The 112,362-nt window shown below is 46.8% G+C and overlaps 5 protein-coding genes across 5 annotated transcripts in view; 4 read left to right on the top strand and 1 right to left on the bottom strand.

Moving 5' to 3' along the window:
- Positions 1 to 2,585: 2,585 nt before the first annotated feature.
- On the top strand, positions 2,586 to 24,034 carry ABCA5 (ATP binding cassette subfamily A member 5; the record flags this gene model as incomplete). The annotated part of the gene is made up of 38 exons (XM_079544209.1): positions 2,586 to 2,690; positions 3,467 to 3,671; positions 4,524 to 4,685; positions 4,901 to 4,998; positions 5,828 to 6,057; positions 6,902 to 7,043; positions 7,231 to 7,419; positions 7,727 to 7,874; positions 8,159 to 8,327; positions 9,687 to 9,745; positions 10,159 to 10,269; positions 10,457 to 10,632; positions 10,864 to 10,983; positions 11,232 to 11,370; positions 11,643 to 11,733; positions 11,906 to 12,045; positions 13,668 to 13,787; positions 14,619 to 14,820; positions 15,057 to 15,226; positions 15,957 to 16,090; positions 17,163 to 17,300; positions 17,514 to 17,627; positions 17,917 to 18,087; positions 18,598 to 18,711; positions 18,838 to 18,975; positions 19,092 to 19,166; positions 19,800 to 19,891; positions 20,263 to 20,383; positions 20,471 to 20,588; positions 20,712 to 20,803; positions 20,953 to 21,128; positions 21,612 to 21,687; positions 21,769 to 21,863; positions 22,145 to 22,264; positions 22,397 to 22,546; positions 23,014 to 23,093; positions 23,348 to 23,403; positions 23,927 to 24,034. 38 exons carry the CDS (start codon positions 2,586 to 2,588, stop codon positions 24,032 to 24,034), a joined length of 4,944 nt encoding a protein of 1,647 aa, XP_079400335.1.
- A 5,630-nt stretch (positions 24,035 to 29,664) lies between these two features.
- Positions 29,665 to 49,499, top strand: LOC306953361 (ATP-binding cassette sub-family A member 9-like; the record flags this gene model as incomplete). Its single annotated transcript, XM_079544256.1, has 39 exons — positions 29,665 to 29,761; positions 29,877 to 29,989; positions 30,498 to 30,708; positions 30,879 to 31,037; positions 31,786 to 31,886; positions 32,553 to 32,779; positions 32,880 to 33,018; positions 33,300 to 33,485; positions 34,045 to 34,177; positions 34,776 to 34,932; positions 35,204 to 35,262; positions 36,105 to 36,215; positions 36,509 to 36,684; positions 36,980 to 37,099; positions 37,408 to 37,546; positions 37,991 to 38,081; positions 38,678 to 38,817; positions 38,920 to 39,039; positions 39,579 to 39,738; positions 40,029 to 40,198; positions 40,616 to 40,743; positions 41,106 to 41,243; positions 41,736 to 41,849; positions 42,174 to 42,344; positions 42,494 to 42,607; positions 42,779 to 42,886; positions 43,124 to 43,195; positions 43,712 to 43,803; positions 44,761 to 44,878; positions 44,994 to 45,111; positions 45,413 to 45,504; positions 46,214 to 46,362; positions 46,656 to 46,731; positions 47,380 to 47,474; positions 48,192 to 48,308; positions 48,544 to 48,684; positions 48,815 to 48,894; positions 48,986 to 49,041; positions 49,410 to 49,499. The coding sequence occupies 39 exons, from the start codon at positions 29,665 to 29,667 to the stop codon at positions 49,497 to 49,499; spliced, it is 4,878 nt and encodes a 1,625-aa protein (XP_079400382.1).
- A 3,858-nt stretch (positions 49,500 to 53,357) lies between these two features.
- Positions 53,358 to 71,381, top strand: LOC306953440 (ATP-binding cassette sub-family A member 10-like; the record flags this gene model as incomplete). Its single annotated transcript, XM_079544345.1, has 38 exons — positions 53,358 to 53,459; positions 53,967 to 54,177; positions 54,572 to 54,730; positions 54,896 to 54,996; positions 55,568 to 55,794; positions 56,060 to 56,198; positions 56,546 to 56,731; positions 56,872 to 57,019; positions 57,553 to 57,724; positions 58,180 to 58,238; positions 58,649 to 58,759; positions 58,850 to 59,025; positions 59,215 to 59,334; positions 59,596 to 59,734; positions 59,954 to 60,044; positions 60,286 to 60,425; positions 60,924 to 61,040; positions 61,162 to 61,354; positions 62,149 to 62,315; positions 62,867 to 62,994; positions 63,342 to 63,479; positions 63,608 to 63,721; positions 63,981 to 64,151; positions 64,615 to 64,725; positions 65,298 to 65,426; positions 66,099 to 66,167; positions 66,563 to 66,654; positions 66,751 to 66,871; positions 67,198 to 67,315; positions 67,758 to 67,849; positions 68,209 to 68,387; positions 69,141 to 69,216; positions 69,480 to 69,574; positions 69,904 to 70,023; positions 70,163 to 70,303; positions 70,576 to 70,655; positions 70,736 to 70,791; positions 71,283 to 71,381. The coding sequence occupies 38 exons, from the start codon at positions 53,358 to 53,360 to the stop codon at positions 71,379 to 71,381; spliced, it is 4,887 nt and encodes a 1,628-aa protein (XP_079400471.1).
- Positions 71,382 to 93,004: 21,623 nt separating this feature from the next.
- FAM20A (FAM20A golgi associated secretory pathway pseudokinase) lies at positions 93,005 to 101,131 on the top strand (the record flags this gene model as incomplete). Its single annotated transcript, XM_079544140.1, has 11 exons — positions 93,005 to 93,348; positions 96,196 to 96,380; positions 96,601 to 96,651; positions 96,926 to 97,004; positions 97,388 to 97,480; positions 97,887 to 98,002; positions 98,235 to 98,415; positions 98,534 to 98,643; positions 98,750 to 98,831; positions 98,908 to 98,967; positions 100,867 to 101,131. 11 exons carry the CDS (start codon positions 93,005 to 93,007, stop codon positions 101,129 to 101,131), a joined length of 1,566 nt encoding a protein of 521 aa, XP_079400266.1.
- A 4,135-nt stretch (positions 101,132 to 105,266) lies between these two features.
- PRKAR1A (protein kinase cAMP-dependent type I regulatory subunit alpha) overlaps positions 105,267 to 112,362 on the bottom strand; it is a gene marked incomplete at its 5' end in the record, with an annotated part of 11,620 nt that continues 4,524 nt past the window's right edge. Inside the window, 9 exons of the mRNA XM_079544383.1 lie at positions 105,267 to 105,624; positions 107,655 to 107,736; positions 108,300 to 108,421; positions 108,702 to 108,762; positions 109,245 to 109,403; positions 110,001 to 110,047; positions 110,546 to 110,607; positions 110,942 to 111,033; positions 111,641 to 111,814. Coding sequence (XP_079400509.1) covers positions 105,452 to 105,624; positions 107,655 to 107,736; positions 108,300 to 108,421; positions 108,702 to 108,762; positions 109,245 to 109,403; positions 110,001 to 110,047; positions 110,546 to 110,607; positions 110,942 to 111,033; positions 111,641 to 111,814 — 972 coding nt within the window. The 3' untranslated portion in view covers positions 105,267 to 105,451. The remainder of the gene's footprint in view (positions 105,625 to 107,654; positions 107,737 to 108,299; positions 108,422 to 108,701; positions 108,763 to 109,244; positions 109,404 to 110,000; positions 110,048 to 110,545; positions 110,608 to 110,941; positions 111,034 to 111,640; positions 111,815 to 112,362) is intronic.

Here is a 112,362-nt window from a genome sequence, read left to right as displayed (position 1 = left end):
TCCTCTCCTCTCCTCTCCTCTCCTCTCCTCTCCTCTCCTCTCCTCTCCTCTCCTCTCCTCTCCCTTCCTATTTCCCATCCCTTCCCTTCCCTTCTTTTGTGAGACATATCATCTTAGCTGATCACCAGTAAGGCACAGATGTATAGATATACATATACATATATATAGATATGTCACTATGCAGATACAGAGATGTACAGATGTACAGAGATACAGAGGTATGTAGTTACACTCTGTGCCTTGTGCTCAGTATCATACTGGCATACAAATAAAGGTACAGAGCTGGGAGCTCAGCAGCTGCTGCTCTGAGTGGCATTTTCAGTGTTTTTGTTCTGTTTCTGATAATGCAATAAAATGACAGAAAGTTCCAGAAGCAGATAGGGAGCACAGCGCTGGGTCTGTCAGGGGGGTTCCCACTGTGCCATGAAAGCTCCAAAGGGGAACCCCCACACAAACTCTCCATCTAGGATCCCCTCTCCAGGACTCTTCAAATCAGAACCCCCCCATTGAGAACTCCCTATCCAAACCCTTCCATCCAAGACCCCCCCCCCCCCCCACATCGGAACCTATCCAGAACACCTCCATCCAGAATACTCCCATCAGAAACCCTCCCATCCAGACCTCCCCATCCACAATCCCTCCACCTGACATCCCTCCCCCACCACCCCTCTACTCACACCAACCCCCCTCCCCTCCAACCCCCCACCCATCAAAGCTCCCCCCCGCCCCTACAAACCCCACCCCCCATCCCCAACTCCCTCCCTCTTCCATCCCCAGCCCCGTGGGGCGGCTCCATTCCTCCCGCTCCGCCCCGGGGCGGTGGTTCGGGCTGCCCGGCCCCTCTCTGCGTCCCCGTCGCCACCACCGCCGTCGCCGCGTCCCCGGGGCCGGGTCGGACCGAACCGGGCCGCTCGGTACCGCAGGTGGGGAACGGCTGTGATAGCACCGGGGGAGCGGCCTCGACGTGCGGAGGGGAAGGTAGAGCGGGATGAGGAGGGAAGGATGGGGGATAAGAAGGGGAAAAAAAAGAAAAAGAAAAAAAAAAAAAAGAAAAAGAAAAAAGGAAGGGGGAAAAAAAAAAAAAAAAGGGAAGGAGGAGGAGGAGTTTTCTTGCACCTGTGTCCGTCGCCACTGTGTAGCAAATGGTGTTCGTTTATTGCGGTGCGGTCGGTGTTTGCTGCGCGGAGGGGTTGGGGGGGATGCGGTGTGAGCCGTGTGAGCGGACATCAGCCCTGCCAGGCCGGTGTTTGGGTTGCGGGAACCCTTCCTGAGCTGCACTGCTGGTTATTTTCTCCCTCTAAGGAGCGCTAGCGCTTCCTACGTGCAATTAATTAGAAAAGCAGTGATGACCCTGGATTGTTTTGGCTGAGGTGCCCCCAAGGAGCCGTGTTCCAACCGCTTCTGTCAGCGCAGTGCCTGGGGATGTTTGAGGGCTGAGCCTTTTCCTTCTGTGCTCCAATAGAGATGCCTGTGCTTCTCCGTGCCCTGGGGGCTGTTCCTCCCCCCCCCCCCCGGCTCTGCTCTCCCGCTCCATAGCGCTGTGCAGCAACGCCGTCTCATCTGGGGATGGCAGATTGCAATGCCAAGAAATAAATGACCGTTCTTCTCCCTCCAGCCCAAACGGTGTCAATGGAAGTATGGAAGAATTCCAGCAAAGATGTGGAGTTACTGGGTTTTTTTTGTTTTTGTTTTTTTCTTTTATGAGTGGATAAAATGTAATCAAAGGAGCAGTAAATGGCCTTAGCAATTGATTCTGATCAAATCAGCTTGCCATTTAAGTGAGAGTGAGGGCTGGGTTTGCTGCTTTGATGCAGTGGTTGTCAGTGGGGACCTCAGCAAAGCTTCTGCAAACACTCAGCAGCCAGGGCTGTGCAATGCTCTCCCAGCACCGCATGCTCCAGTAGAGCCATGCACGAGCACTGGTGCTCTTTTGGAGTGCTTTAAGCAAAGCTGATAGCACCAGTGCTGACATCCGAGCAACCTCGTGTGTTTCTTCAGTTAGATGAGGACAGTACTCCAAAAATAGGTTGCCATATTAAAATACAGTGGAGGGGGGGAAGCTGAAAGCATGTGTTGTCTGAGAGATAACGGAGAAAGCGGGGCTGCTGCAGAGCTGCTCCCTGGATGCAGGCATCAGAGGCCCAGGGCTGCTTGCATAGGGGTGTGGATAAATTCTTAAGGTCTTTCCTGATGGAAAGATCAGTTGTGCTGGTGCTGCTTATGGGTGATGCAGCGCTCAGCCCAGATGCTTCTGCCAGCCCTGAGCTCCCATCCTGTGCATGGGAATGGTGTTCTGAGATGCTGTTGGTTTTAATTGACGTGCAAGAATGTGAATGTAAGCCTAGTTTGGCTTGTGAGCTTGCCTGGGGTGCAGGATTGCTACCCAGATTTCTCCTTGTTAACAAGTAGTAGCAATTTCCTGATGCAACAGGCACCCAGCACACACATTGGAGGGCATTTTTAGAGATACCGAGCAATGCAGCTGCCTGGCTTTTGCATTTCAAATTACTTTCTCATTTTGTATTCATTTAGTTCAGTTTTGTGGGGTTTGTTGCTTTTCATTTTTTCCCTTTAAGGCTTGAAAAATGGCACCAAATGCTCCGAGAGAAGCGGGGGTGTGGAGGCAAACCAAAGCACTCCTGTTCAAGAACTGCTTGGTGAAATGCAGGACCAAGAAGAGCAGCGTCCAGGTGAGCAGAGCAGAGCTTCTGCACATCGGTGTGGGGGGCAGTGCTCCGTTTTACAGCAGTACTTCTGAAGCCTCAGGGTCTGCTCTGAGTTCTGGTTTGAAAAAGGCTTTTTCTGAAGGCATTTCAGAATCCTTAGGCTGGAAATTCATCTTCAGAACATATGCGTTATCCAGGAAATATTCTTGAATGAACATGGCAACCTTAGTGCATTTTCCAGAACATATGCACCCTTCCTAGCTATCACAGCTGGCCACTGCAGCAGGACTACACCTCTCCAAAAGGTTTTTCTGTTGTAAATGTTCAGCTCTATATATAGAGCTGAACATTATATATATATATAATCATATAGGTGATATGTACAATGAGTTTTGAGGTGAACAAGATCAGTGCAATGCTTGGCTAATTGCTCAGTGGTTCATGGTTTGCTTTGTTTCTTTCCATCTAGCATAAGCTTGCAGATATTTGAAGCATGCATAATTACTCCTTTGTACCTTAAATTGGCTCCTCAAGTTACCAATGCATGCCATTAAAATCCTGCTTTGGTGCCAGGGAAGGATTTGGCATTGAGATTGTTGTATCAAGAACATTCCGGGAACTTTGCTGTAAAGTAGTTACATTCACAGTCCATTGTCTGAGCTCTGGGAGTGAGGGAGGATGGGTCGATGGCTGGACTTGGACATCTTAGAGATCTTTTCCCACCTCAGTGATTCTGTGAACCCGTTGTAAACTCTTGTGTCTCTTTGAAGTTGTCATTTTTCCTCTGTTTCTTCCCACAGGAGGTTCTTTTCCCTCTCTTCTTCTTGTTCTGGCTGATCCTGATGAGCATGATGCACCCACATCGGTGGTACGACGAGGTCCCCAACTCCAACCTGGGCGTGCTGGACCCCTCAGTGCTGGTGAACTTGGTGGTGGGGTACACGCCACCCACCAGGATGGCCAGGGAGATCATGAGGAAGGTGGCTTACGATAACTTCGAAGACGGTACTCTGAGCTGAGCAGTTGGCTTTTCTGAGCTTATTTCCTGCTGCGGCTTCTGTTTAGTGAGGCAGCTCGCTCTTATTGCTAATGATAAGGAAAAAAAAATCCCATCTCAGATAAAGAACAGAATGCGAGGGTGGTTTTTGCTTGACTAGAACGTGTTCTGGCACTGCCTCCTGAATGTGCTTATTGTGCTGCTGTGGCAGCAGCGAGTGGTTTGTAGCTACAGAAAAGGCTCTCAGAGGGCCCAAAGAGCCCCTGATCCACTGCAGGGCAAACTGCAGCTGCCCATGGCATCCCTGTGCATGTTCACAATGTGCTGCTGCTCTGCAGACTGTTCACATTGAGTTTTCCATCCCAGGGCCTCTATCCATGCAGCATTTCTTTTTTAGTGATGATTGCAATTAACACTCTCACCTTTTCTTTTGACAAGCATACAGAAATATTTTTAAGTGCTTTGCCCAGCGGGCACATCTAAGCAGAAACCAATATATCCCAAACCATTCTGATGTATTTTTGGTTTGGTACCCTTGATTGTCTTCCTGGTGGTGTTCATACTTCAAAGGTACCACTGAGAGCAGCACAGCCCCATGCCTTTATTTTCATTACAGGTATCCTCATCTGCTTTCTGCCTTTATGTTTCCCTTTGATTTGCTCACCTCAGTACCAAGCGACAGTTCTGCAGCTTCAGGAAAATGCTGCCTTTAGTAGGACAAAAATATAGCTCTATATATATCCCAAAGCAAATAAATCATTAATGATTAGCGTGGCTTTTCTTTAAAATAAGCAGCATCGCACCCTTTTCCTTCCTGCAACCCCAGCACGTAAATCAACACAATAATTTCCTCCATCCAGCGGGCCTCATCACAGAGGAGTATTTAAGTGAAGAGGACCTGGAAAAGGCCAGTGCTTCCAAATCCTCCAACTTCGTGGGTGTTGTGTTCAAGGATGCCATGTCCTACCAGCTGAGGTTTCCTGACATGGTGGCTATGGCTTCTGTTTATACAGAGTCAAGAGGTAAATGTTGCATGCCTGATGTGGGGGATAAACTAGAAAATTAGGCCTTTTCTTTTGGCCTGATGTTGTGTGTGTATGTGTATAAATGTGTGTATATTTATTTATCTTTGGAAGTTGTTTTCACCTCTTAAGAGGCATGGCCTCATCTGTATGTTGGTGCTGTGGCTGCTCTATGCCCACCTTCTTGCTTTTCACACTGCCTTGCTGTTCTGCAGCCAGCTGCTCCAGCTTGCGAATGAGCTGCGAGTCCATCACGTACTGGACCTCAGGATTTGCAGCTCTGCAAGCGTGCATCGATGCAGCCATTATACAGGTCAGTCCAAAGAAATAATGCAATACCACCACTGGGGTTCATGTCATTGAACCACTGAATGTTTGGGGTTGGAGAGGTCCTTAAAGCCCAGCCGGTTCCAACCTCTGCCATGGGCTGGTTGCCATCCTACATCATAAGACTCATTAAGGTAGGAAAAGACCTCCAAGATCCCCAAGTTCAACCCCAACCCACCCCCACTCTGCCCATAACCACGTCCCTCAGTGCCACATCCCCATGGTTCTGGAGCATCTCCAGGGATGGTGACCCCCCACTCCCTGGGCAGCTGTCCCAGTGCATCACTTTTGAAGAAGAAATTGTTCTTAATATCCAACCTGAACCTCCCCTGGCTCAGCTTAAGGCCATTACCCCTCATGCTGTCAAAGCTGCCCTGGGTCCCGTCCATGGCCATGGGCATCTCTAGGGATAGGGCACCCACAGCTCTGAGCAGCAGTCCCAGGCTCTGACCACCCTCTGAGTAGAGGACTTCCTTCTCACATCTAACCTAAATCTCCCCTCTCTTAGTCTTACACCATTCCCCATCATCCAATCTGCCCATGCAGATCCATGAGCTCCTGAGAGTTTCTGCATTGTTGTCTTCTAACCTGTGCAATGCCACACCAAAAAACTAGCTTGACTCCAGTGAGCTGCCACACTGTTTAGTTGTCACATCTGACTCAGACACATTCTTGTCCAGCTGAATAATGCAGACAATTCCCCCTTGCATCCAAACGAGCCCAGTGCACACCAGCATTACACAGAGCTGCCTTGTCCTTGGAGCAGGGCTGGGACGTGAGGCACGGTGTGAGCCCTGCTCTTCCTTCCCTGGCAGCTGAAGACCAACCAGTCCGTGTGGGAGCAGCTCGAGCTGACGAGGGCCACAGCGATGGCAGAGGCAGCCGTGATGGAGATCGACAATTTTCCTCGTGCCATCATTTTGATTTACCTCGTCATTGCCTTCTCGCCCTTCGGGTATTATTTGGCCATTCATATTGTGGCAGAAAAGGAGAGGAAGCTGAAGGAATTCTTAAAAATACTGGGGCTTCATGATACTGCCTTTTGGTACGTATTTGCTATGGCCCTGGCATGTAATTAAACCAATTTAACTCCATAGGAGGGAGCAGCCCAAACAAGAGATTTTAACGTGCTTTCTTATTGGAATGGAAGTTGTCCCATGTAGTGTAAGGCAATTGGTTTTGGTATTTGCTTTTTTTTTCCCAAATCAAAGGATGTGCTAATTCAAACACATTGATAATTGCAGCTGAGCTTTGCCTGCAGCTTCTTTGTTTTTCCTGCTGGTTTTTGCTGTGTTTTCTGCCCCAGACCACTCTCTGACATCAGTCCCTCCTATGGTGCCCATTGCAGGTGTCTCCAGCAACATGTGTTACGTTTCTGCTTTGGGAAATTGTGGGATGCAATGGGGATGGTCCGTTAATGTAGTGTCTGAAAAAGCACTGAGAGATCTCAGGGAAGTATTCTTTACCACCAGTGCACAAACCACAGCTGTTGGCTGAGGTCAGAGCTGCTTTTGTGATGGAGAGGGTTTTATTATCCACCCAGCTACTGGAATGACCAGTGTGTTAAATTTTAAATAGAATTTCTTTAATTATTGAAACCTACTGCTCAGTTTCCCGCTGCTGGTTAAACGAGGAAATCAATTATGCAAGTTCAAAAATAAAGACAAAAATCATGAATCACCCAACTGTCCATCTTTGGGGCGCAGTGGATGTGCTGCAATGCTCAGAGCAGCTCCAGGGATGCTCACAAGGGCTCTTGTTTTGCCACAAGCCTGTCTGCGGTGGTGCAGCAGCCTGGAATGTGAAGGAATATAGGTTTGGCTCTTTCTGCATGTTTTGGTCTGGGGGTTCATTCAGTCTTTCAGCTTTTCTCCCATTTTTGCCCATAGGCTTTCCTGGGTGCTGCTGTACACCAGCCTGATCTTCGTCATGTCCATCCTGATGGCTGTGATCGCCACGGCCTCCTCTCTCTTTCCCCAGAGCAGTGCCTTTGTGATATTCCTCCTTTTCTTCCTGTATGGCATCTCCTCCGTAAGTACTCTGGGTCCTGCTGAGTTTGGCAGTCCCACCTGCAGGTGTGTTCCTTGCCACCTCATCCTGTTCTCTCTGCTAAAACACGTCCTTAGGACAGAGCAGTGTCTTTCCAATTTAGATTTTTCTGTGCCTGCTATTCCTTTGTTTATGTCTCTATTTGTTTTTATTTATTATCCATCCTTAGGTATTCTTTGCCCTGATGCTGACGCCTCTCTTTAAGAAGTCAAAGCACGTGGGTATCGTTGAGTTCCTGGCCACGCTGGCTTTTGGGTTTGTGGGGCTGAACATCGTCCTGCTGGAAGACTTCCCCAAATCCTTTGTGTGGCTCTTCAGCCCTTTGTGCCAATGCAGCTTCCTGATCGGCATCGCGCAGGTAGGGATCCTGCTGCCGGGAGCCATAGAGATCATTTTAAATCACTTAATTATTTTATTTTTTAATTAAACTATTGGTGGGGAAAAGTACCTATCTACTTCATAACTCCCCGTGGTGCTTTCTAATACCAAATTAAAAAGTAATGTCAAAATGAAAAGCATGATAAACTTGTAACACAGTGCAGCACCGTGCAGCTTTACCCCTTGTGTTTGTTGCTGTGTTGGTTGCTCTTTAATTTTGTTCTGCTGCGTGCCTTGCCATGCTGGTACAGTGCAGGTGTGCAGCACCTGTCTGTGTTTGTTGGTAGGTGATGCATTTAGAAGATTATGAAGACGGAGCAACGTTTTCAAATCTAAATCATGGTCCTTACCCACTTTTTATCTCCTTAATTCTACTGGTGCTGGACAGCATATTTTACTTGCTGGCAGCTGTCTACCTCGATCAGGTCATCCCAGGTACGTGCATGAGGGAAGCTGGGCTGTGCTGAGGGGTGTGAATTGCTGCAGTCTGATAGAGCCAGGTGATGCTCTCTTGAAGCTGGGAGAATTGGGGGTCTTTTGGTGATGGAAATGATGACTTAAATGTGGATCATGTGTGCATGGCCTGCAGAATCCCTCCTCAATTAGGACATGGGCTGACTCCCAGACTTCCAGCAGGGCAGCTCTTAGCTTTTATAGCCACAATTCATAGGCTAAGATGTATTTAATGGTACCGTTTTCTTTTTCCCTTTATTACCCAGGGGAGTTTGGACTGCGCCGCTCGTCGTTTTTCTTTATGAAGCCCTCATTTTGGTCAAAGCGCAGGAAAAATTACGAGGAATTGTATGAGAGCAGCATCAATGGCAACCTCAGCTGCAGCGAGATGGTCGAGCCCGTGCCCTCCGAGTTCCAGGGGAAGGAAGCCATCAGGTACAGTGTTTACCCGGATCACCTGAGCCCTCAACATTTCATGTAAAACGTGACAGTTCTTCCCATTTCTCGAATCCTCTGATTCAAATGGCATATGGTATGCATTGCAGTGACTTTCTGTGCTCAGTGAAGCCCCACCGTCAGCTAGGTGGCAGCTGTCCGAGGGCAAATCACTGGGCTTAAAGAGAGCGTTTGTCAGTGTGCTGTGCTCCTTCAGCTCCCAACCCAGCTGGTTTTCTGTCCCACGGGAGCATTGCAGATGCTGAAATGCCCTCTCTGCTGGGAGGGGTTGTTTTCTGGTAACGCTTGGGCTGAGCTCTAGGTTTGTGCAAGTGCTCTTTGCAGGCCAGAGGGGAGCTTTGTGGTTGTGCCCATCTGTCCTATGCAGGGGGTTAAACAAAACTGGAAAACAGAGGTGTGTGCTCTCATTGTTCGCTCTGTTTCATCATTGCCGCTGTCTTGCACATGGATGTCATGTCGTGTGATTTTAATAGCATCTGCAGAATCTTTCCCCTAGTCCTTGTGTTCAGCATTATTCATCCACGTGACTCCATGTGAGCTGAGGTCTCTCTTTGCTCCCCGTGGTTGTCTGTGCTGTCTGCATCTCTTTGGGTGTCTGCCATAAGGTGGAGGGATCCGCTTCTAATCAGAACATTCCCAAAGGTCATTTTTTACCTTTCTCATCTTTGCTGGACTCTTCCCATCATGTTCCTTTGCCAGCTCTCATTTTCCCATTGTCTTGTCATCTTTGCACTTTGTTGTTTTTCACAACATTTCTCCCCTCATTCTATATGTCTCTTATTTCCTCCCTAGCCTCTTTGTCTAGGTGCCCATTTCTCACATCTTGCTTTCAGGTAAACTGAGGGGTTTTGTTGGTGTTCTGCTGTATTTTTTCTCTGTTTGAAAAGCAGTGGGACTGGAAGGAGTATTTTCACCTTTCTTGGCAAGAAAAATGCTTCTTTTTGGCTCATTTTGTTGGAGAGCCATCAGAAATCTTGTCTTTGGAGCCTGTTGTACTAATACTTCTTTTCCACAAGCGTCTGTTGGACCTGCTGTCAGTTTGTGAAGTTGCTGTACACTGCCCTTCTGTGGCCTCTGGTGCCTTGTTTTGCCATATGAAAGAGACACAGATGGAAATAATTTGATCTTCCTTCATAGGAAATGCATAAGGTGACAAGAAAAGCTTTCCGATGGCAGGGTGGAGAAGTTCTGGGACGAGATGTCCCATCCCTTGCCTTGCCTCTGTGGCTCTTAGGCCTGTTTTGTGCCACTTCAGCATGGCTGTTACGCACTGTTGTTCATTCGCAATGACATGCAGAGATCTTAAACCAGCTTATACAATGCCGTGTCTTCTTTCAGAATCAGCTGTGTTCAGAAAACATTCAGGAAAAAAGGGGAAACTGTGGAGGCTCTCAGAAGTAAGAACCCTTTAGCTGTTAAGCTGCTTACCAGGTGCAGAAGAGAAATAGCTGCATTGCTGAGTGCTTTTTGTCTTTCCGTTTGGGCTTTTTGGTTTCTTTCAGTGGGGTGGGACTCGGAGCATGATTGCTGGATGTGCTGTACGTGTCCTGTCTCACTGCTCGGTTGTTAATATGGCTCACCAAGGCCAACGTGGTGACCCCTCTGCCCTTGTGAGGGTTACAGCCACCCCTGCCCCATCTCCCCATCCTCTCACCTTGCTTCCCTGTGGCACAAAGCCGTAATGAAGCCGGGAGGTTCCGCCCAGCAGAGCATAAATGCATACCCCATATGGCAGTATTTGAATTCACCTGGCTCCAGGTGCCGTGAGCGCATCACCAACCTGTGCTCTCCGTGTCCTCCTCCTGGCTAGACCTGTCCTTCGACATCTACGAGGGGCAGATCACAGCTCTGCTGGGGCACAGCGGCACTGGGAAGACGACCCTGATGAACATCCTGTGTGGGCTGTGTCCCCCGACAGACGGTGAGCCAGGAGCTTTGCTTCTAGAACCATTCACCCCCAATTATTTCTGTGAATAATGTCTGTAAGGTCTCAAAGTCCTCTCCTTGCCCTTATTGGATTTCCCATGCCTGCTTTCTGACTGGCTGTTAAAAAAACAAACAAACAAACAACAAACATGTTACCTTGGACTGCTGTGGGCTTCTTGTAGGGTTTGTCTCTGTCTATGGACACAGAGTCTCCGAAATCGATGAGATGCTCGAAGTGCGGCGCATCGCAGGCGTGTGCCCACAGTCTGACATCCACTTCGATATATTGACGGTGGAGGAGAATCTCTCCCTCTTTGCTGCCATTAAAGGAATACCTCAGAATGACTTGATACAGGAGGTAGGTTGCTCGTACCCCAGTATTATGTTTTATCACAGAACCAGAATCTTGGAAGAGAGTGCTTGGTACCATTTAGTCCAGTGTTGACCCATTCATTTTTTTCCTAGCAACCTAAAGCACGCATAAAATATTTAAATCCTAGCATCAATTTGAGTGCTAAACATTATGAACTAGCTCCAAAAAGCCTGTTTCTTGTTTTTTAACCAATAAGTCTGTTTCCTGTGCGTGAAGGTGCAGAAGGTGTTGCTGGATTTGGATATGCAGCCCATCCGAGATAACCAAGCCAAGAAGCTCAGCGGGGGACAGAAGCGGCGGCTGTCGGTTGCCATTGCTGTTCTTGGGAACCCAAAGGTGAGGGTTTCCAGGGGTTCAGCCTTCGTGCATGAGGATGTCAAACCATTTGGTGGGGGCAGAAGCTGTGCGTTTGGTGTCTTTGTGAAATGCAGAGCTGGGAAGTGCTGCAATATTTCCCGTGTGCTTTGAACAGCTGATTAGCAGCTGCAGACCAAAGAGCCCATCCATACCTGTTGCTGAGGCAGGATTTTCTGAGCCCAGCACCTTGGACGTGGCTTTGCAAACACTTCTCCTTGCGCACAAAGGTTTTGCTGCTGGATGAACCGACAGCAGGCATGGATCCGTGCTCACGGCACATTGTCTGGAACCTCCTGAAGAACAGAAAGGCGAATTGTGTGACGGTCTTCAGCACTCACTTCATGGACGAGGCAGACATCCTTGCTGGTTAGTTGGGTTTTGGGGCCACTTGGTGGTCTTCTGGTTCAGAGGGCCTTCTTCATTTTCCTGCATTTATTATTATTGTTGATAATTTGCTCAGGGAAGTGCTGGAATCACCGTCTCTGGAGGTTTTCAAGAAAAAAAGGGATGTGGCATTGAAGGACATGATTGGGGGGGTGGTGGGGATGTACTGGGATGCGACTTAGTGATCTTAGTGCTCTTTTCCAACCTTAATGATCCTGTGATTATTATTATCATTCTTATTTATTGATTTCTAGATCGTAAAGCTGTGATTTCTCAAGGGATGCTGAAATGCCTTGGATCTTCTCTCTTTCTGAAAAGCAAATGGGGAATTGGCTACCGCTTGAGGTACTTCTGTGTGTTATCTGCTACGTGGTATCACCTATCAATAAGATACCCCAAAAACAGCCTTTTATCATCTTCATTCTGAATGCTCGGTGTTCCTCAGGCTGCTGTTCCTGATACAGGCATCAGGAGGAAGGCTAGCTTTTAAAAGCCAGTTTCTTGTGCATTTCTGTAGCATGCATATTGATGCCTACTGCAACACGGAAGCCACAACCTCACTGATCAGGCAGCACATCCCCACAGCCAGCCTGATCCAGGAGAACACCCAGCAGCTCGTCTACACGCTGCCACTCCGGGACATGGACAAGTTTGCAGGTACTGCGTTGGATGGGGTGGCTGTAGAAGAGAAATCCAGCAGGGATGGGTGTAGCTTGCATTACTTATCAAATTGCTGTTTCTGCATTTGTTTTTTTTTTGGCTGAAGGTCAGGCAGTGAGGTTTTTCATAGAATCACAAAATGGCTGGGATAGAAGGGACCTTAAAGCCCATCCAATTCTAGCCCTGCTCGGGGTAGCGATGCCTCCACCAGCTCAGGCTGCCCAGAGCCCCATCCATGACCATGGGCACCTCCAAGGATGGGACGCACACAGCTCTCATGTCTAACCTAAATCTTCCCTCTTTTAGTGTAAGACCATCCCCCCTTGTCCTATCACTCTGCCAGTGTAAAGCGATGGTCTCCATCTCATTTATAAGCTCCCTCTCAATACTTAATTGCTTCAGTTCTCATATGTTTCTCAGCAGGTGAGGGCCCTCTTTTGTTCTTTAAGGGGCTGTGGTACGTTAGGAGGTATCAAGAGCAAATTCTGGGGAGCTGCTTGCAGCAGAAATGAGACTCCATTGTCGCAGAGCTCTGTGTCCAGGAGAAGCATTCTGTTGCTGCAGGACATTGCAGTGGAGCCAAAAAGTCCCACAACGATCCCCTTGTTGTGAGCTGCAAGGAGCATCCTGTCCTCACACTGACATTTGCTGCTGAGAGAACAGGAAACAAATGTGTTGGTTTCACTAGATGGCAGCAATTAACTGATTTTAATTGCACACAGTGTTCCTTGTCCATCTCCCAGCAGGAGATGGAAGAAACGAGGTGTCCTTCTTATGCTATGAAATGCTAAGGGGGGAATCAATACTGATGAGAATGCAGCTCATATTTCAAAAATGCTCTTTTCCCATTGCACTTAACTAGTTAATAATTGATTACCTTTAGCAGTCACTGTGTGTGCTTTTGAAAAACAGGCACCTTTGTGCACGACTGAACTGATTCCTCCAAAGTGGTTGAGGTCAGGCTTTGCAGCTGGGGAGGCCTGCTGAGAACTGGGGGGTGTCTAGGAGCTCTTTCCATCTCATATGTTGGCTCCAGAACTTCTTGTTTTGTCAAGTGCTTCATTTCATAGCACTAGCAGGAGCCTGATGATGGTTTGTACCCTGAGGAGCAAATAAGCACGCTCTGAGTGTGATTTTGGTGTCCAAGCTATGCACATCACCCAGGATCTCCTGCCCAATTAGGCTGGCTTCACACACCTGGGTGATCTTTATTTATTTTTGATTTGTTTCTCTATTTATTTGTTTGTTTGTGCAGTTGCCCAGTGGTTCTATTTGTAAATTCTCTCCCTGTCTGATTGGGATGAGCTGTCCTGCAGGTCCCAGGATAAGAATCCAGAACCCTTCCAACTCAAGCCATTCTAAGCCAGCACTGAGCTTTGGATGCTGAGGTGCTTCCCTTAGGTCACACGCTCTGTTTTCCATACCTGAAACCCTGTAGTTATGCCAAAATGAGCCTGTCCCATTGTGGTTCTCATGCCACGACCATTTCCTTTGAGGTAAAGCAGCCACATTTACACAGGGTGCCTTAGGTATGTAGAGCATCCTGGCTTGCTGGAGGACCTGTCAGGAGCACGAGGCCATTGGCACAAGGCAAGCAGTGTGCTCCCTCCTGCCTCCAGGCTTGTTCTCCGACCTTGACACCCATTCCCACCTGGGCGTGATTTCTTATGGGGTTTCCATGACGACGCTGGAGGATGTCTACCTGAAGCTGGAAGTTGAGGCAGAGATTGACCAAGCAGGTGGGACAGCCCATGGCACGTTCCTAATTTTGCTTGTATTCGGTGTGCTCTGAGTTAGTGGAGCAGTGTCCGTGCCCCATGGCTGCTTGCAGGAGGTTTGCTGCAGAGGCAGGAGTTAAAAATCCCCCCTCAGATGGCTGTGTCCAGCAGTACAGGGCTGCTTGGGTCTCACGTTGTCCCAAGTGTATGAAATATGCAATGAGAGAAACACAGAAAAGCGGTGAGCTGGGTGCAGGGAGGTTCTGGGAGGATTTGGGTATGAGTGCTCTGCCTGCTTCATCTCTTCTGTGATGAATTTTTCATCCGCTGTACTTACATCTAACTTCCCTGTTTCATAATGGAGCTTTTTAGGTCTACTTTTTTTGTTGTTTTTTTTTTTAAAGTGCTTTATTTTACAGAATGGAACTTTGGGAAAATTGTAAAGGCACGACATAAAATCTATCTCCAGCCTTCTGCATGGGTGTGAGGAAGTTCAACAGCTGGGTGTGCTGAATAATGCAAGTGCACACCTAGGCTGATGGAATGAAACCAGGGCAAGTCTGCATCATCTGAGTGTTTCTAGGCTGCTCGTTTTGTTCTTCCTAGGATGGAAATTTGCATCAGCTGCTTTCAGTGCCTGATTTATGTGCAGTTCAGAGTTTTGGGGTATATTGGTGTCATTGGGGTTCAGAGCTTTAAGTTGTGTAGTGTCTTGGTGCTCCCCTGAGCCTGGGGTGGGAGCAGACGGTTTCTCAGTAGTGATGGCAAAGAGTCAATGGCCCATGAGCTTCCTCCTCAAGCCATGCAGCTCTGTCCATCCTCCTTGTACCACGTCCCTCTCTTCCATCACAGATTACAGTGTGTTCAGCTCCCAGCAGGCGCAGGAGGAGGCAGACATGAGCTCGCAGGATGACATGGAGCAGAGCCTGCTGATGCTGCCAGAGGCCAGGTCAGCCCCACAGAGCAACGCAGCCCTGTGGAAGAAGCAGGTTTCCACCATAGCCAGGCTTCACTTCCTCAGCCTCAAGCGTGAGAACAAATGTGTCAGAGTGATGTGAGTATCAGGGCCTTGTGGTTTGTACACAGAATCCCCCAAACCAAGTTTGAATCATGCCGGAGAAATGGCAGGATGCAATTTGTTTGTGTTCAGATATGCCTGTATAAAATGTGAGGCTGTCCAGTGCCGTTGAGTAGCTGCATGTTGGGGTGATGTTGCTTTAACTGACATGCACGTATCCTTGGCACGCATTTGCTGAGCTTTAATAAGACCAGACCTTTTCTTTCTTTCAGGCTGTTGCTTTTTCTGATTTTTCTCGTCGTTCAAATTCTGTTTTTTCTCACACACCACTACATCAAACATTCGCTCGCTCCGCTCAGGCTCTCCCCAGAGCTGTACCTGCTGAGGCCCGGGGAGGAGCACCACAAGTACAGGAGCCGGCTGCTGCTGCAGAACTCCACAGGTGGGGAGGCAGAGGAAGAGTGCAAGATGGGGAGGAGGGTGCTGGGGGCAAACACCAAGTTCAGGATGTTTTTCCTTAATATGAATTCAAATGAGGAGTTTCCGTGGCCAGATGTGGTAGAGGGAGAATCCTGAGGATTGGCTTTGGAGATCCTCCTCTCACCCCTGGTAGTGCTGTGCTCACTGTGTCTAAGGGAATGGAGGTGACCAGTGTGAAGGAGTTGGGCAGGAGGACATTTGGATGCATTAAAGTCCTGCTACAAAGCACTTTGTAAAATTACTTTCTGTTTCAAGTTAAAATGTTTAACAGTAAGTAGCAGCAGTGTGGGCAGTAGAAATAAACGCATCTTTGAGAATGTGGGGGCTCTGCACTCAATACAGTTCTTCAGTCCTCCAGATATGATACCAAAGTGCCACCAGTTTCCATCTGCCAGCTCATTCTCTGAAGCACTGAGTATCCTGGTGATGCCCCTCAGCACACTGCTTCCTGCTGTCACCTTCAGCTGGTGCAACTGAATGGAATAATACAGCCAAAGTGTCTTTTGAGTTCCTGGGAGGGCTGCTGAGCAGGAAGCACAAATAAAACCATTCGTGGTGCTCAGAACAGCAGAGACCACTTTTGGGTCATCATGCGTAATGAAAGGGTTGTCGCTCGTTATGTGGTTGTGAAAAAGCAGCACTAATTCTGTGTGGAAGGCTGCAGTCTGATGATGTTTTCCCATCTCTTACAGACTCGGATATCGATGATGTTGTCCGCTCTCTTGGCAGCATGAACGTGCTGCTGGAGATGTTCAATGGCAGCGATTACATTTCAGCTGCGCCTCACAGTGCAGGATTGAACGTGTACGACCTCCAATCCCAACAGGTGAGATGGACAGACAGACAGACAGACGGTCCTGCTCTGCCCAGCTCTGGCTTCCTGGCTCTGTAGCCGATGGGGTGGATGCTGATTGCTCACTGGTGGTGATGGGGTTGAAATTTCATCTCTGCTCTTTGAGTATCCAGGGACAGCTCTGTGTATTGGAGCTGTGGGTTGTTGTCATCAAGGAGGTCAAATTTAAAACAAACAAACAAAAAAGATAGTCTCAAGTGTTGAATTATATAATCAAATAATGTCATACAATAGCACTTATGCAAGAGGACTGCAGAAAGGACTTGTGTTAACAGAATGGAGATGAGATACGATCAGAATAAATGTTCTTTCATAATAATAATTATGGTAGATTAATAAAACTTCTATTCGCCCTTTTCCCTCGCAAACACACAGAAAGCCAAGGGAAATATTTTACTTCACGATAGACTTGGCGTATGGGTTTGTTTTTCACTTGCACTGGCTGAATTACAGTCTGACAGAGTTATAATTCCATGGCACTCTCCTGTGTAAAGAAAGATGAGCATCTTGGGCTGTGCGTGTTCATTTCAGTACGGTCACTAAAGGAGATGAGGACAATTCTAACACTGGGGTTGTACTTCATCTCCAGCAAAGGAAATGCTTTGCAACGTGTCAGCTCTGTCTCACGTTCCCTTCTTAATTCCTTGCAACTGTTAATAGCGCTGTCACTGCAGGCTTTAGCTAACATAAATTGTTCCTTGTCTGTTTTTCAGATGCATTAGCAAGAAGTTATGAATGCAGATCCTTATGTGCTTTGTTTTTCAGTCTGTAATTGGCTGGGACATCATTTGTCACGGTGTAACAGTTGCATGAAATGTTTTGGGAATTTATTCCAAATAATTTGTTCTCCGTGAGCATGACTGTTTTACTGAATTAGTTTGTGATCTAACCACCCTGGGCAGCGCGCAGCTTCCTGCAAAGCATCCTCTGTCACACAGAGATTTTTATTGCTGTTCAGGTTTAATTAACCCCACAGGAGAGCTCTCTCAGGGTGTTGTTACCCTTCGTGCAGAATAATGAATATAACAAATGCTTCTCTTTCCAGAACTACGTTTTTACAATCGTCTTCAACAGTACCATGGTGCACTCCGTGCCAGTTTTGATGAACATCATCAGCAACCTCCTTCTACGTGCTCTGAACGTCACCGAGAGCATCCAGGTCTGGAGCCACCCCTTTGTCCAGGTGAGCCAACCCAAATCCCTTCGTCCAAGCATGCATCAGCTGCAACAGGGCTGGTCCTAAAGCAGCATTAGAATAATGCAGACCATACCTTTTAGTGTTTGCAGTCATGTTCCAATCATAAGTGTATATGTTTTTGGGGGGCTTTGTCTTTTTTATTTTCATTTTTTGGCTCTGAAACATTCAAGTACTGAAGAAATCCCCTTTGTGTTTCAGGATCTTCCAGACACCGTTTTCAAACTAGAGATCTATTTCGAAGCTGTGCTGTTGGGAATCATTGTGACTGGCATGCCACCCTACTTTGCCATGGAGAATGCAGAAAACCGTAGGGTAAACTCTGTATGAAGGTCACAAGATCTTCACAGCCTTGGGGTTTCTTGGGAAAATCTTGGGAAGTGTTTTAGATGGTGCCTTGCAAGGCACAAGGAGCAGCGCAGCTCCAGTGCTGGTGGCATTGGGTAGAGCAGGTTTCAAAAAGTCCTTTGGCTCTCCATAGGAATGGAATGATAAATGGGCAACACGCTCTGATCTCATGTCCAAGTGATGCTTTTTAACGAAAATTGGGATCCCACTCATGCACCAGAGATGAACGTTGTGGGTTTTCCTTTCCCCATCACAGCTCAGGGCGTACACACAGCTGCAGATAGCAGGGCTCTACCCGTCGGCATACTGGGCTGGCCAGGCTCTCGTGGACCTCCCACTGTTCTTCTCCATCCTCGTCCTGATGCTGGGCAGCCTCTTCGCCTTCCACTACGGCATTTATTTCTACGCTGGCAAGTTCATGGCTGTGGTGAGTGTCGTGGGGCAGAGCACATATGGGTGTGCTGTTAGTGTCCACAGAAGATCCACGATCGAGGCTCATGGTGCAGAGGCATCAACGTGCCTGCATCAGAACCACTTCTATCTCTGGAAAAAGAATTTAGTTTCAGGATAGTTGAGGGGTATGGGGTTTCATTCAGACCCAGAACAAAGCAGAGTTTTAAAGTACAGAGCCTCCCAAGGCAGTGCAGCATCACTGTTTGCTCTATCTGATCATTGCACCGCTGTCAGCGGCACCCGGCTGCCAACAAGGTTGCAGTGACTTTGAACACAGAGCAGCTCTGCAGTGAATTGCAGCGTGTGATGAAGTGGAGAGTGCTCCAAGTCTTCGTGTTGTTTGCATTCAGAATGGGTTTGTCTGATATCTCAGCTGTAGCAGAGAGGAATTGTGTTCTCCCAGTTTCCTTCCCGGAATCTGTTTCTCTTCACTAATGGGGTTTGGGATGGGAGCGTTGTGCTGACTTATCTCTTCTCTTTGTAGCTTTTCTGCCTCATTGGCTATGTTCCATCAGTCGTGCTGTTCACCTATGTGGTCTCCTTCACATTTAAGAAAGTCCAAAACACAAAAGAGTTTTGGTCATTTATATACTCAGTGGTGAGTAACTCGGCTTTGGTAAAGTGGGAATTTAAAAAAAGTAAATAAATGAGGCAGCATATCCCTTGAGACTTGGAATTGAATGAAAATGCCCTTTTTTTTCCCCCTGTTTTTCTTCTTGTACAGACAGCTTTGCTGTGTATGGTTGTCACTGAAGTGGCCTTTTTCCTGGACTTTGACACGGTGACCACTGCCCTGCATTGTGCCTTCTGCACCTTCGTTCCCATCTATCCCCTCATTGGCTGTCTGATCTGTTTCATTAAGGTAAGGGCACAGAGAATTTGTAAATGGCTGAGCTGAGAGCAAAGTGCAGTGTGGGATGTGCAGTTTCTGGTGGGTAATTTCTTATTTAAGCATGTTTTTTTTTTTATCATTATCAGGTCTCATGGACAGGCAAACAGAAGAGAGGGGAATACTATGACCCGTGGGATAGGCTCCTGGTAGCCGTTATAGCTGTAAGTATGATTGTTTGCCTTGTTTCCTATAGAGAATTGTAGACTCCCACTGAGATGCCCCTTCTTTTTGGGCTTTTGTACAAATAAGACTTAGATCTAATGCTGAGCATCACTGGAGCCTGCTGCTATGCGACCTGCTGCAGCTGGAACTGTATCAGTAAAATGTGCTATGCCTACCAGCTCAACATATCCTCCTTCAGTAGTGTTACTAGCAGTGCTGTTATTAATCCTGATTATTGTGGCAGTCTGTACAAACAGAGCTCCAGAGCAGGGGAGAAAATAAGCAGTTCCTCCTAGAAACCAGGTAGTTGCCATGAAATCAAAGCAGCCTTTTCTATCCAGGGAAGCAGGGATGTAATGATGTGGACATGGTGATAATGGGTCAACAGTTGGACACGGTCAACTCATTGACTTAGTGGTTGGACTTGGTGACAGCAGAGATCTTTTCCAACCTTAATGGTTCCACGGTTCTATTTCATCATCTCAGAACCATCAGCATTTCTGTGGTGGTGAAGAGTTGTCCTTCATCACGCTGCTGGGGGTCACCTGGAGGGTCACCAATAAGGTCACCTGTGGGATCTCCACCCTTGAAGGATTAGCAGTGCTCTGATGGGCTGGACCTGTGTGTTTCAGCCCTATTTACAGTGCATCGTGTGGCTCTTCCTGCTGCGGTGCTTCGAGTTGAAGAGTGGAGGGAGGACCATCAGAGAGGACCCATTCTTCAGGTGGGTTTCTGAGTTTTCTGAGTTGACTTGACTTTTAAGAAGGAGTAATCCAAAGGAGCAGTTCTTAAAAACAGCAGTGGTTGTTGTTATAGCTATGGGGAATATAGCAGGAGATGAAATAGCTGAGTTATATCCCATCCCAAACGTCTGAAGAATTTGTTATCGTAACATCATTTGTCTGAAACCCAGTTGGTAAAGTGCAGAAATATATATATTTTTTTATTACCATTTAAGTCGTCTTTGTGCAAAATCGGGAATCTTAACGGACGGCAATCTGTATAAAAATAAGGAGTTGTTGAACACAGAAATTTTCACCCAAGTGCAGAATTTTTCACCTGAATTCTGGCATCCCGGTGTCTTCTTCCCCTTAGGAAATGCTCTAAAAAAGCAAAGTCCTGGAAGCTGCCAGATGCTCCATGCAATGAAGACGAGGATGTGCGGGCAGAGAGGCTGCGAGTGAAGGAAGCATTGAGCAACCCCACCAGCGAGGAGGTAACACCATGTCCTGACAAGGACAGCCTGAATGCCAGACCCATCATTTTACTTACAGACCTCGTGGGCTCTTCTGTCTGTCCTCAGGTGCCAGCAATCCTGGTCAGCAGCCTGCACAAAGAGTACGACGAGAGGAGGGAGTTCCTTCTGGGGAGGAGGATAAAGAAAGTGGCCACGAAACACGTCTCACTCTGCGTTGGGAAAGGTTTGAGTTGAACAGTTGAGGTTTTGGGTGGAGTTGTTGTCTTTTTTTTTTTTTTTTTTTTTAATATGTTTTAATCAATTGATCTGACCTCACAGGCAACGTTTTGTGTTGTTCCATCTTTAGGAGAAATCCTGGGGTTATTGGGACCTAATGGAGCTGGGAAAAGCACGCTGATTAATATGCTTGTTGGAGAAGTTGAGCCAACCAGTGGGCAGGTAGAGCCTTTCTGCAGACATTAACAGAAAATGAATCCATTTTGCATTTGTTTTATTAGTACTGGTCTTCTTGGATGTTAACATGTTAACGCACACAAAAAACAGTTCAAAAGCTTACAGCATTGTCAATTTCTATGTTTCTTGTGCAGGTCCTGATGGGAGGTTGCTCTCCTGGAGGGAGCAGCGAAGATGGCTCCATTCAATTTGTGGGGTACTGTCCTCAAACCAACCCGCTCTGGCCAGATATCACCCTGCAGGAGCACTTTGAAATTTATGGTGCTATCAAAGGAATGAGTCAGGCTGATGTTAAGCAAGCGATAAAATGGTGAGTGGTTTATTATAGACACCTTGGAGGTTATAGCTGGTGAATGGTTGTTTTTTTTTTTCCACTTTCTCTAACGCATTTATTTTTTTTTCCACTCAAGTTTATGATGGGATCACTTTAGCCAATTCAGCAAGTGTTAGTTTGTGGCTCAGGAGATGAAGATTCAGCCGTGCAAAATTCAATTGTTGTTTGTGTTGTTGGGTTTGTTGTTTTCTTTTTAATTTCTGAAGTCCTGGGGTCATCCTTGGCAGGGGCTGCAAGACAGCAAGCTCAGAGCCATGTCTGGTTCTTGCCTCAGAGTCCCCACAGACATGGAAGTGCCCAGCTCCCATGCTGCTCATTGCTTCGCTTTTTTTTTCTTGTACAAATATGCATAACTGAGTTCTTTATGTGGATCTGTGGAGGTATGGTGTGATGGGAGAAGAGCTGACACATCACACACCACCTTCTGTGGGATTCTCATCTCCTCTTCTCCTTCCACAGCATCTCAAGTGCCCTGGATTTTAAGGACCACTTGCAGAAGACAACGAAGAAGCTGGGCGTGGGGCTGAAACGCAAGGTATGGGAGAGCTCCCAGGGCTGCCACGGGGCTGCAGGCAGGGGGTGTTGTGTCCTCACCCCTTCCTTTCCTCCCCCTCAGCTCTGCTTTGCCCTGAGCATGCTGGGCAGCCCTCGCGTCACGCTGCTGGATGAACCCTCCACCGGCATGGACCCCAAGGCCAAGCAGCGCATGTGGTGAGTGCCCAGTAGGAAAGTAGCCCTCATACCAGCACCAGTGTGTGCTGGGAAAGGGAGCCTGCATTACTGCCAAGTGCTGATGTTCAGGTGCCTTTAACCACAACAGTGGAAGGACTGCAGAAACCAGCAGGAAGCAAACACGGAATGCGTTTCTCTCTTACAGCAGCTCTGTTTGCTGGTTCCCTTGTAGCATCTTCCCAACATCTCACACAGAGCTCCGAAGATGATTTTGCTGCTCCTTCAAGTCACGTCCTGCTTTACCCTTTGCTGTTTTGCAGGAAGGCGATCCGAGCAGCCTTCAAAAACAAGGAGCGGGCTGCCATCCTGACCACACACTACATGGAGGAGGCAGATGCCGTGTGCGACCGTGTGGCCATCCTGGTGGCTGGGCAGCTCAGGTATTGCTCTACAGGGTGGGCTGCTGGGGGCTGAAGGATTCATCCCTTGGGAAATGCAGGCAGACAGCTTTCTGTTCTATTTTTCTTCTATCTGAATTTGAGCGTGTCGTGATGCGTCTCTGCGATTGGCAGGTGTATAGGCACCGTTCAACACCTGAAGAGTAAATTCGGCAGAGGGTACTTCTTGGAAATGAAATTGAAGGACACAGCAGATGTACAGCAGGTGGAGTACCTGCAGAGGCAGATCCTGCACATCTTCCCGAACGCAAACCGACAGGAAAGGTAATGCTGAACAGATAGGCAAAGCATCTCACATTCGTGCAAGCCTTTGATTTCACAACAGCTCCTTCCTATCGTGTAAGGAACGCCGTAGTACAAATGTTTGCAAAAAAATACTCACACTTTAAAATACTCACACTTAGCTTTAAAAACAAAGCAAGCATTTTGCAAGTCAGGAAAGCCGCAGTGCTGCGCTGCTGGCTGGTGCTGGCACAGCAGATGCACACCCACATTTCTGCATAACCTGTCAGCTTCCTTCTCTGGAAATGGTAAATTCTGAGTCACTGAGTCCCTGCCCTTAGCTGGAAGCTCATGGTGGGAGGGTGGAACACCCCTGTTGTCCTGTGTGGTGATGGCCCAACAAAAGGTGTGTGGAGTAGCCTTCAGAAAATGAATTTAAATCCATTCCCTTGGATATTCGTATTTTTGCTTTGTTTCACCTGAAGCTGATTTTGCTTTGTTTCTTTCAGCTTTGCTTCTATCTTGGCATATAAAATCCCTAGAGAAGACGTACAGTCACTTTCACATTGTTTTTCCAAGTTGGAAGAAGGTAACTGAGCACTCACCACATCGTGCCTGAATACCTTTCTGTCTCCCACAGCTGTTCATTCACTGTGGAAAAAGCACTTACACATTTCCATTTAAAATCCATTGAATGTGTTTTTTCTTTCTCTGCTATTGACGTTCCCATCTCTGTCTCTTGTGAAGCCAGAAGTAAGCGTGTAAAGCTTTAAAACACTTCAGATCCAATTTTCTCAGATAGCAAAGTGTTCCTAAATGTGTTTTCTCACACTCTTTTAACAGTGAAATACGCCTTTAACATCGAGGAGTACAGCTTTTCTCAGGCAACTCTGGAACAGGTATGTTGGAGATGGTGTTCCATGGATGTGACCATGCTGTGCTGTGGCCCTGCTGGTTTTCTAGTTGTTTTTTTTTCTGGGGCTGGAAAAAAGCACCAAATATTAAAGTTTCCCACTTGAATCTGCAGCAGTTCTGTATTTGTACAGACTGTCTTGTGGCTGAGTTTGTTCAGGCATAGAATCATGGGATCATATGGGTTGGCAGTTGGACTTTATCATCTAAGTGGTCTTTTCCAACATGAATGATTTTATGATTCTTTGATCCTGTGATAGGATGGGAGGTAATGGCCTTAAGTTGCACCAGGGGGAGGTTCAGGTTGGATATTAGGAACAATTTCTTCTCCAAAAGAGTGGTGATGCAGTTGCACAGCTGAGCAGGGAGCGGGGGAGTCGCCGTCCCTGTAGATGCATCTGAACCGTGGGGATGTTGCACTGAGGGACGTGGTCAGTGGGGTGGGCTTGGGGGATCTTGGAGGTCTTTTCCAACCTTAATGATTCTATAATTCCACGATTCTAATTCGAGGTATTTGTGGAGCTGGCCAAGGAGCAGGAGGAGGAGGAGGGCAGCTTTGGCACACTGAACAGCACGCTGTGGTGGGACCGGACACAGGAGGACCGAGTGGTGTTCTGAACAGTGATCCCAACACCGCTGTGCTGGGGCAGCTGCGTGGGAACTTCAGTGCTGGGACAGAGCAGGAAGAGAATGGCGTTCAGGAACGCTGGTCATTGGTACCTGAGGTGTGCTGCAACTGCGGAGCAGGCGGTGAGGATCCCTCTGTATCCTGGCTGCTGGGAAATCCCTGCTCTGCCGGTTGGTTCCCAGCTTGCACAGAGGGAGGAGATGCTGCTGGGATGGCCGCTGGTCCCCTGGGGCTGGTGATTTAGCACTGCAGGTCAGGATGGCCTTGTGGAATCCTGCGTCAGGGCAGCACCATCCCCAGAACATCCTTTCCTGCTGCACCATGCTCCTGCTGTTGATCCAGCCCTGCCCCTGCTTGGAAGGCACAAATGCCTGGAAGAAGAGAGCATAAATCACTCCACTGTAGTCATATTCACTGCAAACGGGTTCTTGAAGTGCACTGCAGGCTCAGCTTACTGTCCAACCAACCTGGAGCTGCTTGTTTTCAGATAGGACACAGCAATCATCAACTCTTGTGTTCTTTCCTACTGCAAACTGGCAGATGTAATTGCTGTGTGCTGCCAGTCCTGGCAACACCAGTGTGTGTAATGCATGCGTGCAGGGCTCAATAAGTCTGCAGAAGTGGATCCATTTTCCCCCAGCTTGGTACAAGTACAAAGGCATAGCTGTGTAGTGACGGGATTTGCAGAAATGCATCTCTTATCTTTGTTCAAAGCAGTCTAATTCCTTTTTTTTTGGGGTGTGATGACATGAATCCTGCCAGCTGTTCCTGGAGATATGTTCCTTCTTGGCAGTAGATAAGCAGATGCAGCACTGTTCCCTCATCTGTCTTTGCTGTGGTCACAGTGGGTAACACAGCAGTGTGCTCAGCATGCTGTGCTTCCTCCTGGTGCAGCAGCTTTGCAGTCACCCTAATAAACCCAAAAAATGAGATCCCAATTCACATCTTCACAAGTAAGAATAGTGCCTTTATTTTGCATCAAAGCACTACAAATAGAATTACATTATCCTTTATCCTAAGATGCAACAAATATATGTTTAAAATATATTATTTTCTACACAAAGCTGTCATCACTTTTTTAGTTTTGTAAGTGAAATTGAAGATTAGCAGTTCAGTGTGTTCCACAATGAGCAGACGTAGTGATGTGTTTTTATCAAAGCATTGCCTTCATAACTCATATCACTTGTGTATCTTCACTTTAAAGTTAGAAAACACCTTTTGTTTGTCTTGAGAATATTCAGAAATGTAGGGATTCAGGCAGATAGTTGCAATCCCAGCTGTTGTGTCAAATCTGCCACAGTGGTTTATCATCACATAGAGATCTCAGATGCCAATGGAAACGTTTCTAACCAACATGGGGAGATGTGAACTCTGTGTGCAACTTTTGCTTCCTCCTTCGTAGCCATAGACTGCAAATAAAAGTGTAGAGTTTGCCTTATGGTTGGGTCCCTGAAAGTGTTCCCACAGCTGCCGTGCAGTTGGGTTCACATTTGTGTCTCACAGCCCTTTGCCGTCCGCGTATGTCCAAGGTAAGTGTCCCCAAACCCACATTTCCACCATCCCTTTGTACATGGTGTTTGCCAAGTGTCCTTCACACATCTGTCCTGCAGCCTAGCACACACTTCTTTCATGTAACAAAGGTGCAGTTCTGAGCTGTTAGCCTTGATGGCTTTGTTCCTTTTGTTCTGTTTCAGTTATAGAGTTAATAGACTGTAAAATAGTTCAATACAATAATACTTCTGTCTGGGTAACATCACCTTATTTTGAATAATTCCATGTTGTCTGACCTCTAAAGTAGACCCTACACACAAACTTTGTTAGCATCTAGGTTTCCTCAGCTTGGTGCTCCTCACCTTTACCTTGGTATAACCTTGCTGGTGGTGGCACCATGTTTGTGCAGCTCCACCTGCAAGGAGTTAGGCTCATTGAGTTAGCATTGGGGTTTCTTCATGGTAGTGTTTTGTTGGTGCAGCTCCATGTGCTGGAATCGGGCTCATTGAGTTACCCATGTGTTTGGATAGGATCTTTGTGGTGGTGTTGTGTTTCAAGGTGGCATATATTGTCATCCCCAAACATCTCTGGAATCGTGGTGTACTGTTGTCAGAAGTCTTCCAACGTGTCATATGGTGTCTGTAATTGCCAGAACTAGGAGAAATATGCAAAACTAAACCATAGAAGTAGAATTACACTGTAGGCTAGAACTTTACTCCTGCATATGCAAGTCCTTTTGTTGAGCTGTTACCAGTGACATTCCAAATTCCAGCCCTTGTGTCCCTGCCCAGTTGGTGCTATGGGAGGTGGAACAGCTGGGAGGTGACACAGGGCAGGACTCGGGCCATGGGTCTTTAGGCAAATCAGTGGTGCCTCTTTCTCAGACATAATGGTCTTCAGCTTCTTTGCGCTGCGATGTTGCGTTGCGATGGGTTGTTGTGATGATAATTAGCTCCAAAATTTTGGAGATGCCTTTCTTCGAGTGTTGTTATAAGAATGTATTTTTATATGGAGGGATTTAATGCGTACCAAAAAAAAAGTCCTTATTAAAAAATACCTGTACAATGAGTGAAGTCTACAACGTAGCCAATATTCAGTGTTCTGGCAGCAGAAAACAGAAGGTAACAGCTCTGCACATGCCATGTCTGTAATGCTCCTGATGTTGGAGTCAGGCATTTGAATCTTTTGTGGTTAATTTCATACTTTTTTTTTTCCTCCATTTAACCATTATGATTCTGTTTGTAAAGCTGAGGGTTTCCCTTTTCCAGCAGAAAGTACTACCAAAATAAAGATGGATTGGATTGTTAAGTGCCTGCATTTGTTTGGTGGCAGTGTTGTATTGCACATCCAGACCCATGCATTACCGACCCGTGGAGCGGTGCACCTATCAAGAATTCACCCAGCCAAAAGGAGCACTTCACTGCTCTGCTTGGATCCATGCCTGAGACAGACTCAGTGGGTGGCTGCTGGAGTGGGTGGGAAGAAGAGGATATGATGAAAGTCGCCCATCACCAAGCCCTGGGATCAGCTAAGGACATGATGGAATGAAAGGGGGTTGTGCGTGTGCCAAGTTACCCCACGTTTGTTAATGCAAATTTGGCCCAAGTTCTCAGTTTCCACACTAGTTTGTGTTCAGTGGTGTCTCGAGGGTAGCGTGCCATTTTTTATTTCTCTTTTAAGCTGCAAAACAAGATCATTTCCGAGTACTGTTTTCTTAAGAGCTCTTCCAAATGCTCCTGATTCAGCACATTGAATGTCTCAATGGTCCGAGTTCCCTGGAGCTTTCAGTTCCCCTTTTTCCCTGCTCTGAATTGCTTTGAGCCTCCCACTTGCAGCTCCCACCCCATCCCTGTGCCACAGGCACTGACACCAGCCCTGGCACTGCTAAACTCCATCCAGCTGCTCCTGGGAGACTTGCAAGCAGCACTGGAGGTGCAGCTGTGTGCAGCTGTTGTGAGCAGGAGCCCAGCAGCAGCACTGTGCAGGACGGGGAACCCAAAGGTGAGCTCACTTAAGGTCCTTTCAGCATTAAATGCATTTTCTGTTCCTGTAGGAATGCCTGGGCTCTGCTGTGCGCTGGGTAATGAAGTGGCCCTGCAGCAACCCTGTATAGGGGATCTCTCAGATACATCACTGTGTTATGTTGTCAGTGAATTCGCTGAGAACGAGCTGTGCATCTGTGCTGTCCCACAGTGAAGAGCAGCCTCTGGCTGCTGTTTGCTGCCCGATGGGATGCGGGAGCGTGCTCTGCTCCTTGCAGTGAGCACTACAGCAGCTGCAGAAGAGCTGCAGCCTGGTGTCAAGCAACAGCTGGGCTGCTTCTGTGCTTTTGCTCAATTCTGCCAATCAGTTGCAGAGCTGCTGTTCTAAGATGGTCAAATTGCTTTCTTTTAATGTGATTAGTCATGTGACTACATGCCCTTCCTATGTATTTGGACTTCCTGGCTTATCTGATCTCCTCACCATTTGGCATGCAGATCCATTGGAAAGCTATTTAAAAAATTAAAAAAAAAAAAAAAAAAAAAAAATCTTGATCCCAACTTTGCTGGGGAAGCAATTAAAAGGAGTGGAAGCAAATTATAAGTATACTAAAAACAAAGGGGAGAAGAAAAGCAAGAAAGAAAATCACGTCTGGGGCACAGGGCTGACCCCAGAGAGGAGAGAGTGCTGTTGACTCCTTGTGATTGCACATGTTGCAAGCACCAGGTATGAAATATGATGTTACAACCCATGTACGCTTCTGAATGAAATAATATAATGCAATATGCAGTGTTGATGCTTCCAGCTGCTGTAGCAGTGCTCATAGTGGGGTCAGCACTTACCCAGGCTGACGTCAGGCTGCAGAGAGCCACGGCTGTCAGCTCTGCAGCATCCAGCTGTCAGCTCTGCAGCATCCAACCCTGTCCATCCAGCACTGAAGGAGAGGACGAGCCCGGACGTCCCCGAGCTGCAGAAGACACTGTTGTGATGGAAAGTCCATTGCCAGGTGAGGAGCTTCGTATTGCTGTTTCGTAAGTGAAAAATCACATGCAGGGTGTTTCCACGATCGAGTTTTTTCAGGGTTATTTCAATAGTGTTATGCTAAAAGCATGAGATCGGTGCTTTCCAGCTCAATTCTCAACACTGAGCTTCGCACCAACATGTTTAGGAAGCAGAAGAACGACGAAGTTCTGCATTTCTGGCTGCATGGATTTTGACTTGCCACCGATGCAGCACTCGTCTCAGCTGAGCCTGGCTCCATCCCCAGTGAAGGCTTCTCCAGGGAGGACTCCCTAAGTTCACTTCTCTCAGGGAGGTTTTAAATTTGGGCTTAGAGCCGTTTTTATGAGCTTTTTGGAGGAAAATAACTTCTTTGAAGAGCTGCGTGTGAGAGCAGAATCAGTACAAGTCTATCCCCTATTTATCAGGCAGGGCGGTGCAGAGCTTGGCTGCAGTTTTCTGTTGGCAGATGTTTGCAAGCAGGAGGGCACAGCGCTCACCTCTGCACTTTGGTGCATGAGGGTGCGTGCAGGGAACCAGCAGCGCTGCAGCCCTTCCTCAAAACCCCTTCCTGCAGTCAGCTCTGGTGTGGGATCCCAAAGAAAGTTCCAGGCACAGCAATTCAAGATAAGCTCCGTGCCAGTAGCTGGGGAGCAAACAGGATCCGTTACCCCGGAGTCTGCAAATATTGAATTCTCCCATAAACAGTGAACAGAGTCGTAGAATTGTTTATGAACTCCAGCTGTCCAATCCGTGAAATCAGGAAATGATGTCCAAGGGAAAAAGAGCACAGTGCATTTGAAGTTGCTTTAATTTTTGGTTTCTGCTGTTTTAAAGGGTTTAAATGCAAAAACACTGTTTGAGGTTCCCTCCCAGCCACCACAGCGGGGTTGCTTTGTGGAAACTTTGCTATTTGGCCACGTGGCTGGAGCTGGATTTAATGTTCCCCAACTCCAAGAATTCCCTGCTCGGTATTTAGGAGGATACAAAAGCACAAACTGGTGTTTTCTTAATGATATACTCTGGCTATATGAGATCTACAAATTGCTACATAGCATCTGCCACTTAATCCTCTCCCCTTGACTTTTCTGTTGTCAGCCTTATGTGGATGCAGAACCAGCTCAAAGCCCCTCCAACAGAGCATCTCAGGATGGCGTGGGATGCATCTGTGGCTGCACAGAGGCAGCTCCATGTTCACCTGCATGCTTTCACACTCTTTCCTTTGAATTTCTTCTTGGTTGCCCAATGTAGGAAAGCTCTAGACCTTAGACGTGTTATTGGATTTCTCCAAAGTGGAGTTTAGCCAAGTGAATGAATTACCTGTTATCATTCTGAACGATGTTGTTTTGTCTCTCATTCTAGCTGGGAAAATGCGGAGAGCATTCAAAAAAGCCTCAAAAATTAGTCAGCAAACCTGGGCTCTCTTATGGAAAAACATTCTGCTGGTGTGGAGGAAGAAAACAGAAAGTTTCCAGGCAAGTGTCTATTCTTCCAAAGGAAATTTAGGATTTCCACTACCGAGTATTTTTACATCGTGTTGTTTTTATGTCAGATGATACATGAGGAGCCTCAGCTGGCAACGTGGCTCTCTGAAAAATGTCCTCAGTTACAGCTTTTCCTGTGACACTACAACAAGGGCTTGATACAAGGCCAGCTTGCTGCTTTGGTTGCTGATCCCATCTCCACGCTGACCAGAACACAATGCACAACGCACAATTGCTGGTGTAAGATTATAGGCAGACCTCATTGGCTCCTGTGCTAGGACATGTTTTTCACTTGGAACAGTGCTGATATTTTAAAATTACAGCTCCTATGAAATAGCTTGTTTATGGAAAGACTGCATTTGTGTCTAAATGCTTTGGACCATGCGGGTGGATCCATGCACGATGAGAAGTCCTTGAGTTAGCACCAGGCACTTCCCAGTGCTCCCAAACTCCACATCACTGCACTGCCACTCACCTGTATTCCCCTCCTTTCACCTAGGAATGGATCACCATTGCGATTCTTCTCTTAATAATACAAGTATCATCAAGTGTGATTTACAATTTTAAGCGACAAGAAATCCCTTACAAGTTCCTTGGGCGTTTGGATGACCCCGCCTTCAGGGTGAAGGAAGCGACGCTCATCTACGCGCCTGCAACCAGCACCACCAGGAAAATAATGGGAAGAGTGGCCTCAGACTCTGTGCTGAAGGGTAAAGCTGCTCGTGTTCTCGGTGCAGATGTGAGGCTGCACAGATCCCAACCGTGGGCACCTCAGCCTTCATTGTGGTGGGAGGGAAAAGGGTTTGAACACTGCTCTGCGAGTGCACAGTGGCTGATGTGTTCTCTTGTCTCACTGCTGATCAGTGTTGTTTATTACCAGGTATAACAATAGAAGAGGCTGTAAATGAGAAAAACCTGTCAGCAAGAGGAATTTTTAAGTATGATGCAATCGGTGTTGTTTTTAAGGATGACTTCTCCTACCATCTCAGATTTCAGAGCTACAGTGTGATATCTCCCGTTGATGCCTTTGAACACATCGGTAAAAGGAATGAATGAAACCAGAGAACGTGATTTAGTGGTTGGTAACCCTGCCTGTGGCAATTGGGTTGGAAGTAGATCATCTTTGAGGCTCCTTCCAACCCAAACCATTCAATGATTTCATATTGAAATGAGTTTAGATGGATCTCTGCTGCCATGGCAATCCGATGGGATCAGGTCTGTATGTGAAAAGGAAATATTTTAATTGCAGTTTAAGGACAATGTCAAAGTGTTTTTTAGGAGCATATGTACATTATCCAAAGTCCTGGCTGTCCCCCTCCCTTCTATGCTGGATCATGCAGTGGAAGTGCACACTGTTTGTGCACTAATGCACTTCTAACACGCATTTAATACCTTAAAACATCAACCTGCACACACTTCTATCCAAATTACTTCTTTCTTTGACCAAATGCATTCACAGTTAGTGTCTAGAAGTAACAAAGCAAAACAAAAACTCAGCTTATTTCCAGAGAAAACATCAAGTGAGTTCATTGGTTAACTGGCCAAAAAGAAAGAAAAAAATGTCTTGGAAAACAGATTGTGAGACTATTTCTGCCATGCCCAGCAGTCAGCAGCTCCCCACAGCTGTGCCCACTGCTCTGGGTTTCCTAGAGGTGATGCCCTCCAGCTGGTGGCTTAATTTGGGTTGATTGGCTCTCAGGTCAAACATATTTTCAACCATACGCATGTATAAAAAATATATACAAATATATACATACATAAGACTTAATTTTCTTTGTTTCCCCTAGATACCTGCTACAATGTCTCATCACCCTACTGCAAGATTCCTTCGTACTGGTATGTAGGATTCCTGTCCATTCAGTCCAGAATTGATGCAGCAGTCATAGAGGTATGGGCGTGATGGAAGACATGCTTTATCCATAGTTATTCATATACTTTGCTTTAAAAAAAAACAACAAAACAAAACCAAACACATGGAATAACTGTGAGCTGTTGCTGACTTAGAGATTGGAAGCCCATTTCCGGACTTAAAAGGTGTGGAACTTATGTTGTTGCCAAAATATTTTTTTTTTCCCCTTTTATATTTGCACATTTATAGAAAAATTTGAAGTAAAATGAATGAAAACACCATTGCCAGAATCTTTATCTTTGAGATTTTATTTTTATCACGTTGGTCCATTTCGAAAAATAAATGTGAAGTGTTTAATATGGACCAAACTGTATTTTTCAGTGATAAACTCTTCCATCCATCATGAAAAGATAATTGTCTCCAAATACGGTATTTACAGAGCGTTAAAGCTCCTGCCCTTTAGCTATGCTATAATTGCTTTACAACTTCTGCTCTATTCCTTTTCCATCTGCTTTGTAGGTCATGCCTGTGCTCAAATGCAACATTAGCGTTTATTACAAAAAGATATTAAATTCTGATGGTAATTTACTGGTTTCAAATGTAACGTCATTACTGAAATACTAATTATTGTCAAGCCTGTGAAAAGCTGTTTATTGGCTGCTTCATTACGGAACATAAAATTAATGGCTGACTTCTTTTCTTCAGATGAAAACGAACCATTCTGTCTGGGAAGAGATGAAATCAATTAGCGGCATCCGTCTGCGATCACCCTTGATCAAATCCATATATAAAGTGAATTACATTTGGTTCACCATTTACAGCGTGCTGTGTTTCTCCCCTTATATGTACTTTCTATCAGTGAAAGTTATCAGAGAGAAAAAGAAGCTCAAGGTGTTAATGAAAGCAATGGGTTTACAGGACATCGCCTTCTGGTCAGTGGCACAGTGTGTTGAGGTTGGGCTTGGTGACCTTTTCCAACCTTAGAGGTTCCATGCTTCAATGAAAAGGGAATTTCTTGTGACTCGTTGGCAGGTTGTCCTGGAGCCTGCTGTACACCATTTACATCGCCATAACATCGAGTCTGCTGGCAGCAATCACGGTTGGAGAGGTCACCCAAGACCGCAGCTTTTCAGAAATATATTTCCTTTATTTTTTCCATGGCATTGCATCGGTAAGTCTGCTTTTGTGTTTTTAAACGATGAGTGACTTTTCCAGTTCCTAATTAAAACATCTAAAACTCAGACTGCAGAGTCTAGGGCTGCAAGAATGTAGCAGAAACTTCTCCATTACCTGATTTTCTTGTACAGTTTGTAGGCTGCTGTATCACTCCTGTAGATGACCTCAGATTTTCCCATGTTGTGGGTTCTTTTACCTTGTTGTTGTTGTTGGTTTATTTTTGCTTAATCACTAGCAGAAATGCATCCTGCTGACTCCTGGTTCTCTCTGCTGCAGATTCACTTCTGTTTCATGCTCAGCTCCTTGTTAAAGCAGCCTCATATTACCAGTTTTGTGGGATTTTTCCTTCACATCGTCTTTGGTTCGCTGGGCTTCATGACGCTGTTTGAACAAGTGCCACCATCTTTGGAATGGGTCTTTAACCTCTTCAGTCCTTACACCTTTACAGCTGGCATCTCAAAGGTATGCTCAAAACAAAGCCATTTTATCAGGAGCATTCAGCTTGCAGCACACACAGCTTCTGCCATCTGGCGTTGCATCTGCTGTATGTGATGTGCATCTCTGTAATGATGCAGTTGTGCCCCTACACCCTAAATGCTTTGCAGGAAGAAAACATGACTCCAAAAAGTAGATGTTAGCTATTGGTCAGCAGGAATTTTACTAGCTGAACACACCATAAGTTTCCATCTCTGGAAAGCTGTTGCAGCAGTGAGATATGGCCGGTGGGCACCCAGAGCTGCAGAGCAGCAATGTGTTCAGCTGCTGCCCCAGCCAACACCACAGGCATTGCACTGCTGCTGAGGAGACCTCTGCAAGAGTCCGAGTTCACTCTACTGAGACCCTTCTGATGCTTCTGGTCTTTAAGTCATAGAAACAGTGCCATCATCACAAGTGGATGGGCTTCCTGGGAACAAAAGGCCATGTGACACAGCTGTAGCTTGCGTGCCGTATCTCTGGCTAAAGGAAGGGCTGCATCTGATTTGTGCTGTTTTGGTTTTGGTTTTGTTTTTTTTCTACCTAGATTGTAAAATTGGAAAAATATGGACCAACTGTTGCAACGGAGTTGTACCCTTTCTTTAACCAATACAGCATGCTGATCCTGGACAGCATCCTGTATTTGCTGCTGGCCATCTACTTTGATAAGGTTTTGCCTGGTAAGTAGAAACATACGTGAAAAACAACAAATTTCAATTTTCTTCTATCCTGCCCCCTTGTCAGGGGAGAGGTGCCAAAAGAGCAATGGGATGGAGCAGAGGAAGCCATTATCTGCATGGAAGAGAAGAAAGGCATTGCAGCATTGCGCAGGCCAGGTTGTGGTGCAGCATCTTAGCAGCAGTAGACTGTGCCATGGAGGGCTGCCAACTGGGTTTGCTATCTTGCTCATGAAAAAAAGATGTAGGAAGATCCTGTTTCCCAACAGATGGCTGCATGCAGCTAAATAATTTGGCCTCCAAAGCAGGCTCCAAAAGGAACCTGACAACTTCCACCATGGCTCTGTGCTGGTCTACATCTGCTGCAATGGCCCCAACCACTTGAAAGGATGTTCTGATGTTCAGGTGTTTTGGTAACCATTGAGGTGACTGCTGCCTACATGCATTTATAGATACAGATGAGTGAGCAGAAATAGTAAAAATTACCCATCCTTTTTCACTGTCAATATACTGCTGCTACCCAAGAGCTGTTTGTGGTGTTTATAGAAGCTGAGCTGTAGCAGTGTGGGGGCTGCATTTCACTCTGTTTGTTTCTATTTAGGCAAATATGGGGTGCCATATCCCCCCCTGTTCTTCCTCAGGCCATCATATTGGCTGCAGCAGGGCAGCAAGTGCAGCACCCAGCCTGACCCCATCCCTGTCCCTGGCTGTGACACTGAGCCCATGCCTGAGGGCTTCGAGGGGAAGGAGGCCATCAGGTATGGAGAGCAGCTCTGCACGATGTGAGCACAGCCATAAAACCCTGGGGAATGGCTTAGAACTTATCTAAAGTGATTCCTTCAGATAGAATTACAGAACCATAGGGGTTGTAAGGGACATGTGGGGATGCGCTCATCCAACCCTTGGTGCTGTTGGGCAGGTCCAGCGTGGGGAAGAGGCCAAAAAATGTTCTTCCCACAGTTTTCAAAGATTACTTCCTTGCCAAAATGGTGTGATTCATTGCTAATAGCTTGCTTACCTTTCATTTAGACTATACAACATTAGAAAAATATACGAGAGGAAGGGCAAGAGAACCGAAGCTTTAAGAGGTAAGAGCTGGCTTAGTAATGGCTTTAATTTTATTTTTCACTGGCAATGAACCCAAGCTGTTCTGAAATGTATTGGATGTACCTGATTGTGCCTCCAGCACCGTTAAAATGCATTATGCAACAGTTATTCCTGCTGGGGTAAATCACTGGCATATTTCTACAAGGTTGTTACCTTTTCCTTTTCACTCCAGGAAAATTACTGTTTATTGCTTTTTGCAATGGCAGAAGTCTCCTTGAAAGCTGCGGGCTCGAGTGAAATCACCTCCCAACCCTCCCTGTGAAAATGTAAATTCATCCAGGCAAACACAACTCATTTTTTGGGCCCTAGCTGGAAGCAGGGCTCTTGTCACTGGCTGGGCCTTGCTCCCCCAGCATTTGTGCACTTGCCAGCTGCAAGGTACACCAGTGGTTGGCAATGTCATAGCACAGCCATGAGATGTTTGCTAAATGCCTTTGTTTAACAAGAACTGACGTCACACTGAAAACATCAGCGCGGTCTCAAAGGTTGATATTGAGTTAAGTACAAAACAAAAAGAAAGCCCACAAAAATCCCAAATGAGTCCTTTTTAAAAGGAAATGGGATGGCAAAGTCTCCCTAACTGGAAAGGCTATGGTTTCTCCTCTTCCTGTGGGTTCTCTTTTGAGTCATGCTAAAATAAAAGGTTATGAACCTTGCAGAAAACAAGGTCGACGTTTTTCTTCAATTATTTACATGCAGCGCATGTTTTCAGATCTGTGTAAGGAGAGATGGTGTCCCTCTATCACACTTAGCAGCAAGCCACAGGCAAAAGTCTGTTAGCCTTGCACGCTTCCACCCTAATAGTGCCGTGTTTCTCTTCTAGGTTTGTCCTTCAGCATTTATGAAGGTCAGATCACTGCATTGCTTGGTCTCAGTGGGTCTGGTAAAACTGCCCTCTTGAATGTGCTCAGTGGATTTTCCAAGCCTTCAGCAGGTAATGACTGGAGAAGAAGAGATGCTCTCTAGTTTTCAAGCGTAAATACGCAAAAAAGTAATTTTTCCTTCAGTCCTCCAATCTGGCCTATTGTAAGCACAGATTGCTCCTTCAGCATTGAGCTTCATGGATTTTCTCTTGTGTGTGAGCACATGTGGATGGTTATTTCTCCCTCTAGATGTCCTGATGTTTTCCATGAGCTGTATATCTTTGGGAAATACGTTTTATTTTGTCAGCTATACATTTCTATATATACTGCATATGACATTTGTTTCATTTATTCCTATGTGCAGGTTCTGCAGTGATTTACAACTACAAGGTGTCTGAAGTACAGGATATGGAAGGAATTCAGGCAGTGGTTGGGATTTGCCCACAGTTAAATTTACATTTTGAAGCCTTAACAGTGAAGGAAAACTTGAGAATTTTTGCTCACGTCAAGGGGATTCGGTGGAAAGAAGTAGAGCAAGAGGTAGGAATCACTGACCTCTATCACACAGCATCTTGGACGGTTTGTTGGGCTACATTCACAATACTTTCTCACATTAACCTGTTCTGCAGAAATTAGAACAGTTGTAATTTAGAGATGTGTTTTTAATTCTTATCCTATTGTCCTGAGAGTCAGAATTCAGATTTGCAGTATTTTTCCCGCAGCAAATCCATTTAAAAACATGTAAGTATTAAATTCAGAAGTTGTCTTCTCCTGCACTGTGTATGAATCAGAATATGACCAGTTCTGCATGTTCTTCTTTTCATGTGTTCCCAAGGTGCAGAAAGTCCTGGTACACTTGGACCTCACCGACCTTCAGGATGTCCATGCTGACTCTCTGAGTGGGGGACAAAAAAGAAAACTCTCTCTTGCAATTGCAATTTTAGGGGATCCCCAGGTAGGCACCAGTCCTACCACAGGCACGGTTTTGGTATGCAGACATCTGTATTCCTTTGCCCTTGTGCTCTGAAAGCCTGACTCACTTGGCTGCCAGAAGGAATGAGGAATCCAGGTGAATGAGAATCGTATTTTAAACGAAAATGGTGATCATATTCACATAGAAAGGGTAAAAATATTGAAAGCTCAATAAAAAATGGCCAGCATTTGAGGACGCATTGTGTTCTATTGGGTGAGAGGACAACAAGCACGGAACAAAGCCTGCCAACACAATGGCTTGTATGCATGAGACCTGCTCTCACCTTGCAGGTGCTGCTCTTGGACGAGCCAATGGTGGGGCTGGATCCCTGCTCCAGGCACCACGTGTGGGAGCTGCTGGCGGAGCGCCGGGCTGGCCGTGTGACACTCATCTGTACACAGTCTGTGGAGGAGGCTGATGCTTGTTCTGGTGAGCCCCGACGTTCACTCTGCGGCGTGGAAATTGGGGATTCCCTACTTGGATCCTGCCCTTGGGGTTCTGCTGTGATGCCATCTGCACTTGGGTTTTGTCCAGTAGCAACCACAAAATCTTGCAGTTGAGCAAAGGCTCATCCTCTGCCCCAGGTGTCCTTCCTAGGCCTTGCTCATGCTCTGCATGAGGGTGAAGACTCCCATAGGCTTAGCACCCACTCCAATTAGTGACGTTTCTTGGATTGATATCTTTCTCATTTCTTTATTTATCTTGGGCTGCATGGGGAATTTTGTAAGAATATATAAGCAGGAGACTAGCCTGGTTCTACTCCTCTTGACTTCACTATAAAAGTATCTCTAGAGTTCTGAAGAGCAGAGGTAAGGTCAGACTACTGCCTTGTTGTAAATCCCCACTAAAATCTCTGTGTTCCTACCTCCTCAGATCGGAAAGCTTTCCTTTCAAATGGGAGATTACAGTGCGTTGGCTCATCTCTGTACTTGAAGAGAAAATGGGGAATTGGCTATCACTTAAGGTGAAATCCTTTTCTTTTTGGTCATCACTCTTTTTATGAAAAGCTTCTGGTTGATGTATTTTCTCATAGAGTCTATGTCTGTATGGTGTTTTCATACAGAGAAATAAAAATCTTGACAATCCATTTTAGGAGTCTTTTGAGGCTGCCAAGTCTATCTTGCCTTGGATAGCAAGCTGCTTTTCTTTGGATCCAATCCTGAGAGCTCTGAGTATGCAGCTAAGATGACTTTGCAACCTCCTTTGCAGCCAAAAGGGGACCAGAGTAGAATGAACAGCAGCTCCCACATTCTCTATGGTGCCAGAGTGACTTACAATGGCTTTAATGTAAAGTTGCTTTTCATTGGATTTAAATTTCTGTGTTCTCGGTTAAGCAGTGCTGGCCAGGATCGTTATTCTTCGCCTCAACTATTTATTGCATGCATGGTAAAACCAGGGGCACGGCAGATGTCTGTGGATAATTCCCACTGAACTGCTGCCTGGTTTTGGAGATTTCCCTATGGCTTGAAGAATAACTGCTGGCTTTGTCTCTTAAATGGATGAAGCATGCATCGCTTTTTTTTGTTTAATACTCTTGCAATCACTCTTTAATACAAACAGGATGTGCATAGATGATCAGTGTGACCCTGGGCTTGCATCATCCCTGGTCAGGCGGTACATCCCCAATGCTGTGCTCAAAGGGCGGGACGGGGATGAGCTGTGTTACATGCTGCCTCTGGAAAACACCAAGAGTTTCCCAGGTAACAAAAGCCTGCCGTTGCATCGAGGTTGTATGGAGATGCCAGATCAGAATGCTAAGGGAGCCCAGGTGTTGGGCTGAGCTGGTTCACTTTGTCACACAGATCTGCTTGGCCACCTCGACAATGGCCTCTTGCTGGGCGTTGTTCATTACGAGGTCAGCAGGACAACCCTGGCAGATGCTCTCCTGAAGTTGGAAGGCAAGGAAGATATTGATCACAAAGGTAAAGCACTGCTTCCTTTCTGCAAGATCAAGCGTTTGTGTTTTGTTTTCAGTTTAAAAAAATATGCATGAGTTTCTGTTGAATGTGATGTTTCGTTGTTCTTGGCAGGTCAAGAGTTGCAGTTGTATAAAAGTTCAGATTTTCTTTGATAACGGCTAACTTCCCTGAGAAGTCTGAATGATTCAGGCTTAATTTGCCACAGGCTTCTAAACACAAGGACTAAAGAGCGATGTTGTAAAGGTTTTGCAGGAAATATCCTCCCTGGAGCAGGAGGTGGGAAGAGATAATCTAGTCAAGGGCAGTTCCCAAGGCCAGGGAAGATATTGCATGTGTGGTCACACAAGCTCAGGTTCAGCCGCTCTCAATTCACCAACATAAATTAATTCTGATTACCCAATGGCCTTTTTCTCTGCCATTTCGTCTTCTCTGACTAAAATAGAAGCACTCCTATTCAGAACTGAAAACCCGTGTTTATTGCTTGTGCTTAAAACACGTGCTTTGGAAGCTCATTGTGGATAATGGTGTTTGTCATGGTGAACGTGCAGAAAACCTGAAGGAGAGCGACCAGAACCTCCTGGGCTTTTCTGAACCTGCACACACAGCAGCAAGTGGCATGGAGCTCTGGAGGCAGCAGGTCCTCGCCGTGGCCAGAGTTCGTTTCTACAGATTGAGGCACGATGGAAAGCTTCTCCGGTCCCTGTAAGCACTGAGCCCTGCAGCCCCTATAGTGACTCAGGGCTTTGCAGAGGTTTTGGTCCCTGGGTTGACTGAGGGAAAGCTTAAAAACTGCTGGAGTGGTTTGGAAGCTGAGAAGTAGGTGTTGGTTGTGTAAAAGTTGCAGTGATAAAAACAGAACTTCCTGATAGAGCTCTGAATTGTTTAAGTATATTTCTCGGCTTTAAATTTCTTCTTGATTTTGCTACATGAATCACATCAGTGCTTAACGGTGCAATTCCCTGGAGCCACTCATGGTCTATTTTTCCATCTAGATTGCTGTTCTTTGGAGTATTTATCATCCAGATGCTCATGTTTTTCTTTGGTTTCAATCTATGGAACAAATCCATCTCAGAACTGACAGCCAGCAAGTATTTTCTTCCCGCTCAGCCTCCCACTCAAACTCAAAGCAAGGCAACAAATCTTCTCATCTTCAATGACACAGGTGAAGAGCACATGATGCTGATTGGCGTTCTGCATTACTCTGAGTGCTCTTGGAGCTGATAGGGCATCTTTGCCTTCTGTTTTCTGCATGGTCCTTTATAGGTCTGTGGCTCTGGGGGGTGCTTTGTTTTGAGTGGACACGAATCCAATTTTAGTGGTGATTAATGAGTAGCTGATATGTAAAAGAACCATGGATCAGCTAATTTTTTTTTAAAAACGACAATACATGAAGTATGGAAATGTGCCGTCTAACAAGTTTCGTTCAAATAGGAAAGAAAAACAGAGGAAATAGAAATTGATTCAGATTCTAAATGAATGTTTTAGCATTATTTGGCTTTGCAAGCAGGAGTTTGTCTATAAAAAAAAACTGACTGTATTAAAAACCTAATTCTAATTTGTGTTCTTGACATTAATTCAGGATCAGAAATAGAGGATTTCATTGCTGCTTTGAAGATTCAAAATATAATGCCAGAAATAACTCTTGAGAAAAACATCACAAGCCTGCCACAACATAATGGAGCTATAAAGATATCCCTGGAAGGCAAGGTGAAGGATGTTATTTTATTCTTTTGTCCTGTACGTCAATAGGATTCTCTGATGTTATGTTTATATGGGATGCAGTGAAATAGAGCAGCCAAAGGAGAAAATTTATTTGACGCATTAAATATTATCAGTAATCCTGTTGGTGAGAAGCCAGGATCATGGCAATCTTTGGAGAAAAGTATTAATGCAAGTCATCTCTGCTTTTCTCCATAGGTCATGATTTCCACCCATTGCTTTGCTCGTGGTGCCCCTCAGTACTCAGCCACGTCTCTAATAAAACTGACTGCACTTTTCATTGCTTTCCTCCAAAATTCTCAAGGCTCACGCAGGCACAAAGCTGACATCTTTCCCTCTCACACTTTCAGCACCGCCACTACACGCTCATGTGCGGCGCGGAGCCCATCAACTGCTTCCCTGTGCTCATCAACACCCTCAGCAACACCTTCCTGAGGCTCTTCAATTCCACAGCACGGATCCGCATCTGGAGCCATCCCTTCTCTAGAGTGAGCATCCTGCCAAATTAGTGTTGGAAATTACTTGAAATGGCCAAAATGCTGAGGGTTATAGGGGAAAGACTGGCTGGACCACAGTGTCTCCAGGGATTGGTTGGGGTCTGTGCTCCACTCAATGGGCATATTAAATACTGGGGCCATTGCTGTAAATTTCTACCATGGTGTTTTTTAATAAGGTTTTGGTACTGCATAAAAATTCAAGCTCATGCTAGGTAGGATTACAGGAGCAGTATTTTCAATTTGCTTCAGCATCAGAAATGTGTTGCCTAACCTCAACAGTTTACAGCAATTCCAATACCTCCTGCAAATTTTAAGATGATAAATGCTTTGTTTATTGTTTTGTGTTCTTCAGCACAAAGGGATTACTGTGATTACATACTTGTCCTATGGCTCATTTGTGTATTTAGCCATACTATACATGTCAAGCTTGCTAATTTTCTCTGGACTGCTATTGATTATGATTTCTGAATTTCTCTTCCGTAGGCAGAAAGCCCAGAAGTAGGCCGTGGTATTTTTTTTCTCAGTGTCGCTTACATGCTGATCTGGGCTGCTGGTTTGCCTCCTCACTTTGCAGTGAGCAGCGTGGAGGATTACAAGGTAAAAGGCATGCTCTGAAAGTGGTCTTGCACAAGGAGAAATGAATGGAAACACAACGTCCCTGTACAGACCAATAGTTGAACTATTTGGGTGCTTCATCAATAAAGACTTGGTAGTCAGAAAGATATTTTTTTTTTTTCACTTTTCCTTGAGAACGATATGCTTTTTAGCAACAGTTGGACTAAGATAGAATTGAAGGAATTTGGAAGAGAGAGGAATGCTCAGCTGGGAAGGAGAAGCACAGGCAATGGAGAAGGATGAGGAGGAGTGGGAATGGCATTTGATGTTCTGCTGAATCTCCTCCTTCTCCCCTTTCCATCACAGAAAAAGGCTCGTGCCCAGCTGCAGGTCTCAGGGCTCTTTCCCTCGGCATACTGGTGTGGGCAGGCACTGGTGGACGTCCCACTCTTCTGGGCCCTGATGTGCCTCATGTTCATAGTCGTGCTGCTCTTCAACCGCATCTGCCCCATGGAGGCTTTCATCATCCTGCCCATGGTGCGAAAATCCCCCTCCCTCATCCCACACCGTGTGACCACAATTGGCTGATCCTGATGTACTCAGTAATTTAACCAAACAAACCGCTGTAAGCAGGATTTGGTGTATCCACATCGATTTCCTTGCCAGTGACATCCTTCTCTCTTTAGGTCTTTAGTGCCATTGGTTACGGAGTTTCTCTCATCTTCCTCGTCTATTTGATCGCCTTTATGTTTCGCAAGCGTCGAACCAATCGTTACCTGTGGTCTTTTGTCTTCGTTCTGGTAAGAGGAGGGAATCTTCCCCCTGTAACATTTGATAACACACCTTGCCATTTGAGGTTTCGCTTTGAATGTATTAAGATTCAACAGAATAACCCAGATCAGTAGCAAGCAGCCTAGTTTTTAGTAACAGGATGCATAAATATTGGAAACACTTTTTCTGCTTTATTCCAGGTGAACTTCACTCTCCATATGTTCAGTAACAGCTATGTTTTCTTCTACATCTTCTCCACTTTGGTGCCCCCATATCCACTCCTGGGCTGGTTGATTTTCTCTACAAGAGTAAGTGCATGTGCCAGTAGAATCAAAAGTTGCCCCCAACTGCCCAGAAGATAAAGACAAAGAAAATGGGATAAGAAGAGCTCTGGGCTAGGGAGTGAGGGAAGAGATCAAGAAAATTTGATTTATTGATCCTTTACTTGATGGGAAGGTCAGTCCCTACAGCTCACACACCTGCACTGAGGTACACTGTGCTTGGCAATTTTTCTAACTGACTGATATTTTTTTTTTTTCTTGTAGCACCTATCATTTATTTCCAGTAGTAATCTTCTTCGTGATAAATGGAGTAATATCTTGGTTGCTGTCTTTGCAGTAAGGAACAATTTGATGATAATTATTTTGGAATAGATGCTTGTTCTGAGTTTACTCTTACAATGAGTTTGCAAAAGTCTTGCCACTAATAAATCGTGGGTTATGTGGTGGAAGTTTCACCCTGGATGTTGTTGGGGGGTACAGCGAAGTAATCATAGGCTTATCTCATGGGACTCCCACATGCTGCAACATATGTGGAAAAATGGTAGGGAATTAAGTGGACTTCAGGCAATAAGTGAAAGATGAATTAATCAGCCTAATGCTGCATCTTCAAAAGAAAGATGTGATTTCAGATCCTGTAGGATGCCTCCAAGATTCTGTCAAGGTGCAGATTATCTGAACCAAAATTGCAGCAGTGTAAAGTCAGGGCTGTTGCAAGTGATCTGCATTCGAGATGAAAACATTTGTTCTTTCCAATAGCTGAAGTAAACTGTGGGGCCAAGCATCCCTTTATAACTAAAATTAATTGTGTTGTTACCTTTCTCCATGCAAACCTAACTCATTATTATCTTCCAGCCTTACATCCACAGTGCGTTGTTTGGGTTTCTGCTGTGCTGCTTGGAGATACGATACGGAGAAGCAGTTGCAGAACGTGATCCCATCTTCAGGTGCGTACTGGGTGCACTGGGAGCAGCTGGCATGCCACTCACGGGCAGGCCCAGGGCTGTGCCAGGTGGGACCAGCCTGCCTCACCCTGATGGCAGTGGAACGGGATGAGTAAGCCCCAAAGTATTTTGCAAAGTGTGTGCAAAGCCCACATTTTCAGTTTTAACCAGTTTAGGGGAGGAAATTGAGAATGGAGGAAGGAAATTATTATTCCTTTAGGTCATTATGGATCTGAGGCTTGATTTGCTCCATTTCCTTGAGCATGTATTCAGGCAAACACCCACCCAGTGTGTTGCAATAGAAGGTCAATTGAAACACAGTGTCCTAGAAAGAATAGCAAATGTGATCCGAGCTCTTTTGGTTACGTTTGATTGCTGAGCTTTTAGGACATTTCACTGTAGCCGTCTACATTAATAGTTACAAATTGAAATCCAACATTTTACCTCCTTCCCAAAAGCATCAGTAGATGCTTCTCACAGGACAGATTTCTCCTAAAGTTCAATCAGACCAAGATCTTCTGCTAACCACTTACCTGTCACCAGAAGTGTGGGACAGACCTCCCAAATCACATGGGAGAAGACTTGTAATAGTGTTTGATTGTTAAATATAAAGGAATGGGACTCAGGTAGTTGTTGGATGCTGAAACAGCTCCAAAATCCTGTCCAGTGTGTTTGTGTGACCAGGTAATTGGCATGTGTTGAGTGGGGGGCTGGTCAATATTACTGGTGAAACACAAACTGAAGCTGACCTTTATTTTCTCATGTGTGCCAGTGCAATTAATTTTTCTTGCCCTGCAAATAAATATGAAAAATGAAAATGAACAATTGCCATCTGTGGCACAAATTCAAATAAACTGTGCTGAGTATTGCATTGGTGCTGCCTGTGAAATAAGCTCATAAGGCCCTGTAAACCTGAGCATTTCCAGAAGGGCTGCGTGGTGACCCCATCCCTGCCTGCAGGATCCAATGGAGAAGAGCCCTCCCCCCCTCCAACAGTGACCCACCAGGGCAGGAGCCCCCCGAGGTGCAGGCAGAACGGAAGCGGGCACGGAGTGCAGTGAGCTCCCTGCAGCCTGAGGTGAGCTGGCACGTGGTTTCTTCAAGTATTACTTAATGGTGAGAGCAGATGAGGTGTTTCATGAGAGTTTCTATTCCTGCTCGGTCTGTGAACTGCTGTGGTCTTGGTCTTGCAGGAGTCAGTTATCGTTGTCAATGGTCTGCGCAAGGAGTATGAAGACAAGAAAGCCTGTTCCATCTTTAAGAAAAAGAAGAAAGTTGCCGTCAAAAATCTTTCATTTTGCGTTAAGAAAGGTTGGAGTACCTTGCTGTGCCTTCCCACCAATAGAAAAGACTATGGAGACTTTGTTTTTGTCAGAATCCCCTCTAAAACCCAATGCAGGCAGCACTGCAGGGTTCATGTCCCTTCCAGCTCAAGCCATTCTATGATTATATCCTCTTCCACCAATCAGAGCTTCAATTTACTGGAATAATTTAACGAATGCCATTTAATGAATACATTCTTATACTGTATTTTGAGGGATTGCTGGGCTCCTAGAGGACAAGGTCTTAATAACAATTATCACCATTTACATTTGTTGCACATTTGTTCCAGGAGAGGTGTTAGGTCTGTTAGGACCTAATGGAGCTGGGAAGAGCACAACTATACGCATGATTTCTGGAGACATAGCAGTGACTGCTGGGGAGGTAGGAGGCTCTTTTGAGGCAGCGGGGGGTAGCCTTGATGCTTTCCTAAGTGAAGGTTGTGGTAAGAGAAGCTGGCAATGCAGCCCCTAATTCAGGGGATTTGTGTGCATGCAACTCTGCACATGGACAGAAATAAGAAGGAGGTGTTGATGCACGCAGAGCACGTTCTACTTTCATCAGAATCAATGTTAAAGACTTAAGGGTTTGAGCTACACGAAATCTTCAGGCTGGATTTGAAATCTGTCTTGATAGTTTCTAAGCACTGCAAGAAATGTTGACATGTTAAAAAGGAATGACGCTCCCTGAAAAGGCTTGCAAAACCAGGAAATTGAAAACGAATGTGAGCAGGGTTGAGCCAGTAACAACCCATCACTTAATTATGCGCACAATGATTAATGACATATGGTGGGGGGGAAATACCATTGCTATTACAGATTCGGGGCTGAGTATTTGAAAGAGAAAAGTGTTACTGGGCGATGATGGTTTCACACTGGTGCTATTCCCCACAGTCTGATGGTAGTAAACACCATTTGGCTTTGCACAAGCAGCACCCTGGGTGAGGAGTAGCTGTGCTAGATGGGGGTGGTCACAGGAATGACAGTTGGTTCCTTTTCCTTGAGGACCACATTGCTTCCCTGCAGCGCAGGAGAAAACAGTGGCATTTCCAAAGGGCTCGCTGCTTTCCCATAGCTGGGCACTGTCTCTGCAGGTGCTGCTGCAGGGCTGCAAGGCCGTGGTGCTGGGCTGCTGCCCACAGGAGGACCCGCTGTGGCTGGACCTCACTGTGCTCCAGCATCTGGAGGCCTACGCTGCCGTGCGAGGGGTGAGGAGAGAGGATGCAGCTGTGCTCATCAGCCGGTATGCAGCCAAAGGATTCTTGTTTCCTCTCTCTGGAGGTATCAGACAGGAAAAGGCTTTCTGCTAACAGTTGGTTGGCACAACACAAAGCACCTTACTTCTTGCATTAGCTGCGTTTACAGTTTTGAATTTCTGTAACAAATTTGTAAATTAGGAGTAGAATCATTAAGTAACCCCCAGTGATGCACATCAGCTGAAGGCTGCTTGTCAGCCCCTGGTTCTTCAGCACCCCTGGCTGTAGCATCAGCACACAGGGATGGTCATGTCAACATTTTTCCTTTCTATCCCCGCAGTGCAGCCAAGGCCTTGGACCTCCAGAAGTGTTTAAAAACCCCAGCAAGAAGACTGTCTGCTGGAGAAGCCAGGAAGGTCTGTGTTAGGTTTCTCCTTGGTGCTTGAGCAGGACCTGCTTTTCTTGCCTTGAGTGTGATGCACACATTCTAGCTCAGGAGCACATTGAGTGAGAGCAGAACACACTCCTGGGTGTTGTAAAACTTCATATTTTTTGTTTCACAACATAGCAATTTTCTTCTTGATTGAAATTCAGTCTTGAATTACAATTTCTGGAAACCCGGTGTGCTGATGGCAGATCCCAAGGCTTTGGAGGGAGTGGGTGCCTGGCATGGCATGGTTCCATCAATGGCTTTTCAATCCTGGCAGGATCCTCCACTCCCTCCCCTCTCCACATTGTGCACTAAATAAATGTGAATCACAATTAGATTGATGAGGATGATCACCTCTTCATGCCCTGTGGTTTGCATCTGCCTGTAGTCAGGATGGAAAATATCTTTCAGATCATTGGCAGATGTGTGTGTTTTGGTAAAGCTTAGTTTGGGAGATTAAAATGTTAAGTCAGAACACGAGGTGGGTTTACTGAATCCCTGTTCCTCTGTTTTTTTTGTAATCAAGAGCTTCAGCTTCTATAATATTGACATGGGTTAAAACATATGAGGTGACTCACCATCTTCAGTAGTGCAGCTTAAACGCTGACCTGGCTATATGTCTTTCCCATTCCAGCTGTGTTTTGCACTGAGCATCCTGGGAAGCCCAACGGTGATGCTTTGGGATGAGCCATCGGCGGGCATGGACGAGGCAGGGCAGCACTGCCTGTGGTGAGCAGTGCCTGGTGTAGGAATGGCTGGGCAAGAAAGGGCTCCTTGGTGGCTGCGGTCATCTGTGTTACCCCAGTGCACAGGGGTTGGGTATCACTCACCAGATTCCTAATCAGGCAGGCAGTAAGCCTTTGCCAACCTTCGTATTGAATCTTAACCAAAAAAAAATCTGAGTAGACTCCATCTGAAACCATGCATTTGGCAGAAAAGATAAAAATCTCCTCTACTTCAGAGCGTGAGGAAAAAAATAGAGGTAGTCCTTCCCCTCCACCATTCAGGCTCAGTGTTTTGCTGTCCTTTTTCTATAATAGTTTTACCTGGAACTGTAAAATTTTGATTGTTGTTGACGTGACGAATTGCAGTTAGCATCCACTTGTCATCTTCAAGCAGGGCAGATGAAACCTTTCAAATAACCATGGGCTTATTATTTCATAGGATCGTGGAATCAGTAAGGTTGCAGAATCACAGAATCACAGAATGGCCAGGGTTGGAAGGAATGAATCTCCTACCCTCCTGCCACATGCAGGGCCACCCACCTTCCTATTTAATACTAGACCAAAAAAAAATCACTAAGATCACCAAGCCCAACCATTGCCCCATCCCCACCATGCCCAATGACCGTGTCCCTCAAAATCTAATTATTCCTTGGCCATTCTGGGTTGATTTTATTATACCTTTGGCTGTTCCACGAGGTAATTGTGATCCCTCTGTTCCCAGGAAAGCTATCCAGGCTGCTGTGAGGAGCAAGGAGTGTGCAGCCGTGCTGAGCACACACTGCCTGGAGGAGGCGGCAATGTGTGACCGCGTGGCCGTGCTGGTGGCGGGGCAGCTGCGGTGAGCACCAGTGTAGCAACATGCAACATTGGTTTTCAGTCTTTATTTACGTTTATTTATTAAGACAATGGTCTCCCAGGTGTGTAATGGACACCGTTTTCCAAGGACATGGCCTTTATAGCAGCGTAGTGTAATTAATATAATGAATAAGAGGATGTATGTCTGCTGCTTCTATTCTGTGATTGCTTTATTTGCTGCTGAGGATGGTTTGAGTGCTGTTTTTCCTCCTCTGCAGGTACATCGGTTCCCCTGAGGAGATGAGAAGGAAGTTTGGCACGAGTTACATCCTGGAAGTCAAACCAAAGGACGTGGGGCAAAGCGATGCTCTCCATAGTGAAATTGTGCACCTCTTCCCTGGTGCAGCTCGGCAAAAAAGGTCCTGGACACATGCTGGGATGCACTGACCCTGCTCAGTCATTCAGCCAAGAATGCAGGAATCCTGCAAGCACACCTAAACCTTGGTGCTCTCAGCATGATGATGTGTTCACTTTCTATTACTTTTTCAGGATTTCTTCTTTGCTCACCTACAAGATACCAAAGCAAGATGTACTACCTCTGTCCCAGGCTTTCTCCAAGCTAGAAGCAGGTACAAGGAAATAAATAAATCAGTATGAAGATTGCTTTCAAATTGTTTGTATGGATTTGTATTTAAGGATGCCTTCTCCATTGATCTGCAGCTAAACAGAATTTCAAGCTTGAGGAGTACAGCTTGTCTTTGCACACTTTGCAACAGGTATGTTGGTTTAGAATGGAAATGTCAGGAATTTGTTCCTGAGAAATGATGTTCTATGGATGCAAAGCTATCTCAAAAAAGTTCAAATCCTGCTGTTAATTTAGAAATAACTTCCAGAACTGACAAACTGATACTGATCTCTTAGAGAAAAGTGTTGATTGAATTGCTTGTGTGTGAGAAAGCTGTGTGTACAGGAAATGTATTTCACAATATAGTACAGAAGATGACATATGCCTTGTTGGGGAAAAACAAATATATAGGCTAGAAGTAGAAACTGTGTGTACAGAAAACAAAGCCATCCCATGAGCAGTGTTAGTACCATCAGTCCTAGGCCATTATGGGGCTGTTTCCCCTGTGGTGCCTTGCAGGTGTTCATGGACTTCAATGGGGACCTGGAGGAGCCCGACCTGGAGGCAGCAGCTGAAGAGGCTGCAGAGCAGAGGTTGCTCCAGCCCTGAGCCCTGGGAGACATGGAGGAATATTTTCAGCATCTTCAGCCAGTGTTACCGACGTGTTGGGATGGGGACTGGGACTCACGTACCTGCATCGCATCACGTGGAGCTCAGCGGACGCCCTGCAAAGAAAAGAAAAGAGAATTATTATTGTAATAAATAAAGCCTTTATCCTTTAGCAACTGGTGCCTGCCATCCATCTGTATGATGAGATGACTGAATCAACTGTGCTGAGCCATAATTTTGCAGGGCTGTATTGCTGATCTCAAGGCAGACCAGGGGTTTCCTAGAAGGAACTCCTCTGCAAGCTCAGGGAGAGCTCTTAAGCCTCCCCAGCTCATGGACACCAGAACTTTGGCTTGCTTGGGGATGAGTCCTGTCTTCCTGGCTGGTGTCACACAGCCAACAAGTGTGGTGCTTTCCATGGAGTTTTTGACCCCAAATCAGTGTCTCAGCCACCCTGATCCATTTCTGGTCTCTGCTGCACGGAGAGATGAAAGGATGCCAGGGCTTGAGTGCTTCTGCAAGCTCCTGGTGCTTGGGATGACACAGACATTGCACAGTCTGACACTGTGTTGATGGGGAGATGGGGTGGGCACCTGGCTAGCACCCACCTCTGCTGCTCAGAGAAGAGGAGGGGTAGGCAGCAGCAGGTGTCTTCTCTTGATCACCTGCTTGCCAAGGCTGGCTCTAATGAGAAGATCATCATAACAGAAGTTTCCTCTTCATTCGGGTCATGGGGTGTTTCTCCATGTTACCAATTGCTCTGTTTCCCTGCTCCACCAGCCTTTGGGACTGGAGATTTGGGTGATGAGGTAGCATCGTTATGAAGGACGCAGCTGTGAGACCCTCACCCATGCCGTGAGCTCCCTGAGGCACTTGGATGCTGGATACAAGTGCAATGAAGTGGGTACAAGGGGCATGAATGAGGCAGGTGTGGATGATGCAGGTGAGTTATACAGATGCAGGTGAGTTACACAGGATGTAAATGACTGCACTTAGCCATGGGCTGCTCCTGGTGGGGCAACTTCCCAGTTGGGCCACTCCACACCACTCCCAAGAGCTGCTTTCCGTATGGATCTCCATCCACCTTAGGAGTTGAGTAAGGACATCCTTGCTTGAGAGTTGAGACCCACTTCTCTTCATTTTCCCACTCTTTGCAAGGTGATGTAGTGGCATGCTCTGCGTCCTCCTTTACAGCACCTCGAAGCATATCTGGGTCCGGCTGTAAAACGTGTGAATGTCTTTTAAACGCTAAAGCAGAGGGAGCATCCCTGCCTCTGTCCCATCCCAGCTCCTGCATCCCACCGCCGCCGCGGGGCAGACGAGTTCCGCAGCTCAGCCCCCGGCAGGACAAAAGCAAAGCGTGCCCGCTGTCAGTCCCACTTGATTTAAACGTTTGCAAGAAGCTTTGTAATGCAAAGGGCTGTTCCCATCCAGGTGGCAGCACTTCGCTGCTCTTCTTACACCGGGATTCGGTGCGTTGAGTTTGCAAAGAAAACCGATGTCAGGAAACGGGCGACCTTCCCTCCTGCAGCAGTGTGCTGGAGTAGCTCAGTTGAATTCTCTGTGCTGAGAAGCGTAAGGATTTGCCAGATAAAGGGTATGTGTATGGCTTATTGTTGGGCTGAATTTTCCTCTCTTGGCCGAGACTCAAGAATTTCCTGAGTAACATTTTTTCCTTTTTCTTTTTTTTTTTTTTTCTTCAATGAAATCTGCCTGGACAACTCCACAACAATACGCTCTGTTTGCTTTTTATAACGTAAATAAATCTGAAGCTCTGCCAAAGAGGAAGGGGGGGAAGTGAGGGATGGCGTGAGGAATGCCTTTTGGCAGCAATGTCCACGTGAAGGAGTGGTTGTGTGAAGAGAAGGGCTCCGAGCAGCGCTGCAACCACTGGCCAGAATCTCCCCGGCAGCCCCACATCCAGAGGTGCATTGCACAGAGTGAGCTTTGGAACCCTGTCAAACCCTCCCATTAAGGTAAGGCTCAAGCATTCTTCTTAAAACAAGAGAAAAAGCAGTATTTCAGAGAGATGAAAACACTCAGTAATTAAGCATAAATAATGTTGGGTGAACACGGATGCAGGAAGATGGGTCAATGGGTGCCTTGGAACAACAGTTAAGATTGGGATTAAATTCATTGGCATTTTAAGCATAACAAAGGCCTTTTAACCTCTGATATAGAGCAAAAGGAGCTCTGTTTGCAGCAGAGGTGTATTTCTGGCAGTTCCTTTTTCTAGGAGAACACGGTACGATTCAGCTACGTTTGATATTTTAGGGCATCCAACACACATAGGAGCAAAGTAAGCTAAAGATGGAACTAAAAAAAAAGGAAATTGTCTTTCACTCCTAGAAATTACCACTGAGATTGACTGGGACCAGGCAGAGCTGGGGGTGTGGGGAGGGGACACTTGGGACATCTGCAGTGGGACCCAGTGGCCAGCTCTTCATCCCACTGCAATCTCCTGGGTGTGAAGCTGGAACTCTGGCTGTGTGTCAGCTTGTCCAAGTGTAGGTTGGCTTCACCATCTCAAGGAAGCCTAGAGATCATCATAACAAGCTAAATTCATATTTTATATGCTTTGTGAGGGATTCTGCGGCGCAAGAATCCATTCAGAGTGTGATGGTCAAATAGCAGATTCCTGTCCCTACTCTCCCAAAGTGTCCCACAGAGGTAATACAGTTTGTTGCAGCTGTTTGAGTGCTTGGTGTCATTGTGTCACCCCAGCAGAGCGTGGTCAATCCTTGGGCTGGGCACTCGCATCCCTGAAACTGGCTGATATCAAACATCCATGTGGGTGAAGTGAAGGATAATAAGAGAGGGGGTAATGTGAATATAAATATTTGAAGAAGATAAGCTGCGCCTTGACTGTCAGCACTGTGAGGCATCATTCCCCAGAGTGTATTAGGAGCTTTGGAAGGGTTTGTTTTCTATGTGCTCTTGAAGCTGCACCTGAGAATTTGCATACAGAAGACCAAGAAACCATGGTCTGGAAATGTACTTGAGCAGCAGAGCAGTTTGGCTGTGGGAGTTTGGTTTCTCTTTCACATTTGGGTGCTTTCTCCTTTCACTCACTTCAGTTACCCATGACTATTTTCCTGATGGTTAACACGGACACATCTGTTCTGCAGCGCTCCTCTGACAACGCACGCTACGCCTTGCTTCTTTAAGGCTCCATACGAGTGTTGGTTGTCATCCGGGAAACAATCACTGTTTTGCTTTGACCACAGATTTGAGGATGTTGCGAGATCTTATGGAGTAACCCACCACTGCACACTCACGGTTGCTTTTTCTCTGCTGCTCCCCATGAGGAGCTCCGACAGCGCAGCTCTCTGAAAGCGCTTCCAAGAATTTGTTCTCTCGTAGCTCCCAGTTGCCTTCAGTTAATTCTGTTTTCTGTCTGAGCTCAGCTGGTACCGTGGCCAAGAATTTCTCAACACTTGGTGTGAAGCCTAAAGCACGCAAAAATCACATGCGACTAGAATCTGTTGATTTTACTCGACTATATTTTTGTCACTTCTTGGATATTCAGGCCACCCAAACCAATTAGGTCATGCAGTCTGATTTCCCTTTTGTATTACTGAGTTAACTCCTCCCAGCCTTACCATGCTAAAGCATGGAAGAAATCTGGATTATAATTGGTGTCATAGTGCTGAGCTGCAAGGATGAGGAACGCACTGATGACAATGGCTTCTGGTGCAGGACAGAGTAAAGGACCAAAAGGCTTCGGCTTCTTCTCAGGGAAAGGAAAGAGTGTTTCTGGCAGACAAGCAAATGCTGTGCAAATAAAAACAGTCACTGATGTTTTAGCATTGTTGTGTCTGAAAGCAATTAATTTATTCTATTTTTGTAGGTAGAAAGATGAGGAGACGTCAGAGAAATCTGAGCGTGTTCCAGCAAACTAAAATTCTCTTGTGGAAAAATGTGCTTATCAAATGGAGGATGAAAATGCAGAGTTTTCAGGTAGGTTAAAAAAAAAAACCAAACCGTGAAGTGGCCCCTGAAGGTGGTTTAATCTCTGCCTTCCTCTATACCTCCACCTTTTTCTGTAGTGTTAAAGTCCATTTCAAATGCTCAGTTTGTACCACGGCCAAGAGTTGCTCCAACACTTGGTGTGAAGCCTACAGCACGTTAATATTACATGTATCTAGATTTTGGGGATTTTGGCTGATCATGTTGTCGTCGTCTCTTGGATATTTGGGCCACCCAAGCCAATCGGGACTGACTGGGAATGAACACATTTACCTTTCCATCCGGTATATTTGTCTTTTGGATGACATGGAAGAGCACAGATGGGTTTACTCTCCAAGCAGAGCAAATTTCTGAGGAGATTTGCACAACACAACGACCTCGTTAGTCAGTCACTGACCAAGAAACCAATGCAACTCAGTGCCTTGTTTACCCTGATCCAACAGAGATGCTCCTCTACTGCTCTAGCATTAAATCCCCTTTTCTACTCCCCTCACCCAGGAGTGGATGCTGTCCCTGCTCTTCCTGCCACTGATGTTCATAGTGAGCAACTTCATGATGTACATCCCCTACCCCGAGGTGCCACACAGCCACCTGGGGCAGCTGGATGATCCTGCCTACAATGCCACCGGAGTCACCATTGCTTTCACACCCGTCACTGCAGCCACCAGGCACGTAATGAACGCAGTGGCCTCGAAGTCTGTGATGACAGGTATGATTTATCTTTTAAATGCTTGTCTTTGGTGTTATTCAACCTTTCATACACATGTTTGTGTTTAAGTTGAGACAGGTTGAGATTGGGCTTGGGAATCTTAGAGGTCTTTTCCAACCTTTAGGATTCTATTATTTTATAATTTTGTACCTTAAAACTCTACCTGGCCTGATGTTCACAGTGTAGTGAATAATACCACTGAGTCACATCCATGCACTTATTTCCAGGTACACTTCTCAGTGTGAAGTATTTACGGGGGCCACAGATGCGCCCTGTCCAGTAATGAGAACTTGAGAGGGCAGGTGCAACCTCAGCAAAGCAAGATCTACACCCACAGCTTGTGTTTTGCATTGCAACAGAAACTCATTGCAATATTTCGTCTTTTAAATCCCAGGGATAAAACTGGAGGCACTGGACACCGAGAGAGCCTTGGAGGAAGCCTGGATTTTGAATAAAGAGATTATAGGAGTTGTATTTAAAAACAACTTCTCCTATCACCTCCGGTTTTCTGCTGAGAACGTGGTTTTTCCAAATGAAAACCTTGAATACATAGGTACCCAGCTGTTTTCTGATGCTGTTTGATGCTCTTACTAAAATGCTTTTTTTTTTTTTTTTTTTTAATGCTATTGGTTCCTGCAAAGGATCTTAATCTTGTTTTCCTCTTCTGTTAAATCAGTTGTGTGTGTCTGAGTGATGCCCTTTTTCTCCATCCCTGCAGATACCTGTTACAATTACTCAGAGCACTACTGTGAGAGCCCCAAGTACTGGTACCAAGGTTTCCTGTCCCTGCAGTCCAGCATTGATGCAGCTATTATAGAGGTAAATAATAGTTATGAACCTCAGTACATCTCCTTTTAAAAGATACATATCTTTCTATCTAGGAAGGACAATTTTTTCTGTGACAATAGCAAGGGATGAGCTTGTCAGAAAACCTCTCCAGAAAAAGTAAATACCGCCTGAGTATTATTGGCAGTGACAGCAGGGACTTGGATAGGATCAGCAGTTTCCTGCAGAAGAAGCTGGGTTTCGATTTCATTTTGAAGCACTGTGCTAACTTTCGTTTCTCTTCAAAATTGCATTTATTCCTGAAGGCTGGGAACCAAACGCAACGCCACTGCTTGGTTTAGTGTATTTCCCAGGTGTCGTGGAAAAGGCAATTCTTGGGTAGCACAAACAGCTGCTGGGTGTGTTGGCTCTGATAGATGATGGAGGGAGTCCAACCGAGCCCTTCGCATTAGACTTTACTGCATGACCCCCTGATGTCTATAGGCTGCATTAACAATATTAAAAAGGCATTCTATGTCAGATGAATCAGAAGATTCGTTGTATGGCCACAACTCACTGTAGAAAGTAAACTGAATGTTAATATTTTGACCTTGAATTCCTTTAGGTGGTGGCAAATCATTCTGTCTGGGAAGAAATGAGAACAATTGCTGGTGTGCGTGCGAAGTCCCGGAGTGTCATCTCCTCAATTACGTTAGAGTACATTTATTTCATGATTACTATTGTGATGTGCTTCTCTTCATTCATGTATTTCTTATCTGTGAATGTTGTAAGAGAAAAGAAGCAGCTCAAAGTACTGATGAAGTTGATGGGGCTACACGATATGGCATTTTGGTGAGTTCCTTTTTAACTACTGGGCACTTTCATAATATGTTATATTAAATGGGTATCTGACTACTCTAAGGACAAACCAGAAGGGCTGAACATGGCCATTCCTCTTTGGGAACTTCCTAAAGTGGGCCATGCTCTCTGCTCTGCATGAGATATGGTTGGGTTCGCTCTGGGAAATAGGTGATGCTTTAATTAAAAACGGTTCTGCCATCTAAACGACTCTGCAACAACATTACACAGCCAGATAACACTAGCTCTCCACCTCCAGGCTCTCCTGGAGCCTGCTGTATGCCATCTATGTGCTGGTCCTGTCCTGCCTGCTGACTGCCCTGGTGGTGCAGGAGAGTTTCTACACCAGCAGCTTCTCTGCCATCCTACTGCTGTTTTTCCTGTATGGCCTTGCATGTGTAAGTCAGATTTGAGAGAGATTTTCTCACTGCATGGTTTACTGATGTTTTGATGAGCATAAACATTGCTCCAGAGGCATGAGCACTGTGGTCAGGGTTGTATTTCTGTTTGGCCACACGAAGTGAAAAAGCTGAGTGGGTTCCTTGCCTCAGTGAGTAGTTTGAGTTGTAGGCTGGCTGTAACAGACCCGATTGAAACTCAGGTCTACCCACTGAGAAAGGACTTCTGTCATATTTTATTACACAGCCCCAGCTCACCAGAGACCTATTTGCCTGGCAAGAGGCATTACTGCTAGTTAAGGATACTTATCTCCGCCAGAGCTTGAAGGACATTTCTGTTCTTACAGGTCCACCTGGTCTTCATGCTCTGCTCCCTCCTGAGGACATCCAAACTTGTGGGCTCCCTGGGGTTCCTCATCACCTTCCTCTTTGGCTGTCTGAGCCTCTCAGTGCTGATAGAAAACCTTCCAGAACCTCTGAAGTGGTTTCTCAGCCTCTTTTGTCCTTTTGCATTCAATGTTGGCATTGCGAAGGTATGGGGCATCATCTCAACAGTCAGTGGGTCAATGGAATAGGAGGTTTGGGGATTAAAAAAGTTAACAGCATCCATGACTCGATGTCACTCGCATAATTTTTCAGCATGAAAATTCTTCTACTTTGCCCTTTGTTTCAGATTTTCAGTTTGGAAAGATATGGAATAGGTTTCTCTTTTTCTAACATCATGGAGGAATCATATTTTTTACTTTCAACCTACATTATGCTGATCTTTGACTCGGTCTTGTACATGCTGTTAGCTGTCTACTTCGACAAAGTTCTGCAGGGTAAGTGTGGCTTATGCTTATACCTGTACTTTCCTCCCTTTTACTTTTGAATTATATGGATTTTGTGTGATAGCTCCTCACAGAAACGATGGGCTTCTCCCTTGCCTGCATCAACCAAAATAGATTTTGGACTGAAAAAGAAAATATTACACCTCTGAGGGACTTTTCTATCCCTGAGATGTTCTGGTAATTCCCAGATCAAAGGCAATGAAGTATTTAGTATTTTGTTTTCCCTTCTATTTTTACTTACACTGTCACTGAACTGTTCATGAGAAAAATAGGGTTATTTTATGATGGGCACTATATTAAATTATTATATAAATGATGAAATTCATTGGAAAGTGCCTTGAAGCCACCTTCTCGTGCTACTTAACCCAACTCCTGTGCACACTGATGAAAATTCCCCAACCTTTTAACAGGACAGAGCACCAATTTTAAGGCAGACAGGTAGTTTTCAGAAGTATTTACCATAGGATGGCATTCTGATGGTGCCTTCAGTTAATGACACACCATCTTTTACGCTGTCATGCCAGGGAAATACGGCATCCCAGCCCCACCACTTTTCTGCCTGAAGCCCTCGTATTGGATGCGGAGCAGGAGGGGCTTTCCTGGGGAAGGACACAGAGGTGCTGGGAGCCTTGAGGAGCCCTCAGGAGACGATGTGGAGCCGGTGCCCCTCGAGTTCAGGGGGAAGGAGGCCATCAGGTTGGAACTGAGGATCGTGCTGTTCGGTAGCTTGGATCAATGCTCCCGCTGGCACCATGTTGCCATCAGCTCTGTTTCCATCTTCACGTGGTTTTGTTTACGTTAGAGTAAAATGTTGATGTGATAAATAGATAATTCAGGTCCCTGTAAACTCTCTGCTGTTTACTTTGCCACGGACTTTGGTAAATTGCCATTACAGACAACAAGGAGAACCTGGAGGGCAGCTTGTTGCAGAGGGGCCACCTGTCGCAATGGGGCTGGCCTTGTCTTTGCAAGGCTTGGTGCCAGTTAGCATGTGCCAGGTAGAAGTGTCCACATCTGTACACAGAGCACTCAAACTCACACTTCCCGTGCCATTTCTGCCATTTTGAATTCAGACCCATAAGAATAAGAAAGGACACCTAAATGCACTTACAAGAGCGCTGAAATAATCTCTGCCTTTCCTTCCTTTTTAGGCTCCACAATATTAAAAAAACATACAAAAAGAAAGACAAGAAGACAGAAGCCTTGAGAGGTATGAAAGCTGTGATATTAATTTCTACTAAAGGAGAAGATTCACAGCTCTGCATATATTTCAGATGATCAAAGAAAGAAAACAATACTTGCACTGCTTGAAAAATTGTCCAAAATATTGATGCAACTGATTACTACTTTATTCACTTTATACCCACTGATTTTCCATTCCTCCAAAAAGTAAAGAGAATAAGAAAGCTTTTTTATGTCTTTTCAGCTAATTCCAGAGCAGCTTCTTCTGCTTTCAGTTTTAGTTTTGCAGAATATTTCCTCAATTTTCCTTAATGGACTTCTGACTAATTACTGCTACTTAGTTCATATATTTCTGGACCTGCCTTGCCTTTGACAATGAACAGAGGGAAGTAAAACCTGCTTTTTTTTTGCCCCAGATTGGTGTTGTTTGTGTTTTAGGTTTGACTTTAAATATTTACGAGGGTCAAATCACTGCCTTGCTCGGCCACAGTGGGGCTGGAAAGACAACACTGTTAAATGTGCTCAGCGGGCTGACTTTGCCTTCTGAAGGTAGGATGGGACTGGTAAGCTGAAATGAGTGAGCTTCAAAGCTGCAAAGCCCAGCTTGTTCCCTGTCATCACATGCATTTGTATAAACAGGTTCTGCAACCATCTATGACTACAAGCTGTCAGAGATAGGAGACAGGGAAGAGATCAGAGAGATGGTCGGTGTCTGCCCACAGTTCAATGCGCAGTTTGAAGTCCTAACAGTGAAAGAAAATTTGCAAACATTTGCAGAGATCAAGGGCATCAAATCCAAAGAGGTAGAGCGAGAGGTAAGTGCAAGTTCCCCTGTAATGCGAGCCTGGGGCCTTGGTGCACCCAAAGCAAGCTAACCTTGGTTCACCCGAAGCAACCCAGCATACCCTTAGAAATCACTTATTTGGTGCCAGCCACACCTCTTTTGTGGTTCACAAAGGACAGACAGATGCTTCTGGGAATGGGCTTTCTTGTGTTTATTTTAGGTGCAAAACATGTTGGAACTGCTGGATATCAGTAGCGTGCAAGACACTCAAGCTGAGAAATTGAGTGGTGGGCAAAAAAGGAAGTTATCCATTGGGATAGCCATGCTTGGGAACCCACAGGTAAAGCAGCTCTGTAATATACAGAATATTCAGTAATTTTAAGGTGGCCAACGTTATTCCAGAAAGATGGTAAATTCTTTACCTTAATTTTGCACATCTAGTTTAAAGCAGAGTCCCCTGAGCAGTGCCCAGAGCGGTTGCTCCTGCACTCCAGATGGCCTGGCTCTTGTCTCCAGGACCTGAGGCTCTCAGGGAACACCAACCCCACAAGCCGTGCAACCATTCCTTCATTGGGAATGTCTGATCTCATCCTGTGTGCAGGTGCTGCTCCTGGATGAGCCGACGGCGGGGCTGGATCCTCTTTCCCGACACCAGGTGTGGAGCCTCCTCAAGGAGCACAGAGATGGCCGGGTGATCCTCTTCAGTACCCAGTTCATGGATGAGGCCGACATCCTCGCGGGTAAGCAGAGGCTCAGCATCCCTGCAGAGCATCCCTGCATCTGGAAGTCCTTTTCTGGGCCAATCAACCTGGGATGAAAATTTGGATCGTGGGATCTACCCTCAGAAAAATACAAAATACCACTGAACTGCCCGTGGGAGGTCCAGATGTAGGGAAAAAAAGATGAAATCACTGCTCTACAGTTTAAAATCTTCTTATGCTTTTTTTTTTTCTCTATAGACCGCAAGGCTTTTATCTCACGTGGGAGGCTAAAATGTGTTGGCTCCTCTTTGTTCTTGAAAAAGAAGTGGGGGATCGGTTATCACTTAAGGTATGCACTTCAGCTGTACCGACCAGGGTCTGGGAATAGGCATGAATCCACTAAGATGACTGTAAAAAGGAAATTCAAAACAGCACAGTGAGCTGAATTCACATTCAGTTAAACTAGCTGAAGGTGTAATTTACTCCAGAATAAGGAATGAAGTACAGTTTGATGCATCCTAGCAAATACAGTCTTGCTGTTTGTTTAGTTTTCAATACTGACCATTTGCTTTTTCCTTTCAATTGAACAGGATCCACGTCAGTGATTCTTGTGATGTAGAGAAGGTGACATCTCTGGTTAAGCAGTACATCCCTAGTGTCATGCTCTTGGGACACGGTCAATACGAGCTGAGATATAAACTGCCATTAGAAAACGTGAATAAATTCCCAGGTAATGGTTATGAAAATAATTCAGAATTGTCCATAGAAAAGGGAAACTGAAATATACGTGAGGAAAGAGAAATGAGGAACTTCTGCAAGGATCTCATGAAGACTATTAAATCGTTGCATGCAATGGCCACTACCCCATACCTGCTGCAGCAGTTGTGGCCATCAGTCTGGCAGTCCCATAACCCTGCTGCCTGAAATGTTGATGCTAAACAGAAAAACCTGCCCGTGGCAGGAGGTTGGAACTAGGTGATCATCAAGGTCCCTTCCAACCAACCCATTCTTTGATTCTGTGATTCATTCTATGAAATTTTCACTGAACTGTGAATCTGGCAGTTTGGGGTTCCCTCCAAACGCCCTGCTTGCTGGCAGTTACTGCTTTGCTATTTTCCCTATGACTGGAGATACCCCACTCTATTTGACTTCACCTCTCCAAAGTCTGGTCTGTAGTCATGCTTGTGTTTGACACCGTGGTGGCACTGACCATACCTCTGTCACACAGATCTGTTCAGAGGCCTCGACGGCTGCTCTCACCTGGGAATCATCAATTATGGAGTTAGTATGACAACCCTGGAGGATGTCTTCCTGAGACTGGAAGAAGCTGCAGTGGACCAAGAAGGTACAATTGTGGCTGCCAACACACAGCCCTCAGCCAAGACAGCAGCTGCTTTACAACCACCCCAACATCGCTGTATAGAAGCTGGTTTCAGACATAACAGCATGTGGAAAACTCTCTGCAGATAAGTGTGTCCCTGGGGAGCGGGCAGAAGGAGGAGCACGGAGCCCAGAGGAGATGGAGTCAGGCTCCCTGCTGCTCTCAGACACTGAGAGGATGACAGTCAGCTGCTGGGCACTCTGGAGGCAGCAGGTCTCTGCCGTGGCATGGGTGCGCTTGCTAAAATTCAAGAGCTCGGTGAAGAACCTCCTCTCCATGTGAGTATAACAGGGATGCCCTTGTGTAGACCTGGAGCTGGGGGCAGTCACAGGAGGGGGATGATCTTCATAGCCCTGTTCACATGAGCATTTCGAGTAACTGATATCGGATCTTGGCTATGAATGATCTTGACAATCTGCATTCAGAGAAGAGAAAAGCAGATTGTTTTCCATTGCTGGTAAATATTAAATCTGCCACAAACACAAATGCCTCTCCTCCCTTCCTCCCTTCCTCCCTTCCTCCCTTCCTCCCTTCCTCCCTTCCTCCCTTCCTCCCTTCCTCCCTTCCTCCCTTCCTCCCTTCCTCCCTTCCTCCCTTCCTCCCTTCCTCCCTTCCTCCCTTCCTCCCTTCCTCCCTTCCTCCCTTCCTCCCTTCCTCCCTTCCTCCCTTCCCCTTCTTTACAGTTTTGATATTCAATACCTTCTGTGCATTTTCATTCCTACACTGAGTAAATTACACAAAGGAAATCCATTTACTTTCTCAATGTTTAGGAACAATTTTATTTCAGGTGTGGAAAGCAGTTTTACAATGAACTAATACGTACAGTCCGAGGAAGGAAAATACTGCTTTCAGATTTTCATTTAAATTATTACTTTTTTTTAGTACTTCTTTAATGCTGTCGGTGTCTGAACTCATTTGACCCCACTGGTCTTTGGTCTGCCATGCTGACATTTCCAGATGGGACACAAGAAATGGAAGGGACGTGCTGAGATAGTCTATCGTTCCCAATTCATAATCCCAATCTGCAGAATACCTCTCTTCAAAGTGTTTATTCATCTCTCTCTCCATGCAGTTTGCTGCTCTACGTGGTTTTCCTGCTCCCCCTGATGTTGCAAGTGTCACTGACAACTGTCTGGGAGAGCATGAGTGCCTGGGAGCTGTGCTCATCACGGTACTTCCTGCCCCTGCGGACCAGGGCTCACACTGACACCACCAACCTGCTGGTGCTCAACAGCACGGGTGAGCTGGGCTCCTCATGACTTAATGGGCTGTAAATGAAGCCTGATGATGCTTCAGTAGATGACATCCTAATGCAGTGACATGGAAAGAGATCAGCAGGTGGATGAGAGGGGATCCCGTTCTTCCCCTGCCTCAAGACCTGACCTCCACCCAAATGGTTTTTGCTCTTTCAGAATTAATCCTGCTCATTTTAACAGTCTCCTTCCAGAAATCTACCTTCAACATTCCTTTTAGCGGATGCTATTTCATGTTATTTTGCCAGAGAATGACACTGTTGGCTTTGTCAGACCATCATCAGGAGAAGACATTTGCAACTCAGTGAAGGAATAAAAGGGGGAAAAAAAAAGCAATGTTTCAGTCACTGAAGCCGTCATCCATTAATATTACTAAAATTACTGTGCAGTGATCCAATCCATACGTGCTGTCTGGCTTTCACAGTCATTAGACTTTCTCTGGTTATGTTCAGTGGTCGTGGATTCAAAAAAATAAACAGTCCAAGACTCTTTTGTTTCTCACTATTACGATTTCTCTGCTTTTGGCTTTCGCATCAGGTTCATGCATTGAGGACTTCATCCACGCCCTTGAGAGCCAAGATCTCGCCGTGGAAATTACAAACAAGGAAAATATCACAGAGGAGCTGAAATACAATGGGGCCATTAAAGTATCTCGTGAAGGCCAGGTGAGGACTTTTGCTCCCATCCTAACATTTCTTCCTAACAGTGCACTAATTAAACAAGATCCATCCGGCTATACTGAACCTTTATTGGATCAAGCCCACAGGGATAAAGATTAGCAAGTGTTTTAACCAGTAACCTACGTGCTAGAGGAGACCTTATGATTCTGTTCCTCCACTTGGATGACCTTTGAGGTCCCTCCAACTCAAGCCATTTGACAAGTCTATGTGTGTAGCACAGTTATACAGATTTTCTACATGCTGTTTGCACAAAAGGCATAAGCGACAGCTATTATTTTAGGCCTGAATTCTCCTGGCCAAGAATTTTCATCCTGGTTTCTTGCTCTCTGAAGAGCTACAGGTTTACCATCTTTTGCCACATGGAGGCCATCAACTGCTTCCCAGTGCTTGTGAACATCATCAGCAATGCTCTGCTGAGAGCTTTCAATTCCACTGCACACATCCGGATCTGGAGCCACCCTTTTTATTCTGTAAGTGTCACAGACTGAGAGACAGTTCAAGTTCTTTTTTACTGCAAGAAACGCTATGAAATGAACTGTAGCATCTCGCCACTGGACTGTAGATGTTTTCTACAAATGTTTTGTTCTTCTGTTTTCAGACAGATAATCCACAATACTGGGATTCCTTTGTCTCTTTCTACCTTATCTACATGCTGCTGCTGTTCCCAGGTTTCCCTCCTCACTTTGCAATGGGCTCTCTGCAGGACTACAAGGTAAATTCATTGAGATGCAGCAAATCCTATATGAGCAGAAGAGTCACAACTGTATTGCCACGGGGCCGTCTGAGCATGGCATCTTGAGGCTTTCCTCTGTATGGCCAGCTTTGCAGCCAGCATATACTGCTAAAAGACAAAAAACATTGGATTTTAGTGCCAGTATTACAAATACTGCAATACTGGAATAGATTTTTATGAGCTTTATTAGCTTTTCACTCCCCAGAACTGTTCCTATGGCCAACACATTCCTTCCCAGGCAGGAGCTCGTGCCCAGCTGCAGGTCTCGGGGCTCTTCCCCTCGGCATACTGGTGTGGGCAGGCACTGGTGGACGTCCCATTCTGCTGGCTCCTTCTCTTCTCCATGTTTGGGTTACAGTTTGCAATTAGCAACAGAGTGTCTGGGACCTTCAGCAGCTTCTTCTTGCTGGTGAGTCCTGTTCTAGTGACCACTGGTTTGCTAAGGGGGGATTTGGGTAATACTTCCAGCAAGAGGAGGGCTAGCTGAGACAGCAGCAATGTTTAGAGAGGCAGCATTTTGGAGAATATCCCCACAGAATCATGCAGGAGCACAGCAGGACTTTAGCAGTTCACTGTAGCAGACAGGAAGAAAATATGTAGGTACAGCCAATGCTGGCATATCTCCTGGTCCCCAGATCCTTACTGCCTTTCTCCTCATTTCACCTCTTATAATGTGAGTTTTCCCAGCTGGAAAAGAAAGGCAATAAATCCTCCCTTAATACACTGCTGTACACTAAGCAGTCAAATTGTGGTAATTTCTGAATGTCCTGATCTTAATGAATGCCTACATAAACTGAACCACAGTGTTGTATATAGGTTTCTGGTTGTTAATGTGACTCCATTTTTTCTAATAAAAGCACTTTTCTCTGCAGATCATGAATGTTTTTGGCTATGGAGTTTCTATCATTTTCTTAATCTATTTTATCTCCTTCTTCTTTCGGAAAGGATGGAACTGTGATTTTTGGTCTTTTATCCTAATAGTGGTAAGCATATGGCTCAATAATGCAATATGGGGTTTACAGAAATGTATTTTGAGTTCTTAAAGACAACCTAAAGGTCAAAACACCAATTATAGATCCAGGACATGGATAAGGGCATGTGTTTTATAACAAAAAAATCAATAGAAATCACTGTCACCTTGTTCTGCTCTCTGCCAGTCCCCCTGCTTTCCCCCAGCCTTTTACTCCCACAGTTCTGGAAATAAGGATGCTTTTCACAGTTTGGGTCAATCCTTACAAGCACTGCCTTTCTTTCTCTCTTCCCCCAAAGTCTTGCTCAAGTTAAAGTTTCAAAGCACAAAACAATGGGGAATTTGTGCTCCATTCCCTTACTCTGTGTAGATCAGATGGGATAGTGTGAAGTGGGATGGGAACAGAACGGGATCCCATACTGCTTCTTTCTGACCAAAGCAGCACTGTGCCTGGGAAGGAGATTCCCCAGATGACCCAAACCAGCAGCAGAGATAGATGACGACCTCCTGTACCCTCATCCTTTCTTGTCTTTATGTTTCTTGTCCATCTTGAATAGCTGAATAACCCTCCTGTTTCATTTGTAGGTATGCCTTGTTACTTTCATTATCAGCAGAGTCATGGATTACGCACTAGAACTCGAAATCTCACTCTACCTCCTGTCTCTGCTGATCCCCATGTACCCGCCCTTGGGCCTCATGCTCAACATTGAGCAGGTAAATGGCTGCACTGGCATCTGTTGGGTAATCATTTCAGACCAGGTGGAATTTCTCCATCTGTCCATTACTGCTATGGGCTGCTTCTCGTTCACGTGGACTGTGACTTGTGGGTTAGGTAAGCAATCTTAGTTCTTCCCATGCAAAGTCAAGCACCTTGGCTTGAACAATCACATAAGATTGCACAAATGACTTTGCATGAAAACTGAGTGAGAGTCATGGATACTCCCAAAGCATTTTACTGCACATCAGCTGGGAGTGGCCATGGAAAGAGAGCAGGGAATGTAGAAAAACCCTCCAGCTACATGCAAAGCCATTTATGTGCCAGAAGGGAATTAGGAGAAAAGTTCAACCAAAAAAGGACCCCTCCTCTGCATCGTCCCCCTCTCTCCATCCTCCTCTCTATTGGGCCAGCAAAGGAGAGAGATGTTTTCTTCTGACAAACCACCATCCCTCCAAAAAAGAGCCTGATGCATCTACTGAGTGGGACAGCATTTTTTGGAGTAGGACTGGAATACCCAAAGTGAAGAGGGTATGGTGAATGTGCTGGATAAATTAGAAGCTTTTGTGCATAGTTGATGTATTTGTTATTTGCATTTAAGCCTTTTAACACTATCCACCATTATATAAAAGAATTGCAGGTCTTCATCGTGTATTTTTTTACTCCTACAGATGTTTATAGAAGACTCCGACTTAACTGAAGGCTTCCTAAAAAACAACGTACTCATAGCTGTCTTTGCAGTAAGAAAACATTTAAGAATAATTTTATTTAGGAACGTGTGTCTTCCAAGCTGTATCCTCAGTAAGCCAGTTCATCTTACATAGAAGGAGGATCCTGGGGACGTGGATGACAGATCACCCATCTGTGAAAAAATAGTTTTGTTCCTTTGAAATGGGGAAGGAAATCAGTCTAGGTGGCTTGATGCTTCTGTCATTGGTGTTTTCTGCAGTACTGGTGAATGATAGCAGAGTTCACAGTTTTCAGCATTATCCTGTGTTTAAATAGCAACTAATTTGATTTCACATGCTGTGTTTTCCCCCTCATGTAATTTATGACTCTGCCACCATCTTTTCAGCTTCAGCCACGGCAGAATGGAAGGCAAGTCTGTCAGTGTGGCAACCTCTTTTTTTTTCAGCCTTACATCCATTCTGTGGTTTTCATTTTCCTCCTTCGTTATTTGGAGATAAAATACGGAAGGCCAGTTCTGAGAAAGGACCCAATATTTAGGTTTGTATAAACACACCACAGGCACTTCCAGCATACTGCTTTTCTTGGAAGACAACATCTTGCCCAAAGGCTAAGATTAACCTGTTGGATTTGTAGAATTTTCCCAAGAAAAGAGAACAGCCATCAGCATCCCGAGGAGCCCGAAGAGGAAGATGAGGATGTTAAAACTGAAAGAGAAGTGGTGAAAAATGCCATAGCAGCTCCAAGCCAGGAGGAGGTAAGGCTGAGTGTGGTTCTTCTTCCTTTGCTTTATATCAGTGATAAGATTGTTGGTTTAGAAAAAAGTCACCAATACTAATAAGGGCAAGTAAATGCTCTGGCTGCAGTATTCATTCCTCAATGGAAAAACCCAGCTCTCAAGTGGACAGAGTGGGTCCTACCAGGATAAAGAAACCTTTTAAGTGGAAAACAGGCAATGTTCCGTGGCATCTCAAATTCTCAGATCTTTTAAAGTTTTTTTCCTTTTAAAATGCAAAAATATTACAGAAGGATGAATGCTACTCAGTATAATGACTGATCTTTCTTCCTCCTCCTTGCTTTCAGAAATCAGTTATTATTGTCAGTAATCTCTACAAGGAATATAAAATTAAGAAAGCTGGTTCCGTTTTTAGGAAGAAGAAGAAAATGGCCACCAGAAATATTTCCTTCTGTGTTAAAAAAGGTGAGAACTGGAACTGTTTTACTCTGACCATACCCAGAGAGCTAATCCTCTGCAGGTCTGTTATCTGAGCCGTGACACCAAGGTGGAATCCATTTGCTCCATGCTTAAGGCACATCCAGTGTATGGCTGGTGAGATACTGAACACCACAGACATCCAATCAGATACCTTTGATTCTCCACTACCAAAAATGCTTTACCTCCTCTACAGCAGTCACTTCAGCAGCAGCTTCTGGAAGTGATGCTCAGACTTACATCACTGCATCAGCTACAGATTTGAAAAGTAATTTATGGCCTCTCTGATCACATATTCTTGCATCTGTATAATTGTATGTGATCTTTGATATTAGCATACTCTCCTTTAAGCTTTTTTTTTTTAATGAGACTGCCTGATATCTCAGCTGAACGGCAGGCCTTACCAAGAAATGCTGTGTACTGATTTCAGGAGAAGTGTTAGGACTCCTGGGGCCCAACGGAGCTGGTAAGAGCACAGTCATCAAGATGATAGCTGGGGAGACAACTCTGACGGCTGGGCAGGTAGGAGGCTGCTGGAGTCTGGAGGGAAGGGATAGATATGTGCTAAAAATGCAGAGCTTGTGGCCAGCTAAGCAGTGTTTTTCTTCAAAGCAATATTAGGGATCAGGGTTTTAACCAGATACATTGTTCTATTGAATTATGCATTGATAAAAACAATCGTGAGCTGCTGCTAACTGTAACAACCATGTGCATCTATGCTAACTCACCATGATTATATTCAGGAGCCACGTATCTGAGGGTTGCAAAACCAATCCCTCACCCCTCAGGTTTCCTCCCCTAAAGCCCTGTGAAGCCCATAGTTTCCCTCCAAACCTTCCACCCGTGGCTGTGCACATATGAAACACAGCGTGATCATGCAGGTGCTGCTGAGGAGCCAAGATGCCACACTGTGCTGGACACAGGACCACGTGCTTGCCTACCTGGGGCACTGCCCACAGGAGGACCCACTATGGCCAGACCTCACCGTGCACGAGCACCTGAAGGTCTACGCTGCTGTGAAGGGTGTGCACAAGGAGGACATTGCCACTGCCATCAACAGGTGTGGGGTGAGGGTGGTCCTGGGGTCAGTCAAGGGTTTATTCCACATCGTAAGGTGTAGTGAGGAAATCTGAATGTCAGAACCCTCTGTGAGCAAGAAGATGCCTTGGAATAAACTCAGGAAGCAAATCTGTAAAAGTGACTTTGTATTAAATGCTGTGATCGAGTGAGTGGGTTAAGGAAAGCTCCAGCTTACCTAAGTGCATTTGGTGGGGATGGATTTACCACCGACATCCCTTAAAGTACATTACCTATAGGAAGCATTTCTAGAATCTCTGATTTTATTGTTTGGCATTACAAGGAAGGTGCTTACTTAGTGCCTATTCAGCAGGCACAGGAGGTGGAGTGGATCTATAATGCTGTTGACACAAGTGACAGCTTTTTGAACAGAGTTTGAGGCCTGTTCAGTGTACTTCAGTTAAGTAGTGATGTGTTGGCATGGGCTGCCCAGGGTGTGGGGGAATCAGCATTCCTGAAGGCGTTCAGAACTGTGGAAATGTGGCACTTGGGGATATGGTCAGTGGACATAGGGTGGGTATGGGTTGGACATGGGGATGTTAGAGGTCTTTTCCAGTCTGAAGGGCTCTGTACGCATTTGCTCACGTTTTTATAGCACAACTTACTGAAATCAAACAGGAGCCGAGAGTCAGGGATAAGAAAGTTCCTTTTTCTTATTCTTTTGGGAACTTCTGATTAGAGCATTGTGGCAGAGAATGACAACTTCTTTTTTCCCCTTTCTTTCTCCTTCTCACAGAATAGTGAACGCTTTGGAGCTTCAAGACTATTTAAAAAAGCCAACCAGAAAACTTCCTGCTGGGATAACCAGAAAGGTGCTTTTTTTTTTCCCTTTTCTTCTTTTTCCTATAATGAGAACTGTAATGTTCATAGCATGAATGAAAAATGTCCTCTGGGAGCAGTGGGACCTACCTGTGCTCCCAACCACTTGGGAGAGGATCACATTGCACCTTCCAAGTCTGTCTCCTATCAATCAGAAATTTGATGTTCATAAAGAATGCAGCGCTGCCTGCAGCTCCTTGAAGACACAGTGCTGGGGCTGTAGAAGGTCTGACCCCAACCCCTCTTCCTGCCATAGCTGTGCTTCGCTGTGTGCATGCTGGGCAACCCTTCAGTCCTGCTGCTGGATGAGCCATCAACTGGCATGGACCCCAATGGGCAGCGCTGCATTTGGTGAGCAGGATCCCAGGCTGCTGCTTGGTGGGGGGCTGGAAGCCAGGAGTGGATGTGTAGGGTTGGTTAAAGAGCATTCTATCCCACCTGCAGTTAATACTGCTCACAATTGTTTTTAACAAAACCTGTTTTCTTGGTTCTCCTTATCCAAAGCATTAAGAAGTTCTCCTTGTTGCAAACGTTAGGATAGTTGCATTGGAGTTTAGAAGAACCCAAAATTGGACTTGTGTCAAAAGTAGTTTTAGGGGTTAGAGGGGCAAAGCTTCGATAACAAGTGCCTGGTATTTCTATGGTAGTGTTGGCTCCTTTTTTAACTTCTGTGCCCTCAGGAAAATGATTCGTGCTGCCCTGAAAACCCAGGAGACAGGTGCCGTGCTGACCACACACTACATGGAGGAGGCAGAGGCGGTGTGCGACCGCGTGGCCATCCTGGTGGCTGGGCAGCTAAGGTGGGTATTAACAAGGCTAGCATAGGGTTTATCCCCCAGCCTCACCCTGAGCTTTGTGAAGTGAGCCCCGTAACAGTAGGATTTGGGAAGGAGCATCAGTGGGTTCACACTGACGTTATTCTTCTTGACTCACCTGCAGGTGCATTGGCTCCATTCAGTACCTGAAGAGCAAGTTTGGCAAAGGCTACGTGCTGGAAATCAAAGTCAAAGACCCAGAGACCGCTGATCTTCTCCATGCTGAGATTTTGAGGATTTTCCCAAGCGCTGCCCGTCAGGAGAGGTAAATACAAAATAGGGAATGAACAGTGGCTTCAGTATTACATCATCTCTAAAAGCCTGCCCAGTGGGATGGCCAAATACAGGATCTCTGCCACTGAGAGATCTGTGTGTCATAGTCCCAATGAGGGGATCTAATTCAATAATGTTACCAAGTCCAGCCCTGCTGCTATCCCCACAGTAAAACATCCGCAGGTCCAGCTCATACTGTAACAAACTTCTGAATGCAAAAGTTCAATCTAGAGTAAGAGCCCCCTTTTCTTCTTTATCTTCCAGGTTCCCCTCTTTGCTCGTCTACAAGGTCCCAATGGAAGATGCACTGCCCCTATCTCAGTCTTTCTCCAAGCTAGAGGAAGGTAAGAGCAAAGCAAGATGACTATTTGGAAAGGTGAAACACCAACAGATAGTTTTCAACTCAATTTCCATTCCTCCACAGCCAAACAAAACTTCAACCTCGAGGAGTACAGCTTCTCTTTGAATACTTTGGCTCAGGTATGTGACCTCAAGGTGTGAACAAAACCACAGTGAGGTCTGGGCCAGAACTGAAGCAAGAGGCAAGAAACTGCCCTGGGGGGCTGGTAAGGGATTCTCTGCCAGGAAAATGGTGGAGTTTGATTTGTTTTGGTTTAGTTTTGCCACTGTTGGGAAGCAGGATGGTCAGGACAACCCAGGCAGTGTGTTGTCACCCAAGACAGGCACATTGCACTTGGGGACAGATGGATGTCCCTGATGATGCCCAGGCCCAGCCACTGTGGTCATTACTCAGTGTGTGCCAATCCCTCCATCAGTACAAACCATCCCATGGATATACCTATGAGCAGAATTTTCAGCTACTGAGCCTGTGTTCCCCACATAGAGCTACTTCATGTACCTGTGAGAGGTGTTGCAGAGCTGCACCTCCTGCAAAGGTGCATCACAGAATGTAGGGAGGGTCCAAAAAAAAAAAAAAAAAAAATAATCAGAACTTCACATTGTCCATGTAGGTCTTTTTGGAACTCTCCAGAGAGCAGGAGAAGGATAATTTTGATCTCACTTTGGATGGCCCTTTTGAATGGAAACAACTTCAGCAAGAGGACAGTTAAAGGTCTATGATGCTCATTTACACATTACTCTGTATTAGCTTAAGTGATGTGATAACTGCACATATCCACTACCATTATCAGTGTACCAGGAGGAGGATCAGGCTCTGCCTCTCTAGGAGCATCAGCCAAGGGCTGCACTCTGATGCAGAAGGCATTTCACAAGGACTTCATGGGTGCCTACACTGAGTTTTATCCCAAGAGAGTCTCCAACAACTGCTTGTTGAATCTGTACCTGCACCTGTGGGAGCTACCATCAAGCAGAGCAGGTTGGAGCAGAGGGACCAGGAAGGATTGCAGAGAGGTGGGTCCTACCTCATCTCTGAGGACAAGGTGTTGCTTTGCTTGGTGGATCTGGGTGCATCAGCAAGTCCAGGCATACTGCCCATCTCCTCAGTTCATCTCCCACACACATGGAACTAAGAGATGCCTTTAAACACATCTTATTAAAGTTTACCCTCTATTTTTATATCTTTGCAATAAATGTCTGTGTAGAACACATGCTTATGCCCTCATGTTATATACCTGTGCTCATTTACAACAGCAAAAACCCTTTAGGAAAACATGAAGCCTTCTTCTATAACATACACTGGTGGCTGTGTTGCAGTCTCTGCCTGTAGACATCATGCACTCAGCTCCAAAACATGCCCTGGCAACCATAGAACACTTATTCAGAGATGATTTCCCTTCTGCTTGCACAATGGTTTTACTCCCACCCCTGGGAAATAGGATATGAGAAGCCCCAGACACTTCAGTCGTGCTTGTGCACTCAGCTCCAGAGAAAGTAAACTCGGGGAAAGAGAAGAGCCCCATTCAGTGTCCTGAGGATATCTGCAGCAGTCTGGAATTCAGGGCTGCGCAAGCCATGGTCACCTTGATATCACAGCCACTTATGCAATACATTAGGGATTAGCAGGTTAGTCTTTAGCAGGCATGGTGGGTTAATGGTTGGACTGGATGATCTTAGATCTGTTTTCCAACCTTGGTGATTCTATACATTGCTGTTCCCCTCTGTATTCCTGCCCCTACATGCAGACCTTCGCTTCTTTAACAAGATAAAGACCCTCAGAGTGCCCCGAGTCTGCCAGGCAGGAGCTGGAGACAAAGAAGGATGGAGACAGTGCCATCACCAGCACGAGACTGAGATTCCCAGCACCTGGACCACAGCCAGCGCTGGGAGGAGTTCTGTGCCCTGCACAAAGCAGAGATTAGCTAGCAGCAGGGAATGGACGAAAGTGCTCAAAAAGTTCACGAGCACTTCGCTTTGCTGTTTAAGGGGAGGAAATGCAGATTCGCATTTATTTTTAGGTTTAATAATGTCTTCTTTGTACCTTTTCCCATTTTCCCTGCTGGCAGCTGGGTGGCCAGCATGCCCCCATTGCACAAAGGGCCATTCAGAACCAGTCCCAAAGCACTGTGCCCCAAACAGGCGTCACGGAGCAGCAGCAAGGAGCCATATGCATCTTTCAGTTTAAGGGAGAATCATACAATCACTGAGACTGGAAAAGATCTCTAAGATCCCCAAGCTCGAGCCCAACCCACCCCACCCCACCATGCCCACTGGTCACTCAGTGCCACATCTTCACAGCTCTGGTGCACCGCCAGCACTGATGACTCCCCCACCTCCTGGGCAGCTGTGCTAACAAAAAAGGCCACTTTTTCAGAGAAGAAATAGTTCCTAATGGTCAACCTGAACCTCCCCTGGCACAACTTCAGGCCATTACCTCTCATCCTAGAAAAAAAATAATAATAATGAAGAAAAAAAATAAATCAGTACTAGTTGATGGTTTCCCAGTGTTGGGTACTGGGGGACTGAGGCACACGTGGGCTCCAAATCTGGGAGCTCAGGGATGGCGTTTTGCCCTGAAAGATCTGGGAGGATTGAGAATGTCTGGGTGGGAACCGCTGGGCTTCCAGGTGTCCTCACAGCTGCAGCACAGGCAGTAACAAAATTCTGCTGGGGTCAGATGTAAATGAAGCAGCTCTGCTTAAATACAAGCGAGCAACAACAAGAACTGATATTTCTGAGAATTTCAAGGAACTTCAAGGAAAGAACTGATGCAAGCTCCAAAATATCTACAGGACAAACTTTGGAGGAGGATAAAACAGAGCGATGCTGAACAAGGAACTGTTGTCCAGCAGGCAGCCGGTGGCTTTGTGCTGGGCAGAGATCACGGCTCAGCTGACCACCAAGTAACCTTCTCCAGAGCATCTCTAGAAGGATGAGAACTAGAAATAGGATAGGGCAGGGTCAGGTAGGGTAGATAATGAAGTAAAACCATGGGAGATAGATCCAGCCCCAAACACAAGGCGATGTGTGGCTGCACCAGAAAGGCAACACGGCTCCCATCCTCACATGCCCCCATCAGTGCATCATGGTGAGGGCAGCGTCGTCCCCTGCCAGCCCTGCAGCCCATTCAGGGCTTTTGTCACAGCTCCATCCCACACAGCACTGCCCAGGCCAGATGTACTTCAGGCACAACAAGCAAAGCAACACAGATGTTGGCAACCTCACTGGCGTGGGAGTCCAGTTCTCTTTTTCCATCCCCTGTAGACAGAAGAGGAAACCAGGGCTGGCTTGCAGCCCTACACGTGAGCACAGAGTGTGCACCAGGACCATTGATGATCACAGCTCATGTGAGTACCAGGACATCCCCACAAGCATCTCTGCAAATAGTTCATTTTTAAGGCAGTTGAGCTTGACTTAGTGCACAGGTGAAAGCCAAACAGAACATTTTTTTCTTGCACTGGCATTCCTTAACTCCATTCAGCATCTCAACCCCTTCGGAGACTCTAGGCTGAAAATACTCTGAAGTCCTTCAGCAGCAGATGGATAAAATATCAGGCAGAGGACTATGTGTGGCTGTGACAGCAGCCAAACCCAAGAAAATATTTACTTCAAAGAAGACAGAAGGATCGCTTGTCCAGCTGGAAAAAGCAGGAAGTGCTTTCTAAATAGAAAGGAGAGAGGGAGATGGTTGTGTAAGGCATGATGTTTTAATTAAATCATACTTGAATGATAGCAGAAGTTCATGAACTTATGTTCTAGGCAAAATGGAAGCAGCCGTTTGTCACTGTTCATCTTTGTCCTGGCACAGACATCAGGAATAGAAGGGCAAAGTAGGAGATGGGTTGTTGGGCACACATGTGGCAGGTACAGGGCTGAGTCCTGCTGACCCTGCACTGTTCTGCATGAAGTCTGGCTATTTGAAAATATCAACAGTCACCCACCAGCACACAGTGCATCCCCGGACAAGGCTGGGGTCAGGTGAGGGCAGCTGATGGATTTCAGTGGGAAGTGAAGGCTCATCCATCCTTGGGTTTGGGATAAGCTGGAGCAACCCTTTCACTTGATTGGGTTCACCATCCCTGGAGGTGTTCCAGGAATGCGTAGATGCGGTACTAAGGGACATGGTTTATCTTGAAATATTGGTGGTAAGGGAACAGTTGGGCTAGACAATCTTAGGTCTTTCCCTACCTTAGTGGTTCCATGAACTCCTGGCCATGAAATCCTTGGGTTTGTCCGAAGAATCATTACTACCAACCACCACCTCATCCCTCCCAGGTACCTGGATCCAGCTGTAACAATGCGTATGCCCATAAACAAGAAGCCAGGGGCCTCCAAACCCACCAGGAGAGCCTGAAGTCATATCACCATCCAGCTGTGGTCAGGGTGATAATTCTGCCTGCTGCCACCTGCCCTGGGATCCCAGCTGCCACCCATCGGCCTGGACACATGGAAATACTCAATAACAGCAACCCAGCAGCCTGATCACCATCAGGGTGGTCAGGATTGAGTCATAAATGACCCTTTTTTTCCAATCTTTCTTCAGCTGCTTAAGCCCCTCATACACAGATGGGCTGAGAGGTGAGGTCTGCAATGGGTTCTGGAAACATCCTCTTGTGCTCCCTTTGTATTTATTAAAAAATGGTTTTTAAACTAAAAGAAAGGGCTGTATGGCACAAGGAGGACCCAAGGCAGAGCTCTGTTGTACAGATTCACCTGGCACAGCCCAGGCCATGCCCCACTGCACTGCCGCTGCACCAGCACAATTCCTCCAGCCCCACACTGTGAGAAATTCATTGCATGTTCTAAATGCAAATCCTCTGAAGGGCTTTCAGGATGCTAAGTAGGAATTCAGAAGGCACAACAAAAAGAACGAAGAATAAAGCTTTTGTTTTTGCCACTGTGCTTTTCCCTGAGGGCAGGAGAGAAGCCTCTCAACAGCACTTTGAAGAGCTGCTCTACCACCTGCAGTCCCTCCATATTTCACATCAGGATCTGTCACTGCCAGTCACAAGAGATTGACAAGGAGGAAATGGGCTCCCATGAGCTCACACACCATCTTCCTCATCACAGCCTGCAGCCACAGGGATGCTGAGAAAGCTACAAGCATAGCTGGCTTTAAAGAGCATCTGGGGAAAAACTGGTTATGGAAAAGGCACCCATGGGAGCTGCTAAAGGTGGAGGAATCCTGAGCCCCCAGTGCTAGGACACAGCAGCCTGCACTGTCCTTGGGAACCTGCACTGAAAGGGCCCTATTGAGGGGACAGAGGTTGGATGTTGGTCTCCTGGGACCTACGAAGCTGCTGCTGAGTGAATGTTTTGGTAATGAAAACAGAAAGGGAAAACTGGGAGAGAAAGAACTCTGTTTCTGGGAAATCACCTTTTATTCTGGTTACAAACTGGGCACAAGATAAGTGGTATAGCATGTTGGTTGCCAACAACATCAGTGCCTTTCTAAATCATCCATTCAAGTGAAATATGGATGATAATTTACTCAAAATACAACATTTGCAGCAGGAGCTCCGTAGCCAATGTTTTGTAGAAAACAACTCTTTGTTCTGGTCTCCAGATGCCTGATCCCCTGACTCTACCCTCTCTGTTCTGCCTTTCCTAGAAAGGGAACGCTGCCAGTGGTTAGAAAAGAACACTGCCTTGTCACTTCCAGCTGCATCACCTCAGATGCAGGTGCTTGAGAAGTGCTCCAAGAGGTGAAATTGGGCCAAACACAGGGAAATATGGGCTGCTTTGGGAACCAGCAGCACCAGACCCACAGGTGGGAGGCTCAGAGGCCACGTGCTCAGCCACCAGCCAGCTCCTAGGGGAAAATCCCTGCAGCACGTGGTGATGGGATGGGTTGGTAGAAGCTATAACCAGGATGATGGGCAGCAGGTGAGAGCAGCAGTTGGGGGGGAGAGGAAAATAATCAGGGGTCAGTCGGGACTGTGCTCAGCTGGGAAAGGCTAAGGCAACCCATAGCACAGACTGTCCCAACAGCTGCATGCCTTCAAAGCACTTGGAAACGCTCATTTTTTCCCCTTCTCTCGATATTAAATGTGGGTTTTGTTGCCTTTTTTTTTTTCCTCCCCTCCACCCCCGTCTACAAAGATCTCGCACAATGAGCTTCCGAGAAAGAAGACGCTAGCCCTTTTTTCTCCTTCCTGGAACTACCCCAATGACTCACACCGCTCCCGTTTCGGGATGCCGCATTCGCCCCGTACCCCGCAGCATCTCCGGGTGCGCTGTGCCACCTCCCGGCGGCACCGAGAGCTGCACGGGACATCCCCGCATCCATGCCCCCCCCCCCACCGCCAGAACCGAACAGCAATGCAGATTGAAAGCACTTTGTTAGCCGAGAAACGAGGAGCAAAACAGAGCCGGACCCACGTGTTTGAGAACAGGTGCCTCATGCTTCGCTTTCAAACCCTACCTTGTTTTAATTGCAATTAAAAATAAAAGTTAGTAATAGAGGGCACTGCTGCCCTGCTCTCCAAGAAAATCTTAGGTAAAATCTGCAAGCTCTGCAAGGATCGGGAAAAATAAAGCCTGAAGGCAAATATTTGGAGATCTCTAGGAGCAGTTGTCACACCGGACATCAGAAAGTACAGCCAGGAGGGGCACAGAGAGGGCCATCCAACAGCTTGGTTCCCCTGCTGCTTTGCAGTCACAGAAGACCATGGAGACACATAACACAATGGAAAGCACGGCAATGACAGCAGAGTAGCCAGGTCCCAGGCTCCAGCAAGTGAAGGCTTACTCAAATACAACAGCTGCGAGCACAAAAATAAAGGAAATGATCTGCTTACCTTTAAAAGGCCTCAGGTACTCAAGGACCTCCAGATGAGATGCCCTCACCTCCACTGCCAACCCTTAAATGAGGGCTGGGAAGGGGTGGATCCTGGCTGCTGCCCTTCTGGTCACTCAGGTTCATTGCACGCACCTGAGCTCCCCTGGGTTGGCCCTGTCTTCCCACCAGGTGCTCCATCACTGCTTCAGGCCTTGACCTAACATTTCTGCTACAAGATGGAGAAAGAAAAATGAAAAATAAAGAACTTCCATTTGGGTCCTGTGCACCCCATTTGTGCACAGGGAGTCAGAGCAGAGGGTTCCTCCTGCAGTCCAAGCAAACCACATGAGACAATGGGAATGTTTCACTCGTGGTATTTAAGCTCTCCTTGTTGACACAGAACAAACTCAGTGGGCCCCTCTTCACCTGCAAAGGGAACGATGGCTGAAAGCCATACCCCACAGAGCAGCTCTTGGTGCTGAGCCCCACAGCTGGTCCCTTTGGGGCAGGAGGTGCCCTGTGCTGCCCTGTGCTCTTAGGAGATCCCCCAGCTGCTGCCTCATTCAGAGGCCATTTTAATCCCTGGGTGAAAGATGAAACGCATTGTTGGTGCACTATTCCACTACAAACAGTGTCTGTTGCTATGGACAAGGAACACACGTGGGGCCTCTCAGAGGTACCAGGAGTGCCTTTATCCACTGCTCCTTCCAACAGTGGCTGCAACAGTCGTACTTTGCAACCAGTCCTTCTGCAGGCAGCGAGCAGGGAGTTCTCAGCAATTACTCTAAATCACAGGAGTGTCAAAATAAGGATGAATGCAGAGCTCACCACAAAAACATGGATAAATGCAACTCACCCACATGCTTATTTTCTCTCCAGAGCCAGCATCGCTAAGGGTCTCTTTTTCTGCAGTGCTGGAAAATGGGCACTCTGATGTTGTGCTCTTTCCATCCCTGCCCCTAATTCTGCTGGAAGATGGGTTTAAATGGAAACTGATAGTAATTATGCTGAAATCTCTCTTTCACAACCGCACAAGAGGAACCGTTTGCTAACACCATTTGGAAGAACCCAGCTAGCAAGGGATCTCCGTGCATTCAGACCAAAGCCAAACCCTGTCTTTTCCTCCTTCAGAAAACATCTTAATGCCCTGTAAGGAAAAATTTCTTACAGTGGGGTTTGCAGCACCTTCTGGACGCTGGGATCTGTGGCAGCCACTTGTTGTAACATCAGCTGCTCGCTGCCCAAACCCATTGGAAAAAACACAGCTCCGGGTCTGATGCCATGGCCTCTGTTGCCAGCCCAGTGCTGGGAGCCACAGGAAGAGAATGGCCCAATTCTGAGGGCTCATCCTGCAGTAAACAGGGAGGGTGAGGCTGCAGCAGGGTTTTCTGTCTGGGAAATGAGTCCTTACTGCCTTTAAACTCTCCACCTTTGCAGGTTCCAGGGTTTGTGGCTTGGCTCCTCCTGCTTGGTCCCAGCACAGTGGTTGCTGTCATAGCTCAGGGTCAGGGATGGAAAAACATCTCCCAGGGGCTGGCAGAATGCCGGCTGCTGCTCGGTTGTACTTGGAAACACCTGGAAAATTCAGCCAGTAAAACCAGTGCAACCCAGCACAGGGTGTGGAACATCCAGCAGAACCCAGCCCTGCTCTGCTCTCAATGCTCCAAGACCTCCCTGCAGACGTTTGGCAGCAGATTGCTGCCCTGCTCATCCAACAAGGGTGGGGACAGGGCAGTCTGCAATACACGACTGCAGTTTCCATTTCTGCCTCCGAGAGGTGCAGCAGAAAGGGCGCTGTTCCATTCGGATGGCACCTCTTCAATCACAGGCCACGAAGTTAGCAGGCTTGTTTTGTGCACTGCAGAGCAACCCGTGCTCCAGATTCCAAATTTTTTCTCATATAACACATTCATCTTTGTTAGACCCTCAGTGCTGAATACGTCAGCATCTCAGCTGCACGTCAGTGTTTCTGTTTGCCTTCTTCATTATTGTTCATGTTCGTCTAGTGGGGGCTTCAGTGGGAAAAGACTTCCACGATGCCCAAGGCCAACCCCAGCCCACCTCACTGTACCCACTGCCACTTCCCCATGGTTCTGGGGCACCTCCAGGGATGGTGACCCCCCTGCTCCCAGGGCAGCTGTGACACTGCATCACCACTCAACTCAGAGAAAAAATTGTTCCTAATATCCAACCTGAATGCCTTTCCTCTTTTTCCTCTTGAGCATGCAATATCACAGTTACAAGTTACAGATGCTGCCACTAACAACAGCCATGTTAAGCCACTAACATAGCCACTGAAACAGCCATTCACAGACACTGAAAAGCTTTTGAACATTTTATAAGAGCAGCTTTAAAAACAGGACGTGCAAACCCTTGCTCTTGGGATATGTTCCTCCCGGTGTTCAGATGTTCCACTTTGGTGTCCTCGTCAGGGCAATCAAAGCCCTACAAAACCTTTTTTTTTTTTTTTTTTTTTTTTTTTTTTTTTGAAACCAAAGCACAAACTTTAAGTCGAGCCCAGGAAAAATAAAGGAAATTGCTGTGCTGAAAGGGGAAAAAATGTGCACTTGGTGGGTAACTTCAGCACAAACAACAGAAGGGCACTGGGTCTGTGGTTGGGAATGGCTGCCCTTGGCTGGCATGAGGAGGAATCAGCAGTTTGGGGGCAAGCAGGGGGAAAAAAAAGCACAGAAAGAATGTGGTGTCTGGTGCTGTTTGGCACACACTGCTCACCAATGTTTGTGCTACCCGACAGCCCAGGAAGGCAGTGCTTAAAGCATACGTTGAAACATAGAGATGTTTCAAAAGCTGAAACATGAAAACTGAGTGTTGCCCACAGAATGGAACAAAATCAGTTCAGCTCAGCCTCCCCTCTCTTACTGCTTGGGCAATAAAATCATTCACTATGCAAATATCTGATTGGGGGTGCATAGGGAGGCACAAGTCATTGAGCTGATTATACAGCTCTGCCCAGTGCTGGGCCCTTCTGTCCATAACCACAATTTATACAAACCAGAGCACCAAGCACTTCTCCAAACAAATAAAACAATTAAAAAACAAAAATGTAAAAGTTCACCCAGGGATGTGCCACGATGAGAGAAAAGCATGAGCCTGAATGCTAACGGGGGGAAAGCATCTCCCCAGGTGATGAGCAGAGAGAGTGGGAATGCAGTGGGCGCTGAGGAGAGGGCTGGGAGCCAAGTTCATCTGCATTAATCTTACACTCATTAAAATCAGTTGTTCCCTTCTTAATTCAGCCAGGGCCGCCGAGCTTAAGAATTAAAAATTCATGAACCCACGTCCCTAAAGATGAATTAAAAAATAATAAATTCTCCAAAGCAGCACAGATTTTCCAAAGTCTGCTAAAAAAATGTCCCGGTGCTCCTTTGTGCTCGGAGCTTTCAGCTCGTGCTTCCATGAGGGATGGGGACACAAAGCAACCCAGATTCTCACACACTGGTGTTACTCTGAAGCCTGGAGGCAGCCCCACAGATTCCATCCTTGGAGGCAGCCCCACAGATTCCATCCTTGAAGACAGCCACACAAATTCCATCGCTTACGATGAGAACAGAGGGAGCAAGCAGTGCAGGAGGAGCACTCAGATCCCCTCGTTCCACCACAAAGTCCTTGAGAAGATGGACCTTCCTGCCCCCACGGGGCACAGCAGCTCTGTGCAAGCAAGCAGTAAAAGTAAATAATTGCTTCTTAATTCCATGCGCGTGAGCAACAAGCTAGACGTGGTTGTTAACGTGCTCTTAATTAAGGTCACCGCTGACAATAGCTGGAGAGCTGGAAACAAAGACAATAAACACCACTGATGTGAAGCAGATGGGAACTCGGAAAGGGTTTCCCAATATTTGGTGAACAATCTGGGATTTTTTGTTTCGACTGCACATTGGGGACCTCCAGCCCATGGGAGAACCCAACCGAGCATCGCCTTCATCAGTCCTGAGTGGGAAGATCATGCTGTGCTCCCTCCATCTGAAGGGCATTGCATTCACTGTGTGGAACACCAAAGCAGGACAGTGCAAAGCAGCCCAGGAAACAGCATGAGCTCCTCCAGCTGAGTTGGTTTCCTGAAGGAGAAGCTGCATAAATAAGGACGGGCTGTGAGCGGGTGTCGTTTATTTATAGAAGGCATTCATTTCCTCCGTGATGGGGATAAATACCCATTAGCTTTCAAGGTGATGAATCATCTATTAATTAACCTACTGGGAAAAAAAATAATCATCATCATCATGCAGATATTCATATTTTCAAAGGAAGACTTTCCAGTTGGGAAAGAAAGGAAGGGAGTTACTCTGATTGACATCATCTGAAATGCTGAGATAAGACCACCAGAGCAGGGCTGGCTGTCCACGTCCCCATCTCTGAGGAAGGACATCAGTCAGAAGCTGGCATTGGTTATTTGGCAAAAGGAGAAAATCTCCCATAGCTGAGGAGGTGAGATGTGGTGAATCATGAAGGATCCTAAACCTGGCCTTCAGGATCCACCTCCACTGGGCTCCATCCATCACCTCCCCCAATCTCCAACAAGCCTAGGAAATAAATACATAAATGAAACAAGAAGATTGTGCGTGCACTCATCCTGTTCCTGTGCTCCCTGACCATTTTTAGCTTTGGTTTATCCCCAGCTCTTTCCCCACACACACCCACACTCCAAACTATCCAAAAAGCCTGAAAGATGCCTAAAACCCAACAACAACCCAGGGCTCCATCAGCTTCCAGGAATTCAAACCAGCTTAAGCAACCACAACTTTTTCGTAATGTGTTTGGTGTCTTTTTTTTTAATGCACGGGTGTTGGGTTTTTTTCAGTCTTTTACAATCCATTTTAAACAACTGCTGGGAGTTTTCTTCCTTCCCACCCTTCCCGGCTACATTCAGCCTGTATCTCTCACCAGCCTCATGCAGCTCACGTTTCAGGGCAGAGCAAATGTGCACGCATGCACAGGGCAGGGATTAGGAGACAACGAGGCACCCAACACAAACCTGATTTCCAAAATTCCCCTTCTGCCTGCAAGCACGAGGAGCTGGGTGCAACCTGCTAAGTTCCCTGCAGGCAGGGAATGATTCCACCCTGCATTGCATATTGCACGTGATGAGGCATCTGCCACTCGATGTGAAAGACACCATCAGAGCCCATCACACTGCCGGAAGGGTTTGCATGCTATCACCAATGCTCTTCTAGCTAAGCCACATTCCCCCTCTGCATGCTGCTGCTCATCACTGTACCTCATGTGTCACAGCTGATTAAGACATCCCAGAATAGGCAGCCAGGCTGAACCCTTCACACTCACTGCTCCTGCAGCCTCCTCTGTTGTTCCCATTACTCCAGCTGCAGCTTGATGGGTCTGCAAACAGAAGCCCTAGAGATGCCCCATTTATTACACAGCCAGCACCTCTTTCATAATGCGACTGTTCTGGCAGTGCATCGAGACACGGCCATTTCCCACACGTGCAGTGCAATTTGAGTATTCCAAGTTAGATTTTGATTTCATGGAACTGGTCATATCCAGAGGAGAAAATGGAACAAGCTGTCCTGAGCTTTGACACATGAGAGCAGCAGTAAATTCATGTAGAACACACCACTGCAAAATTTATAGGAGCAAAAACCATTCTATATTGAGAAAAGCTGAATTTTAAGAATGTTCCCATAAAACCAGCCATTTCATGACCAATAACCCTGCAGGGTGCAACCAAGCAGGAAGGATGTCACCAAAGAGAACAAGTCAGCTCTCCTCGAGGCTCACTGGCTGCCAATGGGACTGGGGCTGGGGCTGGTCAAGATTTGGGTTCCAGTGTAAGGAGAAGGGGAAAAGCTGGCAAAACTGCAAAGAGATGAACTCACCGCTTCATCCATGCCTCATCCTCATGAGTTTGAGAAGCAAAGTCAAAAGGAAACCAAGTCTGGAAAGTTTGTAGGGTGTCGAGGAAGAGCACCATCATCTGCCTCCCCTCTGCTCAGCCTGGGACTCACAGCAGCAGTGTCCACACAGACATGTTTGTTAGAACACACGTTCACCCTGCAGCCACAGGGTTGGATGTAAGAACACACAGCAGGTTCTTGATCAAACAAAGCCCATTCCAGCTGTCTGGGAGGACAGCACACTGCCATTGCACTGCTTTGATGGGTTTACAGCTCACTGCAGCACTTCATATATGCAGTTGTTTCCATAACCAGATCCAAGAGAGCCTGTGAACAGGAAGGAATTAGGCACTTATGCAAAGACCATTAAAGTCAAAGGGAATCTTTCCATTGGCTGGAAAGTGTTTGGCTCTGAATGTCAGTGGCTGCTGTGGGGGATTTAGAGCAGGAAGCAGGAGTGGACTTTGCAGGTTTTCTCAGCATTTGTTACAGACTTCAGCACAGAAGCTCTCTGTGCCCATTCCCCTGCATGTAAATTACGAGCTGTGCAGGCAGTGAGCGCTCGCCCTGGATGCAGAGCCCTAACAGCCTGCCTGTGCTTGTCCTCCAGCCTCCTTGAGGCAAGCAGAGCAGAACCTGTAGCAAGCAGGAATAGTCCATTCCTATGGGCAACAGGAATTCTGCACGGGTCCCAGCACGTTGTTCCTGGTGCTTAACACATTTATGACGTGTCAGCCCGAGAGGCAAAAATACCAAAAACCAAAAACTTCAGCAGGTCTGAAAAGCTGGTTAATCCAAAGTTGGAATTCACCTCAGGCTGACCCCACTGCTGGGATCCACACAGCTCTGCACATCCGCTCAGGTACCCAAAGCCACCAGCATGGAAACAAGAGGTCACAGTTATATTTGAGTGAGAGCAAAATGACACCTGCTGGGAGCTCAGCTCTGCAGGTTCCCTTTGCAGGAGCATCCCTCCAGCATCTCCCTCAGCCCAGAGGTACCCGGACACCGGGGGAGGTTTCTCACCGTCATCAGGATGTGGGTCAGGAGAAGAGCTCCGATCCCACCTGTTGCACGTTTACTGCTTTAGTGGGACCAGTTGCCAATCTGGCAGGAACTGGGTCTCGTTGGCGTGGCTGAGGCTCTGGCAGAGCACAGGCTTCTGGGTTCCATTAATACGAAGAGCTGAGAGATGCCATGGCAGCAGTTCAAGGCCGGGCGGTGCGCACCACTGCATTATGAAGTCTAGACAGGGCTGGATCCCAGCAAGCCTGAGGAATGCCTGTCCCTGCCCTCGCACACTGCCTCATACCGAGCAGCATTCCTCAGCCAGGAACGGCGTGAGGAAGTCTTTCATCCCCTTGTTTAACCGGGTCCTCCTGCAAGCACTCCGCCCCAAAGCTCTGCCTGGAAGCCCGGAGCTTACTGTTGCTGTAGCTTGCACAGAGCTTCACCTGGCCAAGAGCTACACTGAGGAAGGATGTGGGGAGAAAATATTTTAAAAACAGGGCTTTGTTTTATTCCTATCTGGAATGAAAATAGCACCTCAGGAGCGGCACTCTGCACCACAACCGGCTGCAGGCAGCTTCCCAAGAGGTGGTTTGAACACAAAGCAAAAAAAAAAAACCCAAACAACAGCAGTTGTAATTTATTGGAATATTTCTACCGAGGCTCAGATGTTACATGCGTTTTTCACCAGCTGAGGGGTAATTTGTAGTGAGACGGTATTTCAGCAGCTCTGAAATAAATACAACCCTCGAATGGGGCTGGGGGAACCGAGCAGCACTTCCCAACCCATGGGCACAAGTGGGACGCAGCGCCTGGGCAATGCCTCCCAGCAGTTCTGATGGCACCAGGGGCCACTGAGAGCCATTCAGCAGCAATTCAAAGGGAAAATGGGACCCGATAAGGACCCTACAGAGCAGCTCTGCACATGGAGCACGTACTGCTTTCCTTAAGTGGATTGATAAGCGCTTTGAATTGGTATTAACACGCACCAGATGCTGGGGAATCATCTCCCACTTAATGGCAATTATGAGGATATCCCAGAAGCCAATAATGCAACTGAGAAGATGAGCATCTGGTGGTGGCTGCCAGGCCCCTGCCCAGCAAGATAAATCTCTGTAATGAAGAGGTGTGATTTCATTTATTTTTTGCTTCAGCCATATGGCATTTAGCTCCAAGTTCATGCAATTCCTCGTCCTTTGGGGGATTCTCCCTGGGAGGAGCAGGGCAGACCAGCCCCTCGTCCTCACCATGCTTCCAGCCAAGTGCAGGCCCCCTAAGCTCAAGATGAGAGAACACAACTTGTTTTGGGGTTTGTTAAGAAACCTACAAGGTGACAAAGCAATGAAGGCTGCTTCATATATAAACAAACCGAAAAATCATACAATCATTAAGGCTGGAAAAGACTTCTAGGATTCCCAAGTCAAATCCCAAACCATCCCCTCCATGCCTTCTGGCCAAGACCTCTCCTGGGCTAACAGCTGTTTCAATTGCTTGGGGTCTTTGACAACACAAAGTTATGACTGCACTAACCATACAAAAAGCAATTTTCATGTCCCCATTAGGCTTCAAAGAATGATTTTTACTTTTACCACAGAATGACCCCACAGTGGTGCTTTGCTACCCCAAGTCCCATGCACAGGAAGGAGAGTGAAGAGCGTGCATGCACCAAGCTGGATAGAAAGCACATCCATCACAGCGCCTCTGAGTGCACGTCTGCAAAGTGCTGAGCAACAGGAAATCGTTTGACTTCTATCAGGCCAAATCCAGGGAGCACCAACCCTGCAATTAGCTATAATTAGAAATCCACTCCGGCAGTGCACCCCCAGGCAGGATCCATGCACACCCACATGATCCTGCATGCTAAAACGATGCTGTTAGAGGCACACGCAGCGACGGTGTCTGCAAGGGGGGAGATTTCACCATGAGCAAGAACAGGGTTTGAAGAACTGTAGCTTTTCTGGCTTTAACGAGAAAGTAACTCACTGATTTGAGACCCCACGGTGAGCCAAAGCGAACCACTTCCTCATCCTCCCACTCCCACCAGTGTCAGCCCTTCCTCTCCACCACCACCCAAGTACCAGCGGGCTCCTCACCAGCAGCTGGATGTGGCTTTCTGCACTGCCATAGGCCCCTATGGCTGCTGCCAGCTCTCAGAACATCCAGAAGACAATGGGAGAAGCTCATTCAGCTGTCACTTCATTTTCAAGGAGATTTCACACTTGCAGTGCCACAGCAGTTAAGATGCATTTCGCCATCTTCCCACTTAATTGTGTCTGCAGCTCAAGCTGAACATTGTCACACAAGCAGAAAAACCCAGTGCTTATGAGTGCATGATACTCAGGGATCTGGAGAAACCACAGCAATCCCAGCTATAACCCTTGCCCTGTAATCTGCACGCCATGAATCACCACGTAATTCGGCAATAGCTGCAATCACAGCACACAGTTATTTGCTCTTTATGCTGAAATAAAATGGTGGGGAAGATGGACAGACACTCATAATTTCCAACCTTTTTCTTAACGTTTTCTTGTGGAGGAACAAGACAGCAAAGATTCGACTTCTACGCCAGCAGGAGCTGCAATCCCCTCATGCTAGATAGGCTAACTCTGAACCTCCCCAAAGTGAACCAACTCCACTGCCCTTCAGCAAAGCTCAAAGCTGCTGCCCAGACACCGCAGGCCTCCTACGGCTGCAATTCCCACCAAAAGATCCCATCTGCAGAAACCTCCTCACTGCTGCTAACGTGGCTGCTGTGGGCGGGCATCCTCAGCATGCGGCTTCAGCGCAACGACTGCAAAACAGAAAGCATGAGGCCAACATTTGAATTTTTCCACTGCTGCGCTCACATGATTCTGTTGGTTATAATGGATGCTTATTAAATTACGGTCAGAATCTTCCCTTTAAATGATGAACGCTTGCACATGCCCCCGCATGCTTATGAGCAGCAGAGATGGGCAAACGGGCGATCTGGTGATCTCATAGCTCCTTCTTTCCCCGCGCCAGTATCTCATTTATTCATAGAATGAAGAGGCATTGGCATTAATAATTAGCTATTTTAAGTTACATGCAAGTCTAGAGAGAGGGAGAAAAATCTTCCCGAGTGTGGCAAATTCCTTCATAGCTGTCTAAAGGTTTTTCTGCTGTGGTTGATGAGCATCACCACTGGAGAGCAATTTTAGTGTGTGTCCTAAAACACTCTGTTCCCATGAGAGGGAAGAGATGGCTTAAGGGAAAGAGGAGCCAAAGGAGAGAGCATGGGGAGGAAATATGGGTACCCCCACCCCTGGAGGTGCTCAAAGCCAGGTTGGATGGGGCTCTGGGCAGCTTGATTTGGTGGCTGGCAACCCTGTCTGAAGGATTGGGCTTGGAACTGGATGATCATTGAGGTCACCACGCTGTGACTCCATGGTGGGAGCAGCACTACAGATGACAAAGACCCAACGCCTTCTGCTCCCCCCTACCCCACAGGACTAAATACCACATGCAGGAAGAAATACTCTCTGTCCTGTGGTGACAGCCATTTCACAAGTGTTTACCTCCAGATGAATACCAAAGCAAAAAAAAATGTGAACCCCAGCAGCACAAACCTCCTGCAGGAGCTGTGCAGTAGCTCCTTGGAAAGATGTGCTATAGATAACACTTAGGCTGAACCCAATGTATGCACTGACTTTCACCACAGGCCCTAAGACTCCAATCCACGTTCTTTCCAAATGACTGTAATTTTTAGTCTATCTCCTGTGATGATGTACCTAGCCAGCCTGAAATTCCCCTGTGGCACTCTAATGAGTAGTTTAACCTGAGATATAATTTACAAAGATGTAAGTGCGTGCTCAGGAAGATCTATTTCTGTTGCAGGAACTTGTACTAAAAGCGGCATCGCCTTCCTCCATCACTGGTGTCATCCTGCTCCCCCAGGGCAACCTCTCTCCTTTCAATAGGAACACACTGTCTGCTCTGCACAACACCCCTTGGTACTCACTAAGGGTTAATAAGGAATTCAAGGGCTGAGCTGAGTAACAGCTGAATTTACTGCTGATAAGAGACCTCTTCTTCTGAGCCTTGTTAAAGCCATCCCGGTTATTTTCTCATTTCAATAAATATCTCCTTGCTGGCTCTCTGGCAAACAGTCCCTGTGGTGATGGACCTCTGGGGCAGTGCGAGCAGGCCAAGTTGCCAAGGGCAAGTCCAAGACCATTATTTAGACACGAGTGTACACGCCTAAAAGGCTGGAGGAATTTTAGAGAGAGGCATTTTAACCTATGAGAAGTCCCAGTGCCGTAATTGCATCTTAATTTGACCTGAACCCTTGATTGTACAGCGGTCAGACAGAAGTTCCCAGGCAAACACGCAGCTCAGAGGCTCTTCAGCAGGATGTGTGTTTCTGTTGCTCCTTATTTTACATCCTGGTGGGAAGAAAAAGCACCAAAACATCCCAGTGTGACTGTTGACTTCCAGCAACGTCAGAAAACAGGAAGCAAACCGATGAGCAGCTCAGGCCCAAATAGCTGATGCAGTTTTGATGCCAGAGGAGCCCACAGCGATGGATGGGAGTGCACTGCACGGATCCAGGAGGCACATCTGGAGCCTGGTTTGGTGGCTGGTACCCTGCCCGTGGCAGGAGGTTGATCTCTGATGTCTCTTCCAACCCAAGCCATTCCATGATTCTGTGTCTCCTATGTCACTGTACGAATGGAGCAGCTGTCCTCTTTGGTGCCCCCCAGCTCCTCCACTTGTCCTGTTTTGCATTTGGTTTACGATGCGTGCTGCACTTCTCCCAAAACAAGCTATTGAACAGATCCTTGTGGTGCAGCACCCTATGTGAGCCCTGCATTGTTCTTTGTAGTGCAGAATGCCACGCTCACACAGTGCAAAGCCCACTGCCCTCAGCCGCCCAGTGCCAACCCCTGAGCCAAGGTCAGGGTGACCACAGCCAGGTCAGGAGTGGGGAAAAAACAAACACAAACAAATGGAAACAAAGCTGAGCACAGCTGCAGTGCAACAAAGACTGCCCGGGACACACAGACCTGCACTCTGTCCTTCATCCCTCCACCAATCCTTTGGCACTTCCAAGCCCATCCCAAGCAAAGGGCACAGGGTCCTTCCCAACCCCCCAACCTCTCCAGGACAAAGCAAGAGGAACAATTCTTACCTGGTTTAACAGCTTCAGTTTGTCTTCCTACTACAAAACAGCCATGACTTTACAGCCTGTCTGCACGTGGTTTTCACTGGGACAAGATGTGCAATCGTAATAGCGCGCAGCAGCCAAGAATGTATAGTTTCCTCTAAATAATTTAAAGCACTGTTTTTGCAGACAAAGAGGAATCAGCCAGCAACCTCCATGGAGGACACAGTGCAAAAACCACACCTAACTCACAAGACAACTGATTTCCTCCTGATAGATTAATGCTTTTCTTTGGAAAACACATTTGCTTTGGAATGAAGGTTTCCCAGCTGTCACCACAGCCTGCCATGTGCAAAGAGCAGAGGCTGAAAGCTTTATTCTGTGCTCTGCATGAACTGGGATGAGGCTGGGAGTTGGGAGGTTTGTGATTCACCCATCAGTGGGGGAAAAAGCAAAGCCCTTCATTTTCCGCTTTGAAAACAACAGTTGTCCCATCTGCTGATGTGCTTTTAAATCCTTCTGTAAGAAGTCCCAGACCTCAGTGGCTTATGGAGATGGGTAGATGAGCTGTTGCTTGGCGTGGGTCACAGCCCACTGCCTTAGGTTCAGTCCCTTACCACTTTGCTCAGTCTCTGCTGTCTGCCTGATAGCATAGAGGAAAAAGTAACCAGCGATCCTCTTTTTGAGAGCCATTACAGTTATAAAAAATCCTCTGCAAACAATCTGCATTTTATCTTCTTAATGGCTCCAAAGCCTCCACTCGTATCCAAAAATAATTGCTTTCAGCGAGGGTTGAAGAATATTCCTCTGAAATCATGGACCAGATGTTCCACTGAGACCATTACACAGTTAACTACCAATAAAAGAAATTCAAGAAACCAAATACTGATTAAAGAATGCGCACGTACAGCCCAGCTCTGTTTGCAGAGCAGGAATGTGATTGGCTCCGTGTGATTTAACCTTTACAGCACACACGCACTCTTCCCTTCCTCCTCAGCAAGGGTGACATCGGCCAGCGAGCTCAGCCCAGCAGAGACTGTTTTGTTTTTCCTATCTGGGAAGCCAGATCTCGTCAGTTCAGTGCAAGCTGAGCCAGCGTCCAGGCGGCCAAAAGCCCAGGATTGCTTCAGAGGTCAGCACTGCTCTCAGCACAGCCAAGAGAAACAGCCCCGCGTGGTCCCCACTGCAGGGACAGAGCAAAGGAGACTTCAGGCTTCGTTTCCACTTTGCACATTTCTGTACACCTCCTTTGATCTGATATAATTCCGTTTTTGTAGCAAAATCCCTGGAGTGAAGAGCCATCCTCCCTCTTGATGCAAGTGAAGAGGCATTAATTGTCCAAGTGGGGCCTCCAGGGCTTTTCTCTGCATTGTTAGCTAACAAAAACGTGTTCTTCATTTAAACACTTCGCTCCAGCGTTGTGCTGCTCATTACAAGCCCAGGCAGAGCACGAGGCAATGCTCCCCCACCACCTGGCCCTGGGGTCCTCCTGCCACAGCAGGCCCCCAACCAAACACAGGGCCAACCCTTTCCCAGTGATCCTCATCAGCCTTATGGACACAATTTGGGGACTTTAACCCCTGCGTCCCACCAGGGCCGGGGGCAGAACGGAGCTCTGTCACACTGCTGGCATTGCTGCATCCCGATGTGCCCAGACACATTTCCATAGTGAAAAGCCAAATACTTGGCTCCTCTATTTTGTATTTCTATTTCCCTTCAAATGCTATGTGGCTGCCTTGGTGTTTAATCCTAGTAATTAACGGGGCAGTGAGAAAAGAGCAGATCCACCTCTTTTTCCCCTATACAGACACAACCAGAGGGGCTGGGCTGGGTCGTTCCTGGAGCAATTCAAGCAGAGAACGAAGAAAGAGAAGCAAACAGAGGCATTACCTATTGGCAAACAGGAGGCAGCTCTAAGGAAGACCATTTTAAAATCAGAAATGCATGAGAGTACCCAAATTGCATTCATTTCCCAATGTTTGGGGAAAAACAAGAGGGAAATCTTTTGTTTGTTAAAAATGACTTTGAAAACAACCTCCTGGTTACCACCCGGAGCACAAAGGAAGTCCTTAGCACGGGATGTCACTGCACGTTTATTTCAAGCTTTAATGATATGTTTGGGGACATCATCTACGCCTGAATATTCCTCCACTGTGACTGTCTGGGGGGAAGGAGCTCAGTCTGAAAATAGTAAATGAGGCCAATTATCTGGCGGCAATTCCAAAGGGTAATTTGGTTCCTCTTGAGCTGTCCGCGTCCTTATCCAAGCACCTCTGCAGGTTTGTTTTAGGAACACATCTCCACGGTGCCTGGATGCACCCGCAGCCTCCTGGGAAAGCACGGAGGCATTCAATAGCCAGGAGAACCACGATGTGCTCAGAGCTGGCGGTCACGAAAGCTTCGGGAAGGACCGCGGCGTTTCAATTTGGTACAGATTGATGGGATGGCTTTATTTATTTATTTGTTTTTAATTAGCCTCATTAGCAACAGAACGATCTTCCCGCAGCGTGTGCAAATAGCACGGAGACGCCAGCCCTGCTGATGGCTTTTCTCCTCGTACCCGTCGTTCAGAATTGGCATTGCAAACCAGGAAAGATTTAATAGTGGTTTCTGGGAGAGATTAGCAGCGGGCAGCGGCTCAGAGGGGATTACGAACGCAGCAGAACCAGCCGGTTTTGATGGAGTGGTTGTCAAAGTTGTGCTTTAAGTTTAACGTGAGGCGATGAGGGCTTTTGGAGGGCTCACATCCACGGAGCTGCGTTTGCTGGTGACTCATTCTGGCTCGTTGGAGCGCAGATTTTGTTCACTTCAGCTGGATAATCTCGTCTTTAAAAGAGAGAAAGAAAAAAAAAAGTAAATAAAAATGAAAAATCCTATTGTTAGCCACAGACCATTGCTTATTGTTGGGATTATTGGGAAAGCACCAAACCGCCGGTCCGAGAAGGGCTGAGGACGGCGGATCCGCTCACCCAGCAATACAGCACCACTGGGAACGAATCCCCCTGCAAAGACTGCTCCAGTTTCAGCCCCCAGATACGTAACATTCGGGATTACAACAGCGAGCCCCTTACACCCAAAACCCAAACTCTTCAAATAACAAAAGACGGAGCAGAGTCATTTTGCAGAAGCAATTCGAAGTGAGAATATGAACCAGCGCCCATCTTCCGACGATCAAGAAACCGAAGGGAACGCAGGGGAGCGGGGTCAGCAGCCGCAGGGGACAGCGCTACTTTCGGAGCGACCGCGACGGGCGGGGCAGCGCACGGGGATCCTCCTTCATCCCCGGATCCCCTTCGCCACCGGGACCCCCTTCCTCCCCGATCCCCCCGCGCTCTCCTCCCTCTCCACGCCCCGGTCTCTCCGCGCTGTCCCAGGCCGGCCCCCAGCGCCCTGCCCGCTCCCCGCCCCGAGGTGCCCGCACTCCCGGCTCCGCCGCTCGAGCTCCCCCGCGCGTTCTGCCCCGGGAGGCGGCGGCGGCGGCGGCAGCGGCGGCGGGAGGGAGGGAGGGAGGTGCGGGCTGTCCGCACCCGGAGCTGTCGCCACCCGGCAACGGGGGCCATGCCGGGGCCCCGCCGGGACCGGCCGGCCGTGCTGCTGCTGCTCGGGGCGCTGCTGGCCGCCGACCTCTACTTCCACCTCTGGCCGCGGGCTCGGAGGGAGCTGGCCCCGAGCGCACCGAGCTGCCCGTGCCGCCGCCGCTCCGCTCCCTCCGCCGCTCCGCCGCCGCCGCCCCCCGCCCGCGCCGCCTCCTCCTCTTCCTCCTCCGCCTCCTCCTCCCCGCTGCGGCGCCTCTTCGCCCACCCGCTGTACCGCGCCGCCGCCCCGCCGGGCTCCGCCGAGCCGCTGCTGGGCGCCCGCGAAGCTCTGCGCTACTACCGGCGGAAGGCGGCCCGCTGGAACAGGTGCGTCCCGCCGCGCGGTACCCCGACACGGCACCGCTCCCTGGGCGGCCATCCGCGGGCACCCCAAACCCAGCGTCCCATCCCCGGGCGCTTCATCCCTTTGCGCCTATGCTCGTGTACCCGCCCCCGGGCACCCATCTCCAGGTATCCATTCCCGTATCCCATCTCCGGGCACTCATCCCCAAATTCCAATCTCTGACCACCCCATATCTGGGCAGCCCAAACCCAGCACCCCATCCGCTGGCACCCCGTTCCCAGGTTCCAGTCTCCAGACACCCAAACCTAGCACCTACCCATAGGTACCCATCTGCAGGCACACATGCCTGGTACTCCATCCCTGGGCACCCCATCCCCAGGTGCACATCCCCAGTCTCTGGGTACCCAGAGCACCCTCCCAGCACCCCCTGCATGGACACCCCCCCGATATCCCTTGCCCAGACACCCCGACCTCTGCACACAACCCCTTGGCACCCCTTTTGTGGCCCGCTCTGTGCCCACCTCCTGGCTCTCTGCTGTCCTCCCCATTGCCCTTTTCTACAGCACCCCGTAGATCACAGGGCTCTGCATGGAAGTTCTGCTGGGAGGGGCTTCCTGTGGTCCCTGATGGGGGAGATGAGGAGAGGAAGGGCACAGGGATGCAGGGTGAGCCCCTGCTAGTTGTGCATAGTAGGGATAGGTGCCTTCTTCACTGCATCAGCACTCTGGGGGCAGAATGGTGTCAGCCCCTGGGTGCTGTACCCAGAGCCATCTCCTTGCAACCACCAGCAGGAAAAGTTTCCCTGTTTCCAGTGTCCTGCAAGGCACTGTGGAGGAGGGGAGGGACCGTGACCTGAACATGGCTCAGACCCCTCCAGCTTCTTCTTCCTCTCCCTGCCTTGAGAATGCGTGGGGCGAGGCCGAGCTGTATGTTTGTATGACATTGGCTGCATTCAGCAGGGTGGGACAGGGCAGTGATGAGCACACAGCTGGGAAATACGAGGCAAGAGGGCTTGGGATGCTTTGTGGATGCTTCCCAAGGAAAAGCACTGTGGGGAGGTAGGATGCTTTTTGCCAGCCCATCAGAGTGATCTGTGCCTCGAGGTCATACAGCCACAGCAGCTCATCTTCTTGGCATGGGGACATCCCTGGGCTGACAGTGGGATCCGTATAGGACCGAGCAGCCATGGCTTTCCCAGCCTATGAGTTTAGCAGAGCGTGGTGTAGCTCAGGGCTGTGCACACGTTCCCAGCTCTCCCCAAGGTGTGACACATCCTACAGGGTAGAACAGGGTCCGAGCTGACCCTATGGCCATCCCATGTGAGGCATGAACGGCGGGGCTGTCAGTGCAGCACCCATCTGCACGGCTTGAGTGGACCCAGCTGCAGCTCAGCCCTGCACCTACAGCACAGCACAATTTCTGCAGGCAGGTATAAATAAATCAGTCTGGGGTTCTCTGGCTGGCTCTCACATGGCCTGGCCCTGGGATGTGGCACGTTTTGGCTACGGGTGGTAAGGAGAACAAAGCACTGTGCATTCTACCTGCACACAGAGCTCTGCCTTCTCATTCCCATTCCTAGCTAAGGGAATCTGACTGCAGGGGTGGCTGATGGGGTTGCAGGAAGAATAATTTTTTTTAAAAAAAAGCAAAACCAAACAAACCCAGAGCTTGTTTCTATCCATGAAGAAACAATTCCATACTCCAAGCTCTGTGACCTGCTCAGTGCCAGGCACTGGTGCCACAGGGACAGCGGCACCCAGTGCCTGGTGCCTCCTGCAGCCCGGCACCGAGCAGAGCCTGGGCAGCCCCAAGGCTGTTCATAGCGAGTTATCTGGACCTGCTTTTTATATTATTATGTCTTTTGCAGAGGGCTGTTCTTAAAGGGAAATATTTCAGGCACCCTGGAGGGAGCAGCGTTTGGGGGTTGAAGGCTTGCAGGCCGGCTGGCCCCCAGCCCCGTGCCCGCTGCCTCCCCTTGCACAAAGGCTGCATTTTTTTCCCCATCAGTAATGCACCGCTCACCGCCGTCCGGGGCGGGGGGGGGACAGGCTGCGTGCATGGGAAAGTGGGAGAGCAAATATGGTAAAATATGTGGGCAGCTTCCCTGGGGAAAATTCCTGCGTCATTCTGCTGACACGCACTGGGGGCTTCGCTGTCCCCGTCTGCATTTGTGGGACTGGTGGCATCCCGCACATTTCTCCCCAAATATCCCTGAAACGCATCCCTCGGGCTGGACCGACCTCACTACCCATCTGCACCATGGAGAAGGGATGGGAGCCCTGCAGACCCCGCTGCCTGAGGCAGGGTTGGGGCACCCCAGGGCCCCACTGGTTAATGAACCACTCGCTATCAGCCACAGCTCCTGTTTGCCTTTGCCGAGGTATCTTGGCACTTTCAATGCAAACTGAACTCAGTTTTCCCTTTATCGTGAGCGCAGATGCCACGCACGGCTCTGCTGATGTTAATGAGAAACCAATGCTGTCAGCCAGGGGATAAATGACCTTTTGATGGCAGTTCAGCAAAGCTTGGGTCCTATCAGAGGAAAAATGGCTTATGGTAACAAACCTCTGGTTTGTCACAACTCCACCTGCCAGAATGGGACAGATTCACCCCAGTTTTACCAATTCTGGGGCAGCGCAGTGCTTGGTGGCCCCCCTGCATCCCATTGCCCAGAACGAAGGCTGTAGAGGACATGGGACAACTTGGGGCTCCAGCAGTCATGCTGCCTGGAACCTCTGGATTTGGCAAAAACCTCTGGCACAGCAAAGGCTTTTTCCATCCCGTAACACAACAGCTGCCAGCTCTACTCCAAGCACTGAGGGTTTCCATCCTGCACCCATCCCCATCACCCTGTGCTCATTCCCTTCCAGGAGACACAAGATCTACAGGCAGGAGCTCAACCTTACGGCCGCGGCTGCGCTGCTCCCGCTGCGTCCCGAAGTCAGCTGGCTGCAGTTCCACCTGGGCATCAGCCGGGATGGGCTCTACCCCCGTTCCAGCCCTGCTGTCAGCAGGCTGCTGCAGGACATGCACGACTTTGCCACCGTCAGCGCTGGTGAGTGTTGTTGCAGTGTGGGACTCTGAGCCCTGCGCTGGCTTCTCCATGGGTTTTGTGCTGCGTGATTGTCGTTGTGGTACCTGGAGATGGGAGAAGGGCCTTCCTGTGTCTTTAGTGTATGAATGGAGCTTATAATCAGAAGGGAGTCTGGCTTTTTAGATGGTCTGATAGCAAGCTCTGCGCAGCTCCTTCCTCATGGCTCCTCCTGCTCTTGCAGACTACAGCCAGGATGAGAAAGCTCTGCTGGGAGCCTGTGACTGCAGCCAGAGTGAGTGCATCCTCCCAGGACTCTGTGCCATCTTCGCTTCACCCCAGTGGGGAGGGTGGCACTGGGTTCCCCTCAAGCTTCCAGCCCCACGCTCTGCTCAGGGATAAACCCCACAGCCCCACAAGGATGGGGTGGGGATGCCAAGACATCGATGTGCCAATGAGGGGAGGAAAAAGTCCCCAAGGGGACCTAACAAATGGACTTTGGGAGACTCGCATGGTGCAGAGGTGGCGATCTGTTGCACACAGGCACCTAACGTCCCCTTTCCCCCCAGTTGTGAAGCCCAGCGGCGTGCACCTGAAGCTGGTCCTCAGGTTCCAGGACTTCGGCAAAGCCATGTTCAAGCCCATGAGGTAAGGCAAAGCCCCACTGCCCACGATGAGCAGCTGGGAGCACTGGAGCTCGCTGCAGTGAGGCTGCGGGCATCCTCGGGCAAGGAGGGGCACGTCACATTGCATCTCTTGTCCTCTGCTCAGCAAAGCCACCTTGAATTATTAAAGCTACCTTTAATTATTACTGGCTGCTTGCTCTCTCCCCGGTAACACGCAAACATCAGTGTTCCCACACTGCTTATTGACATTGGAAGGCTCTTTCTCTGTAGATGCCAAAGAATGGAGGACCTCAGGGCTGCTGTCACCTCAGGGCCCACACATCCTCAGCACTGCTTTGTCACTCCTTGGATCCCCTGGGTGCAGCTGCACGCACTCCCCAGGATTGACCCATGGATTTCTTCCAGGCAGAAACGTGAGGAGGAAACACCCGAGGATTTCTTCTACTTTGTGGACTTCCAGAGGCACAATGCTGAGATCGCAGCCTTCCACCTGGACAGGTACGAGAGGAGCTGTGCTCAGCTCTATGGAGTGCTGGCCATGGATCAGCGACTGCTCAGCAGCACCATGGTGGGGAAGATTCTCACTGGGAGCCCAGTACTCACTTTGCTTTGCTCCATGCAGGCTGGGCACAGGTGATGCACAGGTGGTAGCTTTGCTGCATGCACTGGGTCCATCCTGGGCATTGACCCAGCTGAGCTCTGGGTGCCTGGTTTGTTTTGTTTCAAGCTCACAGCTAATGAGCAATTAACCCAGGAGCCTTTTCCAGCAATCCCGGCTTCACCGCCATTTGGGTGCAGCCATCAAGAAGGCAAACATTTTGCCAGCAGGAAGGGCACGGGCAGCATCTGCCACCCCATGCAGTCAGGTCCCACTGCGTGTCACTGAGCTGCTTTCCTCGGGCAGGATCCTGGATTTCCGACGGGTGCCCCCCACTGTTGGGAGGCTGATCAACATCACCAAGGAGATCCTGGAAGTCACCAGGAATGAAGTCCTGCAGAGCGTCTTCTTTGTGTCTCCAGGTAGGAAAAGATTACGGGCTGTGCAGGAACGGGACTGAGATCTGTTCACTTGTCCTGCTTCTTAACCTTTCCCCCAGCATAGGACTGAGTCTTTTGACCAAAACTCTGGTTCCCTCCACGGTTTGGCAGTTCACATCCATTATGTGCCTAGATACGTTGCATGGTGAGGCAGGGGTCAGTCCAAGCTCCACACCCCATAGTTCTTTCCCCAGTTCTCTCTGTTCTCCTCCAGCCAGCAATGTGTGCTTCTTTGCCAAGTGCCCGTACATGTGCAAGACAGAGTACGCAGTGTGTGGGAATCCTCACCTCCTGGAAGGGTCCCTGTCTGCCTTCCTTCCATCCCTCAACCTGGCGCCTCGGCTCTCCATCCCAAACCCGTGGATCCGCTCCTACTCGTTTGATGGAAAAGAGGAGTAAGTGGGTAAATGCTGCTGCTTCATATATGTGCCTTACAGGGAGCGTGTGGGAAGGAGAATAAGTGGGATACAGACTGTGAGTGGACTGTGTGCCCCCTCCCCTGGTGTCCTGCAGGTGGGAGGTGAATCCGCTCTACTGTGACACTGTGAGGGAGATCTACCCCTACAGCAGCAGCAACCGGCTGCTTAACATCGTTGACATGGCCATATTTGACTTCCTGATAGGTACGATTAAAGCATTTCATGCTGATGGGAAAGAAAACACGGGATAGGTCTGAAAATTACTCAGGCACTTGCAAGGGAAACCGCTGCTCTGTTCCTCCTTTACCAGGGAACATGGACCGTCACCACTATGAGATGTTCACCAAGTTTGGAGATGATGGCTTCCTCCTACACCTGGACAACGCCAGGGGGTGAGGCTGGGAGGCCGAGGGGATGTGGGGAGGCCATGGGCAGGTGGTAATACTCCGTGCTCTCTCCTTCCCCCAGGTTTGGGCGGCATTCTCACGATGAAATCTCCATCCTGGCCCCTCTCTCCCAGTGCTGTGTGTAAGTGTCAGCTTTGTTTTCCTTCCCAGACACATCAGTTCCTCCTGGCCCTGCAGCGCTGGCTGCTGGAATCCACCTGGGAACCCAACCAAACAGCTCAGCATGGAAACCACCAGTTATCTCCAAAGCAAGAGTTAAGCTTTTATGTCACTCAGAGCATTGAGCTGCTCTGCTGCATCACACAGCCATCATTCCTGCACTTCATACTTACTATTCTAAATGAACCCTTTTCCATGAGAACCCCTACGTAACCCAATGCCCAAATCCCCACAAACAGCTCCCTTGCTCAGCAGCAGGCAAACATCTGATGCTTGAATGCCCACAGAGCATCAGTCTCACACACAAAGAGGCTGTCTGACTTTTCTGTTGGCCCAAACCCTTCCAGAAGCATGCCCTTGCATTTCCCAACACATCAACACAAAGTGCTGCCAGCCCCACTTGTCTGTGTGTGCTAATATGAAACCTCCATTCACCAGCTCTGATAGTTAATCAGGTTTCTTCTCACAGCATCAAGGAGAAGCTCGTCAGTTTTACCATTTGAATCCTATCTTGGCCACCCTTTTATTAATCCACATAAATCAACAGCTGAAAGTTAAATTAAAGAGGAAGAAAAGCTGCTCCTCCCTGTGGTTTCTCTTTAGGAGATCCCTAACCTATTTCCTTGCTGTACCTGCTCCATGTAAGCCTTGGGGTGCTAATTGCACTCTCCCCACATATTCGCATTACTGGATCTAATTTTAAGAACTGCTGTTTGCACCGAGTGAGACTTTCCATTTATAATTGCAGCTCACAGTGACTCCTTCTGCCAAGCTCCTATTTTGTGCAGTTCACATGAACTCTCTGACCTAGCAGCACTATCTGCAGGTCACATCCTTCCTGCTCACCCAGATCCACCTCCCAGAAGCTGTGCTTAATTTAGGTAGGATGAGCTGCAGGTCACACCTTTAATGAGCCAGCTATGGGCAAGAACTGCAACTTGAAAATGACTTGTACTCACTACAGGGCCACCCAAAAGCCTCATTTCCTATAGCAGTCCATCCTGGAAAGCATCCAGAAAGGCTTGGAATCCTCCGAGCTCGGCTTCCTGCAGCCATCTACTGTTCTGACCCACCTTTCACAGCCCCTGTTCCAGTCCTTGTCTCATTCAGTGAAGGTTGCTCCTCTCCTCTCCCATCACACCTTCCTCCACGTGGAAATTCTGGCTGAGTCAGCATGGTTCCACAAACACAAGCTGCCATCTTTCCAAAATTTAAAAGGCAATGGGTGAGATCACTGGTCCATTTCAGTCATAGATACTCTGAAATCAAAATACTTCTGCTGAGCATTAAACAAATCACGTTAGAATACCTAGTGTCATTCCCCAAAGCAGGCCAAGATCGTAGCTTTTCATCCTCCCTTCTGTCAAAGGGAAATGCTTCATCCTCAGTGCCTGTTCAGGCACAATGTTAGATCAGCTCTGGGAAATACTCTCTTTTTGTTCAATTTAGAGAGATTTTTCCTCATTCATCAGCAGCTAAGATGCACAGCTTCATTTTCTCTCTCCTTCTGCCCCATAAATGTCATTTCTGGTACCGTGGCACTGCCCTGCAATCATCTGGGGAACTAGGTGACATCTGAGTCAGAGGCAGAATGCTCACTGCTGAGGATTTCTAACATTCTTTTCTCTCTGAAGACAAAAATCTGCTGTATGAGCATTCTGTAGCCTGAAAAATAAGTGAGAACCAGAGGTTTCTGCAGAGATTCCCATTTTCTTCAGTAAGAGCTTTTCGTTCCAAATACTGTTATCTGGAACTGTATCTTCGCTCCCTCCTCCCTCTCTCAGCAGAGACTCAGACAACTGTCCCTTTCCGGGCTGCTGTGATGTTTGGCACTGGGACGCCTGCTTTCTTTCTCTTCCAGAATAAAGAGGACGACGCTGCTGCGCCTGCAGCTGCTGGCTGAGCCCGAGTACCAGCTGAGTGCTGTGATGAGAGAATCCCTCCTGCAGGACCCCCTGGCACCTGTCCTCACCGAGCCCCATCTCCTGGCCTTGGACCGGCGGTTACAGCTCATCCTGAAAGCCGTGAGGAAGTGCATAGACACACATGGAGAAGCCAAGGTGGTGGCCAATGACACCAGGCAGCCCGAGGCTCCCACATCCGACAGAGCGAAGCTGAGCACATAAACAGCCCTCAGCTCCTGCTCAGAAGCAGGGGAGACCCCTGCGAGACCAGGGACAAGCGTTAACAGTTGGTCATTTCTATCTACAAGTGCCCACGACACGGAGAGGGGAAACTTTGGAAGACCTGCAGGGATCACAGCGGGTTCCCAGGCTGAGCACTCAAGCAAAGCTGCAGCAGGTCTTTGCACCCCAAGCACCAGCTCTGTGGGAAAGCAGAGATCTGGTTTGCAGCTGAGCATGCCTTGTGGGTGACAGGAACACATACAGCCTGCAGCTTGCTCAGCCTGCTCAGCCTTGCTATGATGGACACACGCTAGATCCAAGGATGAGGCTTGAATAAAGAGATGCCACGAATATTCTCCTCTTATAAGTCTGTGTTCTGTAATCAAGACCGCGTGTGAGAAAGGAGCAACCTTACTGTGACAAGGTGACACACTGGTTCATGTGGTCAGCCTGGAGCATCTCTGCACAGCACCCACCAGCAGACAGGACCCCTGGCCTGGTTCTCTGCAACAGAAAACAACCAGCCCAGTACACTTCAATCTGTGCACATTGCCCAAAAGTCCACTGGCTTGCAGGGCAGTAAGATCACTTGTATTTTCACCTGCCTTGGGGGTGGAAGAATGAGGCTGGGTTATAACAGAAAAGCAGGAAAATTATATATATTTATATGTTTATAAATACATATATTTATACAACATATGTATTATATACATATATACAACTACTGAAAGACATAGGACTGTATTTACAATCCTAGACCACTTCTGGTCAAAATATTTTGCTGAGGTGGGGGGCTCCATCTTGCATCATCATCTTGCTTTAAAGTCACTCAAGCTATCAGAATTCCCTGGAAAACAGAAATGGCTCCTCCTCCTCCCCTTATCTCTGCGTATTTTGGGGAGAAGCAATAGGAACTGAAGACCAAAAAAGTGTAGAGGAGTTATCAGAGATCTTTCAATTTGTAAGCTTCCCCTTGCCTCCCAAGGGCAAGGCTTAAGCGTGGTTTGATTACTGCAGCTCTTTAATAGCTTTTTGCTTCAACCATTCAGGAATGATTACACTGAGCTTCTTGGCAGCCTGGGGAAAGTCGTTGAGAACTTTGTTGATCATTTGTCATCCTTAAAGAAAAAAACCAAAACAATCAGTCTACTAGAAGTTCATTCTAAACTAACCTTTCAGTTAAACAAAAGCCATCAGCAGCGCTGCAGGCTGCTCAGGTTCACAGCAAGCTGCATCACCTACCACACTGTCATTTTAGGTTGGAACTCTGCCCAGCCTAACAAGCACTGGGTGACGCTGGCCAGGACTGTGCAGGGAAGTCACAGAGCTGGTTTGGCCAGCACTGCTGTTTTTCACAGGGAACTGTAGTAGAGCTCAGTCCAACCCCAGAACAAGTGTCCAACCGGCTGCCTGTCTTCGCGCTGTAAAGCTACTGAAGAGATTTAGGTGTAATTCTGTATGTCCCCACAGGTGCCATTCTATTCGTTTGAGGAAGTTGGGAATGTTTCTGCTCAATACAGAGAGCCCAGTATTTTGAAGCCACAAAGGTCAGGAAAAGAAAAGATCTAATGCACAGAACTGGAGAGCAGACAAAGAACCCAGCCCAGCAGGCTCCCTCAGCCTGCCTCGATTCAGCCACGTCCTTCCACTTCCAGCTTTCACCTAAGCACATTTTAGGTAGCCTCAATCAAACAGAATTCTCAACAGCAGTGGGCTTACAGGCCTTTTCTTTTTTTCCCCATGTACTCTAGTGAGCAGATAACAGATTAAAACAGAAGGATTTGGCTCACTCTCTCAGCACTCACCGCCTGCAGCTGTTTCAGTATGGGACATTCTATTCCCAAAGCTGCATCTCCCTCTACTGGTGATTTTCTGTGCACGTTACACACTCAGTCCCAGAGAGGAAGGGTCAGCTGTGCTGTGAGCAAGGACTGGAACTCAAACCTCCATTAAGTTCCTTCGTTTACCACCAGTTTATTGGCAATTCATCCTCTGAAGGTGAAGGAAAACATAAAACATAGGGGTGGGGAAAAAAAAAGAGGCTGATTGCATTTAAGAATTTAAATCATTTTATTGCTTTACCTGCCATTAGGACAATCTATAACAAAAGGAATATAATATATTAGCACATACAGTAAATCAGACTTATATAGTCAGGTAACAATACAAAAATGGTCCTCTGGTTGACTATAGCTTTCTAGGGCAATAGACTTTATAAATTCGCTAAAGGTGGACTAGCAAAAATTACTTCTAAAGCCCCAAATGTTAGCTAAGGCAAAACTATGCCAATTGTGGTTTCAAACATATTTAAATTGCACACAAAGGTAAAGCTACAACTGTGATTAATATTTAACTCAGACTTAGCTGATTTATCTTAAAATCTTGTAGGTAAAACTACAAAAGGGAGTAAACAGCAAGCTAAAAAGATGCAGTAGTGAAACTCGATTAGAAAGCCTTATATAAAAAAATGTGCACTTCTGTGTGGAGCTCTAAGTAGTTTACACAGTTTTTGGTGCTTTAAAGTAACATGAACACATAATGAAGGAAAAACCTGGATAGATCCAAAACTGAAGAGAACAGTTTTAGCAACAACAAAAAAAAAGTTATAAAGTAAAAGTAGCATTTGCTTACTCCTTAAGGACTCCGGCAGAAGCAGTCTTCTCAATTTCTTGTGAAGACAGAACTCAAACCACAAGCGTTTAAATCCCACCACTGGGATTTCAGGTTTGGAAATACCCTTTTGTGAAAGCCCAATGCCCTCAGAATTACTTTGCATCAATTAGCAGGCTCTTCTTGACACGCCTGGGAGAAAGCCTGTTGGATCTGAATCCATATCATCTCGGAAAGGAAATTAAACGAGGGCTCCATCTTGAGAAGCAGTTGCCCCATAAACGCAAAACCGCTTGCTGTCACTCCCAAATACGAACCTACACTACTGGGTATAAATTACAGGGTAAAGGAAACCTTGAAAACTGCCTACCATTATTGAACCGTGGAATTCAGTACAAACCTGTGGGAAGTATTGGTGCACACAGAACGATGCAACACAAAGCTGGAAAATACTGAAATACGTTTAAGACTCCACAACATATTGAACTTGGGAGGGGGAAAAAAAAAAAAAAAGAGTATGAAATGCATCGTGTCATCTGGGCAAGTATGGAAAGAGAATAAGCTTTTGGTATTTAAACTAGACTCCTAATGATCCTTTTGAAAAATTCTGAGTTGATTTAAAAACAAGCATACTTAAAATGAGTGTGGCAGGGAAGTTAAAACGTTAAAGCGAGGCACGTTTTCTGCCTGGCAGTCTGACTAAGCATAACGGCATCTCTATGGGCCAGCACTCGCAACTAATGCTGCCCATCAATGCTTCAAAGTTTAAATTTCCCTGGTGTCAAAGGGACACGTGAACTGGTGACCATTAAAAAAATAAGTCAACTGAGGAATACAAAGCAAGCAAGGGAAATAAAAAGTTTGCTTCCAATTTCTGCACCAGTGTATACCTGTGCATGACTAGCAGCTGGGCGGCTGCACCATGCCTATGTCCGTGTACTGGAGCCCAAGTCAGGCATTGTATGGAACATTTGGTTCTTGCCACTTTGAACAGGAAGTTCAGGGCAAATCTATCACTGAAGAAAGAAGAAGGAAAGGATCAGTTGTGGCAAATCAGCAAATTAAGTAACAACTGCAGCAGTTCACCTGAACCATTCACCTCAAAAGCTTTGATTTACGCTTGACAACATAAGCAACCTTAAACCAGCAAACACAGGAACTATTAAACTGCTGAATTCCAACTGTGGCTTTCTTAGCAGCTGATGCCTCACGATTGAACCCAGGATTACAGTACCCAGAAAATTATAAAGAAAACCCCAAGAAGCTCAGTAACATGGGCAATTCTCATTTGGAAAGTAATACAGCAGGTTAGGACTACAGCCTTAAAATCTGTCCAATGATTTAAGAAATACCTTGAAATTCCCCCCACACCCTGCTACCTCCTTATTCTGTGGCAATTGTCACGGTGCCTGGAGATCTCTCCTTCAGTAAAGCAAGGCTGTGTTTGCTGTATTTGCCCGAGTTGGACACAGTTGCACAGAGAGAAGCTGTAACAGCAAACATCTTCATAGAACTTTTTCCTATGTATTTAATGGGACAGAGAGCACAGAACTAATATGCTCTAAATTAAAAATAGTACTATGAAAAGCTTTTTTTTTTTTTTTTTTTTTAAACAGACAGGAAGCTGCAAATGCCAGTGGCCATGTGGCTCTGCACAAGGGTAATAAAGCAGTCTGCGTTGGTGAAGCACGTTGCTGAGGGAGGAAGGCTTCAGACAGACAGCGATACAAAACTGTTGTACTGCTGGATGTTTCGCTTGAGAATATCTGAGCACGGACCCAGGACACGTTCAAATCGGGGTCGATCGAGCTTCACACACTTCAACAGGCCACGAGCAACAACTGTGGCAGCACGGGGACGGTTCATCAACAGAGCTATTTCACCTAGAGCAACGGGAGAACGGGAGCAGCGTTACAAACCGAGGGGGAGGAGTCACTCGTCAGCCCGCTGTATTTCAAACGGCTGCAGGAATTGAACCAAAGTTAATTCGGGTCTCAACGTTTATCAGAATGAATGTTTGTATAGTTACATTACAAGCAACTGGGTGGCCAGCATAAAGAACGACACCTTTGTGTGCTATTCTTTTTTTAATTATTCAGCAATTTCTGTTTCAGTGTTTCCCTTATTTGAAAAAGGGTCACATCTCAGTCAACTATGTAACTTTCCTTCAAGCAGCCATTTTTCTAATGTGTAAGACATTTCTAATGTGTAAGACATGTTGCTGACCAATTCAGACCTCTGTGACGCTCAGGACAAGACCATGCTATTCGAGTAATAATCTCAGTGCACAAGACAGAAGCTTTTGACCAATACCTAGCCAGAATTAACAACCCTACCTTGCCACTGGAGGTAAGAATGAGTATCTCAAGTCTGGGATTCCCATTTCAGAAGTTACACACAAGCACATCAAAAGCTTTGTTTCAAATGCACGTTACAACTGCTGAACAACATATTTTGAAATTAAGCTTTCTTCGAGCCATTCCTTCCTTTGGTGGTAGCAGCTATGCCTAACAATCCTAGCCATGAGCATGAAGTCACTGCATCAACTTCTGGGGTGGTTTGTTTCTAAGCAGTTGAACAGGTTGCGCTCCTGTTCAGGACTAAGGAAAGAACGCAGGGATCCTCAGAGAATAAATCTGCCTGCATTATCAGAGGGGATGTTCAAAAGAAAGGAGAAAACTTCCTCGGTGCCAATTAAAACCTCAAACTCGCCAGCCTCCAAAACACAGGCTTGCAAAAAAGTAGGTTCTAAGGGAGACTTAAAGCCTCAGGGACACCTGAACACGACACCAGGATAACATTCAGTGCAGTAGTAGGAAATTCAAGGATATACATACCAAGGGAGAGATTGGAAGAGACCAGTGTTTGACATAGGTAGAACAAACATCTAGCACCAGGTACTGAGCTAAGCAAACCTCTGGCCAGATTGAACACTACCAAGGCACTGCTGAGCACAGCCCCCTCCAGGCCTTGAAACAGAGTATTTGTTGATTACATCACCTACAAAGCTGAAACACCAGACAACCAGAAGACTTTTGCAAGAGGACAGCTCAAAAAAAAATAATGAGAGAACGTATCTTAAACCTGAAGGGAAAAAATACTAGCCTTTTTGTTTCTGAAAGAAGGAAGTGTTTAAATATTAAATAGTTGGTTCTCAACAGATTTGAGGGGGTGGGAAAAGATTAATTCTCTTTTGAAGAAGCTTTGTTTGAGAGCTTCAAGGCATTGTTCCTCTGAACCTAAAATGAGACAGTCAGGAATATCCTGTTATGCACCGTTACATTATTCTCCAAGAATGCCCTGTGAGCATACACGTCCAGTCCTCACCTGTGATCAAACAGATCAGTGTGCATTAGGAACTTAGCTTTTTTATTTTTTTTGCTAGCACATACAGGCTTTTTCAAGCCAAAGCATTTTTTCTATCATGTAACTTTTAGCTTAGTAAAAATACCTTCAACAGAAGGCAGAAGAGACCTTGATTTGTACCAAGTCCTGCGCCCAGTCTTAAGCTTCCCTGTGCAAGATGCTGGCATGAAACAAGTCCAGCAACGCCACCCAGATGGTTATGGGACTGCACAGGCTGTACAGAGAGCTGCTGGAGGAACTGGTCAGTTTGATCTTTACAGGGGAAGGCTTTAAGTGAGACTGTGGGATTTCCATCTCTGGACACAAACTGCTGTAGGGAGGTCACACCAAATCATCATCCTTCCAAACAGCAACACTCCACAGCTACCACTTCTCTGTAACAGGCATGCACACCTGAATGTCAGGTGACTGACACTGAGTGAACCACACGAATCAGACAAAACAGTGATTAAGCAAATCCACCCCATCGCTGTCACCCACAGCAGTCATCACCACAGGTGAAAGCTGACAGTGGCATATGGCACCACTGCTGCCATACAGAACTTACCAAAATAATCAGAAGGTGCCAGCCTGCCCACTTCAACAAATTCTTCATTTTCTGATCGACGCTGTAACACTGCAGCTGTGCCCTTTAATGAACCACAGCAATTAGACAATTGCAATTTCTGCTATCGCTTCAATTACTGAATTCCAGAATGAGCTGCTTTGCAGAAACAACTGTTATGATGTCAGTCTTTAAAAACCAATTCACAGTTCATGCACAGTTCATAGACTGCTCCATGAGAACAACTGACCTTCCTTCTTCTTTAAGCTTAAAAGATCATGAGTGTTCACCTTCTGCAGCATTGATCTCTTCCCAGTTTTCTTGCACCAATATTACAGTACAGTTTGCAACACCACCACTAGCAGGATATTATTAGCTATCTAGTAATATGTCTCTTTACCCTCCTGAACAGAATAAATGATTTAAGCCAGAAACACTTTTTTTTTTTTTTTTCCTGGAATTGCCATTTATAAAAATAGCAAAACTAAATATAAGCTTTTGCATGTCCAGCAAGATTATATCTCATGAGGAATTCTCCAAAAGTACATTCCAACATTTCATTTTTCTCTGAATATCTATTTAAGGGCAGAACAAACAATGTTAAAAACATAGACAAACTTACAAGGTTTTGATTTTAGTCTTGCTTACCTCCAAGATAATGAAGAACTCATCTCCTGGCTCTCCCTGGACCACAATCTTTTGCCCATCCTCAAACTGTACTGGTTCTAAGGCATCAGCTACAGTAAGGCGCTCCCACTTGTCCAGAGATTCTAGAGAGTTAAGTGTTCATTAACAGCTCATCTTTTTGAGGTACAAATCACACACTTTCCTCCATCCTTACAGACAAGACAGCATATTTCCAGCTGCAGTTGGGCACTGTGTAGCAAGACTTCAATTACAATTATTTTTGAATGATGCAGAACAGCAACACAGACTTTGCAGTCCGTTCAACACGTTACCACAATAGCCTGTAATCACAATGATGCTGAGGAACAGCTTAATTGTAACCTTGCAATTTATTCCACTTTGGAACAACATCTTTGTACTTACCCAATATAGACACTTTACTGAGGAATTCCTCATACATCTTTCTCTTTCTCAAAGTACTCCCCTATGGAGAAAAAAAAAGCACAAAATGAAACCACAAAAAATGGGTTCTTTAATCTGGTTCTCACTTGATGTCAGAATTCAAATAAAATTCAATATAAAAATATACAGCTTCACCTGATATATTACATCCCACCCCACACAGCCCAAGCCCACAGGACTAAGTGACAATTTAACCAGGAGGGGGTATGTTTTCAATCCAGAGAGCTACACCTCGTAGGTAGCACAGGAATTGATTTCTTCACCAAAGCGAGATTCCTCCTGCCCCATTCCTGCTAAGTGCATCCTGAACAATAAGCTCTCTGACTGCACAAGACATAAAGCAGGATTTTGTACACACAACTCCAACAAAACACAAGCACAGACAGAAAGTCAAGTAACCAACAGAAGTTGGCTGAAGGGTAAAAGCAAAAGCACAAGTGCAGGTTAGCAGACAGCTACTCGAGTCACCAGTGGAAAGCACACACCAGCTAGACAAATACTTGCCATCAAGATCCTTCTGTAGCTATCTCTGTCAATGCCCCACAACTTCACATTTGTCTTCGCTTTGACAGTCGCTGCACGGGGAGTTCCATATATAAGGGCAAGCTCTCCAAAGCTTCCTCCTTCACCAACACTGGTTGCCCACTCATTGTTCACATAAACCTGAAAGCCAAAGCCCACAGTGTCTGGAAGGCTGGTCAAGGAATGGGATGTGATGCTCCCACTACCCTGCATTTCCTTTATAATGTAGGGAAATTCTCACATCTACATAGTCAACGTGGATTATTTCAGGATTTCACTAACACTTCACACCCAACCCCAAACCCCATCTTAAGCTTTATTTCCATTGACAAAGAGCCTGCTGTCCACATCATGTGCACAGAGACTAGAGAAGCAGACCCAAAGACCTTTGGATAGGAAATAAAATCTCAGAAAGCCTCAATGAAACACAAAGGACTCGAAAGGACTTTCAAGAAGCCATCACAGAAATTGAATCAAAAGCCATGGATGATTTGGATTAGAAAATAAAAAAGCCTGTCACTCTTAAAGCCTGTCCCACGCCTTACCTAGACTCTAAACTTGTAAAGTATTGGTACTTTATTAACATCTGAACAATTCATCTTAAACACAATTCATAGTCTCTGCAGTCAGACTGAAGAATCAATAAAGAGCAAAATAGCTCCAAAGGAAAATTAGCTTCTACCAGTTCCCTTCTGTTAGGGATGAATGCATCATTAATAAGCTACCAATAATGCTTACATCCATTTCTCCTTGATCAACAACGTAGAAGTTATCACCTTCATCACCTAAAAACAGAAAATCAAAAATTAAATACACAAAAAAAGGCAAACATACTTCTACAAAACTAGCATCTCTAACGGCTTTCATGAGCTGAATGTAATGAGGTTGGCAGAGACATTTTGCACAGCTGGGAGGGTGAAATACCACATTTTGTTCCCTTCACACTCTTAGTCCTGTGAAAAAGGACAGCTAGTGGTATGCAGTACATCAGCCACATTTCCAAGAATGATGGAAAGGCATATTGGATCCAAAAACTGTCATGAAGTATTCTACAGAGTCATTAGATCACAATCTTTCCAACAGATAACATGTGATGAAACGCAATATTCCCACAACTGCTCCACTCCTTACTTCAGAGCAGGAGCTGTGCTTCAGTTAACACGACAAGGAAGGGTCACCTCACCCAGAGAGGGTTTTTTTCTTCCCAAGCAGCACACTAACAGCCTTAGGTCACAGCCTGCCCACCATCTCCAACATTTATCAATGTCAGCACTGTCACTTGCCTTGCTGTATGACAGTCTCGCCTGCAATGTAAGTGACGGGGAACATCGCATCGAAGATGTCACTGAAAGAAGGATACCAAAGTTACACAACTGCAACACACAGCAACGTGATCCAGTGGAAGGTGCCCCTGCCCACAGCTGCAGGGCTGGAACTTTAAAGGTCCCTTTAAGTGATTTTTAAAGGTCCCTTCCAACCCCAACTACTCTGTGATACTGCACATGCGTTCGTACATCTCCAACCTCAACCAACCAACTTTTCCAGCTGTCTCTCTACTGCTGTAAACAGGCTGGGCAACTTTGTATTTTACTATAAGAATGCAAAGTTACATGCAAGTTGTAACTTTTACCTTTGCATTTTACTATACTTTTCAGACTTCAACAGAGATTTATTCCTACCTTCTCTCATTATCATCAAGATGGGCAAACAGCACATTCTTCTCAATAGCTTTTGCCAATGCAGCCATAGTTTTATAATCTTTTGGAATAACCTAGGATTAAAAAAAAAAAAAAGAAAAGAAAAAGTAACTGATTCAATTTCAAAAGAAAATCTTCTGCACTATCCAGGACAAACAAATGACTCAAATTGCTACAGAACTCAAGTCTTTCAGACTCTCTCAAGCACTCTAGCTCTAAGAAACAAATACAGTCAACATTTACAGCTAGTTTATACAGAAGGTAAATAAAACATTGATTCTATGCAACCATAAAAACATAATTCCATGTTAAGTTTGTAGTTTCTTTTCACAATTGCAACTTATTTCCCTAAGAACAGCAGCTCTGCCTTTGGGCTAAGCCTAATACTGCTGCAGCTGCTGGAAGCTCTGTGTGCAAGTATTAAAAATACATATAAATGTATGTGTGCGTATATATAGACACACACTACTTCAAAGGGAAAGGATCAGAACTGTGTAAAAATGATTTGTCTGCATGACAAACTGAAGAGCTATACACACAGGTCTGAATTTTACTGTCATCACACCACCTAACAGGCTACAGGCTTAGTGTTACTTAATACACTGGATATTAAGTAGTCTTAGGTAAACTGAGTGCATGTGCATCTCTTGGCAACATCAGAGGGAAAAAAAATGAGAGCACCTTTCTAACATAAGATGCAGCATCCTCCTCTGTGTAGACTTCTGCACTGATGGCCCCTCGTCTTCTTCGGCCCTTGACCACAGGGTTCATAGGAGGAGGAGGAGAGATTTCATCCTCCCGTGAGTCTGAGCGTGAACCAGACTTCTGTTGGTTTAACAACTGTTTTGTTTCCTCCTGAACAGGAAAGAAGAGATATTTGTGACACGTAATCCACTAAAGGAGAAAAAAGCAGTTACATATCATATCCCAATTTAGCCTGCCAGTGCAAGGGAGCTTCCTGTGTCCTATTACTCTCACATTAAGGCAAGCAGGAGATTACAGCAAGCATGATCAAATGCCTTACTGAAGCAGACAGAAGATATTCCTTTGCTAACATTCACGTCACAGTGGTGCTTATTTTAATAAATTACACTAACAGTTAATTAACTTGAGAAGCACAAACAATTTGACTTTACTTTCCACTAGCATATTCAATAAGCAATGAAAAAAAGCCTGCAGAAGAGAAAGCCATTTTCCCAAGAGCGCACACAGCAGTTCCTTCCCTGAGCTGCAGGGTGTTAAGCCTTTTATTCCTTTGAAGGACAGAAAAACAACTCCTCTGAAATCCCTGCTACACGAGAAGCTTTTGAAACAAGGTGAAGTCACGGACCAACTCAATGCTTGGTAACCATGGGTTATTTTAGGAGAAAGAAGCACAAATGTAGCTTACAGAAGAGGTGCAG

The sequence above is a fragment of the Tetrao urogallus genome (genome assembly GCF_951394365.1).
Source record: "Tetrao urogallus genome assembly, chromosome: 18".
Classification (NCBI taxonomy): domain Eukaryota; kingdom Metazoa; phylum Chordata; class Aves; order Galliformes; family Phasianidae; genus Tetrao; species Tetrao urogallus.
This window is presented reverse-complemented; position numbering and strand designations above follow the sequence as displayed.